Consider the following 144,179-nt stretch of genomic DNA (forward strand, 5'->3'; position numbering starts at 1 on the left):
ACTAATTTGAGTGTCCCGGATTTACATTGACTATGTTATGTCTAGTCTATGAGACCAGGCTGTTATAAGTATTTATATTTTGGGGTTTATTTAATTTTGTCAGTATGGACTTCTTCCTGTTTTCAGTTCAGATAGTTTTTACTGAGAAGATGCTGAATGTTTTGGGGGAGGCACAGGTACGCAGGCCTCTATACGGTTATCTGTATGTTAGTGCCGTAAAGCTGCAGTATATTCACATATCTTGTTTCTGTCATTACACATATCACACAGAATATCACCATGAGTTATGAAGGGAATGTAACACATCAATATTACTCTTAACACACACACACAGGCAAGCAAACATCCGTGGAGGCTGCTGAGGGGAGGACGGCTCATAATAATGGCTGGAACGGAGCAAATGGAATGGCATCAAACACATGGAAACATTAAGGTGCCACCAACCTCCTGTGGCACACAGAGGCACATGCAAGCACACACACACAAATTCAGGCATCAAAAGAATGCAATATCGCATGCTTTTTTTTACGACTCCAGCTGCCCCTAGTGGTGGGCTGATCTCATTCCTTCCTCTGATTGTCCTCCAGTTGTGTAGCACATTTGCTATTGTAGCATCCGCACAACATCCCTTACACCCCCCACTTATATGAGTCTCCAAACACCAGGCAAGAGAGAGAGAGCACTTCATACCAAGCACAACCTATTCAGGCTGTTTGGAAGTGTTTGTCAGACACGTTCAGCACATAGCATCTCCTCTGAACCCCTTTGTTTTAACCGTCTCTATACTCTATGTGTACTGCAGTTTTACTGTCAACCTCACGAAGCAGATCCTCAAGTCTACCTATACCGGAAGGTTTTTGATCCAACCAATCACTTATTCGTGCTCAACTGATCACTTCATTCATTGGCTAATCATGTGGGGAACTTGTGATGTGGTCTCCTGGATTTCTCTTGCATTTCAAAAGGACTCACAGCTATAGCAACTGTGACATGATACCATATACCTGCGTGGTTAGTCTATGAACCGATCAGTTGGGCATATTGTGGAACAAAGATCTGCATGAACAGGGTCCCTGCGGACCAAGTCTGGGGACTAACTGGTCTACTGCTTCCATGTCTAACAGGCAACTTTATAGTGTTCTGTATTATTTGAAAAATCACAGCATGATTGAAAAAAAGTAAGAAAATAATTCTATGCAAGTGTTGCATGAAACCTGATTGTTTCTTTTTGCAGTTCTTCTACACTTTTAATGCATCGATTCTGATTCTCCTTGTTATTTCTTAGTAATATTCTTGTCGACGATTCTGTTTGTAAAAAGGCAGTCACTCCTCTGAGTTACAAATTAACCATTTAAAAAGCAGAATGCATCTCAAATATGGAGTAACCTGACTATAACGGAGAATAATGAAACATAGATTAAAATTACAACATTAATGAATAAGGAGTAGTGTGGGTGCAGGTGCCGACACTTGTATTCACTAGAAACGGAAAAGGGAAAACTGTTGAGTATTTTCTTCCCCCAGAATTCTCTCTCTTAACGATACAAACAAAAAGGCAGACATTTTTTTTTTTTTTAATTGCACAAAATGTTTTACTTTAGAATGTGTTCTATTGAGCAGTTTGGATTGTCTCTGAAGCTCTTTATTCCCACCCGTTCCTCGACGACCTATCAGAGAGGGATTGAGCGACTTGCTAAATGCAGCCTTGCATGTTTTAGCTCACTTAGAGATTTTCACTGTACTTTGGAGGAATATGACTTTCAAAGCGGACCAATGTAGTAATTGACAATGAAAAAGTTTTTTCGATTTATGAAGCACAATTTATACAAGGGTTATAGTTTAGTTTCCTGTCTTATATTCTGTATGCAATACAAAGCTTAACATTGAAAGAGTTAAAACGCCTTAACCCATCTGGACTTCCTCTTTTTGTGTAAGTAGAAAAAAAAACATTGCACTAATTTAGTTTTTTGATGGTTGCTTTGTAATGCAATAACTGCACTAAATTATAACCATGTATTATCTATTCACCGGACTCAATCACAGTGTGCTAGCGTGACCCGACGCTCCTTTCCTCAATTTCTGAGACAAAACAAAAATGTAAAAAAAAGAAGAGATTTCCTGCCTGTCGCTGTATAGAATGCTTTCTATTTAAGAATATATTAGTAAAAATGCTAAGTGAAATAAACATTACATTTTATGTACTTTTAATGCTGCCCTTGTCATGTGCTTTCTTGAACGTTGTAGCTCTTAGGACAGCAATCTTGTCAATCGAGTCCAGGGAATTGATATCAGAACCTTTGTAGGGCTCTGGTGAGATCAGTTTATGAAAGACTTATTTTAAAACGGTGTCAGTCAAAAGTTGGTTTTATTCACTTCATAGATATCAATGTAGCAAACATCACATCCCAAAATACTCATTATAACCAGCTGACTGATGAAAGAAAAAAACACCACATCTACCAGGTTTCTCTGGGAGACAAAAGGTATTCAATGTATTGGTCTTTTTACACCATTTTAAAACTTGTCACAACAGGGCTAACTCCAATGAAAAAATTTATAATACACAATCGCACTACAACATTTCTGTCTTGGCCTTTTGGGACCGCTTGTGTGTGGTTACAGGGGCTCTTTGAAATAAGTGTAGGTTTGGCGCTCACATGACCTTCCATTACCGTCTCTTCCCCACACAGACCAAGAAGCCCTCTATTCTCCTGTAGCAAAACCAGACAGCTATATGAACCCCCAGGCCCTTCCATCAGCCTAACATTTCGTACAGTAGCCGGGCTACAGAAGAGGAAGCCTAACTATGGAGGAATGAGAAAGGAGGACTGAAGAGAGTGGCAAGACTGAGAAAGAGAAGAAAAAAAAAAGAACAGAAGACACAGATGATAAAAAACGAGTGAAAACCCAGTGTGTGTGGTGGCTGGTCCTAGGGCGGCGTAACCATTTAACACGATCTGGCACATCAGGCGAAGATTGTCTCCTCGCGCCTCTTCTTGGTGAGGATGGTACCAGGCTTGTGCTGGGCGTCGGGGTGGTTGGACAGCTCGGGGGGGCAGGTGGACACGGGGCTCTCCAGGAAGGCCTGCTTCAGGTCGTAGAACACTGACGAGTCCTCCTTGGTGAGGAAGGTCAGCGCCACGCCGCTCTTCCCAGCGCGACCCGTACGACCGATACGATGGATGTAGTCTGGAGGGGAGGGCGAAGGGGCAACGTCACAATAAGTAGTAAGACAAAGGTCTACACAGCAGTTAAAGCATTAAGAACTAAATCCATGACTGAAACTTAAGTCGATCTCAGATCGACTGTCTGGGACCAAGTTAGCCTTGCAGAATATACATGCTTAACGATCTGCATGCTATTGTGTCAATTAGGGGAAAACACTGCATGAAACCTTTACTCTCCCACACACACACACTGCGCCCAACTTTAAAAACATTAGGCACCAAACAGAATTGAAGGAGCACCAGAAAGAGATTGACGTTTAATATAGTTGTGCTTAAATCAATCTCATGAGCAGCAGACCCTTTCCCTTTCTTCCTGTGCTCACCAGATTGGCCTAGACGCACGTCCTCTCAAGTTACCAGCTTATTATATAGCTAGGTAGCATGACTGAACAAGGTTGTTCGTTATCAAACCAATAATTAGACGCCCGGGATTACTTTGACAATGGCCCGCGACGCGGTTTGTGAAATTATAGAAAGTGCGCGTGTGATTCCGCGATATAAAAGGAGGAGAGGTCGCTCCGGTAATATGGGTCATATTGTTTGGAATGGTTTGAGCTAGACACAAAGCACTTTCCTTCGCTGTCAAGCATAACTGTCGTGAAGATGTGCTCCATTTGTCCTCTCTGGCACTCTGGAGGCTCAAGACAGTGAACTTGCAAAGTCTACTCTAAATTATATATCTTTTTTTTTACTGATGGGAGGAATAGATACTCCATATGCCTCTGTGACGGAGAACTTTAACCCCGGTCTACAAATATGGAAGGCAGTACAAAGTAACAAAATCCAACAGACAGGTGAGTGACCTAGAGCTGGAACAATAAACCTGAAAATGATTGACACTGACCATACCGATCACTTATCGCAGGCATCTCACTAAAATCGTTTAATACGATAAGTATCCTACACTAGATAAATGTGATCGTTAAATGCGCAAATTGATGCCGACAACCATCAAACTAGTAGTGTAACTGGTGCACATTCATGTTAAAAACATATCGTTCTATTTATCATCATCGCATCAATTCAGGGAATTTTTCTCCACGTCGCCCAGCTCGAGAGACCCCGGGGTCAAAGGTCATGGTCTTACCCTCGATGTTCTTGGCCATGTCGTAGTTGAGCACCATGGAGACGTCGTGGATGTCGATACCTCTCCCAGCCACGTCGGTGGCCACCAGGATGTCCTTGGCTCCGGCCTTCAGGTTGGACAGAGCAAACTCTCTCTGCTCCTGGCCCTTGCCACCGTGCAACGTGCAAGCATTGTACTGAAAGAGACCAGGCGAGAGAGGGGGAGAAACGTCATTAGAAAGAGAAGCATTATCAACCTCCTGGTTCCTAGAGTAGCCATAGTAGTGGTGAACGGATGACTAAAGGTCAAAATAGATGTATTTGAGGTGCCCTTGATTTAGTACTACGTTTGCACTTTTGGAGCTATTCCAGTCGTTACAGTGTACCAGGAAAACAAACCAGCACAGCTCAGGTATTAGAAAATATTTAACCCAGTTCAGAGTGGTAAACATTTCCCATAATAAGAGCCTGAGGTCTCACCCCCATCTTCTCCAGAGACTTGGCCAGCACGTCGACACCCTTCTTCTGGTTGACGAAGATGATGATGGGCGGCTCGAACCCGCGCGCCAAAACATCCAGCAGCCTCTTCCTGGAAGACGAGACAACAAGGGAGACTCGGCATTAGCTACAGCTTCAGGGATAGAAGTGATGTGTGTGTGTGTCTCTTGAGTCTGTTACCTTTTCTCTCCCTCGCCCATGAGCAGGACCTTCTGTTCCACTCTCTCGTGGGGTTTACCAGCTGAACCGATGTACACCACGGCCGGACGACGCAGGTAGTTACGGGCCAACCGCTCTACCGCCGCGGGCATGGTAGCTGTGAACATGACCGTCTGAGAAACAGAGTGAGAAGGAGAGAGACGGACGGAAGGAGGAAAGGCAGGGGAAAGAGAATTCTCTTCTTAAATTGTACAGCTAGCTATAAAAATGAATATTTTCTTCAGTGTGTGTTTATCTGCTAGGGCTTTAACAATCTCTCACCTGTCTGTACTTGTGTTTTCCCATCTCGAAGTTCATCTTCATTTTCTCGGGGTCCTCTGCCTCGTCCGTGTCTGGCTTCTGATTGGTCACAGGGATGTACTCCAGGATCTTCTGGACGTCAGGCTCGAAGCCCATGTCTATCATGCGGTCAGCCTCGTCCAGTACCACGTAGGTACAGCGGCCCAGGACCAGGTATCTGTTCTCCAACACGTCTATCAGACGACCCGGGGTGGCGATCACTATCTGGAAAACACACGCGTTTACTCAGACCTCACAAGCACGCGTCTTAATATGGGCAATAATATTGTGTGTGTGAATCTACATGTTTGCGTGTGCAAAATGGTGCGTGTTGTTTTCTAGTGTCTGACCTCGCAGCCCATCCGGAGGCGGAAGCCCTGGTCCTCCCTGGAGATACCGCCGATGACGGCCACGGTGCGGATGCCCAGAGGTTTCCCAAACTTAAGGGTCTCCTCCTCGATCTGCTGCGCCAGCTCACGGGTGGGGGCCAGGATCACTGCATACGGACCCTGGTCCGAGTCCTCGATCCTACAGGGACAGGGGAAAGAGGGGGTGAGAAGGATGTGTGGTTTGAATGAAGGACATGCAACTGTTGGAGAGTAGTTTGAGGGGTAACCCTCTGGCTGGGGAGGTGACACCTCACCTTTCATCCTTAGGCAGGGTCGTGATCCAGACCAATAGGGGGATGAGGAAGGCAGCCGTTTTACCGCTACCCGTCTCAGCCACGCCGATGATGTCGCGGTTCTGTAAGCCAATGGGGATGGCTTGTCTCTGGATAGGCGTTGGATCCTGGACAACAAGGGAAACAAAGAGGCCATTTTTTATACAGCAAGTAACGGCTTCAGTGCTGGATCAGGGGAAAGGCCCAAAGGTGGCGTGTGCATGCGAAGTCCTCACAGCTGACCTTGTAGCCACAGTTGTCGATGACCTCCACGATGTGTGGGGGCAGGTTGTACTCCTTCCAGTTCCGGATGGGGTGGGGGATCTTGCCACCCTTGGTGGTGATACTGTAATCCTCCCTGAAGATACGCCAGTCCCTGTCCGCCATCTCCTCCAGCTTCTTCTGCGACCAGTGTCTGTCATCCCAACGCTGCTTGGCCTCCTTCTTATGAACCTTCTTCAGCCGCACCCTGAGGAGCGGGAAGGGGATGGCGCAGAGGTTAGAGGACGACAATTACCCGTTTGAAGCCGTTTCAAAGACATCGATTCCAATGCGTTATAGCGGGCATAGTATTTTGCCAGGTGTGTTTGTGTGCACGTGACTCACTCCTCCTGCTCCTTCTCCTCCAGTGTGCGTCTCGTCTCCATCATGTCCACATAGAAATGGGACTGGTCTTTCTTCTGTTGCTTGAGGTCGATCCCAGCGATGAAGCCCCGGCCATACAGCTGAACCTGGTGCTTCTCTTTATAACTGAGAGACGGAGGCAGAGCGGGATATTAGATGGGAAGAGAGCAGGTGGCATAGGAGAGACAAATGTCTATTGAGGGAGCAAAGTTGTTAAAGGTATGCGTCTCTCTCTCGGATCTGAACACGTCTCAGATCCGAAACTGGCACGGGTCTGTTTTTCCACGGCCCTTTTCAGCACGGGTCTGACTGTCCTGTCAAACCCATTCTGAAAAGGACCGTGGAAAAACAGACCCGTGCCAGTTTCGGATCTGAGACGTGTTCAGATCGGAGAGAGAGAAACCTCCATCCAAACGCTGCCAGTGCCATAAATAAACAAGTGATATTGACCAAATTAGCCAGTTACGTGTCCTTAAAAACAGCCTATAACAAATGACTGAATTTCGTCTCTGTTGGACCCGTGAAGGCCTCTAATCCAAATGATACATCTAATTCGGACACATCATGTTGGTGAAACTGTGAATTTATCATCACAGTGTTCATATGCAGACTCACATGGGGTTGTAGTCGGTAGACGTGTCTTCAGAGGCATCCCACTCAAAGACAAACTTCCTGTCGTTCAGGTGACGTGTCCGCCGGCGCTTCTTAGTCCCGCCCAGGTAACGCTCCTGATTGGACAGAGACGGCACAGTACACCGGCTCAAACACTTAGTTCAACCAATCATATCAAAGCTCACTCCTCCTAGCCTGTACCCCTGCACACTGACTCGGTACCGGTGCCCTTGTATATAGCCTCGTTATTCTTATTGTGTTACTTTTTATTATTACTTTTTATTTTAGTCTACTTGGTAAATATTTTCTCCTTCTTGAACTGCACTGTTGGTTAAGGGCTTGTAAGTAAGCGTTTCACGGTAAAGTCTACACGTGTTGTATTCGGCGCTTGAGACTAAAAGTTTGATTTGACAAAAAATAATTATTAAATCTGAGAATCTCCAGTGAACATGTTTTTAGTCCAGGGTCATATTCACTAGGCACCAAACACAGGACGACAGACTCAAACAGGCAGGGACGACATTACGTCGTCCAATAAGAAACGTTGTTTCCATTTTGTGTTGCAAAATATTTAGCTATGTTTTGCTACGGTATCCATGAATGAATACTACCCAGAAATGAGCCTGTTTTCCTGAAACCGGCACATGGCAGAACCTCAATCTCCAGACATACCTTAATGGCCTGGAGCTCCTTGCCCTTATCCTTCTCCTCTCTGATCTTCTGTCTTCCGTCGTCCGCTTGGTCCCCGTTGTTCTCTCGCTCCATCCGCTCTCTCCGTTCTCGTCTGTCCCTCTCCTGGGGGTCCTCTGGGACACGGACAGACATACACCTTGTGAGCTGACAGCATTTTCAATGGAACTGTGAAAACAACTTACACCCTAACTCCAAGCACTGTCAGAGACCGAACCAGAGGTCTAACAGTGAGATACCTAACTTCCAGAACCCTAGGTCATGTTCAGTGGAGTGCAACGTTACTGAAAGTTCAGATAGAAACACGTTATGTAGAACAGACATGCTTCTCTGTCGTGTAGAATAGGGAATCAGTTAAGTTCTTTAGAAGAGATTTCTATCAGCGACATTCAGAATATTGCGACCTGACTAACCCCATATAGAATAACTATCTTCAAAGTAATGACTCAGGACGTCGAGTTGTGAAATGAAAGCTTCTTTTAGTAATATTACTCGTTCACGTTACATTTAACAACTTTAGATTCTACAAAACAATAAAAGAAAGTTGCTAGCGAAAGTCGGGATAATCATTTGTCACTTGTACATAATGGAGCGTTCTTCGTTTTCTACAACCTGTCGCAAGGCATTCTGGTACTTGCAGTCAATAGCGTAATCCAATACTAACCAATACAACATAAATATGAATGTAGTTCTCTCAATCTCCATCACACGAATTCTAATACAATTACATATGTAAATAACTGTAAAGAAAATATATTTAGATACAGCTCAATGAATTAACTGTAATCATTAACTCTGTAACCCATTAAAAGTTACAACACCCCAAGCCCCTCCTACTCACCCACCATCTTCCTCCTGACTAACCCCAAGCCCCTCCTACCTCACCCAACCATCTTCCTCCTGACTAACCCCAAGCCCCTCCTACTCACCCACCATCTTCCTCCTGACTAACCCCAAGCCCCTCCTACTCACCCACCATCTTCCTCCTGACTAACCCCAAGCCCCTCCTACCTCACCCACCATCTTCCTCCCGACTAACCCCAAGCCCCTCCTACTCACCCATCATCTTCCTCCCGATGTCCTGGAACATCCTCCTCTTCTTCCTGTCCTCATCGATAGTCTTCTTCCTCTCCTCAGTCTGCTGCTGCCTCCTTTTCAGAGCCTCTGCCTCGCGCTCCGCCTTGGACAGGAACTTGGGCTGAGAGAGGGAAAGGCATTCAAATTCAGTAGGAGAAACCTAGCTTAACATTCTTAATTCTTACACTCCCATCTTGCTCATCACTGCAACCCAACAGATTGACAACCAAATGAGCACTCTTAAGGTCTCACACCTTTGCCTCAGCCTCCTCCTCTGCTTTCTTCTTGGCTAGAAGTTCCTCTAGAGACAGTGGCTGGACCTAAGAGAGATACAGAGAAATACTCATTATGAAACACAATGCAACCCAAGGTACATCACAACGTGGCAGTTAGCTGGGCTTTGGAGAAGAGAGAGACTGCTCCCTGGTCTTACCTTGCTTTTCTTCTTTTTCTCATCTTCCTCATCCTCCTCTTTCTTCAAATCCTTCTCCCTCTTTATCCTGTCCTTGGACTTGGGGGAGAGGCTTCTGTAAGGAGAAGTAACCACTCAAGTTGAAAAGGTAAAGGAAAAAAAGAGTTGAAAATGTCTCTGCATATTACGTGATGTTTTAAAGACGCATAGCTCACACTCAGTTACTGAACGGAACAAAGTGGGAGTGTTCCACATTCTGCTGAGAACATCAGCTCTTTATAATGCCTAGAGACGTTTTTAACGTCTCTGGATGGAACCATATCATTAGGACACCTTGATCTTGTTATTCGGCTCAAGCCTGCACCGAATAGTCACCCTGTGACTAAAACACCAGGCTGATTCAAGCCTACAGACCTGGATTTCTTGCTGCAGTCTTTGTCTCTGCGGTGACCGTCCTTGTCTCGGTCCTTGCGGCCCCTCTCTCTGTTCTTGTCCCGGTCGTGCTCCTTTTCTCTCTCCTTGTCCTTCAGACGGCGATCTCTGGAGGGGAAGGAAAGGTCAGATGCATAGAAATATTACCAACCTGCGATAAACCCACTGGAAGTTAACTTGAAATGACACAACAAGGTTACAGTTTAACAACGCTTACTAAACCGTATTAGCACACTACATGGTTGCCATTGCACTCAGGCCAGGTTCATCAACAACGAGACCCCTACGCAGGCGCACTAATAACAGAGTGATAGCCCCGTAACAACAGAAATATAGGGATACTTAAAACATGAACTTAACACTGGACACCTTTCAAATACAGTGGAAAGACTGAGTCAGATAGCAGATGTGGTTTGCCTAGCCAGAATAGTTTCGATCAGTCGGTCGCACATTTTCCCTACAGGTCGAAACGCACCGCTGCATGAAAAACGTACCTCACTCCAGGGATGGAAGATGTCGCTGTACTCCTAATATTCCCATTATACAAACTGATAAATCGAGAAGATTGAAATACTGTTCATTTTTTTTTATTTAAACAGTCTTTTTCGTTCTCATGCTAGGTAGCAGAAGCCACAACAACCATTTTGGAATGGCACGTAGAACATCGCATTGAACGACAAAGGATAGTCAGCCAATCAGGCTCAGAATGGACTACTTCGTTGCGCTGTGGAAATGTCTAAATAAAATTCCAAAATGGCTGCTATGGCTTCTGCTACCTAGCACGAGGACAAAGAGGGCTGTTTAATACAGTGTTTCCCAACCCTGGTCCTCAAGTACCACCAACAGTACACATTTTTATTGTAACCTGGATAAGCACACCTGATTCAACTAATCATCAAGCCCTCAATGAGCTGAATGAAGTGTTCGGCCAGGACCAGGGCTGGTAAACACTGTTTTAGAGAATGGGAATATTAAAGGTACAGCAGCATCTGCCATCCCTGGATTCCACGCTGCCCTGATTATGGCAGCAGTGCATTTCAATCTGTAGGGAAGCTGTACTAAATGCATCCGAAAGGTTGACACTATTCTGGCAAGTTGTTCGCATTCACCCACTACCAATAATTATGCGTCATTCAAACCTTTCTGCGGATTTGGATCGATTGCGTTCACGAGAGCGTTGGCGAGGTTTCCGGTCCTTGGACGGGGAGCCTTTGCGTTCACGCTCTCGTGAGCGACTGCGTTTCCGCTCCCGATCCTTATCCTTGACTCCTGAGGTCTCTGCTGCATTGTTCTTGTCGGTTGGATCACCAGCCATCTGTGAGAACAGAATGAGTATAGCTTTGAGTTATAGGTCGTCAACTCCATGTTACCATTATCTCAGTGTGTTATGTCCCCAACCCCCACTAAGTTCTGATTGTCTCCATTTATCGATTTCATGTACAACACTTAATGGTGTAACCATCATCCTATCAACTAGCTAATCACAAAAAAAGACAACGATAATTTGATTCAAGTTTTTAGTGCTGGGCTGGAATAAAGAATTGCACGCTCAATAACTATCTAGCTAGCTCTCTCTAATGAGTTGTTGGCCACCGGCTTACATGGTTGGTTAGTGAACTAGCTAAATGTCAGGTAATTATCTACCTAGGTAGCTACTGAGGTAACTAGCAAGTATGATATTATCATCATGATTATTTTTTGCAAGACTCAAAAACAATCTTTTGGTATTTTTTTCATTAGTCCATTGTTAATGCGGTACCAAATGTTTTGCGTGTCAGCAGTCAAGTTTTCAAGATATTGGACTTCCAAGAAGAATATACCGAGTTCAAAACAACCGGGAACTCCAACTTCAGTGTGTTTCAAGACAACTGGGAACTCAGGGGGCAAAAAACAAACTTAGACTGGGAAAAACAGTTTTGAACAGTCATCCTACTTGGAATCCAAGGCGGAAACGTAGACATCTTGTTAGAGCTTGTACTTTCCGACATGAAGTCCCCCCCCAGAGTGCCCATGCTGTGGCAAAATTTGGTTAAATCATTGCCTTAGTGATCTTCAGGTCAGAAATTTCCAAGTTCCCAGTTGTTTTGAACACAGTACCAGTTGCCTTGAAAGCACCACCTGTGTCACTTCCACATCATCATGATGATACAAAATGGAAGTGACACTTTTGCTGCATTCAAACAACTGAGAGCTCAGGACTCTGAAATCTCCAACTTCAATGCATTCAAAACAACTGGGAATTGAGGGGGAAAAAACGAGCTCCGACAGGGGAAACGTGATTGTAACGGTCATCCAACTCGGGAATTCTTTCTAGAGCTCTGACTTACTGACCTTTAGATCACTGACGTAATGATTTGACCTCCGAGTTCCCAGTTGTTTTGAACGCGGCATTTGCTTCTTGAAAATCCCATATTTTATGGTGCGTTCAAGACAACTGGGAACTCTGAAAAACACAAGGTCAAATCATGACGTCGGCGATCTTTAGGTCAGAAAGTCAGTATTCTAGGAGGCCCGAGTTCCCAGATGGAATTCTGAGTTGGATAACCATTCAAATAGATTTTTACCAGTCTGAGGTCCCCCCCTAGAGTTCTCAGTTGCCTAAATGACACGTTCAAAACAACTGGGAACTTGGAAAAACACGAGGTCAAATCATTACGTCAGTGATCTTCAGGTCAGAAAGTCGGAGTTCTACAAAGAAGCCCGAGTTCCCGAGTTGGAATTCTGAGTTGGATGACCATTCAAATCGATTTTACCCTAGTCGGAGCTCGTTTTTTCCGAGTTCCCAGTTGTTTTGGAACGCGGAATTAAAAACTTGACTGCTGACATGCAAAACATTCTGGGACAGTATCAACGCTGGGCTAATGGAAAAAAAGCGATTTAGTGGATTTTATCTTTAACTTCCTAACGTTACTTAGTTACTGGTAGTTAGATAGCTAACGTTAGATACTAGCTAGCAAGCAAGCTCGTTAACGACTGGGGGACAGATTATAGAAATAAAACACGTTTCATGGATTAAAGTCCAAACGTTATTTATAAACACTGCAACTGTAAGGTTTTACAGCCTAACCTAAGTAGGTAAAATGCATGTATATAACTTAAAATACGAACCATGGTCACTTAAAAACAAGATGCTTTCGAACTATCTTCGTTTTACCAAGCCGCCATGTTGCACGACGCCACAAATGAAAAGAACAGCGGATTCTGAGTCTGGTAATTGTGGTTTTCTAGAGGCGTTGCACAGTGTAGGTTCAGCATGGTGTTAAAACTATTTTCACTACATTTCCCAAGAAACACCGGTACAAGATTAGGGCCCACATTGTTTAGAACAAGGATACCTAAATGCCTGCGTGGTAATTCGTTGAACTGTTATGCACGTTTGAAACGCAAGGTGACGCAAACTTGCTTATGTGTTTTCAACAGACGAGAAGCAAGTCTGCTACTCTGATAGATAGTCGAGTCAATGATGTAGTAGCCTATGTAAACAACATAATACAGCCTATGGATACAGTAGGCCAGACATAAAGAGACTGTTCTACACATTTATTAATTGAAGATCTCCAAGTTTATACAATAAACAAGAGAAGAGTCCTTATATTATGAGATGCATCCTGCAGAATGTTCTCATGAGTTACATGTATTGTAGCAAATTATGTTTGCATTCTTTTATTTGTTTGGAACCTAGTTTACTTGTTAATCCCTGGTCCCCCATCTAAATGGAACAAACAGTACATGGAGTCTTCGAGTATTGAGGAATCTTTAGCAAATTGGAATTTAAACAGAGCCCCTCGGACAACTGAAAGGAAGACTGCATTCTAATAATGCTTCTACTTATTAAAATGGTGGTGATTTTATTCTTAGATGATGGATGTGATAATGGTTTAATAATCTGTGTTTCCCTTCCATTGAGAGAGGAACACTCCATTTGAGTTATCTTATTACAACGTTCCGGAGAAGAGAACGGAAACATTCTATCAATAGAATATCCATTAGGCTTACATTGGTTGAAATTAATTTGTGGCATTCCATTTCTATACTCAAATTTGATTTGATATTTCACTATGACTTTAGTATAACATTAACAGGAAAGGAAATCCACCATGCAACATTGAAAATTTCCCCTAACTGTGTATTGTCTATTATTGAGAAGGGCCTCCCCATTTATCTGCAGTATCATCAAACAGTTAGGTGATAGAGAGATGGAGGGAAAGGGGAAAAGAGACACCCAGTTCCATTTTTCCAGGTGTGATTTAGTCAGCCATCTATTCATTATTCATGTAGAGACTATCAATCATGTTCCAGTCAATGAATAACAGGTGTTTCTCTCAGAACCAATTCCTGCCCGGCTGCCCCTCACCTTTCCCCCATCTGTCCTTATTGTTCCCCTTTACCCTCTCTGTACAGTCCCTTGCAGCCGCAACTAGATCCCTGCGCCCGCCTCTCCCTATTCCACTATGAGCCACGTGCATTATATGCTCCTCTCTCTACGGACTCTGCACTGTAGTCAGCAGATTTTCAAAACAGAATACCTCTCTCTGAAATTGAGGATTTGTGTATCTGGAAGATCTGATTAAAGGATTTGCTTTATCTGCCATTTGGAGCCACACTCCCACATCCACGAGAGGACACACACGGACACAATCCCACAAGAGGACACACACTTGTGCACACAGACAAGCAGACAGGAACAACAAGGCATAGCACAGTAGGCTACTCCAGCGGAAGTATGGTTGGGTGATAGGGAATTTATGGCTTTTGTAGGATAGCTTATGTCAGAGTATCAGTCACTGTACTGTAACTGTCTTCATATCATATCTCAATATTCATATCTCAATCTCTACTATAGTCTGTGCAAGGGTAAACACGGAGTTTAAGGACAGACAGCCTCGCCAGGAGCTGAGACGGGAGAGGAGCTGATTCTTATTCTGGGCCTGCCTTTGGCTCCAGGGGGACATTGAGAGAGAGGTGTGGAGCAGCTATGGATGAGAAAACGATATCAGCATGGAGACAGATCAAAGTTGATGCTAAACAGGGGTGAAACTGAAAAACAACAGGGGGGGAACAATACATTGATTATTCACTCGGTTGCATAGTAATGGTGGATGCTGTTGTGAATGTGAGGTGAAGCTGTCAATGAGAATCTTTCTTTCTCTGGATTTTGTTTTGTCTTTTCTCATCTGTGAACAAAAGAGTAGAAGTAAAAGGTGAAAATGAGGCGCAGCTGTAGACAGGGTTAATACTGTATCTTCATAGTCATACACAGATTCAGTGACAGTGTTGTGAAACAAAGCAATGCACGTCTATCAAACACTATATATTGATTTGAAATGGAATGGAATACAGGCTACGTAATTGATTTTTAAGGTTGATTGAATGACAAAATATGTCTTGAGGCAAAGGATTTTCTCACAAAGAATGTATGGACACACAAGGTCAACGGTATGATTGTGTATATTTTTGGCTGTATGAAAAAACGTCAGCCGACACACACATACCATCCTACTGTTGCTATGACAACAGATTTGAGAGAAAATGTAAAGTTATCATGTGTTCTTTGCTTGCTCCTGGCTAAATCATAATAAGTATGGAGTGAAAATTCAACAAAATCCCTCAACTGCTCTAAACTGTACAAAAAAATCTAGTGGTTTCAACTAATTGTTATTAAGTAACTGGTTATTTTTGGGGTTTACTTAACTTTTCGGTCCAAGTGTTACCTGAACTAAAAACAATTAGTTGGCCCAAACTTAGCTCCAATGTGAGAAAACGTAGGCAAAAATTCAGTCAACTTAAAATGATATGTTTGCTCAAGTTGTCTCATATGTTCATTCGACTAGAAATTATTTATTTGGGCATCTTACCTAAAAACGGATGTGTAATTAGTTATACACACTCACACAGTGCTTTTAACATGAAATATTTTAAATGTATGTATTTGACACAGGTTGTCATACATGATTACATTGTGCATGTTCATTTGTACAGTAATTCATATTCAACATGTCCTCATATGGGATTTAAACTCACAACCTCTTGGTTCACAGTATTCCAGTCATCCTGCAACGCCACCATGTCTGTGTCAATGACTGATTTCACCTGTATTGCTACACTTTGCATTTCATGTTAAATATTACAAGCTCTGGGAAAAGTCGATTTGAACGGTCATCCAACTCAGGAACTCGGGTCTCTTCTAGAGCTCCGACTTTCGATCTGAAGATCACTGACGTCATGATTTGACCTCGTATTTTTCCAAGTTCCCAATTGTTTTGAACGCGGCATAAGAGGTTGTGAGTTCAAATCCCAGATGAGGACATATTGAATAATAATTGCTGTATACATGAACATGCATAATGTAATCCTGTATGTCAACATATGCAAGTTGAAAACATCGTATGTTAAAAGCACTGTGTGTGTGTGTGTTATTTTAAGTTAACTGAATTTTTGCCTACGTTTTCACAAGTTGGAGCTGAGTTTGAGCCAACAATTCTTTCAGTTCAGGTAACACTTGACTGAAAAATTGTCTAAACAAAAAAGGCTGTGGAACCAGTTACTTAATAATATATTATTTACAGTGTATCATCGACCTGATACTATATGATGTGATCTTATTGGATTGATGTTTCTTCCTGCTTCTCCTGTGTGAGGAAGGAATGCCTCAGTCCCAGAGGAATGTCCAGAGTTCATACACCTTGGCAGAGGGCTGAGCCTTTCTAAAGGCCACATAGTCATCAAACAGCAGAGTAGAACATTTGTTGTGCAGTGTACACCCATCCAATAACCACAGGGTAGCTGCAGTTGTCTGTTCTACAGCGTAGTGTGCCTTCAGAAAGTATTCACACCCGTTGACTTTTTTTGTGTGTATTACAAAGTGGAATTAAAATGGATTGAATTGTCATTTCAAGTCAACGTTCTAAACTAAATACTCTGTAATGACAAAGTGGAAGAAACATTCTAACATTTGTAAAAGATTAATGAAAAAAAATTATATATATATATCTTGATTAGGTAAGTATTCAAACCCCTGAGTCAATTACATGTTAGAATTACCTTTGGCAGCTATTACACCTGTGAGTCTTACTGGGCAAGTCTGTAAGAGCTTTCCACACCTGGATTGTGCAACATTTGCCCATTATTCTTTTCAAAATTCTTGAGGCTTTGTCAAATTGTTTGTTGATCATTGCTAGACAACCATTTTCAGGTCTTGCCAAACTGTAACTCGGCCACTCAGGAACATTCAATGTCTTCTTGGTACGCAACTTCAGTGTAAATTTGGCCTTGGGTTTTAGGTTATTGTCCTGCTGAAAGGTGAATTCATCTCCCAGTGTCTGGTGGAAAACAGACTGAACCAGGTTATCCTCTAGGATTTTGCCTGTGCTTAGCTCCATTCCATTTATTTGTTATCCTGAACCCCCCCCCCCCCCCCAGTCCTTAATGATTACAGTCACCACAATGCTTGAAAAGAAGGAGAGTGGTACTCAGTAGTGTGTTGTATTGTATTTTCCCCAAACATAACACTTTGTATTCAGGACTTTGTATTGCTTTGCCACATTTTTTTGCAGTATTAGTGCCTTGTTGCAAACAGGATGCATGTTTTGGAATATTTGTATTCTGTTCAGGCTTCCTTCTTTTCACTCTTGTCAATGAGGTTAGTATTGTGGAGTAGCTACAATGTTGTTGATCCATCCTCAGTTTTCTCCTATCACAGCCATTAAACACTGTAACTGTTTTAAAGTCACCATTGAGCTCATGGTGAAATCCCTGAGCGGTTTCCTTCCTCTCCGGCAACTGAGTTAGGAAGGACGCTTGTATCATTGTAGTGACTGGGTGTATTGATACACCATCCAAAATGTAATTAAAACCTGTAATTAAGAACTCTGCTAATAGGGATATTCAATGTCTGCTCTTTATTTTATTTTACCCATCACCTACCAATAGGTGCCCTTCTTTGCGAGGCATTGGAAAACCTCCCTGGTCTTTGTGGTTGAATCTGTGTTTGAAATTCACCGCTTGACTGAGGGACCTTACAGATAATTATATGTGTTGGGTACAGAGATGAGGTAGTCGTTCAAAAATCATGTTAAGCACTATTATTGCACATACAGCGAGTCCATGCAATTTGTTATGTGACTTGTTCTTTATTTTGGCTTGCCATAACAAAGAGGTTGAATACTGACTGACTCAAGACATTTCAGTTTTTAATTCTTAATTAATATGTAAAAATTTATAGAACAAAATGGCACTTTGACATTATAGTGTGTAGGCCAGTGACCAAAACATCTCAATTTAATCTATTTTAAATTCAGGCTGTAACATAACAAAATGTGGGAAAAGTAAAGGGGTGTGAATACTTTCTGGAGGCGCGATATGTATTGTAGCCTATTCTGCAGTGAATGTAGTGAGTAGCCAACACAAGAACTGGCATGAGAACTGAATAGCGCACAGGTGACCGACCATGAATATTCGAATGCAATTGGGAATTCTAACTGACCTAATTGGCTGTTGTTTATCCAGCAAGTTTAGTTCATCTCTGTTATGGTAGGTACATGGTTTGGTAGCTCTGCCATGTGAGATCATTGGTCATTTTGCATGATCGTTAGGAGCGTCCAAGTTGAAGCACTTTTAGCAAATGTTGCGTAATATAAGCCATTACATTGTCTTAATATAGTGCTTAACATGATTTTTGAATGACTACCTCATCTCTGTACCCAACACATATAATTATCTGTAAGGTCCCTCAGTCAAGCGGTGAATTTCAAACACAGATTCAACCACAAAGACCAGGGAGGTTTTCCAATGCCTCGCACTTAATGGCCCAGGGCTGTGTGTCGATACTATAGGCTTTGGAAGAAGACGTCAGTGATTTCTTGTATAAGGCGATGTAGTGTTGTTTAGTGTTAATTTTGCTTTCAAAATCATTTGCTTGTTTCAGATTTTTTTTAGACTTTGAAATGTACACAAATGGTGGATTGCTGATCTATCAGTTTGAGCCTACGCACAACCTTGTCTTGAGTCAAGGGAATGCAGGAAAGATAAGCCATGCTATTTGTTTCAAGGAAAATGAAGACTATAATGCAAACTAGACCAAACAAAACCTCCAATCAGCAGATGAGCTACAGTAACTTGACCTGACCTCCATATATCTATACACCTCAAACCTCCAACATAAACGTCCAGCAACCCACCCCCTACCCACATCCCAAACCCCCAAACCCCCAAAACGCCCTGCGCCCGATCCCCAACCCCTTATGCCCCTGACGCCAAGCACCGTTGTCTAATTAAACAGCTAAATGAGAGCATTCACTGTGAACATGCCCACGGGGCAAGCCAAACCGGGGGGGGGTTGGGACAGGCAGGGGGATGGGGATGGGGAGGTGAGGGGGGGCAGGATGGGTAAATTTATGGGGTCTCTGTAGTAGGGGCAGATGAGGGCTGGATGGGGGAGAGGGTTTGGCTGGGGGGGGGGGGGGGGGGGGGGGCTGATAGTCACATAAGAGGACATCGCTCCAGCAGACGTGAACAGAGTGCAGTCATGCGTGAGCACCAACTGGGCCGCTGCTGCTTACCTCTATCAAATACACATGGGAATGAGAGATATGCAGAGCACACAGGATAAACTGCTTAGTAGTATACACAGGACAGATATACACGCACGCACGCACGCACGCACGCACGCACGCACGCAAACAGATAAAAGGAACCACATAGGACTGAACATAGAAACACATGGGTACGCGTCAATGACGTAGGGTTCAGGCCATAGCACACATTCGAATAACCAAAATTGCTCATCCCCACTGCTCCAATTACTATCACCATAATATAAGTTCATTATGAATAAGAATTTGATCTCAACTGACTTGCCTAGTTAAATAAAGGTTAAATAAATCAAATACAAATTATGATGAGCAATAGATGGTAAACCAGACAGAGAAGACTGATTGAATAATAGGAGCGGTCGTATTAAGGAAAAGGGCTATACTATCAGTGGTAGACATTTTACAATAAATTATAGCTCATATTTACAGTATATGGCTATGTCCTGCGGGTGCGGGGACAACAGAAAGGCCCTGGCATATGCTGTCTGGGGAAGTCGACGTGATTTATTGGGCACCCCAGAGCACACAGCCATGCACAGACTGATGCTACAGGGCTGCCTGAAGTCATTACATCAAAATAGCTCTGGATAGAGAAATCGAACAGGAATGTATGTCATGACTGAGGTTCACTTATATGAAGTCCTATGTGATCATAGAAGCGCTGCTTTATTTCTCAAATCAATATGTATATATATATATATTTGTCACATGCGCCGAATACAACAGGTGTAGACCTTACAATGAAATGCTTACTTGCAAGCCCTTACCAACAATGCAGTTTTAAGAAAAATAAGAGTTAAGAAAAATATTGACTTAAATAAACTAAAGTAAAAAATAAAAGAGCAACAATAAAATAACAATAACAAATAAAATAACAATAGGCTATATACGGGGGTTGGTACCAAATCAATGTGCGGGGGTTACGCTTCTGTGTGTTCCTCTGTCTTATAAACCGGGGATGTTAAATTGGTCTAGAGAAACAGATCTGCACGCGTGCATACAAACATCAAAAATACAAATAAACACAGTCCCCCCTCCTAGCTCTATCGAGTCCGTGTTTTAGAGCCCCGTTTCTACACCACGAGACAGGAATTATGGCCGTCACAGTGGCCTCAGCAGCGCTCGCTCAGAGGGAGGCAGAGGGAGGCTTTGTGCGTCTGTGTGTCACTGGGTGCAGATAGCCTATCAGTAATCATGCAGCATAGCTCTGAATCCCCTCCCTCACCCGGTCTCTCTCCGTGCGGTGTCTGATAAAGGCGTTGTGTGCGTGTGTGTGTGCGCGCGGGGTGCCACGTCTGATAGATGATGTACTTATTTGGTAACAAGCATCACTGCAGATCGGCCATTTTCCCGTCTAATAGTTGAACAACCATCACTCAAGAGGATTTCAGACCAGTTGGGCAGAACTCTTGCCCTAAACCACCCTCTCTCCGCTCCTAATTCCCCTCTGCCAGCTCCCCCACCTCGGCTAACCCCTCACCGCCCCCCCACCAACCTTCGCCTCTCTCTTCCATCCACGTGGCGAAGAGAAAATTTCCCTTTGTCAAGACTTCATAGACCAGTTGCTGAAACATCCAGGCAATCCCTTTGTTTTATATTACTGTATATATATGATCATTGTCATATACAGCTCTATTTCTTACAATGCATCAATTCACAATGTCCGGGATTTTTTTAAATAAATTGCATATTTATGGTCATGATGTCTGGGCCTTTCTCCAATGCTAATGACAGGTTTCAGAAATGTGCTAGATTCTTTTTTTAATCAAACAGGTTTATTTATGTTAGGATATTTTGTCATCCTGATGTTTGGCTTTGTACTCATGAGTCTTATCCTAAAAAAACAATGCAAATTCCTTACGGCTCCTAACCAACTGTGCTATTTAAAAAAAAAAAAATGTTGCATTGTTTGTAACTTATTTTGTATATAAAGTTTCTGCTACCGTCTTTTATGACCGAAAATAGCTTCTGTACACCAGAACAGCGATTACTCACCTCAAACTGGACAAATACTTTTTTTCTTTAATGAGTCCGGCGCAAAGGATATGCTGCTTTCCGGAGACCAGGCCCAAATCCCCGTCATTTGCGTGAAGAAAAGGCGGAGATACAGAGGGAGAAGGTCGGGGTGCCTTGTGAGGATTCGGAGGCGAGTGAGTATATCGCCACTACCATCGGTTCTATTGGCCAACGTGCAATCACTGGAAAACATACTCGATGATCTACGGTCGAGACTATCCTACCAACGGGACATTAAAAACGATACTATCTTATGTTTCACCGAGTCGTGGCTGAACGACAACACAGATAATATAGAACTGGCTGGGTTTTCCATGCATCGGCAGGACAGAGCAGCTACGTCTGTTAAGACGAGGAGCGGGGGTGTATGTCTATTTGTCAATAACTGCTGGTACGCAATGTCTAATATTAAAAAAGTCTAGAGGTTTTGCTCGCCTGAGGTAGAGTACCTCATGATAAGCTGTAGACCACACTATCAACCAAGAGAGTTCTCATCTATATTATTCGTAGCCATCTATTTACCACCACAAACCGATGCTGGCACTAAGACCCCACTCAACGAGCTGTATAAGGCCATAAGCAAAGAAGAAAATGCTAATCCAGAAGCGGCGTTCCTAGTGGCTGGGGATTTTAATGCAGGCAAACTTAAATCCGTTTTACCTCATTTCTACTAGCATGTCATATGTACAACCAGAGGGAAAAATTTGCCCTCAATTTGGCAAATCTGACCATAATTCTATCCTCCTGATTCCTGCTCACAAGGAAAAACTAAAGCAGGAAGTACCATTGACTCGCTCAATACGGAAGTGGTCAGATGACGCGGATGCTACGCTACAGGACTCTTTTGCTAGCACAAACTGGAATATGTTCCGTGATTCATCCAATGGCATTGAGGAGTATACCACCTCACCTCAGCTTCATCAATAAGTGCATGGACGACGTCGTCCCCATGTTGACCGTACGTACATATCCCAACCAGAAGCCTGTGCATTGACTCATTATTGTTGTGTAATTTTATTCTGTTACTTTTTATAAAAAATGTACTTTAGTTTATTTAGCAAATATTTTCTTAACTCTATTTCTTGAACTGCATTGTTAGTTAATGGCTTGTAAGTAAGCATTTCACGGTAAGGTGTTGTATTTGGCGCATGTGACAAATACAATTTGATTTGATTTGATTTGAATAAATCACGAGGCAGATCCCATCTGGGAACTTCTTCAACACCAAATTAGAGGTACTGTATTTGGATCCAAACATTTTATACAACAATTAACAACTGTGAAAACAAAATGTCCTCCTTATTAAACGGCTACAGTCTATGGCAGAAGAGCTTTCATCAATTCACCATATGCATGGCCTGGAGCAACCTGCCACAGCTCACTGGCTAAATGAACATGCTGTGTCTGGCCAGATGTTTGCCTAATTTGCCAGGACTCCTATATGCTAGGCATTTTTTCCAACCCTGTGTGTGTGTGTGTGTGTGTGTGTGTGTGTGTGTGTGTGTGTGTGTGTGTGTGTGTGTGTGTGTGTGTGTGTGTGTGTGTGTGTGTGTGTGTGTGTGTGTGCATGCATGTGTGGTTTTGTGTGTGCGTGCGTGCATGCATTATAATGAGTGCTAGGCCTATGTACTGCATATACTGTAGAAAGAGACAGACAGACATCAAATGAAATCAAATCAAAGTTTATTCGTCACGTGCGCCGAATACAACATGTGTAGACCTTACAGTGAAATGCTTACTTACAGGCTCTAACCAATAGTGCAAAAAAGGTGTTAGATGAACAATAGGTAAGTACAGAAATAAAACAACAGTAAAAAGACAGGCTATATACAGTAGCGAGGCTATAAAAGTAGCGAGGCTACATAGAGACACCGGTTAGTCAGGCTGATTGAGGTAGTATGTACATGTAGATATGGTTAAAGTGACTATGCATATGAACAGAGAGTAGCAGTAGCATAAAAGAGGGGTTGGCGGGTGGTGGGTGGCAGGACAAAATGCAGATAGCCCGGTTAGCCAATGTGCAGGAGCACTGGTTGGTCTGCCCAATTGAGGTAGTATGTACATTAATGTATAGTTAAAGTGACTATGCATATATGATAAACAGAGAGTAGCAACAGCGTAAAAAGAGGGGTTGGGGGGGGCACACAATGCAAATAGTCCGGGTAGCCATTTGATTACCTGTTCAGGAGTCTTATGACTTGGGGGTAAAAACTGTTGAGAAGCCTTTTTGTCCTAGACTTGGCACTCCGGTACCGCTTGCCATGCGGTAGTAGAGAGAACAGTCTATGACTGGGGTGGCTGGGGTCTTTGACCATTTTTAGGGCCTTCCTCTGACACCGCCTGGTGTAGAGGTCCTGGTTGGCAGGCAGCTTAGCCCCAGTGATGTACTGGGCCGTACGCACTACCCTCTGTAGCGCCTTGCGGTCAGAGGCAGAGCAATTTCTGTACCACGCAGTGATGCAACCAGTCAGAATGCTCTCGATGTTGCAGCTGTAGAACCTTTTGAGGATCTCAGGACCCATGCCAAATCTTTTTAGTTTCCTGAGGGGGAATAGGCTTTGTCGTGCCCTCTTCACGACTGTCTTGGTGTGTTTGGACCACTCTAGTTTGTTGGTGATGTGGACACCAAGGAACTTGAAGCTCTCAACTTGAAGCTCTCAAGCTCGGTCCTCCTTTTCCTGTAGTCCACAATCATCTCCTTAGTCTTGGTTACGTTGAGGGATAGGTTGTTATTCTGGCACCACCCGGCCAGGTCTCTGACCTCCTCCCTATAGGCTGTCTCGTCGTTGTCGGTGATCAGGCCTACCACTGTTGTGTCGTCTGCAAACTTAATGATGGTGTTGGAGTCGTGCCTGGCCATGTAGTCGTGGGTGAACAGGGAGTACAGGAGGGGACTGAGCACGCACCCCTGTGGAGCTCCAGTGTTGAGGATCAGCGTGGCAGATGTGTTGCTACCTACCCTCACCACCTGGGGGCAGCCTGTCAGGAAGTCCAGGATCCAGTTGCAGAGGGAGGTGTTTAGTCCCAGGATCCTGAGCTTAGTGATGAGCTTTGAGGGTACTATGGTGTTGAACGCTGAGCTGTAGTCAATGAATAGCATTCTCACATAAGTGTTCCTTTTGTCCAGATGGGAAAGGGCAGTGTGGAGTGCAATAGAGATTGCATCGTCTGTGTATCTGTTCGGGCGGTATGCAAATTGGAGTGGGTCTAGGGTTTCTGGCAAAATGGTGTTGATGTGAGCCATTACCAACCTTTCAAAGCACTTCATGGCTACGGACGTGAGTGCTATGGGTCTGTAGTCATTTAGGCAGGTTGCCTTTGTGTTCTTGGACACAGGGACTATGGTGGTCTGCTTGAAACATGTTGGTATTACAGACTCAATCAGGGACATGTTGAAAATGTCAGTGAAGACACCTGCCAGTTGGTCAGCACATGCCCGGAGAACACGTCCTTGTAATCCGTCTGGCCCCGCAGCCTTGTGTATGTTGACCTGTTTAAATCTTTGGTGAATCACCACAAATGTTCTATCTTCACCACTCTGCCCATTAGCTCTGAGGTAAATTATAACGTAAAGAGTAAAAAAAACCTTGCAGGTGACTATCATGCTGTACAGGCTCTTCAGAAAGTATTCAGACCCCTTGACTTTTTCCACATTTTGTTAAGTTACATGCTTATTCTAGAATGAATTTAATATTTTTTTTCTTCCTCAGCAATCTACAGACAATAACCTATAATGACAAAGTGTACACAGGTTTTTAGAAATGTTCGCAAATAAACAGAAATACCTTATTTACATAAGTATTCAGACCCTCTACTATGAGACTCAAAATTGAGCTCAGGTGCATCCTGTTTCCATTTATCATCCTTGAGACGTTTCTACAACTTGATTGGAGTACACCTGGGATAAATTCAATTGATTGGACATGATTTGGAAAGGCACACACCTCTCTATATAAGGTCACACAAGTTGACAGCGCATGTCAGAGCAAAAACACAGCCATGAGGTCAAGGGAATTGTACGTAGAGCTCCGAGACAGATCTGGGGAAGTGTCAAAAAGATGTCTGCAGCATTGATGGTCCCCAAGAACACAGTGGCCTCCATCATTCTTAAATGGAAGAAGTTTGGAACCACCAAGACTCTTCCTAGAGCTAGCCTCCCAGCCAAACTGAGCAATCGGGGGAAAAGGGCCTTGGTCAGGGAGGTGACCAAGAACCTGATGGCTACTCTGACAGAGCTCTAGAGTTCTTCTGTGGTGATGGGAGAACCTTCCAGAAGGACAACCATCTCTGCAACGTTCCACCAATCAGGCCTTTATGGTAGAGTGGCCAGATGGAAGCCACTCCTCAGTAAAAGGCACATGACACCCCACTTGGAGTTTTCCAAAAGACACCTAATGACTCTCAAACCATCAGAAACCAGATTTTCTGGTCTGATGAAACCAAGATTGAACTCTTTGGCCTGAATGCCAAGAGTCACATCTGGAGGAAACCTGGCATCATCCCTACAGTGAAGCATGGTGGTGGCAGCATCATGCTGTGGGAATGTTTAGTCAGGATTGAGGCAAAGATGAACGGAGCAAAGTACAGAGAGATCCTTGATGAAAACCTGCTCCAGAGCGCTCAGGACCTCAGACTGGGGGGCGAAGGTTCACCTTCGAACAGGACAACGACACAAAGCACACAGCCAAGACAACGCAGGAGTGGCTTTGGGACAAGTCTCTGAATGTCTTTGAGTGGCCAAGCCAGAGCCTGGACTTGAACCCAATCAAACATCTCTGGAGAGACCTGAAAATAGCTGTGCAGCGACGCTCCCCATCCAATCTGACAGAGCTTGAAAGGATCTGCGGAGAAGAATGAGAGAAACTCCCCAAATACAGGTGTGCCAAGCTTGTAGCGTTATACCCAAGAAGACTTGAGGCTGTAATCGGTGCCAAAGGTGCTTCAACAAAGTACTGAGTAAAGGGTCTGAATACTTATGTAAATGTGATATTTAAGATTTGCAAAAATCTCTAAAAACCTGTTTTTGCATTGTCGTTATGGAGTATTGTGTGTAGATTGATGAGGGGAAAAAACGATTTCATCAATTTTAGAATAAGTTTGTAATGTAACAAAATGTGGAAAAAGTCAAGGGGTATGAATAATTTCCAAAGGCACTGTATATCTAGTGTGTAACATACAGTTGGAGATGCAACAGCTGTCCCCTGATCCACTGATCCAAGGATCATTAGCAGGATCTGGCAGAAGAGGAGATCTGTTGTAGATTGGTAACAGCAGTGTGTTCCCACCTCGGCCACTTTCTGCTGGCTTTCCCTGTGTCTCAGACACCCCCACAAGCACAGACAGATGCTCTCTGAGCCTGGACAGATGTGCCTCTGCCACTCTGTCACAGTCGAGGAGATGGAAAAATGTGTGTTTGTTTGTTTGTACGTCTACGTGTATGCGAGATGTCTATATGTGTGTGTGTGTGTGTGTGTGTGTGTGTGTGTGTGTGTGTGTGTGTGTGTGTGTGTGTGTGTGTGTGTGTGTGTGTGTGTGTGTGTGTGTGTGTGTGTGTGTGTGTGTGTGTGTGTCACTTACGATAAGGTGGTCTTTCTACGTAAGTTCAGGAATCCCAAACTCTCCTCTGCTCCTATGTGTCCATCATGGCACAGAGAGTGACAACAAGACACAGACCGAGACACAGCGAAGGACAAAGATCATTAGAAGGAAATATATAAATACAGAGGGGGAGAAGGACAGCTTTAAGGGAAAAGGGTGAGAGGAGGGAGCAACAGAGAGAGAAAGAGAGAGACGAGAGTGAGCGAGAGAGTGAGAATGTGTGTGTGAGAATAAGAGAGAGAGAGAGAGAGAGAGAGAGAGAGAGAATGTTACTGAGGTCGGACACTGACCATGGCAGTTCAGAGATGCTTGGATGTTTTTTAGTGCCGGGTTTGCCCAATAGGTCACTTCTGCAGTGAGCATTACCACAGGGTAATGGTACATGACTAAAATACTCAACCTGTATGTGCGCGTGTGTGTTTTTTTGGGGGAGGGGTGGCACCAAGGCCATTGGAGCCATATACATTTTGGTTACATTTAGTTTCCACCATTTCAATTTTCAAATAATCTCAATATTATTTCATATCAGTAGACGCAGAGGCCAAACATACAGCAGCAGACTATTGAACCCTGGAACCAGGGATAAAACAATCATGTCACTCTTCTTTGAAGACAAAACACACAAATAGCTGTATCACTATCTATCCTACATTCCTTCACTGTAAGAACCTTGAAGTAAGCTTAGTTGACCCAACACCACTTTAATGTTATGGTTAAGACACACAAGGATTCATTGCAATGGATTTACCCTACATCATAGCTCAAAGTAAAGCTGAAATACAATGCATCGATATACTTTTCTATTTACCAAACCGCGTAATGTTATGAAGCTGCAATCTTACTGAGGGCAACTTGTGTCTGCCATCACAGTATAGTAGAGCATGAAGTGTCTGAAGTGGTTTCTCTACAGGTGGATGTGATGCATTAACGTAATAGCCCTGTTAGCGCTCTAATAGCCAAAATGATGTCCTTCTGAGCTGCAGGGTGAGGATCATTCATATAATTACAGCTCTCAGTGTCACCGGTGCTCATGTTGTTTTTCGGTTAAAGATGATCAAATTGGGCATTTAATGTGGACTAAATTACAACACCCCTCAGCAATTTGATCACTTATGCCCCGGTACTATTAGGCTGATCCTTCTAGTCCTAGCACGTGGGTATCATCCGTTAACATCTCAAAGTATGCACAAAGGTAAGAGGCAATTAGCTATATTTGTGAATGGCTCTTAACGCTGAAGTTATTCTATACGGCTCACGTTTTACCGCAACACCTTCATTAACTTCAAGGGCGTGATTTTAGCCAAAGACTAAAATCAACAGAAGTAAGATAAGAGCTTGATGAGCCCGACAGGGCTGCTAGTGCCCAAGAGTCTTCCTCATCACAGGGAGTGTGATGGTGCCTTTGAGGGTGTAGCTACCTGTTCAAGTGTCATACTGTATGTTATGTTGATAACACTTTACTTATGGCACCACCCCATCACATGTTATAATGCCTCATAAACATTCAAAACAACTTATAGATGTTGCTTTCCCCCATACGGCCCACCAAACCTTAACCCCACAAAAACTCTGAAACATCTGAGAGTATGATGAACAAAAGCAAACTTTATTCAGAACCCGACAGAAAAAGGACGGACCGAAATCTCAGTGTCCGTTCAAATGAAAAATGTCAAAAATAAAAATGACAACATTGAGCAATACAGTATTTCATTAATAAATGAAGGTCAAGTTATTTTACATATCCCAAACGCTTTGTTTTGTTTCAACGTCATTCTTTTTGGAGCTTTCAAATGGCATATAAAGCAGGATAAGTACAACCAGACATGGTCTGTTCTTAGTAAAGGGGTGGGAGCGGACCCCACTGTAACATGAAGGCTGGGTATTCAGTCAAATTGACTTTTGTTTGAACAGTGTATCAGTAACCGCAGGCAGATTTGGAGCTTCGTCACTCACTGCTAAAAAATTGTGTTTTGGTTGGAACTCAGTTTGGAAAGGTACTCACTTTGCTTTTTGAAAATCCCTGTGTTGTTCTTACACCTGCCACTGAGCTGTCACTGAGTTCGGAGGCTTCAAATTAGGTTTTTCAGATCTTTTTCAGCAGTGTACTACTGACTGAAATGTCCAGCCGTCACCTTAGTAGTGGTCTCTGTCTGGTGCTACAAATGAAATGGTGAGGAGCCCAGTTGAAAAGCCCTCTTTCTTTTCTCCCAGAGACAGGAACTGCATCCCAGTCACCGCAGCCCTGCTCACGCCTGCCCCTGCTCGCACTGTTGCTAAGCAACACGTTCAATTCCAGTGTTCTGTATGTCCAAACAGGTCAGAGCTCCTGTCAGTGCAAACAAATCATGAAGTCCTCCGTTAGCTGAGCCGTAGACAGCTCCTAATACAAGATGACGTCAGGAAGTACAACAGCAAAAACAGCAGAGACAACAATAAACAGTTAAAGAAGGACTGGGCAGAAAGCAGATTTCAAATGAGAAGAAAACCAAAAAAAATGAAATTAACTTATACTTAAAAGATTTGAATACAAAGCAGACAAAAATGGAAAAATAACTTTCTTCAGACAGGACCAGCCTGTTAGTTCTGTTTCGGCTCATTCCAACCCATCCCACCCCCACCCCTTACCACACCCAGGACTCTTTACCCCATCTACATTTCTTAAGCTCTTCTTCACACGGTATGAATGAGATACCCAGCTTTGTAAAGGCCTTGATCCTGTACTATCATGACTAGCCACACTACAAGAACGACGACTCCAGAGAGTCTCGTCTCAGGTGACCAATCGCGGAGCAAGGAGACTTCTCTTTAAGCCCAGTGTTGACAATGACATGATCAGCTTATCCCTGCCACCGGTAAGCTTCTTGAGGCGTAGTGAGTGAGCTCTTGACTCTTTCAATGCTACGGTTAAAAGCTCATAGTGAAGGACGATTTACCTTTTATGTGTTACGTTAGCGCAAGGTCAGAGGATTTAAGAATGATCCAAATGAGGCTTAGAGGAACCAGGGGGGACTCTTCTCCTTTGAGTAAATCAAATATCAAAGACTATTAGACAGTATAAGTGGCCTTATAAATATCACCCCACTCCATCAACGTCTGAAGTTAAACACCTTGAGATGAAGAAGAGAGTGGTCGACTAAAGGAGGAAGAAAAACAAGTCTCTCTATCATCCTCTGTTTTCTTTTTCTTCTCTCAGCACAGCATGTCCTCCGTCTTACTGTTAATGGCCCGTGTGAATGTTGAGTCACATAAGCACTCCTTCAGACGTGCACTCGCTCAGTCTATCCTCCCAACTACCTCTTTTAAGAGCGGTGTGCTTGCCATATCCCTCCCCCAGACTCTGTTTCATTGCTGACAGATTCAATGTCCTAAAATAAATACTGTAGAGGTCGCCATGGAAATAATTCATTTAAGGCCCACTCTCTCTCCCCCCCCCCCCCCCCCCCCCCCCCCCCCCCAGTTGCGTTACACTGGGCACTCTGGGTACCGTTCCCTCTCATTGCCAGGAATGTAGAGGTGGCCACCTCATCCTTTTTTTTTAGCAAAGATCCCATTTTAACGTTAACATTTTCAAGTTTAATTTAGGGCAAGGATGATGGATGGGATGGTACACACATCAACATTACAAAGAGGTGAGCTGTGTTTACAATTGATGTTTTCTTATATCATTTCGCTCTCACTGTCATTATAAAAGGAAGTCTGCACTAACCTATGCTGGTGAGGTGTGTGTGTCTGTGTGTGTGTGGGTCTGTTGTGTATGTGTTTGTGGGGGATGGGGGGGGGAGTCATGAAGAAGACCAGTATATATTACACAGAGTAAACCATGGAGGGGTAGCAGTCTTTTTTAAAGAGGGCTGTCAGTGGGGGTGGGGAGGATGTTTGGGGAGGCCAGAGGGATTAAAGAGAAACCCCTTCCTTCCCCCTTACTTTCCCTTCCCCACCCCGCACCCCCCTTTATCCTCTTGACCGGTCAGAGTGCCTCTCTGGCCACCACTGTCTGGGTTCTACTCCCTTCCTCACATGATGGAGCAGCCCTTGGCCTTGTCCTTGCCGAAGGTGGAGGAGAGGAGGTCAGACTTGCCGGGCAGAAAGAGGAGTCTCTTGGAGAGGCGTCGGGCGGGGCTGGGCTTGGTGGAGGGCTGCAGCTTGTTGATGCAGGCCAGGGCTGCAGTACGGAACACACTGTGGATGCTCTTCTCTGAGGTGAAGGCTGAACACTCCAGGTAGGCCTCCGCGCCTAGCTGCTTGGCCATGGAGGACCCCTGCAACACGATGGGGAAGAACAGGAGTGAGATGGGGAGAGAGAGAGAGAGAGAGAGAGAGAGAGAGAGAGAGAGAGAGAGAGAGAGAGAGAGAGAGAGAGAGAGAGAGAAAGACTCACTTGCTCGTGTGAGATGGGTGTCTGCTTCTGATTGGACAGCTCCATAAGCGTGCACACGTCCGTGCGCAGGTCTGTTTTACAGCCTATCAGGAGGATGCGTGTGCTGGGGCAGAAATCCAGGATCTCTGTCTTCCACTGCAATGAAAAGGACATATGACTGTTATAAGGTTGTTATAATGTATCATAACCACAGCTGTAATGTACATGGTACACAGAGAGCATGATCACGATGATTGTGACGATGACAAGGAGGAGGAGGAGGAAGAAGAAATTGACAACAGCAATGATGATGATGACGACCACAATGACAAGATCCTCACCTTTTTCAGTGCACCATCAAATGAGTCTGGACGGCTGATGTCGAAACAGAGGAGCACAGCGTCTGAGTCGCTGTAGCACAGGGGTCTGACGTTATCGTAGTATGGAGAGCCTGTAGGGTCAAACAGATCGGCTGGGGTCAGTCACAGGGCTTTCGAAAGGACAGTACCAAACGAATGAGACTCCACTAGTTGCAATAAGAATGATTCGTACCAGAACAGTATAAAGACTAGTGATGGGAAAAGAAAACAATTTGATACAGTTACATATTGGGATATTATTTTTGACTGAATATCGTATCATTTTGACAATATTGCAATATTATTTTTGTGCTAGTTTGTTGTACCTGCACCAAAACTCAAGTATTTTTCCTTCATAGCTTGTTCTTCATCTTCTTTGTAAATAGGGAGCCAATTTGTTTTCAGCACTTTCCATGACTGATCGTTTTCTCATGGATCTCTCGTCCCTCTGCAGCGGACATATGGTGTGCAATGTATTTGGAACATCGAATCGCAATAAAATCAGTGTATCGAATTGCAATACACGTAGAATTGTGAGAATCGCAGTAAGCATCGTATCCGGGCACTTAAGTATCATGATAATATCGGATCGTGATGTCCCTGGGGCAACGTTCATCCCTACTAAAGACCAAGAATGAGGAGTGTTAGGTGCTTAGTGTATTGTAGGGTTGGGTGCTGGGATGCTATAGTAAAGGCCAGGGCTGGGTGCAGGGATGCTATAGGCTAACGATGGCTGCTGGGTGCTGTCAGACAAAGATGCTTGAGCACTGCTCTCAGACTATTAACACAAGGAGTCTGTCCCCCCACACAGCACAGGACACCACCCACTTCCCCCCGGTAACTACGGCAACAGCCTTGGTAGACAATGCTTGAATCCAACCCTCTATTATACCCCCCCCCCCCCCCCCCCCCCACTGCACCCGAACCATTCTCCACACACACACACACACACTCCAATTTTCTTCCTCCCTCACCCTCGGATCTACAGTAAGTCATTTCACTAAAGCCCCACGCCTTCCCACTCAGTAGAAGAACTCGACAATAAATCAAATGAACACACAAGCAGACAAACACACACACACACACACACACACACACACACACACACACACACACACACACACACACACACACACACACACACACACACACACACACACACACACACACACACACACACACACACAGAGAGAGAAAGAGTAAGAGAGAGCCACAGTACACTATAACTCTATCCCAATCACACCCCTGCATTACCCAAAGGGTTTATATTGAACTCTTTGTCTGTGCAGAAATCCCACTTGAAATCAGATAGGAGAAATGAAGATCTCTCTATCAAGGGAGAACCTTTCATAGATGGTTGTTCTACGAGTGTATCATGTATGAAGCAACACACGGACATGATTCAGAACACATACTGTATGTATGTACAACGTCATTAGAAAAAAAGCCAATGCTTCTCGTGTTACACATTGAAGACAACTGCGAAGAAAATCTGTGCGTGAGCGTTGTGTGTGTGTGTGTGTGTGTGTGTGTGTGTGTGTGTGTGTGTGTGTGTGTGTGCGCGTGTGTGTGCGCGCGTGTGTGTGCGTATATGCTTGCGGGCCTATACATCGAAGTGTAAAAGTATGCTAGTATGTTAGTGTTGCAAAGGGAGGTCCCTGTGCTAAAAACAGACGCTTGACTGAATGTCCGTCCTCTGTTGTGTTCCCTCATCGCTTACCGCACCAGCAACAGATTCAATTTCCTCTCCCTGCTTCTCAACCTACTCCAGAAACGTATGAAACACGAACTCAACCAGGTAAGAATGAATTAAGAAAAGCTTCATCTGTGGATGTATGACCTACGTACGCCTCTATGGGTAGTGTGAAATGCATTTGGATGATATAGGATTCCCTCCTGCTACTGTCAGCCTGACACCGTCTTCAGATCCAATCCACTATTAATAGCCTAACAAACGCTCTCATGTGAGGGAGACAATTGTCTGACGTTCACAGGGAATGACTGTATGAACAGTCAAGTGTGAAAAGGCAAGAAACGAGGCAACTGAATAGTAGCGATTTGACTTGTTTTTCCAGTAGGTGACAATGCCAGCATTTGGCAGAGAGGAGCCCAGGGTGATGCAACACTGGGGAAACAGACATGATGATGGCTCTGAGCCCTGGAGCTGAGAGAGGACACAAGCCATGATACACCCCCCACACACACCTCCCCTCCCTGGACGTGGACTCACACACACAACACTGGGAGAAGGAGGAGTCTAAAAAAACGAATGATAAACTATTTGCTTGTTGATGGAGGCTGGAGAGGCAGAGGGAAAGAGAACTAACGGAGCATCTCACTTTGAGTCCGGTCACTGTGAGAGAGACGGTGAGAGCAGGCAGCCGCAGAGCTCGATCATGAACTCAGAGAGGAGCGGCAGGGGGAATCGTTAGGCACAGCAACTCTGTTACACAACAACACACAAAACAACACAGCAAAGCACAGGCAGCAGCCTGACCCTAAGTGACCCTCTGCCTCTCTTCACACACCCTCAGCCAAGGAAAATAAAGAAATAACATGAGAATAAGAGCAATCTCAGAGAAAATAATGATATGGCTGTTCATGGTTTAATCATCAACAGCTAGGCTTTCTCTCTCTCTCGCTCTCCCCCCACAGACCATCAGTAAACATGATAATAGCGATATATGTATAAACACCAACTTTAGTAATAGTACAATCAGAGAAAACCTTGGTGTGGCCATGAACGACAAGAGCACTGCCAGGATAGGACGTTAGAGAGATAGACACAGAGCTCGGATAGATAGAAGCGACTAGACTGTTTTGTGGGGGAAAATAAAGGTGGGAAGAGCTGGGCAGAGCTTTAAAACAAGGTGTGAAAAATGTATATGGTAATTATGTAACGGGACTTTCGCTATGGAGTGGACGAGCATCCAGCTCGGTCCATCTCTTTTGAAGTGAAACAGACAAAGCGAAAGAATGGAATCCTGTGATGTTTTCTCTTATATACGTCATTTTGTACACGCTTCCCGCTGGGCACAGACGTAAATTCAACGTCTATTCCACATTGGGTTCGACATCAGCCGCCCAGACTCATTAGACGGTGCACTGAAAAAGGTAAGGACCTTGTCATTGTGATTGCATCATCATCATTGTTGCACGCACGCACGCACGCACGCACGCACGCACGCACGCACGCACGCACGCACACACACACACACACACACACACACACACACACACACACACACACACACACACACACACACACACACACACACACACACACACACACACACACACACACACTATTCCCACCACTCATGCAGAGGCAACCCCCTGGCCAATGAACCCCCCCCCCTCACTGCAGGTCAACTGCCACAACTGAACTCCATGGAGCCCAATCAGAAATCCCCGTGGTAGAGGTTAATCATAGCAGCCCAACAACATGGAACTGGTTGTGTTCTGTTGATCATGTTCACCAGTTTCAAGATGTAGAAGGATCCTACCTTGTCAGTAGGTCACCACAACACTGTGTGTGTGTGTGTGTGTGTGTGTGTGTGTGTGTGTGTGTGTGTGTGTGTGTGTGTGTGTGTGTGTGTGTGTGTGTGTGTGTGTGTGTGTGTGTGTGTGTGTGTGTGTGTGTGTGTGTGTGCCCGCTATAGGTGTCATATTTGATGTAGAGCCGACAAGTTATTAGACATTGCTCTAGTAAGGGGGTAGGTGGCGAAAGAGTGATATATTTGTCTCCTGGGAATGAGATCACTGTAGTGCCAAATGAATTAGGCCTACGTCATTCTATGCCTTCTAAAGATAAATCGAAGGGAGAGGAGACCGAAACAGAGAACAGGCAGGCACACAAATGGTCATTTGCATTCAAATGTTGTGTCACCTCTGTCTGAGAACTTCTCAGACCTCAGCAGCCTACCACATCACTACCTGTGATAAGCAGCTGGACAACAGTACTGTATAAAAGGTTCAACAGATCGCTATCTTAAAGGAAAACAATAACAAACAACTAACAACCATCCAGTATACACTATGATGCTAAATAAGACCGTGAGACAATGGCCAATGGGCATTTAGTTAGCCTACTGTTGGTTCCGCAAACTCTCTGATTGCATTGTTTTCAGGGCGGGTGGGAAAGGAAATGTTAAACTGGAAAGAAATTACAAGTCAGGTTTTACAGTATAATTAGTCTGAGAACCTGAATGTTGAGACACATTTCAAATGGCGTGCTTTTGGACTTGAACTTAATTTCACGCATCAAAAACCTCCTGCACTATATCTACAGGTAGAGCATCTTGTATAGAGAGACATGACACACTATAACCTTTGTTATAAGACGTTATTAAGGCTTATTATACCTGGATATGCTCAAATCCATGCTTCAATTACTGTAAGGTATATTGGATGTACGCACACGGAGAGTGCAGAGTGTAACGCTCACCTGATGTGTCCCAGAGACTGAGCTCTACGCGCTGCTCCTCCAGCTCCAGACACGCTGTGTAGTTCTCAAATACTGTTGGAACATATGTCTGTGGATACAGAAAGGAGCGAGTTCATTAGCTACGCATTATAATACGGTCAGTCATTGTGAAACAGTCACCCCGGTAATCATCAGCCGTATTAGATTGACACATAATGATTATCCCAGTCTGTGGCTGCTGTGCTGTCTGTCTGACCAAATAAGGCATCCGAACAGTTTTACTGTTTAGAAAGGAAAGCATTTTATACATCTAGTCCTGCCCCTTGGTATTTGGACCTATTCATTTGTATGTGTATTGAAGTAGGGTAAAGTGTAGTATTTGGTCCCATATTCCTAGCACTACGTTAAGCATGTGACTCTACAAACTTGTTGGATGCATTTGCAGTTTCTTTTGGTTGTGTTTTTGATTATGTTGTTCCCAATAGAAATGAACGGTGATTAAATCACGTATTGTGTGATTTTGGAGTCACTTTTACTGTAAACAAGAATAGAATATGTTTCTGAACACTTCTACATTCATGTGGATGGTACCATTATTACGAATAATCATGAACGAATCGTGAATAATGCTTTCATGACTCCAACAGGACACAATACATTATTTTATCACCATTCATTTCTATTGGGAACAACATAATCTGAAACACAACCAAAACCAACTGCAAATGCATCCAACAAGATTGTACAGTGAGCTCTACGCGCTATGCACTCCATTTGAAATTAATTAAGCACCATTTGAAATTTCTCTCAACATTGAAGTTCTCAGAGGAATTGTACTGACTTGCATATCCTTTCCGGTTTACTCAATCTTTCCTCAAGCACAGAAAACAATGCAATATTAAACTTCTATTCGTTATTATCATAGAATTAGAATGACGTTTCTATGGCTATTGTCATCTCTTCGTAGTCTGTGTATGTAGCCTATTCCGCGTGCATTTAGGATATGGGTAATATAATCCAGTCAAATGTGCCAGGTGTAGACATTGCATACCTCAGGATAGGAATCCTTTGCAAGGACTTGCAACATCGCCGTTTTTCCGCATTGAACATCCCCAACCAACACCAGTTTACATCTCGCCACCAGAGGCTGGGTAAGTCTCCTTTCCTTCATTGTGAATACGATTTGGTTGACGAACACAATAAATTGATATGCGAAAGAAAAACACGTGTAAATCCTCAGTCAGTTATCAGTGCATTCCGCCGGGATGCTGTACAGTACACCTTCGATGACGCTTGCTGCCAGCGGTATGCGCTGAGTTATGGAGCTGCTGAACTTTATATTGTCGCGCCAGCCAATGAAAATGAGCGTCCTGCTCATTGTTGCGCAGCATGCGTTTCGGACCGCATAGGCTATGCAAGATCAGGGTTGGTAGTCAGTCAACTTTGTTCTAAAGTATTCAATTGCGTATAGTCTATCCCTGTCCAGTGCGTGATGTGTAACAATGTTACTTCACCGCTTTACAAGCTTCAGTTCCATTTTATAGATTTAGATTGACACCTTTATTTCACCCTAGCTCTCTATCTCTCACACACACACACACACACACACACACACACACACACACACACACACACACACACACACACACACACACACACACACACACACACACACACACACACACACACACACACACACACATATATATATATAGACATACACACACACACACACACACACAGACCAAATCATCTGAAGGAACCCTTCCATGAATAAATCAATGGAAAGTACCTGCTCACTTCTTCATGCCCAGCAGTAGCTTTTTCTGCATAGATTTATATGAAAAATGCTGTTGTGTGGATTTCGAAAACAATGTTTCCTGACAGGTAAACGCTTATCTGAAGTCAAAGTTCACGGGATCACAGCTTTGGCAAGCAACTTTGGAAAGTGTTGCCTACCCTTGTGGCTTCACAGACACGTGTGCACCCAACTCCACTACTTATATTTCACCCCGATCTTGAACAGGATTTTTTAAATGAAGAAGAATTACACTTAGTATATGTCTTCTCATCAAGTTCTATGCATTTGGCAGGAAACCAATCATATGAACAGAGAAAATGCCCTATGTAACAGAGATGGAGTATGCAATGACTGACTGGGTGCAGTGTGCAGGTGCAGCCAGTGTGCTGAAAAACATGTTTGTGTGGGAGTGTGTCATCAGTGTGTGTGTGTGTGGCGTGCTAGTGTGCCTGTGAGTGAGCATATGTTCATGTAAGAGTTAGCGTGTGGTGACAGTAGCACAGCCAATCAGAGCACACTGACTGCCAAGCCCGAATAGATGAAAGATGGCTTCATGACTCTGAAACACCACAGAACCTGCAAAGTCTGCCATTTGGGGAGGAAGTGGAGCATGCCAAGTTATACAGAACATGAATGGGTATACACACAAACAGCCACATACTGTTATGGCATGAAATGCAATAGTATAAATCAGCACATTAAAGCAACGAGGATGCTCTTGTGCGCATGGAAATTTACAGCACAGCTCGAAAGACTGGGCCGCAGAGAACCATTGACATTTTAGTCACTGAGCGGACGCTCTTGTCCAGAGCGACTTACAGTACATACATGTGCATACTTCTTTTGTACTGGTCCCCCGTGGAAATCAAACCCACAACCCTGGGGTTGCAAGCGCCATGCTCTACCGACTGAGCTACACGGTAATAACCCACCCCACAAAACGATACACAGGAAATAGTGGACTGTGTTAAAATAACACACAGCCAAACATGTTCGTAAATTGTCCCTGTTTTAATGTATACATTCTTATCATGTTGATCGTTTCTTTTCAACGTTAACACTGTACTTTCAACCTGACCTCGGTGAGCTGCCCAGGAGGGGGTTGTCACAGGCTGGTGTGAAGCTGGTTTTACCCTGGCCAAGTGTCACCAATGTCAAGCAGAATGTGTAATGCTCCCTCTGGTAAGGCTGCAGGACCAAGAGGTAATTATGGAGCCCAGAAACCTCCTTCCACCAGGGATAGAAACCCACACTGGGGCTCAGGCAGACTCCCAGGATTTTAGGAGACAGAAAGAAAGATGAAAGGGGGAGAGGGAGCGAGAGAAGGAGATGGAGTGGGAAGGGAGGAAAGGAATACCCCCTTTTTTCAGAATTTGAAATGTTCCAGGTGAAGTAAGGACAGCACGGCACACAGGCACATTAGCTAGTGACACCTTTTCTCTTCTTACCAATTATTCCTGTCAGTGGCCGGTAGCGTAGCGGATAAGAGCGTTGGGCCAGTAACTGAAAGGTCACTGGTTTGAATCCTAGAACTGACTAGGTGACAAATCTGTTTATGTGCCTTTGAGCAAGGCACTTAAACCTAATAACTCTGGATAAGAGCATTTGTGAAATGTAAATGTAAAAAATGCTTTACAATATGGTGTTGCCAAGGCAATCAATTTAGGTTGGCAAAGTCTCGAACATACACTACATGACCAAAAGTATGTGGACACCTGGTCGTCGAACATCTCATTCCAAAATCATGGGCATTAATATGGAGTTGGTTCCCACTTTGCTGTAATAACAGCCTCCACTCTTCTGGGAAGGCTTTCCACTAGATATTGGACCATTGCTGCGGAGACTTGCTTTCATTCAGCCATAAGAGCATTAGTGAGGTCGGGCACTGATGTTGGGCGATTAGGCCTGGCTCGCAGTAGGTATTCCAATTCATCACAAATGTGTCCGATTGGGTTTAGGTCAGGGCTTTGTCAGTCGGGTTCTTCCACACCGATCTCGACAAACCATTTCTGTATGGACCTCGCTTTGTGCACGGGGGCATTGTCATGCTGAAACAGGAAATGGCCTTCCCCAAACTGTTGCCACAAGTTGGAAGCAAAGAATCATCTAGAATGCCATTGTATGCTGTAGCATTAATATTTCCCTTCACTGAAACTAAGTGGCCTAGCCCGAACCATAACAAACAGCCCTAGACCATTATACCTCATCCACCAAACTTTACAGTTGACACTATGCATTGGGGCAGGTAGCGTTCACCTGGCATTTGCTAAACCCAGATTCATCTGTCGGACTGCCAGATGGTGACGCGTGATTCATCACTCCAGAGAACGCATTTCCACTGCTCCAGAGTCCAATGGTGGTGAGCTTTACATCACTCCACTCCAACCAACGCTAGGCATTGCACATGGTGATCTTAGGCTTGTGTGCGGCTGCTCGGCCATGGAAACCCATTTCATGAAGCTCCAGACAAACAGTTATTGTGCTGACTTTGCTTCCAGAGACAGTTTGGAACTCAGCAGTGAGTGTTGCAACCGAGGACAGACGATTTTTATGCGCTACGCACTTCAGCACTCAGCGGTCCCGTTCTGGGAGCTTGTGTGGCCTACCACTTCGTGGCTGAGCTGTTGTTGCTCCTAGACGTTTCCACTTTACAATAACATAATGTACAGTTGACTTGGGCAGCTCTAGCATGGCATAAATTTGAAGAACTGACTTGTTGGAAAGGTGGCATCCTATGACAATTGAAAGTCACTGAGCTCGATTTTATACACCTATCAGCGGCAGGTAGCCTAGTGGTTAGAGGGTTGGGCCAGTAGCCGAAAGGTTGCTAGATTGAATCCCTGAGCTGACAAGGTAAAAAATCTGTTGTTCTGCCCCTGAACAAGGCAGTTAACTCACTGTTCCTAGGCTGCCATTGTAAATAAGAATTTGTTCTTAACTGACTTGCCTAGTTAAATAGAAATAATTTAAAAAAATAAGCAACAGGTGTGGCTGAAATAGCTGAGTTCACTCATTTGAAGGGGTGTCCACGTACTTTTGTATATAGAGTGTAAGTCATTTATTCTGCATGTCTATTCCTCCTCTTTCAAACTGCATTATTGCCCTTGCTTTTTATTTTCGCTATTGTTCTTTGTCCTCCTCCCTGACACGCTTGCTGACAACGCATGCATCAGGGCACCGGAAAACGTGTGGCGAGGCGGAATTTTGCCACATCCCTTTTGATTTAGTTTAATAAAATATATCGACGCAAAGTGTTAAAAAGTGGGGCAAAGTGCAGGTACATTTTTTTCCTTTGATATGCCTAATGATTTGTCAACTCGCGCACAATTTCTCTGTCCTTCACATCCGGAGTGTTCCTGCAGATGCTTTGCGTATCTTGACCAATCAGATTCAAGGAAATCGCAGGTCGGGCACAATGCACAAAGCTCAAGGCGCGCTCTCCACTTCCCTCCGGTATTAAGAAAGTGTGTTAACAAGTATCACTCCCGACTGACAAAAACAAAAACTCTATGTGCCTAAAGCAATAGCGACCTGACATGCTGTATTGCATAGAAACGAGACTATTTTTCAGTCTGATCAATTGTAGGCTACTACAGTTTTTTTAATCGCTTTGGTACTATTTTCACAAGTTTGTGGTGAATTTTCAAAACTCTTAGTACAAAACTCAAAACTGGTAAGGTGAGCACTTTCATTGTGCGTTCATTTTGTTTGTAGACATCTTTCACCACACAACCATTGATCCAAAATATAAGTTTACTGTGAACTTTAATGACTACATTGGTTTAATCACCAAAACACAACATAATGATATCTTCTCAATGTAGTTATTTAACAACCAATTGCAAAAAATGTAAGATACATGTTTCAAAATTGCCCTTTGAATGTAGTATGCTACAGTACTGTAAATTACAGTACATTACACTGTTTTCACATTAGGCAATACACTTGCACTAACCATTAAAATTGACAGATCACATTTCCATAATTTCTATCCCATGTGTGATCAAAGGTGTGATCATTGAAGAAATCTTTCACAATGTAATCAAATAAACTGTCTTGAGCATTTGGCCATAGGTTCTCATCGAAATCACAGTAAATATCATATAATTGTTCATGCACCTGGAGAAAAACATTTTGGCACAACGAATCCAAGCCTGACATTGGTCTGTATTGAAATCATTGCATGCCTCATACATGGCCTGAAGGAGGGTGATACACTCATGGGGATGGCAGTCATACAGTGCATTCGGAAAGTATTCAGACCCCTTGACTTTTTCCACATTTTGTTACATTCCAGCCTTATTCTAAAATGGATTAAATAAATAAAATACCTCAGCAATCTACACACATACCCCATAATGACAAAGTGAAAACAGGTTTTTAGAAATGTTTGCAAATTTATAAAACCTAAAAAACAGAAATACCTTATTTACATAAGTATTCAGACACTTTGTTATGAGACTCGAAATTGAGCTCAGGTGCATCCTGTTTCCATTGATCATCCTTGAGATGTTTCTACATCTTGACTGGAGTCCACCTGTGGTAAATTCAATTGATTGGACATGATTTGGAAAGGCACACACCTCTCTATATAAGGTCCAACAGGTGACAGTGCATGTCAGAGCAAAAACCCAGCCATGAGGTCAAAAGAATTGTCCGTAGAGCTCCGAGACATGATTGTTTCAAGGTCTGGGGAAGGGTAGCAAAACAATTCTGCAGCATTGAAGGTCCACAAGAACACAGTGGCCTCCATCATTCTTAAATGGAAGAAGTTTGGAACCACCAAGACTCTTCCTAGTGTTGGCTGCCTGGCCAAACTGATCAATCGGGGGAGAAGGGCCTTGGTCAGGGGGGTGACCAAGAACCCGATGGTCACTCTGACAGAGCTCTAGAGTTCCTCTTTGGAGATGGGAGAACCTTCCAGAAGGACAACCCTCTCTGCAGCACTCCACCAATCAGGCCTTTATGGTAGAGTGGCCTGCCGGAAGCCACTCCTCAGTAAAAGGCACAAGACAGCCCGCTTGAATTTTGTCAAAAGGCACCTAATGACTCTCAGACCATGACAAACAAGATTGTCTGGTCTGATGAAGCCAAGATTGAACTCTTTGGCCTGAATTCCAAGCGTCACGTCTGGAGGAAACCTGGCACCATCCCTACGGTGAAGCATGGTGGTGGCAGCATCATGCTGTGGGGATGGTTTTCAGTGACAGGGACTGAGAGACTAGTCAGGATCGAGGCAAAGATGAACGGTGCAAAGTACAGAAAGATCCTTGATGAAAACCTGCTCCAGAGCGCTCAGGACCTCAGACTGGGGCAAAGGTTCACCTTCCAACAGGACAACGACCCTAAGCACACAGCCAAAACAATACAAGAGTGGCTTCCGGACTCTGGAGAGAGCTGAAAATAGCTGTGCAGCGACGCTCCCCATCAAACCTGACAGAGCTTGAGAGGATCTGCAGAGAAGATGGGAGAAACTTCCCAAATACAGGTGTGCCAAGCTTGTAGCGTCATACCCAGGAAGACTTGAGGCTGTAATCGCTGCCAAAGGTGCTTCAACAAAGTACTGAATAAAGGGTCTGATTACTTATCTAAATGTGGTATTTCCGTATTTTTTGCTTTAGAATTGTGTAAAAATCTATAAAAAAACGTTTTTGCTTTGTCATTATGGGGTATTGTGTGTAGATTTTCAATCCAAAACGATTAACTGGAATGAATCAATAAACACGATATCTGACATAGACTGTGAGTACATTTTTTTATTAGACCTGCAGTTGCATATGGCAGGACTACAATGATGCAAACCTGTATAAAGCAGTCTCAGCCCTGTGAATTTTATTGTCCAATCATGTGGCTTTCTCTGTGTCTAGGAACCCCCCCAGTACTTTAAAACATAATTCAGATGAACAAGTATAAGGTTGCTGCAGTTTGACAGCGTTTTCATCCTCCCCAAGGCCAGGAGTTTTTCCAGTTTAAAAAAAAAAGCATGTGACCTGATTAAAAAAACTCTGGTCCCATCGTAGCCCATAATAACCCTTTTTACAACAGATTAGTCACGTCATCACCTTATAATGTCCAGAGTTTTTCCTGGTTAGGTTACCAGGTCAGGAAAAACTACAGGCCCCAGATTTTTTCTTTCTTTCGCCACACCACTTGGGAGCCTTTGGTGCCACCTCTAACACACACACACACACACACACACAATGTCTCTTTCCCTGTCTCTTCATCGGCTTGGGCACGTCTGTGTGTTTGTTTCACAATGATGTGTTGCATAACCTAGTCTGTTTCAGGCATGATGTGGGGAAGATGTTCACTGCCCCTCCTCCTGAGACTGTTTTATTAATCATTTTCAGAGAAGATTTCTTCTTTTCCCATTAAACAGATTAGATTTACCATAGTCATTTTTGCAGCCAGTAGTACTATACTTCTAATGCTATAGTAGTAGTGGGGTGCACCTCTGCAGTAAGGCTTATTACACTATGATGGTTTGACCGGTTGTGGTGGTGGTCACCCATTCTCTGGAACCCCTACAGCTCTTTGACCGGGAATGTCCCATTAGATAACACAAAGTGAAGGGGCTGTATACACAGCAGTGACATGTTCACCCACTGGGCTATCTTACTTTTCAGACCCCACTGTCGTGTGTGTGTGTGTGGGTGTTTGAAAGAGAGATACACTAGTATACTCAGGGAGCGAACATGTATGAAATAAAGCATACAGTGCATTAAGAGAGATTTAATATGTTAGAAACGTAGTATGCTTTATATGACATCGTCCATGAAGGGCTGTAGATACTGATACTGTAGATCAAGACGCCAAAGAGATAAGCAAAGTTGAGGTTTTCCTGAATCTAAAAAAAACTGTTGTTTCTAAAAATTGGTAAGTGCTTATTTCTTCAAAATAGCCACCACCGCCACAATAAGCTGTGTCGCAAGAAAATTATATTCCATCAGTCGCGCAGTAGGACGGGCACGACCAATAAGCAGAAGAAACACATCCAGCATGCCTTGCAGCCACGGAATTTGCATAATTTAAACAAGACGTGGTTGAGGGGGTTGCATTATGCAAATAAGGTATTGATTAAATGATATTCTATACACAAATGTAATCATAAAAAGGAAATTCGGAGGAAATGTTTAGCGTTTATTAATTGCCTTTAAACATGCTACAGTTTTTACAATAATTAAAACCTGTTATGAATAAAACAACAAGTCTATTCGCATTATGTTAGATTACTTCAAATATTATAAAAACAATGGACTGTGCACTACCTATTTGATGTGAAGTGGAATCTTTATCACTTTCCAAACTTAGACCTCGTGAAAATTGTCACTTGTTCAACAAACAAGTCACAATTGTTCACATTAACAAATACAAATCCATTTAGTGGATACTTCTTTGCACAGGCAGATTTCCAAGGCAGAAATTATAATTGTTTCCATTTTAGAAGATCTATCCAAGATTCACTTCAGAATGAAGAACAGCAATCTAATCCTGGTCACAGGGAGCCCCTGAACCTGTTAGTTAATTGTTTAAGTTCACTGCTTAATTAAAGAATCAATTGAATACTTAAGTGGCCTACTTACATTACTATGTGGGTGTGTTTCCCCAATAAATAAATGGCTCTCCAAGAGTAGGGCTGTAAACCACAGTATTGGAGTATGAACATCAAACTAGGCTGTTGCGTACCCAACACCTGGGGTGTATACATTAGTCAGATTCCGTTGCAAAATGTTTTGTCCGTTGCAAAACGTTTTGCAATGGAAAACGTTTACCGTTTACTCTAGGAACCAAACGGAAGCAAACAGAGCAAACGGGGAGGGACCTGACTTTGTCCAATAGAAACCTGCGTTTTCACTGCAAACGGTTTGCAACAGACAAAACATCTTGCAACAGAATCCGACTAATGAATAGACCTCCGCTTTTTAGGGGTTGGGTAGGTTGTTGTTAGTGATGACTGGGGTTATGCGGAAGTCATTATGGATCAGTTTTAGAATCCCAGGGAGGAAGCAAGCTTTCTGCGCACACTAGTGCCAAGGGCAGGGACAGGAAGTCGTCCAAACAATGGAGTTGCACTTGCTGGTGTTAGGCTCTGTGCTGTCTGTCTCTCTGTCTGAGGGGAGGAAAGTCCCACATCACCTCTTTAAAACACCACTCCCATTTCCTCACAATGCCACCCCCTCCATCCTCCTTTCAAAACTATAAACCATTGTTTTTGGCAAAACAGAGCATGCCTATTTTTTTGGAGGTCCTGTCAAGTAAACAGGCTGTGGCAATTCTTACATTTACATTTTAGTAATTTAGCAGATGCTCTTTTCCAAAGTGATTTATAGGAGCAATTATGGTTAAGTGCATTGCTCAAGGGCACATCAAAATATTTTTATCCTAATCCGCTCATGGATTTAAACCAGCAAACTTTCGGTTACTGGCCCAACACATTCATAATTTATACATACTGTGTGTGTTCTTTTAACCCATAAAAATCACACCCCCCTAAAAATAACTTTGCCCACCCCAGACCTTTATGGGCGGCAGGTAGCCTAGCTGTTAGAGCGTTGGTCCAGCAACAGAAAGGTTGCTGGTTTGAATACCCGAACCGACAAGCTGAAATAAATCGGTCTATGTGCTCTTGAGTATGGCACGTAAACCTAATTTCTTCCAGGGGCGCCGTACTATTATGGGTGTCCCTGTAAAACAACGCATTACACTGCACCTATCCGGTGTACATGACAATCAAACATATTTGTTTCCTTGTTTTTATGCAGAAGTCTACTTTTAACAATTGCCACAATTTTTTTACTAAAAAACATTTGTATGAGGAACATTGCAGATGCAAAGTTTGCTAACAGAATGACAGTAAATGCTCCCTCGGATTTTTGGGACCACGTCAAATATGTACTCCGAATTAAGATTCAAAGATGACTGAAGAAAGAATGGGGTGTCAGCTATGATATGACACCATGAGTTTGAAAAAATCACTTTTGGTTATCGAACTACAGTTTGTGAAGTGGATGGTAAAAGAATGACATCATGGGTCCTTGATCTGTACTATACAGAAATGCATAATTATGAATGTCATTCTCTTCACGGTGATGTATCCTGAATAGGTACACAAAGGTAGAAATATGTAATATCCACCTTTGCATGTTTGGGTATTATTAAAAAAACTGGCTATTATTCTAACGAGCTCTGCCACCAAACAAGACCACATTTGGTTGGTCCAGACCGGACCTAATCTGTACCAATCATAGACATCTATATTTCACAAGTTTAAACATCACAGTACTGCACCGTAGACCACAGTACAGTACAGCACAGTAGAATTCAGTACAGTACAATAGAGCATAGTACAGTACAGTAGAGTACAGTCAAGTAAAGTAGAGCAGAGTATAGTTCAGTACAATAGAGTACAGAAGCAATTAAAACCTGTTATGAATAAAACAACAAGTCTATTAGCATGACGTTAGATTAGTACAGAAGAGTAGAGTACAGTAAAGTAAAGGGAAGTAGAGTATAGTTCAGTACACTACAATACAACACAGTCGAGTACAGCACAGTCAAGTACAATAGTAGAGTATATTACATTATACTGTACTCTACTCATGTGTCATCTACTGTACTGTACTGAACTCTACTCCATTGTACTGAACTATATTCTACTCTAATTTCTTTACTATAATTTACTGTGCTCTACTGTACTGTACTGTACTCTACTGTGCTCTACTGTACTGTACTCTACTGTGCTGTGCTCTACTGTACTGAACTGTGCTCTACTGTACTGTGTTCTACTGTACTGTACTGAACTCTACTGTACTGTGCTCTACTGTACTTTACTGAACTCTAATGTACTGTGCTCTACTGTACTGTACTCTACTGTACTGTACTCTACTGTGCTGTGCTCTACTGTACTGTACTGTACTGAACTGTACTGTACTCTACTGTACTGTACTCTACTGTGCTGTGCTCTACTGTACTGTACTGTACTGAACTGTACTGTACTCTACTGTGCTCTACTGTACTGTGCTCTACTGTACTGTACTCTACTGTGCTCTACTGTACTGTGCTCTACTGTACTGTACTCTACTGTGGTATACTGTAATGTACTCTACTGTGGTCTACTGTACTGTGCTCTACTGTACTGTACTGTACTCTACTGTGCCCTACTGTACTGTGCTCTACTGTGCTGTGCTCTACTGTGCTCTACTGTACTGTACTCTACTGTGGTCTACTGTACTGTACTGAACTGTACTCTACTGTGCTCTACTGTGCTGTGCTCTACTGTACTGTACTCTACTGTGGTCTACTGTAATGTACTCTACTGTGCTCTACTGTGCTCTACTGTACTGTACTCTACTGTGGTCTACTGTAATGTACTCTACTGTGGTCTACTGTACTGTGCTCTATTGCAGCTGTGGTTTCTGACTACTATGATTTCCCAATGTAGACAATTCAATTGCAGTCAAATCAAATCAAATTTTATTTGTCACATGCGCCGAATACAACAGATACAACAACCTTACCGTGAAAGGAGTCTTATGGCTTGAGGGTAGAAGCTGTTAAGAAGCCTTTTGGACCTAGACTTGGCCCTCCGGTACCGCTTACCGTGCGGTAGCAGAGAGAACAGTCTATGACTAGGGTGGCTGGAGTCTTTGACAATTTCTAGGGCCTTCCTCTGACACCGCCTGGTATAGAGGTCCTGGATGGCAGGAAGCTTGGCCTAGTGATGTACTGTGCCGTATTCACTACCCTCTGTAGTGCCTTGCGATCGGAGGCAGAGCAGTTGCCATACCAGGCAGTGATGCAACCAGTCAGGATGCTCTCGATGGTGCAGCTGTAAAACGTTTTGAGGATCTGAAGACCCATGCCAAATCTTTTTAGTCTCCTGAGAGGTAATAGGCATTGTCGTGCCTTCTTCACGACTATCTTGGTGTATTTGGACCATGATAGTTTGTTGGTGATGTGGACACCAACGAACTTGAAGCTCTCAACCTGCTCCACTACAGTCCCATCGATGAGAATGGGGGCGTGCTCGCCCCTTCTTTTTCTGTAGTCCACGATCATCTCCTTTGTCTTGATCACGTTGAGGGAGAGGTTGTTGTCCTGGCACCACACTTCCAGGTCTCTGACCTCCTCCCTATAGGCTGTCTCATCGTTGTCGGTGATCAGGCCTACCACCGTTGTGTCGTCGGCAAACATAATGATGGTTTTGGAGTCATGCTTGGCCACGCAGTCATGGGTGAACAGGGAGTACAGGAGGGGACAAAGCACACACCCCTGAAGGGCCCCCGTGTTGAGAATCAGCGTGGCAGATGTGTTGTTGCCTACCCTTACAACCTGGGGGCGGCCCATCAGGAAGTCCAGGATCCAGTTGCAGAGAGAGGCGTTTAGTCCAAGGGTCCTTAGCTTATTGATGAGCCTTGAGGGCACTGTGGTGTTGAACGCTGAGCTGTAGTCAATGAATTGCATTCTCACATAGGTGTTCCTTTTGTCCAGGTGGGAAAGGGCAGTGTTGAGTGCAATAGAGTTTGTGTCATCTGTGGATCTGTTGGGGCAGTATGCAAATTGGAGTGGGTCTAGGGTTTCTGGGATGATGATGTTGATGTGAGCCATGACCAGCCTTTCAAAGCACTTCATGGCTACAGACGTGAGTGCTACGGGTTGGTCGTCATGTTGTGTAGCCATAGACACTGTTATTCTGTACTCGACACTGTTATTATGTTATGTATTCTGGCTCAAAGCAGCTTTCTGAATGACTGGAGCCATGAAATAGTTTGCTATGGAACTGTGCAACATTGTATGGTAACATCGTGTACTGTACACTATGTGACATGTGCCCTCTCTCTCCCACTCTCTCTTTCTTTTTCCCTTTCTCTCTCGCTTTTTCCCACTCTCTTATCCCTTTCATACGCAGACCGAAATCCCACTATTTTACCATGCCTGCTTTTTTATACCAGCTTTTTGGTATATCTGAAAGGGGTAGGGGGTAAAAAAACAAGGAAAAATAAAAGCCACCTAAAGACCTAGCCACGATTCCTGCATTTTCACAGACCCTGTAAGCAAAATACAGGAATCAGGTCTGTGTGAATGGTTCTCTGCTTTTTTGCAGGTAAAACCAATAACACTTATATTGTTTAACACCTCCCTAATTTGAAATGCAAACAGACCCCATGGTTTTACAACACCCCCCAACTCCCACCCCTCCCAATTAGCCAGGTTCTACTCACTGATGTGTGTAAAAGGGGTATACCTGCAAGAAATTGGTAAATAAGGTGCTGTTTTAAAGGGGGTTATATAAATATTGCCTTATATATTTTTTTTTTTACAGGTAATATACCACATATTCTGTCTGAAATGGGTATCTCTGTCTGATTCCATCTGGTTGTAAAGATCCTCCTAGATGTTCTAGAAGATAACCTTCAACACAAGTTCACTTTCTCACATGGATTCCATAGACCTGCACAGCTTTGACGCATCAAAGGTGGGAAAGGTGCAGTAATGGAAAATCAACCAAGGTCCACTTCTAAGACAGCGTAGGTAGAATGGCTGTTCCAGAGCAGCAGTGCTCGAACAGAAGCACACTCACAGTAGAGGAGAGAGCACTCAACGCTGCAGAGCAGAGAGGGATGGACAGTAAGTGGAACTAGTCTGTGTTGTGATGTGATAACTCAACTCTCACTCAGCCGCTCTCAACCTTCAGCACATCAGCACCACTTCAGTCAGGTGCAGTCTACGACATGTACACCTGAAGGACAACATACTCAAGGTATAGAAAACAAACATGATCCACGCTCACACGCACGAGCACATCAACAGTGCATGAGGGGCTATAGATAAGGGAGTAAAAGTTACTTGGCTTGGTTCAGAATGCAGATGCCTGTTGGGTTCTGAGGAACCCCTGAGAAACACGAGTCATTCTGATAACAGGGGCACATCTACCCAATCGATCTTCTCTGCGGAGAAACTGCAGTGTGGTGGGCATGGAGGAGGGGGGGTGTACAGAGGGTAATCCTGCAGGGAGAGATTATCTGATGTTGCATCGCCATCTGATGGTCATTGAGGAAAAATGCAATCCAGCACCATTTAGGCCTGTGTCAATGCCAATGCACAGCAGTAGACTACCATCAACAGCACCGTTTAATAAACAGAAAGTAATGTATCAATCCAGAGCATATTAAAGTGAATTGTGCATCTGTCAATCCACGCAGAGTTAAATACAATTGAAGTCACTTTGCGCCATATGTGGGCTCCCAAGTGGTGCAGTGGTCTAAAGCACTGCATCTCAGTGCTAGAGGTGTCACTTCTGACACCCTGGTTCGAATCCAGGCTGTATCACAACTGATTGGGAGTCCCATATGGGCGGTGCGTGTCGTCTAGGTATGGCCGGTGTAGGCTGTCCTTACTTACAAGTCCTTAACCAACAATATAGTTTAAGAAAATACCCCCCAAAAAAGTAAGAGATAAGAATAACAAATAATTAAAGAGCAGCAGTAAATAACAATTGCGGGGCTATTTACCGGTTCAGTGTCACAAATGAGCAGACAATGAAACACATGCCAAAAAAATGTACTTTGACATTTTGGAAAGCTCTCAATTTGAGCTGCTGTGAATGACCACTGAACAGACTACAAATGCTTAGCTAACATATCCCATCAGCCTGTTCTGTGATGTTTCCGGAATTTCCGGTCTAATTTCAGCGTTTAACGCGCGCTCAAACGTCAGTGAAACAACTGCAGTTGTACAGTCTCATCTATCTATGAGGTTATCAACATTTTTTAAAAATATATTTGCATACTAGCTTAAGAAATGTCAGCTGCTGATTATGACCAGGCCTCTCTACTACCGCCGACTTTTCCCTTTCTCTCAATATTACCGGTGGCTGAACCATGGAGGAGGTGAGTAACGTTAGTTAGCTAGCTAACGTTAGCCTGCTATTTAACTTGAATCTGGGTTTATAGAAGAAGTTGAATATGGCGATTCTCCAAGCCCAGGAAGCAGCCATTCAATTTACCATTCACCAGCTTTTCAAGCTTAATAATGTCAAAATTCTTTCGATACTTACCAAAGAATGGCGTTTTGCTCAGCAACTATCGTCACTACTGACGTGACCGGTAAGTCATGAACTGTATTTCCAAAAAAGGTCTAAATAAAAAGATGCATGTATCAGAAAAATGGAAATAATCAAAGTATTGTTTTTGACCAAGTGAGCATGCATCTTTTGCAATTAATCATTACTGCCATGCACGGGTCGGCTGCACTTGGCAAAATAAACTATACTTAGATTCACCAAAAAGTGTTGTATTCTTCACACGACACACTAAGACATTATCCAATTCAAATATCTTTTGGGGGTCGTTCCACTTAAAAAAAAAAACACAAGAAAGAGGGTTTTGACACCAACCATCTCTGCTTCTCCTAAAATAATTTCTGTAGTGTTGATATCTGAATTACTGGAGAACTGAGACCAAGTAGAGACTCTGGACTAAGTGGATCAGGTATGGTAAAGGCAGTTTTATTCAGAGGTAAAGATATCTGAAATAGCGTGCACGGACTCGTTCTGTCTGGCTCATAGGGAACCGTCGGAGCAGAGCCCCGAAACATTGTGTGCAGACATTATATATGATAAATGAAGTAGGTTGAGTCTGGTAGATCTGGTCTTCTGGTTGGTCCTGATGAGTTGGGCGAGGTCCCCTTCAGGCTAGTATCACTGTCCCATTGGCTCTGAGTAGAGTTCTTTGTCTTCAGAAATGTTCAGCTAAAACAGGAGATTAGGTGTGTGCGTAGATGTTCCTGTCATATCTGTGTGTCTCTGTAAAATGTTCAGCCTAAAGAGGAGATTTTGTGTGTGCGTAGATGTTCCTGTTTTATCAGTGTTTATGAAAGGTTTGCGTCAGCCCTCTGTCCTTGGGTGTGTGTGTGTCTCAGTATCTCGTGAAATGCAGACCCAAGCACCCTTTTGATCAAGGCCTTTCCTGTTTTATCAGTGTTTATGAAAGGTTTGTGCCAGCCCTCTGTCCTTGGGTGTGTGTGGGTCTCAGTATCTCGTGAAATGCAGACACAAGCACCCTGTTTTGAAAGAAGTTAGTTATAACAACGTAATAGCAATATGCTTGTGTTATTTTAAATGGTATTTATTACAGTAGTTAGAAACTCATGATTAGCATTCCTGCAACATTCTTTTGTTTTAATATAATTTGATCTCTGAGAAATTAAGCTAATTGATTACACCAAAATTGGCTATTTCAATTTATAGGATTCAATAAATGTAGTACCCAGCAACCGACATGGACAACTTGCTGCAATCTCTCCCTAACAACGAGTATATAGTATCAGTTCTCTGTCTGACAAGTAGTATCGAGCTATATTGAGTATTGTTTTCTTCATCCTATGTAATGTATTCCCAGTGGATTTGGTGGTTTCTTCCCCGTACAGAGAAATTATTAATTGAAGCTGTTAGGTTTATGTCTTGTCCTACATCCAGATATTACCCTGTTCTGATCACTAGATGGTGTTGTTCCATTGCCCCCCCCCCCCCCCCCCCCCCCCATATGTTAAAAATTACATTGATTTCCTTGCCCTGTAAGCAGTTTATGGACAAGATATGACAGTAACCCATGCTTTGGTTTTGTTTACGAGGACACTGTAAAGTCCATAAAGCCTCTGAGTATGAATCCTTAGCAACTGAGTCTCTGTAAAATAAATTATCAATGGCAACTTCAGGTTTTTCGGGAATACTTTGAAAAATAACTTGACACTATTAATATCAAGTCGGATCTGCTGACTAGGAGCACTCCTAACAAAAAATTGCCAAAACGTATAAATGATGGTTATCAAATAAACCAAAACTTGTTTCTTACAAGTGTAGCAGGTTGTGAACTCTGCAAACAACGTTTCCACTCCGAGAATGAGAAAGGTAAATTACTGTAATTAATACATGCATTAACAGAAATGTATGTAACCAAATTATGCGGTATATTTACTACTGGGGACAAATGTAATGGGGAATTGATCATAAAAAAAGAAACAAATTCACACAAATAAGTAATGAATGTGCAAGAATTGGCGGGAGAAAGCTGAGCACATTCTGGAGAGCTGAGCACATGCATTCTGGAGAGAGACAACCAATATCTTTGCCACACACCGATTCCCTTCTTGTCTCAACATTGAAATACATACTCAAGACACATTATCTTCACATACATTTTGGATGCTTTTCACTGACAGCCGCAACTCAAATAGCTAGGCCTATTGCCACGTGCTTTGCCCAAATAGAGCTTGTAGTCCTAAACCCAAAATGAGTTACCTTGTTCGTTCAGCCATTCCTACGAAGAAAGAATAGGGTTTTGGATTAAATGCCAAAAATAAAGTTTGAGGTTAACACAGGCTTTGACGATTTTATACGTTCTATTACTTAAAAAAAAAAACATAGTTACAGGGGAGAAGAGGGATGAATGAGCTAATTGGAAGCTGGGGATGATTAGGTGACCATGATGGTATGAGGGCCAGATTGGGAATTTAGCCAAGACACCAGGGTTAACACCCCTACTCTTACGATAAGTGCCATGGGATCTTTATTGACCACAGAGAGTCAGGACACCTGTTTAACGTCCCATCCAAAAGACAGGACCCTACACGGGGCAATGTCCCCAATCACTGTCCTGGGGCATTGGAATATTTGTTTTTAGACCGGAGGAAAGAGTGTCTCCTACTGGCCCTCCAACAACACTTCCAGCAGCATCTGGTCTCCCATCCAGGGACTGACCAGGACCAACCCTGCTTAGCTTCAGAGGCAAGCCAGCAGAGGGAATTATGAAGCTTTAATGTGTTGTTTTTTTAATTACATAAATGTTTCAAAATTCAGTGACATTAGCTAATGAAGATTCTTAGAACAAAATGTATAAAATCTCTTAAGCTTGTTTACCACAGACCATATTTTCTGTGTTTTATTCAAAAACCCTACAAAACATCCATTCAATTCCCCGTAGGCTTTTTCCCAACGAACCAATGGCAGAGTTAGTGCCTACAACAATATGCCATTACTATTGCTCTCTATTGCGGGGTTCCCAGATAGGCATTTGCCTATGCACTTGTGATTTGAAACAATCCACAGCTAATGATCCTCTGTGGCTAACTTGTGCTCTCTGGTGAAGTATTTTGAATGATTTGATCTTAGATTTTGTACAGACTTGAGTAAATATATACTTTTGGCAAATTTATTTCATTTTACTTTAAGCCTATTGAATGTGCCACCTATTCAAAAAGTGGGTTACCTTCGCATGTTCGTCCAAAATAATTCCAACATCCGAACAGTGCGCTATGCACCCGCCAATTCGCATGGCTGAAACTATATCACTGGAGAAAGCATCCGAGCCATACTCTTTTAGCCCAGACAGCATCAGATACATGGGCTACACATACTGAGACAGGGGAGTGCTATTTCGCTCGTTGGGCTGCTTTATCTGAGATTGATGCATATTTCTGTCGGTGTGCGTCTTGGTCAAATAAATGATCAATATTTAAATGTTTTATTTGGATGGGCAATGAGGTAGGGCGGGCCAGGCCAACTAAGGCCCGCCCATAACGTTGCCGCTGTATCCTACTCTAAATAAAAGGTTGGGGAAAAACATCATGCACTATACAAAAATAGACACATTTAGAAAGCCCATCCCACACATTCAGTCATAGTCCAAATCAAATCCCTACAGGTTCAGACGTGTGGGGGCAGAACATTCTTCGACAGGATTCCCTGCAAGGCCTCGGCTGTAAAAGGCATTTAGCCGCACCCAATTTTCTGATTTCTACTCTGTGCTGTGCCGTTTATGACCGTGTCCAAAGCTATAGCCATAATTGGTAGACGGTTCCGATTGGATAATCGCTGTTTGTATCACCGAGCAGTGAACCAAACTATTAAATTCAGTTTTTAGATGTTAACCCTGTCTCCCCAAATCAAAACCAAACAGATTCCATGTTGTTCTCACTTTGCGTGCACACCTGTCATTGTTTAAAAACCTGTTTGTCTAGCTAATCCGCCTTGCAATATGGGCACGATGCTGCCCCAGATGGGAATGTAGAGGAAATGTGCCCGCAAAGTCAGAACAAGACATTGCCAGCCAAATTACATTTTGATTTTGGGGGGGTAAACTGCAATTCTCCAATTGGAATCGTCAACCGATCATAGATGTAGATTCAGACGCGGAACACATGCTGCTAGCAGGTACAGTGATTGGACCATGAGTTATCTCAAACGTAGTCGCTATGGAATGCCCCTCTACTTTTTCTCATTCATTAAATAGATGTCTAATATTGGGCTACTTGCTAGCTAACCTTTTAAACACGAACCTCGGTGGCAGAGCTAAAACTTGTGTCCGAGGTCGGGTACAAGCTGCTGTTCAGCTGTAAGCAGCAGATTTTCGACCCACCTTTACTTGCCCGAAACTTTCTTTGTTCTCAATTCAAAGTCACCGGTGTCTTCTTAAAACCCTGCTCAACATGTTGTTGCATGAGGCTTGGAGCTAAATTGATATCGGATGGGATTACGGAATCAGTTAACAAACTCAAAGAAATGGGCTACAGCAGCGAGATCTGTCTTATTTCTGAAGATATGGATGTTTTATAAAGCCCGACACGTTCAACAGTTGTTGATCATAACTAAGGTAAGTTTTCTTCTACTCACTTCTATTTGAAACCTTTTCAGGCCTTTTGAAAACTTTAGTGGACACCCACCTGTCTCGATCAATGTGAGAAGATCAGAAGTGGACAAGATGGCAACAGTTTTAGCTCTGCCGCCGTTGTTCGTGTTTACAAGGCTAGTCGTCGACAACCAGTCAAGTTTAATGATGACAACTCATTTTGCAACCCCCCCCTCCCTCTCAGTGACAAAGAACTACTTCCATAATCGAGTTCTCCTTCAAGTTGAAGAATGACATCTACGTACAGTATCAGTCGTTCAGCACGCAGAACGAGCTGGAGAAGGAGATGCAGAAGATGAACCCGTACAAGATTGACATTGGAGCCGTCTACAGTCATAGAGTGGGGGTCCGTTACTCACCGTCTTTATCTGACCAGCTGTTACACACATTCTTGCTTTCTTCTCCATCTGCCTAACTCAATCACTTGCCTCTGTCCCTCAAGTGTCCATTTTATAATTATTATTTTTTCATTCCTCTTCTTCTGCCACCCTCAGCATAACACAGTCAAGTCTGGATCCTTCCAGGCTCTTGAGAAGGAGCTGGTGTTTGATATTGATATGACCGACTATGATGATGTCAGAAGCTGTTGCAGGTACTTGGATCACAACCAGAAAGTGCATTTGTAGTTCTACCATCTTTACTGTTGTACAGATGTAAAGTATATTTGAATGTACAACAGACTAATTCAGGGACGGTGCCTTTTGACGTTTTGTTGGGGGGTGTGGGACTGTTGTCTTGTTTTCCAGTGCTGCAGACATCTGTAAAAAGTGCTGGACTCTGATGACTACTGCTATCCGTGTCCTGGACAGGGCCCTTCGAGGTGAGTCAAACCCACTATCCTGGCTTTGCAACCAATTGAGCGACAGAGGACCAGGATCTTTCTATCGGTAATTTTGGAACGTTATCTGAATGTGACTCATTTTCATTGTTACCTGTGTTTGTTGCCTTTTTTTTCTGGTGTGCTCCAGATGACTTTGGTTTCCTGCACCGCCTGTGGGTGTACTCTGGCAGGAGAGGGGTGCATTGCTGGGTGTGTGACGAGGCCACCCGGAAGCTCTGTGGCGGCGCGCTCCGCTGTGTTTGAGTACCTGAGTCTGGTCAAGGTAAGACCACCTCTCATTACATAACCCACACAATGCTAAAAGAGGTTTACAACAATCAAGGGTTATACTCTTCTTGGATGTATTTTAATGGAGCAGTAGACTCAATCACATGCAATATTTGCTAGTGGTGATCCGGGAGCACGTTTCTCGATTTCTGTTCATTTGAGTTAAATGCTGAGCGTAAAGAAATGCCTCGGTGATTACATCAGCACTGTAGAAAGGGTTTCACACTAAATTTAAGCAAACTTGCACTGTGTTCATGTAAATCCGTAGCCTGGTCATTGAATATTTGTTATTTTTCTTCAGGGTGGAGAAGAGACGGTGAGGAAAGTAGTGCCGTCAGACCCAATTCATCAAGTAAGATTATGATGCACTTTAAAAGCCTTCCAAATGAGCTACAACCTTTTTTTTCACAAGTCACTGAGCCATACATGGCGATATCCTTGTTAGACGCTGTGGGTTCTAATAGCTGAGAAAAGGACCATTAGTTTGAGGCGTTGTCTTACTATTAGAGGGCAGCGTCATGTTCAATCTTGAATGACGAGTTGACCTCTGACCCCTGTTTTTCCTCCAGAGAATCCCCGAGTGTGGTGGAGCAATACTTTCCCCAGTATGCTCTAGTAGGACAGGACATACTGGGCAGCAAAGAGGCTGCGGACAAAGTGCTGGCCCTCGTGCTGGAAGATATCCTTTTCCTCTGCCAATTTTTATTATATGACACAATATGAAATGTGACATGTCTACAGTACATGCATGGCTACACACACAGTGTTCTGTATGTTACTGTTTAGCAGGTTTTTGTGATAAAATGCCTATCCTTAACAGAAACCACATGTCAGAAAGGAGCTGCTGCAGTGCTTCCAGACTGAAAAGAAAACCCTAAGAAGCGCAGGTGTGTACTTAAGACTCTGGTTCAAAACAAACGTGTAGGTGGCCATGCCCACACAACAGTGAAGACTGACAAGCCTTGTTTATAACACAGTACATCAATGTGGTGATGTCATAAGCGCATGCTTGGCTGCCATTAACAACTCTACTTTCTACCACCAGATGACTGCCAAGGGCCATTACTTTGAGAAGGAGATCATGCTGCAGTACTGTTACCCTCTGCTTGATGTGAACGTCAGTAAAGGAGTCAACCACTCGCTGAAGAGCCCCTTCAGCGTCCATCCCAAAACGGGTAAGGGAAAAACTAATGAAGTGCAAGAGTAATGGATGAAACGTGACCGACGTTTAACCTAAATGTTGCCTGTGAGAGAAACGGTCAAAAGACGGTCTCATCCAACTGAAGGAGATACTCTTAGGATGTCATTAGCTCAACAACACCTTTTCTCAATTATCCTTACTTCCCCAAAGGGCAGATCTCTGTTCCTATTGACCTGAGAGAACTGGATCGCTTTGACCCCTGTGATGTGCCCACTATCAGGTAAGCCCTCAGTCAATTTGTCATAATAAGAACTTTGTAAAGAGCTTTACAAATTCAAAATGTATTCCGAAAGCCTTAAACACAAAGTTTGTATGTGTGGCGTCCCTAGGGTTCTTCTCAGTTGGTACACTCACCGGTCCTCTTATTGTATCTCCCTGTAGTCTGATCTGTGAGGCGCTGGATCGGCCCAAGACAGCAGAGAAGGAAGAACCCAAGGAGAATGAGAGAGAAGCAGGAGAGCGACGGAAGAGAGGTATTCAAAAAAGACAAGTGCAATTAATTACAAAGAACCAAGGGATCTAATATTATTTTGTTCATTGCATGTTGATTTGACTAACAAAAACGTTCTGGTTCCATAGACTACAAACGAACAAGCTTGGGGAAGTATGTGAAACTGTTTGATCAATTCCTGGAAGGGATGGCTCGCTCAAGGAAAGGGGAACATCTTAAAAAGAGTGGTGGGTGTAATTTAAAGACCTTTGTGGAAGAATGTTAACATGAATATTCAGATCTAAAAGAATTGATGATCATGGATTTTTTTTTCTCAATTTCTTTTCACAGATCTTCAAAAGGACTTCTAGCCCTTAGCGGTATCCAACGGAATACTGTCTGATGCTGGGATTGGTACCTACATTGGTTGGCTAATCTTAAACCATCCCATCATATCAATTGTTTATAATCTGACAGTTAAAGATGGAGAACACACATTACAGATGGTCTGTTTGAGAATTGTCATGCAAATATTTTACTATATCAACAATTGAAAAATCAGTTGTGCAAAACTTGTATATAGCCTATTGTATTCTAATTAAAATGATTTATACTACAGTTTGTGTCAATCTATGTTGTGTGTCATGAGAGTCAAGGATAGAGCAGGCACAATCAAGTCACACAACAGTACATGCCAGGGTATCAATGTAAAATCATAGGATCTTCACTTTTCCAATAATTGGGTTGAAAATACATAAAGTAACTATCAAACAAGAAACTTCTGCAAGGATACACCAGGGATGTATTTATAATTTTTTTGTAAAACCACCACTGGGATACTAGAACGACCCGGAAGAAGTTAGCGCAAAATGTGATATCGGGAGACCGAGGTCAGAAATTCTCTCTCACAACCATCTTGGATATAGAATCCTAACTCGGTGAGTGTGTCTGCCGCGAATCTAACTTCATCTAACCATTTATCGTAGTTTAAATTATTTAAAACAGGGCTCTGAAAGTACATGAGAAGTGTGGCATACCCCTTATGTGGATATTTATCCATATCATTATCTGTACACAGAAATATTCACTGTTATCGATCTCTGGTACAAAATGGGGGAACACGACTTTGCCCACATTTGCTAATGTTGTTGCTAACTGGTACATGCTTGGTTTCTTCATGTGACACGACAGTTGAGAACACAGGACGAATTAGACATTTTACCGATGGGGCAACTTGTGTAGTGTTCAGTGGAAGTTGTCAGTGAGCCAACCTATGAACATATCTTTGACAGCGCACATCCAGCAAGCAAGATTCAAGCGAAGCTTGTTCGAAAGTGAGAGTACCGTTAGCTAACCATCAACCTAATCTTTTACGGTTTTCTTTGTAGACTATACAAGTTGGTAGCTATGATTGTTATTGCTGTGACGTTATATTAAACAGCGTTTTCGTCCAGTGTCCATTTGTCTCCTGATTTGCAGCTTGTCAATATTAACTAGCTAGATAACGTGTATCCCTTTTAAAGTGGCTAGTTAGCTTGCTAACTAGGGAATGTATCATTACATTAGCAACACGTGAAACACTGAAGTTAACGCTCGAGTTCGAAATTAAAATGGCTTGTTGGCTAACCACTAATTTATCCAGTTACCCTCACTGTCAGTAAGTACCTAACCAATGTTTGACAGTATGAGTCGGTCACATTGAGTATAATCTGCTGTTCTAGAATTTCGCTACATCCGCAATAAAATTAGATTAGACACAGTGGGAGAACCTCAAATTCATACCTTTCGCGTCCTCTTTCTCAACACCAATTGGATGAGAGAGGCAGAGGTCCCTCCCCTCTGACTTCATTCAATGGCGTTTAAGGAGGTGAGGAGAGAGGACTCGGAAGTGTGCAGGTGATTTCCCTGAGACATTGAGTACGATTACATGCACACAATAATGCGATTATTGTCAATAATGCGATTATTGTGGATAGATTGATATAATAGTTCGATTAAAACGTTTACATGCTTTGCAAGAAGAACGATTCCCTTAATAATCATGTTTTACATAGACACATATGAAATCGGGCTACCTGATGGCACTCAAAATAAACGTTCTACCACAGCAAACATTGTTATTTTTTGGAAGCATGTTTGATTTTGAGATCAGACATATAAAGTTTGAACTACTTCTATGCATTCATTCAGTTCTCAACGCACTTCATTCAGCACTAAAGAGGGAGGCTAGCTCAGCTGGTGTTAACACATACACGATCAAATACAGCACTGGGAATGCCAATTAAGGTGTTTACATGTGCAAATAATTTGAAAGATTGCTCAGAATACCAGGTGCATTAATCGGTGTATGCTTACTTTGATTTTGACCTAATGCCAATTTTATGATGAGCAGAGTAAGGTGTTTACATGATTGCATAATCTGCCTACTACCATAATCAGTTTAATATTGAATTACTACTGTGCTGGTTAATGTACTCATTGAATCCAGTTCCTACTACTAATTTTTTTTGTCATCTGCTCTCTATGGATTTACCTAGTCAATGGGAGACGTGTAAAAGTATCTAGTAAGTTAGTCTGTGTTTTATTCATGCCATGTCAGTTATTCCTGGTGAGTCATTCCTTGATTTCTCATTTCAGACACAAGCATGCCTGGTGAAGCCACAGAGACGGTCCCGGTCACTGAGCAGGAGATGCAGCAGCCACAAGTTGAGACTGGTTTGTATAGCATTATTACATCACACTTGCATGCTAAGATACTAAACTGCAAGGCTAATGGGGTCCTGGAACTCAAACACTGCAGTAGCTAATTCAACAGCATCAGTGCTTGTTGGATGTAGTGACTGAAGTCATATTCCCCCAGTGGAGTGGTGGCTGTTATTTGAGAGCTCTATATTTATTGAACTCCTTCAGGAAAGGTAGCACTCATCAGTTGACACTTAGATAATCAAGCAGGTGACACTGCTATAGAATGACACACTGTTGGTGACGTTCACTTGGAACCGTTTTCTCTGGGTCACCAGCTGAGTACAGCTTTACACATTCTCATATATAGGGATATGTGGTGTCATGTTTCTTTTAAGGGGAAGGGTGGGCTGATCAGCTGAGGGATCATATATAGTAGGCCCAAAAGTATTTGGACAGTGACAAATGTTTTGTTTTGCCTCTGTACTCTAGCACTTTGAAATGATACAATGACTGAGGTTAAAGGGCAGACTGGCTTACATTTGAGGGTATTTTCATCCATCTCTGGTGAACCGCTTAGAAATCACAGCACTTTTTGTACATAGTTCCCCCCATTTTAGGGAACCAAAAGTATTTGGACAAATTCACTTGCATTAGAGTAGTCAAAAGTTGAATATTTGGTCTCATATTCCTAGCACGCAGTAAGTGTTGTCCCTGTATTCATTTAGCAGCAGCGTAACTCTGCTGCTAAATTGTTGCCTACCCCCCCCCAAAAAAAGTGTACATTCGTATGGATGGTACCATGGTTACAGATCATCCTGAATTAATCATGATGAGTGAGAGAGGTACAAATATCATACCCCCCAAGACATGCTTACCTCTCACCATTACCAATAACAGGGGAGGTTAGCATTTTTTTGGGGGGGGGGGGATATTTATGCCTCTAACTTTCTCTCTCAACATTATTCACAATTCATTCATGATTATCTGTAATCATGGTAGCATCCACATTAATGTAGAAGTGTTTAGAAAACATTTACATTAAAAGTGACTCAAATGACACTACATTTTTTCACCATTTCTATTGGGCACAAAGTAATCTGAAATACAACCAAACTGCAAATGCAGTGTCACAAGCTTGATGTAGTCATTGCGAGCTAGGAATATGGGGCCAAATACTAAACTTTTGACTATAATACATGTATTAGTGAATTTGTCCAAATACTTTTGGTTCCCTAAAATCGGGGGGGACTATGTACAAAGTGCTGTAATTTCGAAACAGTTCAACCAATATGGATAAAAATACCCTCAAATTAAAGTTGACAGTCTGCACTTTAACCTCCTAGTCTTTGTATCATTTCAAGTACAGGGCCAAAACAACAAAATGTGTCACTGTCCAAATACTTTTGGACCTCCCTGTATAAACCATGGCCTGTAGATTATAATCCTGGGGGGCGACTCTTTTCTTTTTTACTTTGAAGTGAGTAGCCCTCAAGGATAATGTTTGGCCAGTCATCGACTCACTTTGCATTAATGTTGAAAAAAGGGTGTGGGAACAATTTTAGGGATTTGAGATGGATTTTTTTTTTTTAAATGGTTGTCTTGAATTTCACTACAGGTCAAATGGGTTATCCAGGACCCCTTATTTACTGAAACCTACTCACTCACAACCGCATGTGTTGAATGTTACTGCACCGACAACTGTGTTGTAAAACACTTTCTAATGCACGGGTATTGATGTAGTGGCATGTGCATGGACATTTTTTTTAAGAAACACCCAGCACGCATGAATTATACTGAACAAAAATATATACGCAACATGTAACAATTTCTATCATTTTACTGAGTCACAGTTCAGTCAATTGAAATCAATTCAATAGGCCCTACCTAATCTATGGATTTCACATGACTTGGCATGGGCCAATCAGGAGTTTTTCCCAACAAAAGGGCTTTATTACAGACAGAAATAGTCCTCAGTTTCATCAGCTGTCCGGGTGGATGGTTTCAGATAATCCCGCAGTTGAAGAAGCCAGATGTGGAGGTCCTGGGCTGGTGTGGTTACACAAGGCCTGCGGTTGTGAGACCTGTTGGACATACTGCCAAATTCTCTAAAATGACGTTGGAGGCGGTAGAGAAATTAACGTTAAATTCTCTGGCAACAGCTCTGGTGGACATTCCTGCAGTCAGCATTCCAATTGTACTCTCCCTGAACTTGAGAAATCTCTGGCGTTGTGTGTCAAAACTGCACATTTTAGTGGATTTTTGTCCCCCAGCACAAGGTGCACATATGGAATGATCATGCTGTTTAATCAGCTTCTTGATATTCCACACCTGTCATGTTGATGGATTATCTTGACGAAGGAGAAATGCTCACTAACAGGGATGTAAGCACATTTTTGCACACAATTTGAGAGAAATAAGCTTTTTGTGCACATGGAACATTTCAGGGATCTTTTATTTCAGCTCATGAAACGTGAGACCAGCACTTTACATGTTTCATTTTATATTTTTGTTCAGTATACGTGATACTATTTTATTAGCAACCTCGGCATTAAAAAGTGTCACTGACTTATCATACGGCAGTAGGAATTCCTTATGCTTCTGGAAATATAGATTTAGTTTTTAGACCAGCTTTATTTTCTTTAAATATTCACACCTACATTCTCTTTGACCATGTTAGTGATGTGGTTGGTAAAGTTATGCTCACAATTTGCGGGCCTTTTTATGGCATTGATTTTACTAAATGTTTGATGGCAAAGGTAAGCTGCTTCTGTGAAGTAGCTTATGGAGCTTTATTTTCAAGTCATTTAAGAAACATTGGTTTTGAATGGAATTAGTATTGATGGTTTTCTTAAAGCATTTTCTCATTTCATTTTCATGTTGCAGCAAACAAAATTCTGATTAGTATAACAAAGATGTGTCAATATGCACGTGGAGGTAATTGGTGACACTGTTATGGATTTCCTCACTACCAAGCCCTGAACCGGAAGAGTGAAGTGTTGAAAACCATGACGGTTATAAGCTGATGAATCGCCATGTTTCCTGAAGAGACAATGAGTTGGAGCTGGTGAATGCCACAGATTTGCTTTTGAAGACCACTGGTCATGATGGCAGCTGAAGAAGGTGCTGAACAAGTGAAGACTACTAATATTGATTGGAGAAGATCCTGGATGTTCATTGCCACAGGTGCCTGTTAATGAAGTTGATGAGAAACTACAGTACAGGGTTTATGGAGAGAGCCCACATAGTTTTGCAGGTAATTACTTAGTGTTGCTAGTGGAAACACCATAGGTGTTGGCTGATAAATGGGAACTGTTAGCTATGACCACAGGGGAAGACTTTAGGAATTAAAGTTAGACTGTTGGAAAAGCGATAAATAGTTTTTGTTCAGCAAGGAAGACTGCGTTGTTCCAGAAAAGTGTTGAAAATCCACTTGGGGATTTGGGTTAAATTGCATGAAGTGGATGAGAAAATGTTTAGATTTTGCTTTTCAGTTCTAGTTATTTGACTGTAATTCAGGTAAGGTTATCAAATTGCCTCATCACATCAAACAGAATAGAAACCTATTAAATCTCAATTTTCTAATTCAACTGTTTTCACTAGTGGTTCAGTGTGCATGGTTCTCTGTGGTAAGATTCTTTTCACTCTGAAATATTGTGTCATTAGGGTTTGTAGATGTATTGAATGCTGCTCGCTCTTCAGAGGGTTTCTACCCACTTTCGGTCTTAAGGTTTTTCCAGTCACAATCTTGTGCATTTAGACACTGCATGGTAACAGGGACATGGGCTCAAGTTTGGTTTTGTGGGTACACACAACATTCACCCATTCTTGGTTCACTTGTAGCAAACGGAAGGCTGATGTCTGCATCTTTGAACAACCTCACAAACACCTTGGTTCAACTGAATTGATACACTACATGACCAAAAGTATGTGGACACCTGCTTGTCGAACATCTCGTCCCAAAATCATGGGCATTAATATGGAGTTGGTCCCTGCACTTCTGGGAAGGCTTTCCACTAGATGTTGGAATATTGCTGCATGGACTTGATTCCATTCAGCCACAAGAGCATTAGAGAGGTCGGGCACTGATGTTGGGCGATTAGGCCTGGCTCGCAGTTGGCATTCCACTTCATCCCAAAGGTGTTCAATGGGGTTGAGGTCAGTGCTCTGTGCAGGCCAGTCAAGTTCTTCCACACAGATCTCAACCAACTATTTCTGTATGGACCTCGCTTTTTGCACGGGGGCATTGTCATGCTGAAACAGGAAAGGGCCTTCCCCAAACTGTTGCAACTAAGTTGGAAGCACAGAATTGTCTAGAATGTCATTCTATGCTGTAGCATTAAGATTTCCCTTCACTGGCCTAGCCCAAACCATAAAAAAACGCCCAGACCATTATTCCTCCTCCACCAAACTTTACAGTTGGCACTATGCATTGGGGCAGGTAGCGTTCTCCTGGCATCCGCAAACCCAGATTCGTCCGTCGGACTGCCAGATGATGAAGCGTGATTCATCACTCCAGAGAACACTCAGCCACTGCTCCAGAGTACATTGGCGGCAAGCTTAACACCACTCCAGTCGACACTTGTTATTTTGCATGGTGGTCTTAGGCTTGTGTGCTGCTGCTCGGCCAAGGAAACCCATTTCATGAAGCTCCCGCTGAACAGTTTTTATGCTGACGTTGCTTCCATAGACAGTTTTGAACTCGGTAGTGAGTGTTGCAACTGAGGACAGGTGATTTTTACAGGCTCCAGCACTCGGCGGTCCCGTTCTGTGAGCTTGTGTGGCGTACCACTTCGTGGCTGAGCCGTTGTTGCTCCTAGACGTTTCCACTTCACAATAACAGCACTTACAGTTGACCAGGCAGCTCTAGCAGGGCAGAACATTGTCTATTGAGATTGTATGGCTGTGTGCTCGATTTTATACACCTTATCAGCAACGGGTGTGGCTGAAATAGCCAAATCCACTCATTTGAAGGGGTGTCCACATACTTTTGTATATATAGTGTAGATCTAGATCCCAACCCCAGTTCTAAAAATGTACTCATTCAATTGTTTCCTCTTAATATTTTGTGTCATATAATCAAAACATTTGGACCCCAACTTCCTCATGTTGGTAAAAGTATCTGGTATAGGAGAATACCATTACTGTAGTTAGATTTTATTAAATAAGGGGTTAAATCATTTTGATCATATGCTTCAAAAAAACGTTATTGTAAGCTTATCAACCGCTCCTCACACTTGCTGTGACTACCTCCTGCTGCTCCTTCCGCTCCTCCTTTCCTTCCTATCAACTCCAGGGGTGTTGAGTTCCTCTGCTCCCCCTGAGATGGCTGTGTCTGACGTGACCAAGGCAGCCGCTTTGGAGAGTCCTGTGCCTCTAGGACCCGCCACTGTTCTTCCAGAGGTCGAATCCCAACCGGTGTCAGAAATGGCTTTAGGAGAGGCATCTAGTGGACAACTTAATGGTGTTGAAGCAACCATTGTTGAAGAACGTAAAGAAACTGCTGAACAACAGGTCACCCAAGCACCAGAAGAGGTCATCATTCAAGATTCAGCTGAAGTTATAGAGGCTACCGTGGCAGCCACTGAAGATGCAGTGGCTGCTGAACCCGTGGCAGTGGCTGAAGAGACTCCGGTCCAAGAACCAGCTCCTGCTGCTAAAGAGCCAATCGCAGACACTATTGATGGGATGGCACGTGTAACTCCAGAAGTCACCCCCGAGCCTGCAGTCAAGATGATCACTGAAGAGTTGGAGACTGTGAGTCTGGATCCAGCTCTTGATGATGCCGTACTATGCACTGAAGTGGCCAGCTCGGACACTGGGGCCCCAGAACCTGAACCACTGCCTGCTGATATGGCCATTGACACGCTAAACGAAACTCCTGTTGAAAAAGAACCAATTGCGGCCTTCTCTGAGGCCGTCCAGACGAAGGTGATGTCAAATCGTGCAGGCCCGACCGTCTCCACCTGTCTCCTGTCAGGTGGGTCATTCTGTGTGCAAAGTTAGTAGTTTTTCCCTTCTTACAGCAGCTCCCCCTTTTTGTCTCTTTTTTTATACTTGCAAACTTCTGCGCCAATGCTGGGCCTCTATTTGCCCTTTCAAATGTTATGTTTTGCCCCAAAAATAGTCAAATGTTATTATGCTTGTTGAAAAGGGCTTATGTTGAGAGAAATCAAGAGATTTTCAATATTACATTTTCTTTTTTAGGGCTTGTTATTATCTCATGGGTATCCATTGGCTCTCAATTTTCTCTTGCGTCACTGTTTAAACTCAGCGTTTCACCTTGAAACAGGCCAGTCCATTTAGGCACTTAATGTAACGAACTGACTTCCAGCAACTTCTTTGTCTTTTGTCATCAGATGTGGACTGTCCTTTGACTGTTCTATTTCAGTCTCTCTCACTTTCTCTGGGCTTATTGGTGTTTATCAGGAAGAAGGCCACCTAGCCAACTGTGTTAATGTGCTCTAACTACAGTATCTGTTTTTAACACTGGTATTTGTAGCCAATGGGGGTGGTTAGGGAGTGGTAATAGTTCCAGTTATGGCTTTTTGGTCATTGCGGTACACCTTTTTACTACTCACTAGCCACATTTAATCCATTGTGGGTTGTTTTTTAATTTAACATATGAAATTGGTCATGTTTCAATTAAGTAACAATTACATTTATTTGTCTATACTATAGCCCGACTTTTAAACTTGGTCGTAAACCACAATTTATATTTTTACATCCAAAATGAACAACATCGCACCTCATCACTGCAAGAATTATTTTTTGTGTGTGTAATTCGTTACTATCTCATTCAGTCGATTGAACAATTTCAGGTAATGGATGTTAGTGGGCTGAATTTGCCTTTAAGTGTGAACCCATTAGGGACCTTAGGTCAAACAATGCATAGCATTGTTTATAACTGCTACAGTTCCTTAGAATTTGACCTGTCATACCACTGTCACATGTATTTTAGTGTAAATAGTGCCACGCTTACATCTGCACTGAGTGGGTCCTCACTTTTAATCTCTGGTCATGAAATTGGACTAACGCTGTAGAAAATGTTGTGTGTGGGTCTGTGCTTGGACCGAGTAGATGTTGGTGTTTTAACTTTAGGTTGTCAGTTGTGGTTTTGCCTGAATACTTGAATTGTAGTGTGCATTGAGTTTGCTGCCCTGCAACAAATCCTTCCATTTCGGAAATAAGGTTGGTGTGGTGTTCATCCTAACCCTGGAGTTCTGAGGTAACATTGTCTTGTGTGTTCTGATCTTTTAACCCGCATGGTTCAGGCTTTGACTTCCTTCCAAATTTTTAACAAACATATTTGTTTCATTCAGCCGCACCCTCTGCCCCTGCAAGTGTGGCTACCTCCCAGGAACCCCAGGCGGCTTCTGGCCCTGCCAAGCCCAAAGGCAAAGAGGCCAAGGGTGGCTCTACCCCAAAGGCTGTCCCTGGCAGAAGAAAAAAGTCCTCGATGTCTGCCTCCTCCTCTTCTCCTACCTCCCCAAAGCCAACCTCCTCAACACCCCGTTCCCCCTTAGCTACCTCACCTGGGGCATCTGGAGCTCCCAGCCAGGGCAACCGTGCCGTCCCAAAGGTTGTAAAGGCTGGCAAACAAGGAAAGGCTAAGAAAGGAGAGGCTTTCAAGCCTGCTGCTGACCTGCCAGCCCCAGCCAAGGCTCCTGCCCCCACAGAGGCCAAACCTGTTCCTATTGAGCTTAAAGCTGCTCCTGCACCAGTAGTGGCCATGCCAGCACCTGTTGCTTCAGATCCTGCACCTGCCTCACCAATCTCTCCCAAGCCTGAGGCATCCCCTGTGGCCTTCAAAGTGACCTCAAAGCCTGCTGCATCAGCCCCTATATCATTTGCTGATGCTGGAGCTCCCAGCCAGGGCAACCGTGCCGTCCCAAAGGTTGTAAAGACTGGCAAACAAGGAAAGGCTAAGAAAGGAGAGGCTTTCAAGCCTGCTGCTGACCTACCAGCCCCAGCCAAGGCTCCTGCCCCCACAGAGGCCAAACCTGTTCCTATTGAGCTTAAAGCTGCTCCTGCACCAGTAGTGGCCATGCCAGCACCTGTTGCTTCAGATCCTGCACCTGCCTCACCAATCTCTCCCAAGCCTGAGGCATCCCCCGTGGCCTTCAAAGTGACCTCAAAGCCTGCTGCATCAGCCCCTATGTCATTTGCTGATGCTGTTGCCTCTAGTCCACTTAAAGCTGCCCCTGAAATGCCCAAGGCCAAGCCTAAGCCTGTGCCCAAAGCTGAGGTGAAAGAGGTAAAGGCAGCCCCTGCACCAGCTAAGCCTGCTATGGAGAATGATGACCTTCCACCTCTCATTCCACCAGAGGAGCCAGTGAAGATGCCAGTCTTCTCACCCCCTACAGTAGTAGAGGCTCCTAAGCCTGCCCCAGTTGCTTCTCCAGCTCCCCCTAAACCAGCTCCAGTTGAGCCCGTTGTAGCTGCACCAGCTCCGCCCAGGCCTGCGCCAATTAAGCCCGTTGTAGCTGCACCAGCTCCGCCCAAGCCTGCGCCAATTAAGCCCGTTGTAGCTGCACCAGCTCCGCCCAAGCCTGCGCCAATTAAGCCCGTTGTAGCTGCACCAGCTCCGCCCAAGCCTGCGCCAATTAAGCCCGTTGTAGCTGCACCAGCTCCGCCCAAGCCTGCGCCAATTAAGCCCGTTGTAGCTGCACCAGCTCCGCCCAAGCCTGCGCCAATTAAGCCCGTTGTAGCTGCACCAGCTCCACCCAAGCCTGCGCCAATTAAGCCCGTTGTAGCTGCACCAGCTCCGCCCAAGCCTGCGCCAATTAAGCCCGTTGTAGCTGCACCAGCTCCGCCCAAGCCTTGCCCAATTGAGCTCGTTGTAGCTGCACAAGCTCCACCCAAGCCTGCGCCAATTGAGCCCGTTGTAGCTTCCCCTAAGCCTGTTGAAGTAGCCATTGTACCACCACCACCTCCAGTTTCAAAACCTGCCCCCACCCCTGCTAAAACCCCAACCAAACCGGAGCCTGTGACCAAGAATGAGGGTATTTCTTCTTCCTCCTCTCTCTGTCTCCTGTGTCCCCTCTGTTTGCCTGCCAATGTTGAGTTCTGTGGCCCATTCACTGGCTTGCTCAAGTGTCTCTTCCCTTTTTCTTCAGGTTTGAGTTGAAGAAAGTAGAGATTGTAGTAGTCGGTGTATTAGATTTGCTTCAAATGTAACCTCAACTGGCCTGTTTCAAAGACTACATGTAATTATTGGAGCTATTGATTGGTGAAATCAGTGCTCCCACTTTAGTGCCATTTTTGTTATTTTGGATTATAATTTAAAGCAGCAATCAGCAGTAGAAACGATAACAGTGGCATCCCTGGTTTGGTAAAAAGCTAAGGGGTGGGGCTGGAGAAATGTAATCACTCTCAAATTAATCGACTGGGCTATGGATATAAGGATTTGACAGTCCATGATATCAAAATTATAGTTTTAACCATGTTTTGAGGCTATATACTGTTTATTTACATTTTCGTTATTTACAAATATTGGAGTAAAACAAGCTTATTTTGGGTTCCGATGGGGTACGACAGTTGAACTAAGCTCATGAAGCATTTATAAGTCAAATTGATGTAGCAACTGCTGATTTCCCCTTTAACTGTGCTTTCAAACCAACCAAAAGGTTCCAGTTGGCATGTTTTGCCTCCCATCAAGATGCATGTTAAAAGTTCAAATTATGTAAATGTTCTCAAATTCCCTACTATTTTTAGACACTGTTTGGTGGATGTTTTCCCCCACAATGATACAGTTAATTGAGCAACGGGGGATGGAACTGTATAAAATATCCTTTGGGGGGGGGGGGTCATGTCATTCTGAAGTTGGGAGATCCATCTTTAAATCTGTATGACTAGGGCAACATTTTACCATAACATTCTTTTAACATTTATTTATAAGCAGGTCTGTTAATTTGTACACTGACATATATATATATTTTTACCTCATCCACATTTAACCATTCTTTCAGTGCCTCAAATTACTAGGTTAAATTCACTTACCACCAACAAATGTTGGGCTCATTCAACATCTCAATTTGTACTTTGCTCAGTTAAATGACCCATACAATTACAATTCTCCGGTCTTACACAGGCGCTACTGTAAGAGAACTGGTTATCTGCTGCTCAGGCATCTGCCTGTGACAGCCTGTATAATGTGACTAATGCTTGTTTCTCTGTGGGGTGCTTACAGGGTCTGGCACTGAATCGGACAGCGACGAGTCTGTACCAGATCTGGAGGAACAGGACTCCGCACAGACACAGCAAGCACAGGTAAGACCACCTGAGTGATCAAGTGCCCAGGTAAGACTGCCTGAACAAGGGTCTGGTAGGGCACAGATTGGATTAACTGCTTATATATTGTATATACTGATACAGAAACAGTCCCTCCAGGATTCTGCAATCACAATTTTATTTAGCAAAATCAACAACTTCCCGCATAGTGAGGGCTTTCAAATTTGACCAATTGCCACAATATTTCTGCATTAAGAGTCAAATCGTCGCAATATTATCGCATAACTTCAATACAAAAAGAGGACTCGCAATTTCAACCAATCACTGCTAAGGATGCACCGATATGAAATGTTTTGGCAATACCAATATCTGGTATTTTCCTTGCCAAAAACCTGATGCCGCTAAACAATTTAAATAATCGGTATTTTAAGCATTCTAGTACAGTTAAATAGTTGAAACACACACACACACACTGACCAAGAAGTTATTTTGTTGGCATTTACGTATGTCCCCCATTTACCAGTATAAAAAAAAAACATAATCGAAACCTATTTCTTTCACTTACTTGCTGTGCTGTTTCGTTGTTCAGTCGTTTCATTCTCAGAGGATTTCATCATGCATGTCAAGCAGTGAAGTTTCAGCTCAGTTGGTCCTTGTCCTCTTCTATCATGGGTCCTCTTCATCGGTGCGCACTGTGTCCAACATTTCACGTAAACCCTGTTTCTTGTCTGCATCGAAGTAGCAGTCCTTGTACCTAGCATCGAGCATGGTGGTGACACAGTAAAGAGGCTCAGAGAGAATGCAACCGAATCACTTGTTCACAGCCTCTAGTAGAGTACTTTTGCTAGTTTTAACCCCACGGTCTGTTTTGGAAGTTTTGTTGAGCAGGTGTTTCATTGCCATGACAGAGGGTATCACGTCTGCTGCAGACGCAGTTGATGAGCTTATTTCTCGAGTCAGTTGTTCGAATGGCGCTTAGGAGTGCGTTCATGTTCTCAAATGCCATTGAAATGCCAGCAGCGGTATGAGAACCAGCACATTCTTGAGCATGCAATACGGCTTTCCTCAGTAAAAAATCCTTGTCGACCCACTGTGCTGTCAGACTCAGCATGCTCATGGGGCTGACATCGCTGGTCCAAATGTCAGTCGTGAAGCTAATAGCAGTGACGCCCATAGCAAGTCGTTAATGGATGTGCGTTTCAACAATACTGTGTAACTCCGGTAGTATAGCGCCTACTTGGTAGTGTGTACCGGGGCTCGACCAGTCGGCGAAAGCCAACATCATCCACAACAGAGAACGGTTGATTGTCAAGGGTAATGAATTTCATTATCTTGGCGTTGATGGATTTTGCCGTTGAGTTGTCTCACTGAAATGTTCTTACTCTTTCAAATGACTGGTCAACTTGTACTTGTTTAGTTGTTGGAAGTGTGCGCTTAGTATTTTTCTGCTTTTATTCTAGGTAGCTGCCGAACGTCTGGGGGTGATGCACGTTCAAATGAGTAATTAGGTTTGTGGTATTGAAAGATTTCACTTTCTCCCCTCCTCGGGAAATAATAGAGGCACAAACGTGGCATATGGCCTTTTTGTTATCTTCCTTTGAAACTTCAAAATAGATCCACACAGCAGACGTTGTGGGCTAGGTTAGGAATTGTGTTGCACGTGTAGCTCTGTATTTTTTGTGTGGCGTCATTACGTCATCTACCTACGTTATATAGGTATGCACGTCAGCTTTGACATCGATTTTGCACATCGGCGTTTATCTAGACATCGGACCGATGTTGCTATTTTTAGCTAATATTGGCCGATTCCGATATGCTTACCGATTTCTACCGTGTATCCCTAATCATTGCACATTTACCACATATGGTTCAATCTGTTAGGTTCTTATTTTTCAGAGTAAATAACTCACGGACACTAGAGAAGCTTTAACCAAGTTTATTCTTCCCAAAGGTTCTGTACAGCTGAAAACAGACAGCAAAAGATTTCAGACTTCACAGTTTATATGCATCCTACTTAAAACACTCCCCTTTCTCTCCAATCCTTACATTTTATAGCTCTACAGGAAGCTAATAAAGAGGGTAACAGGATTCCAAAAATGTATTACTCTTAAGAGAATCTGTCCTCACCTCCTGACCTCAACCCCTCTTTCATCTAATACACATTCCAAAGCCGACGCCTTTCTTCTGAGAACCAGTAACTTCTAACATAAAACACAGTCTCTTTCATTTCCTATCATTCATTTACTACCTCAATTATCAAAGTTTAGCACGTTCCAACAAATCAAACCAGACGTCAACAACATTTTTCCGTCGTCAGCTCATTTTCACCACAGTGGACAATCATTACATATTGCCATGCAAATATCACAATGAAATCCCAGCGACATCCTGGAGGGACTGAGTAAACACTTGCACTGCACTCACAACATGATTAGAACCCCTGAGTATCTGTTTAAGAAAAGATCCTTGACTCTTCAGTGATGATTGATACAGTGACTTTCGTTCTTCTGAGTCTACTGAAGCCAACCTTTCTGTCCTGAGAAGAGCAAAGGCCAAAGGGATACTTTCATTTGTTTTATTTTCACCATTCATGCCATATTCTTACATATGGGTGGAATTTTTGCTCTCATTCTGAAACCTTGACTGCCATTAAAGGAGGAAAAGTGTATTTTTTCCCACAGCTTGCAGCTGCTGCAGAAATAGATGAGGAACCCGTTAGCAAAGCCAAACAGAGCCGTAGTGAAAAGAAGGCACGAAAGGTAACTAGCTTTTAAAAAAACTATCTGGACTTCATCATATTTTCATTAGACATTCCCATCTTAAAAGTGTACGTTGAATAATTTAAATTACTATGCCACCTTTAACTATCCATTGTATAGTATAAACAATGGATAGTTAAGGAGTACGGTTCCAGTCAAAATATAACCCATGATTGTTTGCTTTTCTTCAGGCAATGTCTAAGCTGGGTCTCAGGCAGGTGACGGGGGTCACCAGGGTTACCATTCGCAAGTCTAAGAACATCCTATTTGTCATCACCAAACCAGATGTCTACAAGAGCCCTGCATCAGACACTTACATTGTCTTTGGTGAGGCTAAGGTAAGATGGATCCAGGATACTGTTATAATTGTATTTTTCTGGTCTCCTTTTAAATCTGAAATGCTATTGACATTGTTCCATCTAGTTTAGACTGTTCTTTCACGATACCCTTGTAGTATGCAATTCTGGTTATCAGTCAAATATGCAGTGGAATGTCCTTCAACCAAGGTGTTGGTGTTCTTGCTAAAGGATACGGCACTGAAATCGCCGTTTCTCTCCCTTTGTGTCTCAGATCGAGGATCTCTCACAGCAAGCCCAGTTGGCAGCGGCAGAGAAGTTCAAGGTACAGGGAGAAGCTGTGTCGAACATCCAGGAAAACACACAGACGCCCACCGTACAGGAGGAGAGCGAAGAGGAAGAGGTGAGGGCATTCAGGGGTGCAAAAGTTAGCATGTAATCGGCAGGAGTTCATTTCTCTTCAGTGATGATTGATACAGTGACTTTCGTTCTTCTGAGTCTACTGAAGCCAACCTTTCTGTCCTGAGAAGAGCACTGTTAACTATGATAGGGCTTAGTTTGTACATTATCAAAAACCGGGCACCGTATGTTTTGTTGTCCATTAGATTGTATAGCTCTGTTTGCCACAAATAGTTTGATTGTAGTAGTCTCCCATGCTTAATGGGGTAATTTATGGGCCCAATTCCCCTGGAGATGTCGGTGAATTGCAGTGCGAGTTGACTGTCAAATGTACTAATGTTTTGTCTCAATGCATAGGTTGATGAGACCGGGGTCGAGGTGAAGGACATTGAACTTGTGATGTCACAAGCCAATGTGTCGCGAGCGAAGGCTGTACGCGCCCTGAAAAACAACAACAACGACATTGTCAACGCAATTATGGTAAATCATTTTTAACACACAATTCCCCTTGTCACCAGACAAAATAATATCTGGCACAGGGTCCCTTCACTCCAAATATTTGTAGATTTGAATTGTGACCTGTGTCCAAGTTACCATGGGATCTACCAGCAGGAGATCCTTTCTCTTCAGTGATGATTGATACAGTGACTTTCGTTCTTCTGAGTCTACTGAAGCCAACCTTTCTGTCCTGAGAAGAGCAAAGCAGTGTTAACTATGATGGGGCTTAGTTTGTACATGCATCAACACATTGTATTCTTATATTCACAGGAATTGACGATGTAGGCTGCTGGAGTCGATGGGGTTCTGAAAGGTTGCTGATTTTAATCTATCGTTGGTACAATTTATACCCTAGATGGAAATAAAGTTGTAAATCGATGCGGTTTCCCTCTATTGTCCTTTTGTTTTGTGAAATTATGCATCTGACACGTCTCCAAGGGACACTTGTCTCCAAGGGATTTGTCTGAACAGGGATATTGAATACAGTTGAGTCCTTTACAGGTGTAAAGTATGCTCTGTTTTACTGAACTTTCAGAAGTCCCTCGTCTTAAATAATATTGTAGGACTGTATATCTTATCATTGCTGGCAGTTCAATATACATTCTACACAGAGGAGTGTACCACAGATTTAAGTCGGAAGGGTGGAGTTTTCATGAGCTGGTGCTGGAAATTACTATAACTCATCGGAAGACGTCAAGTGAAAACCTCCCCTCTGAGGATCAAGGAAGCTGTGGCATGCACTCGGGAAAGGGTGTGGAAGGTTGGTAAAGGGACCACCAAACCATTTCAAGCATTAGTATGCAATTAATTTGATATCCTAGAAATACCTGACTGATGCCTATGATATTACACCAGGCATCAACCCAGAGGGTTTCAGAGAGGTATGTTAACCCCTGATACAGGGTGTTTCCCCATCCCCCTAATGATAAAGGCTAGGAATAGCGTAACCGTAGATATGTGGTCAGGCCAAGTCAGCCACTTCTTTTTTTTTTATTAAACTAGGCTATGAACAAATTCTTATTTATAATGACAGCCTAGGAACAGTGGGTTAACTGCCTTGTTTGGGTGCAGAATGACAGATTTCTACCTTGTCAGCTCTGGGATTTGACCTAGCAACCTTTCGGTTACTGTCCCAACACTCTAACCACTAGGCTACCTGGGGTCAAGTATGCTGCTATCTAGGGTTTGGCATTTTTCTTAATATATATACAGTATATCACGAGTGAGTACACCCCTCACATTTTTGTAAATATTTGAGTATATCTTTTCATGTGACAACACTGAAGAAATTACACTTTGCTACAATGTAAAGTAGTGAGTGAACGTCTTGTATAACAGTGCAAATTTGCTGTCCCCTCAAAATAACTCACACAGCTATTAATGTCTAAACCGCTGGCAACAAAAGTGAGTACACCCCTAAGTGAAAATGTCCAAATTGGGCCCAATTAGCCATTTTCCCTCCCCGGTGTCATGTGACTCGTTAGTGTTACAAGGTCTCAGGTGTGAATGGGGAGCAGTTGTGTTAAATTTGGTGTCATCGCTCTCACACTCCCTCATACTGACTGGTCACTGGAAGTTCAACATGGCACCTCATGGCAAAGAACTCTCTGAGGATCTGAAAAAAAGAATTGTTGCTCTACATAAAGATGGCCTGGGCTACGAGAAGATTGCCAAGACCCTGAAACTGAGCTGCAGCACGGTGGCCAAGACCATACAGAGGTTTAACTGGACAGGTTCCACTCAGAACAGGCCTCGCCATGGTCGACCAAAGAAGTTGAGTGCACGTGTTCAGCGTCATATCCAGAGGTTGTCTTTGGGAAATAGACGTATGACTGCTGCCAGCATTGCTGCAGAGGTTGAAGAGGTGGGGGGTCAGCCTGTCAATGCTCAGACCATACGCCGTACACTGCATCAAATTGGTCTGCATGGCTGTCGTCCCAGAAGGAAGCCTCTTCTAAAGATGATGCACAAGAGAGCCCGCAAACAGTTTGCTGAAGACAAGCAGACTAAGGACATGGATTACTGGAACCATGTCCTGTGGTCTGATGAGACCAAGATAAAGTTATTTGGTTCAGATGGTGTCAAGCGTGTGTGGCGGCAACCAGGTGAGGAGTACAAAGACAAGTGTGTCTTGCCTACAGTCAAGCATGGTGGTGGGACTGTCATGGTCTGGGGCTGCATGAGTGCTGCCGGCACTGGGGAGCTACAGTTCATTGAGGGAACCATGAATGCCAACCTGTACTGTGACATACTGAAGCAGAGCATGATCCCCTCCCTTCGGAGACTGGGCCACAGGGCAGTATTCCAACATGATAACGACCCCAAACACACCTCCAAGACGACCACTGCCTTGCTAAAGAAGCTGAGGGTAAAGGTGATGGACTGGCCAAGCATGTCTCCAGACCTAAACCCTATTGAGCATCTGTGGGGCATCCTCAAACGGAAGGTGGAGTGCAAGGTCTCTAACATCCACCAGCTCTGTGATGTCGTCGTGGAAGAGGACTCCAGTGGCAACCTGTGAAGCTCTGGTGAACTCCATGCCCAAGAGGGTTAAGGCAGTGCTGGAAAATGATGGTGGCCACACAAAATATTGACACTTTGGGCCCAATTTGGACATTTTCACTTAGGGGTGTACTCACTTTTGTTGCCAGCGGTTTAGACATTAATGGCTGTGTGTTGAGTTATTTTGAGGGGACAGCAAATTTACACTGTTATACAAGATGTTCACTCACTACTTTACATTGTAGCAAAGTGTCATTTCTTCAGTGTTGTCACATGAAAAGATATATTCAAATATTTACAAAAATGTGAGGGGTGTACTCACTTTTGTGATATACTGTATATTTCACTGTGACCTGCTGTTGATTGTGAGGCAGCCTGTTGCAGAGTGAGTGAGATTTCAGACACACAAAGAATTCGAAAACAAATCCAATTTTGACAAACTCGCATATATTGGGGGAAATACCAGTGTGCCATCACAGCAGCAATATTTGTGACCTGTTGCCACAAGAGATGGGCAACCAGTGAAGAACCCATATTTATGTTCCCTTTTGTGCTTTAACTATTTGCACATCGTTATATAGCCATAATATGACATTTGAAATGTCTATTCCTTTGGAACTTCTGTGTGTGTAATGTTAACTGTGCATTTTTTGTTTTCCTATTTCACTTGCTTTGGCAATGTAAAAACATATGGCAGCTGAGTCACGTGAGTGAAGAGGAGGCTTTTTTGTTTAACTGGGCAAGTAAATTAAGAACAAATTCTTATTTACAATGACTGCCTACTCCGGCCAAACCCCCAATTGTGCGCTACCCTATGGGACTCCCGATCACGGCCGGTTGTGATACAACCCAGGATCGAACCCGGGTCTGTTGTGACGCCTCTTGCACTGCATTGCCACTCAGGATCCACAAGACATAAGCACGTGCACGTTATGACAACTTCTTAGCAGTTCTAGGTATGCTACTTAGGTTGTCCTTAAGGAAACACCTATTCCCATAAAATATTAACGCGCTAATGTGCGTCAAGAAATACGGCGACAATGAGCAGGAAAACGAATAGGCGCTCTAGAGCGCATGAGATAATTAGGTTTAAACTGCCTTCTAATGTCGACTTTGCTTATGGAAAACAAATATCAAACAAAACATGCAGTCAGTCTTTGGTTCTCGAGCGCTGCCCGTGTGGACATTTTAAATTGAAGTTATGGAACTTCTGTTACGGGGGAGAAGTCCACAATGAAACTGACATTACATGTTGAGAAGGATACATCTGTTGGCCATTAAATAGCCTAGTAATTTCTATGCCTATGTAGGTTACTGTAACCTACCATTTCATTCAATAAATATGTTGAAATGACGATATCACTGGAGGCATTGCAAATAAACGTGTGCCACTTGTGTAGCCTACCTGGTGCTAGCAAACTATTTAATAAATAGCCTCCATATTATTAATATATGATTCAGTGATTGAAATTACAACCCCATCCTCAGTAGCCTAATCCAGGAGGCGTTTGGGCAACAGGAGCACTTCTTACCTCGAAATCGCCTCGTTATTTATGTTAAATGAGTCTCAATTGGAAATAAGCAAGCTGCTAAATCGCTATCGGGGAAATGTAATTAGCCTATGCCTATTGAAATGACAAGTCAATCTTGCAAATATGCCATTTATAACGGTTTGTAGTTTTAACATCTGGCACAATTGACAGAAAATAGCCTAACATTTGTTATTTTTTAAATTCGTCCAAGTTTCTTGCAGAGATTTCGAGATCCTCTGTCGAATTTTCACCCCTCAAACTCTACTGTTGGATTTGTCTATCGTTATGCACTTAAGGGATTTATTGACAATCATGGCAGTCAAACGAGTTAACATCCATTGATGGAAAAGGATCTGGCGAGATTAATAAAGGCGATTTATATTTTCTCTTGCAACCTATTCAAATCCCTTTAGTCACGTTAGCTCACAATTATTATTTTGATGTAAAACTGTTTTCCCCCCCCCGTCATTACAAATTACGTCAATAGTCCTTAATTCGCTCGATAACGTTATGTAAAAAAATATTGTTTGGGCTAAATGTGGCAACAACATTTGGGCTATTTTTCAGGCCTTGTCGTAGATGTTGAGTAGTCACTGGGCTAGAAAATGTGGCTAGACCTGGCAACCCTGCTCGTGAAGGCTCTAGAAACGTCGAAGGCGCGGTAGCTGCGTCACAGCGTCAGGTCCGATTCAGAGTCCGCGAGGTGTAGACAGGGTGGCCTTGCAGTGTGTGGATATACAATACACAGTTTTTGTAGTTTGCGCACACTTTTCTACAGTCCATTGAAACGAAATCCCCATAAGGACCGTATTCTAAATTGAATTGTGTATCCCCAGGGAATCGGCGATCACAACGGTATTTGACATACAACAAGACATGTAAGTTTGTGAGGAATGGCGAGCGCGTGCTCCTGTACAATTTAGCCAGCAAAAGAACGCTAGCGCCAGTAGCTAGCTAACGTCGCTGGGTTCGTTATGCTGCTAGCTACCTAGCATACCAACATGCTTTTGCGAAAGACGGGAGGAACACCTAGCGATGATAGGCCTTATTTCATAGCTATATGTTAACTACCAAGCTAATTTACAATGCAAGTCAATGATTGCCAATGTCCATAATTTGATAACTACCGCTAGCTACTAACGTTAACATTTACTCGTTTTCTGTTTACTCGGTCCCTTTTTGCTAATGGGAATTTTGCCCATTAGTTCGCCAGTTAACTAGTTAGTTTCTACTATCTAGCTACAGTAACGGAAGTTGGCTGGCTAGCTAACGCGTTAGTGTGGTCAAGTGCATGGCCCCGCATGGCGTGTGTGGTGTGCTTTCCTGACCATGTTTCAGTGAGCTAACTAGCCAGGTAGTAAAACATTCTACAACTGATTTAACTTTTAACTAGCTAGATTAGTTAGCATATCGATCAGTCACCATGGGTTGGTCTTACCTACATAGCTAGTTAGCTTACGTTAGCCACAGAACGGAATTCCCTTCACGAGATTTAACGTTCAAAGAGCTCTATCTAGCCTAAGTAGCTAGCCAGATTAAGAGGCTTTATAGAAATAATGAACGATGCATAGTTTTGCTGTAACGAAATGTTTATTCATACCGTGCAAATGGCTAGATAATGTCCAGTTACTCTCAACAAAATGAAAGATTTATCCTACTGCTGACTGTAGCTGTAAGGAAGCCAAGCGAGATGGCTAACTTAGTTGGCTAATGATACAGCATGCTCATTGTTGACTGTCCGTAATAGTAGCTAACGCTACGTGCATTCGGAAAGTATTCAGGCACGTTGACTTTTTCCACATTTTATGTCACAGCCTTATTCTAAAATGGATGACATTTTTTTCCCTTCTCACCTGTACACACACTACCCCTTAATGACAAAGTTAGAACTTGTTTGTAGAAATGTTAGCAAATGTATTAAAAATAAAAACAGAAATACCATATTGACATAAGTATTCCGAACCTTTGCTATGAGACTCGAAATTGAGTTCAGCGGGGTCATGGGGCGACGCACAATTGGCCTAGCGTCGTCCGGGTTAGGGAGGGTTTGGCCGGTAGGGATATCCTTGTCTCATCGCGCACTAGCGACTCCTGTGGCGGGCCGGGCGCAGTGCACGCTGACCCGTCGCTAGGTGTACTGTGTTTCCTCCGACACATTGGTGCGGACATGATTTGGAAAAGCACACACCTGTCTATATAAGGTCTCACAGTTGACAATGTCTGTCAGAGCAAAAACCCAGCCACGAGGCCTAAGGAATTGTCCATAGAACTCAGAGACAAGATTGTGTCAAGGCACAGATCTGTAGGAGGGTCCCAAAAAATGTCTGCAGCATTGATGGTTCTTGGGGACCATCATTCTTAAATGAAAGAAGTTTGGAACCACCAAGACGCTTCCTAGAGCTGGCCGCCCGGCCAAACTGAGCAATCGGGAGAAGGACTTTGGTCAGGGAGGTGACCAAGAACCCGATGATCACTCTGACAGAGCTCCAAAGAACCTTCCTGAAGGACAACCATCTCTGCAGCACTCCACCAATCAGGCCTTTATGGTACTGTCCAGACAGAAGCCACTCCTCGGTAAAAGGCACATGACAGCCCGCTTGTAGTTTGCCAAAAGGCACCAAACGACTCTTAGACTCTCTGGTTGGATAAAACCATGATTGAACTCTTTGGCCTGAATGCCAAGTGTCACATCTGGAGGTAATCTGGCACCATCCCTAAGGTGAAGCATGGTGGTGGCAGCATCATGCTATGGGGATGTTTTTCAGCGGCAGGGACTGGGAGACTAGTCAGGATGAAGATGAACGAAGCAATGTACAGAGAGATCCTTGATGAAAACCTGCTCCAGAGCTCTCAGGACCTCAGACTGAGGGTGAAGGTTCAGCTTCCAGCAGGAGTGGCTTTGGGACAAGTCTCCAATGTCCTTGTGGCCCAGCCAGAGCCCGGACTGGTCGAACATCTTTGGATAGACGTGAAAATGGCTGTGCGGCAATGCTCCTCCTCCAACCTGACAGAGCTTGAGAGGATCTGCAGAGAAGAATGGGAGAAACTCCTCAAATACAGGTGTGCCAAGCTTGTAGCGTTATACCCAAGAAGACTCGCGGCTGTAATCACTGCCTAAAGTTCTTCAAAGTACTGAGTGCTTTGTCATTATGGTGTATTTTGTGTAGATTGAAGGGGGGACAAAAACAATTTAATCCATTCCAATAAGGCTGTAACATAACAAAGTGGGGGGGAAATCAAGGGGTCTGAATACTTGAATACTTTCCGAATGCACTGTAATTGGGGCTTTTCTAATCCAACTGTTACAGAATCACATGAGAGCAGGAAGTAGTTAAATTAATGAAAAAATTTAAAAAAAATTAATTATCACAGTTGAGTTTGCACAGGGAACTTTGCATATGTGATTGGTATGACATAATGTCCGTTTTGAAGAGCTATAGATGTTTCAATCAGCTTTGACATTGCATCAGTATTTTCCATCCTCTTTGGTATGATCAACGTGAATCTGTTGACAGCCGGGTTGCTTTTTAATAAATGCTCAGCCGTTTTCCATTTTGGAACCATCTTGCCTTTACTGTACTCGCAGCAAATTGATGCCTTATTGGCAACCTGGTACACCTGTCTTTGACGGTGAGCCTTTGTGTCCCAACTCGCAACTGTGTCCCACCTGCTCCATGCAGGTGCCTCACAGCCGTCTGTCCCCGCCTCCCACTGTTAGTATCACTGGGGTAGAAGTTACCCTTGGGTACAGCTGTAGGATCAGTGTAATGATTAGGGTGATTTGCATGCAGTTTGCGATCCAAGACAACATTGCTGGAAAATACCAGCAGGAGATTCTTCCTCTTCCGTGATTATAGATACAGTAACTTATGCTCTTCTGGTTATACTGAAGCCAACCATTCTGTCCTGCGGGGGGGTTTTCTCCATTCACAAAATATTAATGGGGAACGTTGGCATTCATTGAGTTTCTTGATCTGTGTTTCCAGGCATCCAGCGACTGCTAAGTGGTATGACAGACGGGACTCCGTCTACATCGAGTTCTGCGTAGCGGACAGCAAGGATGTCAAGATCAATTTTGAGAAAGCAAAGTTTGCTTTCAGGTGAGTTATGACATCTGTCAATGGAGTTTAAAAGAAAAAGTTTGCCGGACTGCTCTAGGCATTTGAAAATCCCTCTAATTCAGTTTAAATATGTGCTCCGGGACTTTAGCAACTACTAAGTAGATTTTAACCCTCCCACTTTGGGCTGGATGTGTCACTGTGTAGTTCATACATGTAGTTCATACATCGGGGACCACTTTGGCGAATTCTTTTCACCCCTCCCTTTACCAGTTGTCTTGGAGGAACTGACCAAGTCAAACACGAGAATGAAGTAGACCTTTTCGAAGCCATTGATCAAAATGTGAGTCAATCACTTCATTACATTGTCATCCTGTCATCAGGACGAGGTACAGATTGCATGATGTATAACTAATGGAACTTAATTTTGCGGGATGAAAGTGTTCATGTATCTCTTGTACACACACACACACACACAGGAATCCATGCACAAACGCACAGATCGGTCAGTGTTGTGCTGTTTGCGAAAAGCAGAACCTGGGAAGCCGTGGCTGAGGCTAACAAAAGAGAAGGCTAAGGTCAGTTCTAGTATCTAATGTATTTGCCATATATAGTTAAATAAAAATTCTGTGCTTAAGTATTGGTTGATAATTGATTTCGGAACACGCTGAATTCTAAATGCATGTAAGGAGCCAGGAAGATGACCTTCAAACGAGCATCTGCAAGCCTTTTTGTCATACATGCTATCCCTCAACAGCTAACTTGGCTCAGCGTCGACTTTAACAACTGGAAAGACTGGGAGGACGATTCAGACCAGGAGCTAGGCAACTTCGATCGTTTCTCAGAGGTAGGAGATGGGGATATGGCGTTCAACACACAAGAAGCAATGGCTAAAGTAAGGGCCCTAGGGCAACTGGTGAACTTGCTCTTGATTGCTGTATGAACGGTTGGGCCAAGACTGTACAAATGAGTACATGGCAGCGTGATGATATTTGGCTCAGGCTGTTCTTTGTGATTCTGATTGCAGATGATGAACAACATGGGAGGGGAAGGTGACCTACCTGATCTAGATGGTGCTGATGATGTAAGAGCTACTCTGTGAAGTTCATTCTCTTTTTCTCCGTTTCACTTTACTTGACTTTGTACAAAAACACAATGTCACGCTCTAGTCATGTGCCTCTTGTGTATGGGCTTGCTAATGACTGATCGGTCTCTTTGGAAGAATGTGTGGGGCAGAATATGTTCAAACCTTAATTGCGACAGTCATATCAGCAAGTCACACTAAAATGTCCCCTGGTGGCGCTGTTGCCACTAGGTTTCTCCAGTTGGTTGCATCAGCCCATGATTTGGTTGCACCAGTTTGTCCTGCGGCGGCATGCAATAGAGAAAATGAGTAATCGTCTTTATAAAGATATTCAGTGCTTTATTAACCCTTCTCCTGCAATTTCCGTGGCCCCGTGGAAATCAAATTAATGTAAAAAAAGGGGGGGGGAAATCCATCATAATCCCTGTTTAAGATATGTTTTTTTTGAGTGGGCTGCGTCTATATCGCTCTTCGGCATCTGCCATGGTGACACTGCGAAAATCGTCCTTCTCACAAAGCTTCTCACAAAGCATGGTGGTGGCAGCATTATGCTGTGAGCATGTTTTTTAGCGGCAGGGACTGAGTAACTAGTCAGGATTGAGGCGAAGATGAACGGAGCAAAGTACAGAGAGCTCTTTGGTGAAAACCTGCTCAGGACCTCAGACTGGGGCGAAGGTTCACCTTCCAACAGGACAATGACCCGAAGCACACAGCCAAGCAACGCAGGAGTTGCTTCGGAACAAGTCTCTGAATGTCCACATGTTAGCTTAGTAGAACCCCCCCAGACGGGGCTTAGACTAGATGGTTTGGAAGTGTAACAAGACTACTGAGATGGCTTCATCTAACATGTTATCATTCAAAATGTTATGATCCAGCCATTGTCATGAATTTTGGGTTGACAACTAGGCTATTGTAGTTTTATATTTAACTGTTAAAATAGAGCTCAAGAATTCAGATTTGTTTTGTTCAATAGAGATTTATTTGCATATCTTTATATGCACTAATCTATGCTTATTTAGGTTCAATTCACCACCTGAGTAAGTAGAAACTCAAATGCTAGATTGCTAACTAATACCCAATGCTAGTATCCATGTATTAATCTAACAGTAAATGTAATGTCCTAAAAAGCTTTGCAGTTGTAGCCTACTTCCCAGTGAGACTTATGCAATCACAATGGCGGGTGCGCATTTCGCGCCCTCCATATCTCAAAAGCCATAGGCCTATAAAATATCTTTGTTTTAAAATGGTGCTATTGAGCTCAATATTGAGAGTTGATAAATTAATAAGAAAGCGTCGACCGATTATGATTTTTTTCAATGCCGATACCGATTATTGGAGGACCAAAAAAAGCCGATACCGGTTAATCAGCCGATTTTTATTTGTAATAATGACAATTACAACAATACTGAATGAACGCTTATTTTAACTTAATCATCAATAAAATCAATTTAGCCTCAAATAGATACTTGAAATATGTTCAATTTGGTTTAAATAATGCAAAAACAAAGTGCTGGAGAAGAAAGTAAAAGTGCAATATGTGCCATGTAAGAAAGCTAACGTTTAAGTTCCTTGCTCAGAACATGAGAACATATGAAAGCTGGTGGTTCCTTTAAACATGAGTCTTCAATATTCCCAGGTAAGAAGTTTTAGGTTGTAGTTATTATAGGAATTATAGGACTATTTCTCTCTATACCATTTGTATTTCATATACCTTTGGCTATTGGATGTTCTTATAGGCACTTTAGTATTGCCAGTGTAACAGTATAGCTTCCATCCCTCTCCTCGCCGCTACCTGGGCTCGAACCAGGAACACATCGACAACAGCCACCCTCGAAGCAGCGTTACCCATGCAGAGCAAGGGGAACAACTACTCCAAGTCTCAGAGCGAGTGACGTTTGAAACGCTGTTAGCGCGCAACCCGCTAACTAGCTAGCTATTTCACATCGGTTACACCAGCCTAATCTCGGGAGTTGATAGGCTTGAACAGTCATAAATAGTGCAATGCTTGAACCATTGCGAAGAGCTGCTGGCAAAACGCTCGTAAGCATTTGAATGAATGCTTACGAGCCTGCTGGTGCCTACCATCGCTCAGTCAGACTGCTATATCAAATCATAGACTTAATTATAACATAACACACAGAAATACGAGCCTTAGGTCATTAATATGGTCGAATCCGGAAACTCATCTCGAAAACAAAACGTTTATTCTTTCAGTGAAATACGGAACCGTTCCGTATTTTATCTAACGGGTGGCATCCATAAGTCTAAATATTCCTGTTACATTGCACAACCTTCAATGTTATGTCATAATTACTTAAAATTCTGACAAATTAGTTCGCAACGAGCCAGGCGGCCCAAACTGTTGCATATACCCTGACTCTGCGTGCAATGAACGCAAGAGAAGTGACACAATTTCACCTGGTTAATATTGCCTGCTAACCTGGATTTCTTTTAGCTAAATATGCAGGTTTAAAAAATATATACTTCTGTGTATTGATTTTAAGAAAGGCATTGATGTTTATGGTTAGGTACACGACAGTCCTTTTTCGCGAATGCGCACTGCATCGATTATATGCAACGCAGGACACGCTAGATAAACTAGTAATATCATCAACCATGTGTAGTTATAACTAGTGATTATGATTGATTGTTTTTTATAAGATAAGTTTAATGCTAGCTAGCAACTTACCATGGCTTCTTACTGCATTCGCGTAACAGGCGGGCTCCTCGTGAGGCAGGTGGTTAGAGCGTTGGACTAGTTAACCGTAAGGTAGCAAGATTGAATCCCAGAGCTGACAAGGTAAAAATCTGTCGTTCTGCCCCTGAACAAGGCAGGTAACCCACCGTTCCTAGGCCGTCATTGAAAATAAGAATGTGTTCTTAACTGACTTGCCTAGTTAAATAAAGGCGCAATTTTTTGTTTGTTGCAAAATCGGCGTCCAAAATTATCTATTTCCGATTGTTATGAAAACTTGAAATCGGCCATTCCGATTAATCGGTCGACCTCTAGTGACAACCGTATAACACAGGATAGCTGTTTCCCCCGCAATTTGATTTTTAAATGTTATACAATCAGAAGAGATTCTCCCAGAGTATTTTTTTCTTCTTCCCGGGAAAGGCAGTGAGTGGCCCACTTGTCACTGCAGCAGTCCCCAGCCAAACGGGCACTGGGCCATGGCAGATCATTTCATTGCAGGATTCATGAAGATAATGCTCTTAACTTGTTTTTGAGCAAATCATGGTTTTAACTGCTTAGAAAAATAGGAAGTTTTGCATGAGGTGACCATGTAGAATGTGCAGCTCGCATCCCTACGACCAATTACAAATTGAACTTCCACAGCCAAGTCAACGGGTCGCAAAATGCGACTAAATTGTCAGTCAGGAGCCCTTCCATATGCAACTTCTCATGCTTATTTCTATTCCTGTTTAGGATGAGTCTGCAGATAGTGACGATGAAAGTAAGTGAAAGGTTTTCTCATCAGACACTGATTTCTAATAATTTTTATACTCTGACATCCCTTAACCCAGAAATGTTAAGTGCTATCCGAAGTATATTGTTGTTTTTATCACATAGCTATTTATTTGCTTTCCATTATTAATTATTATTTTTTCCCAGAAATGCCTGATTTGGAATGAAAAACCTCAAACCTGGACGAGGGATGGAAGGAAGAATCAAACTATCTTGAAATTGAAGACAAAAATCTGTACAGATATGAGTCGTAGCCATGTTTAAATCCATAGCCTCTGCTCCAGAGCTAATTTCCAATCAGTCCACTTAAGGTTGATATGCATAGTGTTGTACAGAGTAGCAGTCTCCACTTCCATTTGCAGTGCTGCACTCTTGGCGTGTCCTGTTTTACTATTATTAGATTAAGCATTCATGATTTGTTACGGATGTACTGTATAGTCATCCTCAACCTAGAAAGCAATACATGTGAAGAGATTGTCAAATGTAATGAAAAGTAATTAAACATCTGTTTTATCCTCCCCCACAAGGTTCTGTGGTAAGTTAGTTGAGCAGTGTACCAGAACAGTTGAACATTTTCTGTTTGGTTCCCACTTGTGAGCCTCCCCTGTGGCATATAGATAGTGATCAGAGAAACAGTTCCATGTTTCAGTAGCTTAGCCTTTAAGCTTACATGTTTCCCTTTCTTCCTCACCTGTTATGTCGCAAACAGTTTATCAATGTTATGTTCATTTAGATTTTAAATGTTCTGGAATTCATTACAGGCATCTGACTTGACATGTTGCTCCCCACTATCAATTTTTTTATTTGACTAATCCTGTATTACTATTTGCGATCCAACAGCAGTTTAGTTATTCATCACACATTTACACAGGAATAGAGCATACACATTCCTATCTGTTTAGGCCTTTGTAAACATCTGTATTTGTCTTGTACCCTAAAGAATATTCCATCTGTTTAGAGTTATGGCAGTTAAAATACCCCTTGTGTGGGGAGTGGGTTGTAGATATGAGATGGTAAACTTGTATAATGACCAAATTATATTTGCACTGTCAAGAAAATGTAAGTCGGGGGAGACTAATATAAGCGTCGTTATTGGTGTGTATGTCAACTTGTCAGGTTATCACAGGCTGAAGAACTTAAATTGATGTTGAATTGCAGTGGATTTTTTTTTTTATTATTGTCTACGTCTTTTTAATAAACTAAGACTCATGTTTCACACGGTGTGTGTGTTTGAAGACGGTCTATGCGTGTCAAAGCAGTTTTAGAGTACGGTTTTCAGTGGGGTGCGACATGGCTACTGAAATACATGAATCACTGTTTTTCCAAAACAATTTACCAAGAACAGGCTACCGTATAAAGCTGTATGCCTCAACCTCCAGACATATTTGGACAGCTGCTTGCTGAAGAAGGAAAATAAATATCCTAGAAATAATTCTGCTCCATGTTCAATATCTATCACCAATAACGTTATGAGCGATTGGGCGGCCATACACCTGTGCTTGGGTGTGCGCTTGTCTTCCCCCCCCCCCCAACCTAGGCTACAATAGCCTGGACTAATTAAGCAAAAAGGCACAAGGGGGTGTGGTATATTGGTGATATACCATGGCTAAGGGCTGTTCTTATGCACAACGCGGAGTGCCTGGAAATAGCCCTTAACCATTGTATATTGGCCATATACAACAAACAGCTGAGGTGCCTTATTGCTATTATAAACTACTTACCAATGTAATTGGAGCAGTAAAAATAAATGTTTTGTCAGCCAATCAGCACTCGGGGCTCGAAACACCCAGTTTATAATCAACATTTGAGGATATATTGTATCGTTGGTTATCATCCATTCTTTCAGGGTGAAATGATGGAGAGGAGAGTGACATGTCCGAGCAGCGGATGCCCACCGGGTATAGGGGATGGGGAGGCTGAAAGATGGCCACCGAGAACTATTTTTATCTGTACAACAAGCATTAAATGTCAAAGTACATATACAATCAGTATCTGTAATTAATTACACTAAAATGAGAACAGGGCTATATATATATATATTTTTAAAGCATACTGCGTTCAGTTCTGGTGTGATGGGTGAAAAGTCACTAAAAATATATAAATGTACATACATTATTTCAATTTATGTAGGTTTATTAAAGCTGCAATATGTAACTTGAGGGACGACTAAATTCATGTGAGTTGTATATATGTAATTCTCATTGAAAACAAGTCTAAGTGTGTGTTAGTAAATTCACTCTGGCCTTCTAATCAGATTTCAGAGCAATCATCTGACACGCAGAATAATTGATGCAATCAATCATCAAGTTTGCAGACGACACAACAGTAGTTGGCTTGATTACCAAACAACGACGAGACAGCCTACACGGAGGAGGTGAGGGCACTCGGAGTGTGGTTTCAGGTAAACAACCTCTCACTCAACGTCAACAAAACAAAGGAGATGATCGTGGATTTCAAGAAACAGCAGAGGGAGCACCCCCCTATCCACATCGAAGGGACAGCAGTGGAGAAGGTGGAAAGTTCCTTGGCGAACACATCACAGACAAACTGAAATGGTCCACCCACAGACAGTGTGGTGAAGAAGCAGCAACAGCGCCTCTCCAACCTCAGGAGGCTGAAGAAATGTGGCTTGTCACCCAAAACCCTGACAAACCTTTACAGATGCACAATCAAGAGCATCCTGTCGGGCTGTATCACAGCCTGGTATGGCAACTGCACCTCACTCAACCGCAAGGCTCTCCAGAGGGTGGTGCGGTCTGCACAACGCATCACCGGGGGCAAACTACCTGCCCTCCATGACACCTACAGCACCCGATGTCACAGGAAGGCCAAAAAGATCATCAAGTAGGGTTGCAGAGGGTCGGAATCTTTCCGGAAAAAGGGAAGTAAAGCCCGAGAATTTGAGAAATTTTGCTTAAATTCATCAAAAAAGTTAGCTTATAACAGTGAACCTTTTTTTGTGGGATACACATAAAGCAATTCTAGGTCTTGTGGCATATTTTGGTTAAACTAACCCAGATTCAATGGAATTACAACCCTCTGCATGCACAGTGAATTCTTCCATCATGTGCAGTGCAGTCTTCCATCACATGTACAGCTGATTCTCAAGATCTTGCACACTAATGAGATGCTATTGAGCCCACACTACTATACTGTCTGAGCCAAGGACAACATGCTTTCTGGTAAGTTTTGATTACAATACTGGGTGGGGTGAATATATTTTATTTGACATACATGATTTTTTGTTAACTAGTAAATAGTAGCCTACAGCAACGTGTGTTTCAATCATTTATAACTTAACAATTTCTGCAAGTTAGTTTTTGCTACCATGTGGGTTTTAGCTTGCTTGAGCCTGCTAACTGAGGAGTGTTAATTCACCTGTTCCCATACATGTTTCATAAAAAAAAAGAAAAATGTATCTTACAAAGGAGTTGTTTAATCTAACTGCTTAACTATTTATCTGTACATGGAATTGTATCTGGGGGTTTTTTCAATTTTTTCTCCCCTAATCTTTACAGGAAATTGCCACGGGCACTATCTGATGTGTAGAGACATTTCGCTGCAGCTAATGTAGAAAGAAAGGCTGTGTACATTTGCAAATACTGTGCCAAATCATATGTGAAGAATGCAACAAAAATGCAGAATCATCTGGCCAAGTGCATAAAGTTCCCTCAACGCTCACAACAAGCAACCTCTGACAAAAGTCCCTCTACTTCTATTCGAGGTGTAAATGATGAATAAGACACCTTATCGATAGCAACAGCTCATGGTCCTCCTGAAATCAGAAGTTTTTTTGACTCAATGGAGGAACGTAGTCAGAGAAATGCTGATGAATGTCTTGCTCGAGCTGTGTATGCAACTGGTTCACCTCTGATGCTCACAGGCAATGTGCATTGGAAGAGATTTCGTAATGTTCTTCGCCCAGCATACACCCCTCCAACCAGACATGCTTTATCTACTCATTTGCTGGATGCAGAGTTCAACAGAGTTCAAGTGAAGGTCAAGCAAATCATAGAGAAAGCAGACTATTGCAATCATCTCTGATGGGTGGTCGAATGTTCGTGGGCAAGGAATAATTAACCACATCATCTCCACACCTCAACCAGTATTCTACAAGAGCACAGACACAAGGGACAACAGACACACCGGTCTCTACATTGCAGATGAGCTGAAGGCAGTCATTCATGACCTTGGACCACAGAAGGTATTTGCACTGGTGACAGACAATGCTGCGAACCTGATGGCTGCTTGGTCTAAAGTGGAGGAGTCCTACCCTCACATCACACCCATTGGCTGTGCTGCTCATGCATTGAATCTGCTCTTCAAGGACATCATGGCACTGAAAACAATGGATACACTCTACAAGAGAGCCAAGTAAATGGTTAGGTATGTGAAGGGTCATCAAGTTATTGCAGCAATCTACCTCAACAAGCAAAGTGAGAAGAATAAGAGCACCAGATTGAAGCTGCCCAGCAACACCCATTGGGGTGGTGTTGTTGTCATGTTTGACAGTCTCCTGGAGGGGAAGGAGTCTTCAAGAAATGTCCATATCACAGTCTGCCGATATGGACAGCCCCATCAAAAGGATCCTCCTGGATGATGTATTTTGGGAGAGAGTGGTAAGCAGCCTGAAACTCCTGAAAACTATAGCAGTAGCCATTGCACGGATTGAGGGAGACAATGCCATCCTGTCTGATGTTCAGACTCTGCTTGCAGATGTAAGAGAAGAAATCCGTACTGTCCTGCCCACTTCACTGTTGCTACAAGCAGAGGAAACTGCAGTTCTGAAATACATCAAAAAGCGTGAAGACTTCTGCCTGAAGACCATACACGCCGCAGCTTGCATGTTGGACCCCAAGTATGCTGGCAAGAGCATCCTGTCTGGTGCAGAGATCAACAAGGCCTATAGTGTCATCAATACCGTGTCTCGCCACATTGGCCTGGATGAGGGCAAGGTTCTTGGCAGTCTGGCGAAGTACACTTCCAAGCATAGGCTTTGGGATGGAGATGCAAGATGGCAGTCGTGCCAACATATCTCATCAGCCACCCGGTGGAAGGGACTTTGTGGATCTGAGGCTCTTTCCCCTGTTGCCTCCATCATCCTCCAAATCCAACCAACATCAGCCGCCTCAGAGCGCAAATGGTCCTTTTTTGGGAACACACACACCAAAGCATGCAACGGGCTGACCAATACAAGGATTGAAGAATTGGTAGCCATCCGGGCAAGGTTGGACAACAAGCCATCCTCAACAAGGTTGGAAAGTGAGTGAAGATGAGGCCTCAGAGTCTGATGTTCAAGAAGTGGACATTGAGCAGGTCCAGGGAGAAGACATGGAATCGTGAGAGGAACACAACCAAAGCTTTAGTTTCTACACTATCATTTTACAGATGTATGTTGAAAAAGTTTTGGGGAGATGCGATGGATCATTGGGGATCATTCAATATTCCCTTTTGTTGTTCAGTGAAATCATCCCATGTGAAGAGTCAACTCATTTAATTAAAGTTCAATTCGTAACTAAATTGTTGTTTTTATGTCTATTGGAAGGATTTAATCATTTGCAATTATGTCTACTTATGATAAGGTAAAAGGTTTATATTTCTGTCTCCATATGATATGGTAAATATATCCAATGCAAAAAACATCTATATTTAAATGATATTAATATTAATTTGCATATATTTCCGTTAATTCCCACGGAAAGTTTCCACCTCTGAATATTCCCCAAAATGTGCAACCCTATCAAGGACAACAACAACCCGAGCCACTGCCTGTTCACACCGCTACCATCCAGAAGGCGAGGTCAGTACAGGGGCATCAAAGCCGGGACCGAGAGACAAAAAAACAGCTTCTATCTCAACGCCATCAGACTGCTAAACAGCCATCACTAACTCAGAGAGGCTGCTGCCTACATTGAGACCCAATCACTGGCCACTTTAATAAATGGATCACTAGTCACTTTAAATAATGCCACTTTAATGTTTACATATCTTACATTACTCATATATGTACAAACTGTATTTTATACCATCTATTGCACCTTGCCTATGCCCCTCATCCATATATGTTCATATTCTCATTCACCTCTTTAGATGTGTGTATTAGGTAGTTGGGGAATTGTTAGATTACTTGTTAGATATTACTGCACTGTCGGAACTAGAAGCACAAGCATTTCGCTACACTCTCATTAACATCTGCTAACCATGTGTATGTGACCAATAAAAATGTGATTTGATTTGAGAACACGCAACACCCGTTGAATATGACAGGTGTCAGTAAAAGTCGGCAAGAAAACGGAATTGAATTGTTGCTAGCAGCAGTTAGTCACCATTGTTCTAGATAACATGAAAACAGCTTAACCAGCTCTGCTAGGGCAAGTAAAATGGTCATAGTGAGGTGTTCTCTCATTTGTATCTGGAAGTAGCTAGCCAACTTAGCTTGGGTGCTCAACTGCTGTTGTGAGGTCAGAATGCTCGGATCAAACCTACAACCCTACTCCTCAGACAAGAGTGTGATCTGAACGCTCTGAGAGTGAAACACTCTGAATTTACAAATGGACAATGTGACAACTCTCGGAATTTACCAACGGACAATCTGACAGCACTCTGAATTTACGAACGCCCAATATACAAACACACCCTAAGAAGCGGTTGATGTGTTCAATGTGAGCTATTTTTATGCTTCCCTTGCTTAAGTTTCGTTTTAGCTTCTTTTACTTTCGGTTTTGTACACCAGCTGAAAATACAATACTTTTTTGGTTATGGAAAATATATTTCACTGCGGTTTAGATGGTACAATGATTCTCTACACTATACTTCCTTGTTTTGTCACATTAACGGAAATCAGGCGAACTATTAGAGTTTTAGCAACCAGGAAATGGCGGATTGATTTCTGCATAGTGCATCTTTCAACGACAAACTCCCATCTCAATACTATCTCATCATCACTTCCTGTTGCATTCTGACCAGACACACTTTGCGCTCTAATGATTCCGAGGGAGACATCCCGTCGGGTCCTAGAGCCGCTATTTGTATTCGGTAATGAATGAGAGTAATTAAATAGTTATGCCATGAAAGCTGTGGAAGACGATTAGGAAGTGTGAGACAAGAGGAGAGGAGGTAGTGGGTTGAAAAGGGTTCAACAATGAAGGGGATAATGTGAAATGGCTTAATGAGAAAGCAATAGTTATCGATTCAAAATCATATTCTTGAGTACAGTCTTTCTTTTGAGTAACAATATTATGGTATTTGTTTTATGCTTTTCTTGAATGTGCCCATTTTATTGTGAAATGAAACTCTGGCAAAACTGAAGATTAAATACAGTGCATTTGGAAAGTATTCAGACCCCTTGACTTTTTCCACATTTTGTTACGTTACAGCCTAGTTCTAATTTTTTTTTTTAAATCCCTCAATCTACACACAATAACCCATAATGACAAAATCAAAACAGGTTTTTAGAAATTTCTGCAAATGTATTAAAAAGTAAATATCATTTTTTCATAAGTTTTGAGACCCTTTACTCAGTACTTTGTTGAATGACCTTTGGCAGCGATAACAGCCTTGAGTCTTCTTGGGTATGACACTACAAGCTTGGGACACCTGTATTTGGGGAGTTTCTCCCATTCTCCTCTGCAGATCCTCTCAAGCTCTGTCAGGTTGGATGAGGAGCGTCGCTGCACAGCTTTTTTCAGGTCTCTACAGAGATGTTAGATCGGGTTCAAGTCCGGACTCTGGCTGGGCGACTCGAGGACATTCAGAGACTTGTCCCGAAGCCACTACTGCGTTGTCTGTGTGCTTAGGGTCATTGTCCTGTTGGAAGGTGAACCTTTGCCCCAGTCTGAGTTCTTGAGTGCTCTGGAGCAGGTTTTCATCAATGATTTCTGTACTTTGCACCGTTCAGCTTTTCCTCGATCCTGATTAGTCTCCCAGTCCCTGCCACTGGAAAACATCCCCACAGCATGCTGCTGCCACCACCATGCTTCACCGTAGGGATGTGCCAGGTTTCCTCCAGACGTGATGCGTGGCATTCAGGCCAAAGTGTTCAATATCTTTGTTTCATCCGACCAGGGACTCTTGTTTCACATGGTCTAAGAGTCCTTTAGGTGCCTTTTTGCAAATTACAAGCGAGCTGTCATGTACCTTTTACTGAGGAGTGGCTTCCGTCTGGCCACTCCACCGTAAAGGCCTGATTGGTGGAGTGCTGCAGAGATGGTTGTCCTTCTGGAAGGTTCTCCCATCTCCATAGAGGAACTCTGGAGCTCTGTCAGAGTGACCATTAGGTTCTTTGCGACCTCTCTGACCAAGGCCCTTCTCCCCCGATTGCACAGTTTGGCCAGGTGGCCAGCTCTAGGAAGAGTCTTGGTGGTTCCAAACTTCTTGTATTTAAGAATGACGGAGGCCAATGTGTTCTTGAGGACATTCGATGCTGCAGAAATGTTTTGGTACCCTTCTACAGATCTGTGCCTCAACACAATCTTGTCACGGCGCTATAAGAACGATGCCTTCTACCTCTTGGCTTGGTGTTTGCTCTGAAATGCACTGTCAACTGTGGGACCTTATATAGACAGGTGTGTGCCTTTCCAAATTATGTCCAATCAATTGAATTTACCCCAGGTGGACTCCAATGAAGTTGTAGAAACATCTCAAGGATGATCAATGGAAACGGGATACACCTGAGCTCAATTTTGAGTCTCACAGCAAAGGGTCTGAATACTTAGGTATTTCTGTTTTATTTTTATACATTTGCAAAAAAAAATCTAAAAACCTGTTTTCACTTTGTCATTATGGGGTATTGTGTGTAGATTGATGAGGAAAATTGTTTATTTCATAAATTTTAGAATAAGGCTGTAACGTAACAAAATGTGGAAAATGTCAAGTGGTCTGAATACTTTCCAAATGCACTGTATATTATGTGGTGTCACTTGTGTCCTAAAGGGCAGGTTTTTGCTGCAGGATTGGATAGTCTTTATAAAAGTTCAATGATGTTTTGCACAATGATAGTGTGTGTGCCTGTTCAAAAGTAGGCCACTGTAGAACACACTTCCAAGAATTATCCAGGTGCAGGGTTCAACAAATGTCATATGAAATGAATAGAAACACCTGCACGCAGTTATGTTACCATGAATTTTATCGCACTAAAATAAATTAATGAAAGCCTAGAATGTAGGTTGTTCTATTCCTTTAATATAATCTATGTTCTCATTCTGGAAATTTGCCTAATTCATTATAGGAGATGTAGTAGCCTATACCACAATATTGCAAAATTAAAACATTAGTTTCATTAAAAGGGATTTACTTTGGGATTTTGGCAATGAAGCCCTGTATCTACTTCCCAATAGTCAGATGAACTCATGGATACCATTATGTCTCTGCATCCAGTATGAAGGAAGTTAGAGGTACTTTCGTGAGCCAATGCTAACTAGCGTTAGCGCAACCACTGAAGTCTGTGGCATCTACTAGCATGCTAGCTGATACCATAGACCTCCAGTCATTGCGCTAATGTTAGTTAGCAATTGCACTAACTCTCGTTAGAAACTCCCTTCAAACTGCACGAAGATACATACAAAATGTTATTCGTGAGTTCATCTGATCCTGGTGAAGTAGATAATGGGCTTCATTGCCAAAATCCCGAAGTATCCCTTTAACAGAATCGTTTACCGTGAAACGTTAGACTTTAAAACAATGTAACAGGAAATTAATAGGTTAAAATTGTGGCAGTGTATAAGTATATTAAAAGTAGCAGAGCGGCACACATATGCACTACACTGAATTTGCAGGCCTTCAAGACAAGAACCATATGACGTGAGAGACCATATCCCTACTTTGTAGTGGGCTATCTTTATAAAAAAAAAATGGCACAAACTAATATCATGATGTCTATACTCGAGACATTCAAGTTTCAACTTTATTTCTCCCAGAGGGCAATTTGTTTTGAAGCAGATGAGCACTAGACATAAAAAAACATTAAAATCCACATGGATCTGAATGATGGTAAAATGAAGATGTCACAGCGGTCCACCCCTTAAATTCATGCAAAGGAAGCTTCAATCCAGTTGTAGGAGTAACATGTTTCTCCAGACAAAAACGTCAAATGTAGATGGTTTGAGTGCTGCTGAAATTTGTTTTGCATGTAGCTGAAGGTTTCAGGTCATGCACTTTTAGCTTGGAAAATGCTCAAAATGGTCACTGATGACAGTGAAATGTGGGGAAATGTGTGAGATGACAGGCCAAATACATTTGTAATCCGAAATAACACTGTGATAACTCACCCTATATGTTCAGTACCAGTAGGTTATGTATATACTGTGTCTAGTATTAGACCAAATATACTTATCTAACTCGGTTTCCCATACTCATTTGTGTTTATACTCAAATTCATACGTACTTTTAATTACATTGTATTGATCCATACCTTCATTTTTGTTTGTAGCCTAAGTACATCAGATGACAAGTGTAATTTTATGATAGTTCGGCGGTAGGACCCTGAGCTCACCAGGCTGCACGTAGTGTGTACCCATTCACTTCCTCTTGCGGCTCGATGTCTTTCTCTTCTGTAATCATGGCTGCGCTCAAACACCAGCCATGTTTGCTAATTTGAAACCCAAAGGTTAGCGAAAACCTGTTTATTATTTACATCGCCTGTACCGTCTTCAACCATATTTGTTCAATCGGAGGATCAAAGGCATCGGTGCCTTTGAAATCCAAGGATTACAAGGTTAGGCAGTTTTAATTAAATTTTATGGCGAAAACTTTTGTGTGTGAGGATGATGCTGTCTCGCAATTTCTAAGGCAACTAACGTTAACGTTACAGCTAAAACAATGTGTATTACCTTGCTAACAAAAGAGCATCCAAAATGATCAGTAACGTAAACAAGAATGAGACTCCAAGACGGCCTACTATGTTTCGATTCTCCATAAGTTTTATTAGCTAATGTAGCTAGCTACCCGCTGTGACTTATTAGCTAACTAGTTTTACACTACGGTGTTAACTTCAGTTGCTGATTATTGTAAATAACCTTGAATTTAGCGGTATCGATGTGTCGAATGTTGAAACAACCAGCAAATTCTAGAATGTAAACCCGATTGTATTAAATGTAACTAGCTAGCTATATCTCACCTCACGACATCCTTGGAGGATTGTTTTTGTTGCAGAGAAAGACATGAAATCAGATGTTAACTGCGCGCGGTGTTGCTAACCAGATAGGCCTATCTCGCTGGTTGGAAATTACGTTATTTAATTAGCTTTAGCCACTTATCTACTAGCGAGTTTTGAATTAAAGTTCATTTGAAAATATGTAGATACTGTTGTACACAAATTAACTAACGATAGCTAGTCAATATATCGACAATACCAAAACGTAACATGCTTAATGCAACTGCTCGAGCAATTTTGTTATTGAATTTCACTAACATTACAAGCCCTACTAAGCCCTTTTTGTTTCCGTTGTTGACCGTTTGATAAGCAACTGGATAACGTTAGCCACTGTAGCTAGATGGTTTAGCTATATTGAGCTAGCTAACCAGCGAACATTAAATGAATGAACTTCAACTGGACACGTCAAATAGCTAATGTTATCATGAAATAAATGTACAACAATAGTTTTTATTAAACATAGCCATAGTGAGAAACCAAATGTTGATTTTTTTTATCAGAGGGCTACATTTTGATTTATGTCGATGAACACTTAGCTAGCTCCACAGATCATCTAGGTAGCTAGTTGATCTGTGGATGAGAGAAATTCAGGTCCATCCAGGGGGTAATATCCGCGAGCGCATGGTCACGTGTGGTAGTTAGCCCAGCCAGTGTGAGATGGTAAGCAGAATTATGTACAATCGAATAACATTTTATGTCCTTCGAAAGTAACTAATAAATGACTAACTGCTGTTTTGGTTATTGCATTACCATATATTTGTGATATGGCCCAAACATGTATGTTGCAGCGAGCTACGGTAGTATAGAACGCCAATGTTTTCAGCTAGCTACTAGTGTTAGTTAGCTCTTCGTGTTAATATTACTGTTTATCGTGGGATGGATGTTGAAAAACGCAGTTAAACATTGGGTTTACGAATGGTTTGACGTTCCATACAATATGTACTTGTTGTAAACTACGATATACATTTTTTTCAACTTGTAGTTATCTTGAAAACATATTTCTCAGACCAAAATATTGTTGTTTTCCCGTTATCAAAACGGGTCCGTTGTGCTTTAGCTACCGTGGATCAATCCGTGGCGTTCATTGTCCATTATTTTGTTGGCCAGAGCATCCCCTTCGCTGCTTTAACTGCGACATTGTTAGGGAGCTATGGGAGGGCAATGTTTGATAATTAATTCCACACGGTGTCATCCATAGTAGTCCATCTCAGGCTTGCCAACGCCTGCAGTTCTAACCAAGTAATGTTAGTGTATGGATCTAGCTAGCTACTTTGTTTTTAAAATAACACATACTATTTTCTATTTATTTTATAATAGACACATTTTATTTATGAAAACCATCCATTGCATGTGTATTCTGCTTGTAAGAATAGCCTATTTATGAGACAGCTGCATGGAATTTGTGTGATTTGTATTTTATTTGATATGCAGGTAAAATATTTTTTTCTGGTTTCTGTTCATGACTTGTGGTCTGTGCTACTTGTCTTTTTCAGATGGAGTCGAACAACCATTTCAACTATGGCAGCCACTCCTCCGTGTCTGCTAACTCAGGACTGAAACTCTCCTCAGGGGATTCTCTCTATTCTAACAGGTCTCCCATGAGTTTCCCTCCACAGGAGAAAAGTGAGTACCCCTCTAACCACATTTGCTGTGGTTACTCGCTGCCTCACTATTTCTATATCAGTAACTGATTTATATTTCATCTCTCTCTGCCCTATTCTCTTGACCCCTTATAATGAGCAAAATATTGTATGTAACTCTAGACCAGGTGTTCGGTGTATAAGCAATCAATATCATGATCATACCACAACAAATTGATGTAACCTCACCTTAAATTCACTGGACATTTTATGATTGCAGGATGCATGACCTGTTGATGCTGTGTGAATTGAACACACTGAACAATTAATAATCTGATTCACACCTGACCACCTTTGCAGATATGAATGGCGAAATGAATGTGAATGGCGTCACTACTGTAATTGGGCCTAGTGTGCCTGGCTCACACCTTCCAACAGCCTCATATCCCCACATGAGCAACCACCACCACCAGAGTAGCATGGGCTACGACTACCTGTGGGGAGGACAGCCACAGTACAGCCCAGCCATGGGCTCGTCTCCTGGGCATGGCATGCACCAGAAGCAGCCTCCACCTGGGGGGATGCAGCAACAGAGCCAGCACCACTTCCAGGATCATGGACAGTACCAACTGAACGGGGGCATGTCTGGGTCCCGTCAGCCACCCGTGGCGGCCCCACCAAACGTGACTCTTACAGGGGGCCAGTACTGGAACAGGGGTAACCCGGGGCAACAGCAGAGCAGCACAGCCATGGCAATGGGGTATAACTCACAAGGTGTGTACGGGTCCTACCAGAGCCAGGTGCACCCTGGGATTGCGCCCTCACAGCATCACCAGCAGCAGCCTCCACAGTCATCCCCTCACCAACAGACACAGCAGCACCTCCACCCGCACCACCACCCACATCACCAGCAGCAACACCAGCAGCAACCTCAGCACTACAGCATGGTACCCAATGGGATTCCCTACTACCAGCCCCAGCACCCACCTCTTCCCGCTCCACAACCCCAGCCCCCATCCCAATCTCAGTCCCAGGCTCAGATGATGCCCCCTACCTCCCAAAATTTCACCCCTCCACGGGGCAGTCCACAGCACCACCACATTGGCCAGGGAGGCACTGGCAGCCCCCTCCCCCTGGGGGTGTCCTCTGTCCCAATGATGTCACCCTCGACAATGGCGGATAGTGGATCGCCCCAGAGCCAGACCAGGGAGAGGAGTCCCCATGGAGGTACTGTGGGGATGCCTGCTGTCATGCAAGGTAAGATTTAAATATTTACACAGGTGGCAAGTTTTCAGAGTAACCTAGTCCCTTTTTTTATGGCACTAAAGAAGTAAGTATCTGTTTCCGTGTTTCATTTTCATATGGTCACTAGAGCCAGTGTCTGTGGAAACGGCACTATATATCACTGGAGTTCGAAATACCTATTTCAAAGCGATTTTTATTTCCAAACGATGACTCAATTACGCTCAATTAGGCCTAATCACTGCCTCAGCTGTCAGTGATTTAATTTGCTAAGCAGATTTAATAAAAAACAATGTTTCCATGACAGAACTAAAATCCTTTGCCGATATGAAAACATATATTTCAGTGTTTTCTCAAAGTGTCTACTTTTTCCACTTCATAAGTTAACTAGGCATATTTTCATTTAGAGGAGAGTGGGGTAAGTTGAACCGGTGTCCAAAAATACAGATTTCCGATTGTTATGAAAACTTGAAATCGGCCCTAATTAATCGGCCATTCCGATTAATCGGTCGACCTCTAGTGGGTAGTATATGGGGCTTTGGTGACAAAACGGATGGCACTGTGATAGACTGCATCCAATTTGCTGAGTAGAGTGTTGGAAGCTATTTTGTAAATGACATCGCCAAAGTCAAGGATCGGTAGGATAGTCAGTTTTACCAGGGTATGTTTTAGAGGTCGACGGTCCGATTTCAAGTTTTCATAACAATCAGTAATCTGCATTTTTGGACGCCTACACAGCTTACTTCGCCAAACGGGTGATGATTTAACAAAAATGCATTTGCGAAAAAAGCACAATCGTAGCACCAATGTACCTAACCATAAACATCAATGCCTTTCTTAACTTCTCTAGGGTACGTAAGACGGTAGCGTCCCACCTCTTCAACAGCCAGTGAAACTGCAGGGCGCCAAATTCAAATACAGAAATACTCATTATAAAAATTCAGGAAAAAAAACATATTTTACATAGGTTTAAAGATTAACTTCTTGTGAATCCAACCACGGTGTCAGATAAATAAAAAAAATGCTTTATGGCGAAAGCATACCTTAAGATTATTTGAGAACATAGCCCAGCAGACAAATCATTACAAACAGTAACCAGCAAAGTAGAAGAGTTACACAAGTCAGAAATAGAGAGAAAATTAATCCCTTACCTTTGATGATCTTCATATGGTTGCACTCAGCAGACATTCATTTACTCAATAAATGTTCCTTTTGTTCGATAAAGTCTCTTTATTTCCAAAAACCTCTTGTTTGCGCGTTTTCTTCAGTAATCCACAGGCTCAAACGCAGTCAAAACAGGCAGACAAAAAATCCATATTGTATCCGTAAAGTTCGTAGAAACATGTCAAACGATGTTTATATTCAATCCTCAGGTTGTTTTTAGCCTAAATAATCGATAATATTTCAACCGGACAATAACGTTGTCAATATAAAAGGTGAACAAGAAAGGCACTCTCTCGGTCGCACGCATGAAAAAGCTCTGTGACACTTTAGGGTCCACTCATTCAGACTGCTCTTACTTCCTAATTTTTCAGAATACAAGCCTGAAACAATTTCTAAAGACTGTTGACATCTAGTGGAAGGCATAGGAACTGCATTTGGAGTCCTAAGTCAATGGATACTATAATGGATACTGTAATGGCATTGAATAGAAAACTACAAAAAAAAAAAAAAACTACCTCCTGAATGGATTTTTCTCAGGTTTTCGCCTGCCAAATCAGTTCTGTTATACTCACAGACACTATTTTAACAGTTTTGGAAACTTTAGAGTGTTTTCTATCCAAATCTACCAGTTATATGCATATCATATCTTCTGGGCCCGAGTAGCAGCCAGTTTAATTTGGGCGTGCTTTTCATCCAAAATTCCGAATGCTGCCCCCTAACCTAGAGAAGTTAAAATCAATACACAAGTATATATTTTTTAAACCTGCATATTTAGTTAAAAGAAATTCATATTAGCAGGCAATATTAACTAGGGAAATTGTGTCACTTCTCTTGCGTTCAGTGTAAGCAGAGTCCGGGTATATGCAGTAGTTTGGACCGCCTGGCTCGTTGCGAACTGTGTGAAGACCATTTCTTCCTAACAAAGACCGTAATTAATTTGCCAGAATTTTACATAATTATGACATAACATGGAAGATTGTGCAATGTAACAGCAATATTTAGACTTAGGGTTGCCACCCGTTCGATAAAATGCGGAACGGTTCCGTGTTTCACTGAAAAAATAAAACGTTTTGTTTTCGAAATGATAGTTTCCGGATTTGACCATATTAATGACCAGGGGCTTGTATTTTTGTGTGTTTATTATAATTAAGTCTATGATTTGATAGAGCAATCTGACTGAGCGGTGGTAGGCAGCAGCAGGTTCGTAAGCATTCATTCAAACAGCACTTTCCTGCGTTTGCCAGCAGCTAATCGCAATGCTTGAAGCATAGTGCTGTTTATGACTTCAAGCCTATCAACTCCCGAGATTAGGCTGGCAATACTATAGTGCCTATAAGAACATTCAATAGTCAAAGGTATATGAAATACAAATGGTATAGAGAGAAATAGTCCTATAATAACTACAACCTAAAACTGGGCATATTGAAGACTCTGTGTTAAAAGGAACCACCAGCTTTCATATGTTATCACGTTCTGAGCAAGGAACTTAAACGTTAGCTTTTTTACATGGCACATATTGCACTTTTACTCTCTTTTACACTTTGTTTTTGCATTATTTAAACCAAATTATTTATTTGAGACTAAATAGATTTTATTGATGTATTATATGAAGTCAAAATAAAAGTGTTCATTCAGTATTGTTGTAATTGTCATTATTACAAATATATATATATATATATATATATATATATATATATATATATATAAATCGTCCGACTAATCGGTATCGGCTTTTTTTGGGTCCTCCAATAATCGGTATCGGCGTTGAAAAATCATAATCATGGTCAAATCCGGAAACTATCATTTCGAAAACAAAACGTCTATTCTTTCAGTGAAATATTGTTGTTTTCCCGTTATCAAAACGGGTCCGTTGTGCTTTAGGTTTCTGTTGGTTTCTGTTCATATTCTTTCAGTGAAATATGGAACCGTTCGGTATTTTATCTAATGGGTGGCATCCATAAGCCTAAATATTCCTGTTACATTGCACAACCTTCAATGTTTAGTTCGCAACGTGCCAGGCGGCCCAAACTGTTGCATATACCCTGACTCTGCGTGCAATGAACGCAAGAGAAGTGAAAAAAAAGTGACACAATTTCTCTAATTTAATATTGCCTGCTAACCTGGATTTCTTTTAACTAAATATGCAGTTTAAAAAAAATATACTTTTGTGTATTGATTTTAAGGCATTGATGTTTATGGTTAGGTACATTCGTGCATCGATTGTGCTTTTTTCGCAAATTACCTTTTGTTAAATCATCCCCCGTTTGGCGAAGTTGGCTGTCTAGTTAGGAAGAAATAGTCTTCACACAGTTTGCAACGAGCCAGGTGGCCCAAACTGCTGCATATACCCTGATCCTGTTGCACAAAATGCAAGAGAAGTGACAATTTCCCTAGTTAAAATAAATTCATCTTAGCAGGAAATATTAACTAAATATGCAGGTTTAAAAATATATACTTGTGCATTGATTTTAAGAAAGGCCTTGATGTTTATGGTTAGGTACACATTGGTGCAACGACGGTGCTTTTTTCGCGAATGCACTTGTTAAATCACCCGTTTGGCGAAGTAGGCTATGATTCAATGAGAAATTAACAGGCACCGCATCGATTATATGCAACGCAGGACAAGCTAGATAAACTAGTTATATCATCAACCATGTGTAGTTAACTTCTTCTGGCTGCAAGCCCGAAGCCGGGCACAATATGACAACAGCCACTTCAAGTGCAGGGCGCAAAATTCAAAATATATTTTTTAGAAATATTTAACTTTCACACATTAACAAGTCCAATACAGCATTTGAAAGATAAACATCTTGTGAATCCAGCCAACATGTCCGATTTTTAAAATGTTTTACTGCGAAAACACCACGTATATTTATGTTAGCTCACCACCAAATACAAAAAAGGACAGACATTTTTCACAGCACAGGTAGCATGCACAAAACCAACCTAACTAACCAAGAACCAACCAAACTAACCAAGAAACAACTTCATCAGATGACAGTCTTATAACATGTTATTCAATAAATCTATGTTTTGTTCGAAAAATGTGCATATTTGAGCTATAAATCAGTTTTACATTGCAGCTACCATCACAGCTACCGTCAGAAATGGCACCGAAGCAGCCAGAGTAATTACAGACACCAACGTCAAATACCTAAATACTCATCATAAAACATTTCTGAAACATACATGGTGTACAGCAAATGAAAGACAGGCATCTTGTGATTCCAGCCAATATTTCCGATTTCTTAAGTGTTTTACAGCGAAAACACAATATAGCATTATATTAGCTTACCACAATAGCCAGAAACACAAGCCATTCCCCAGCAGCAAAAGTTAGCGATCGTAACAAACCAGCAAAAGATATATAATTTTTGACTAACCTTGATAAGCTTCATCAGATGACAGTCCTATAACATCAGGTTATACATCCACTTATGTTTTGTTCGAAAATGTGCATATTTAGAGCTGAAATCAGTGGTTATACATTGTGCTAACGTAGCATCTTTTTCCCACAACGTCCGGATATTTTTCTGACACTCACATATTCTGACCAAATAACTATTCATAAACATAACTAAAAAATACATGTTGTATAGGAAATGATAGATACACTAGTTCTTAATGCAATCGCCGTGTTAGAATTCTAAAAATAACTTCATTACGATATGCAGTTTACGTTATGGCGAGAGCGTGCCCAAAACCTGGCCGCAAACTACTAGTACAACATGTTCGACAGATATATGAAATAACATCATAAAATGGGTCCTACTTTTGACGATCTTCCATCAGAATGTTGTACAAGGGGTCCTTTGTCCAGAACAATCGTTGTTTGGATTTAGAATGTCCTCTTCTCCAGTCAATTAGCACGGAAAGCTAGCAAAGTGGCGCGAAGCTCTCCTTCCTGAACATACGCAGACAAAGCAACACGCCTAACGTCCCGAAAAAATTTCAATAATCTAATAAAACTATATTGAAAAAACATACTTTACGATGATATTGTCACATGTATCAAATAAAATCAAAGCCGGAGATATTAGTCGTCTATAACGACAGCTGTACAGAAGGCAAAACCAGGTCCCTTCACGCGCTCTCCAGAAAACAGGAAACTGGTGACACGTCATACAAAGAGCATTTATTCGACCCCAGATCAAGTTATACACTCCATTTCTTCTCTCACTGCCTGTCGACATCTAGTGGAAGACGTATGAAGTGCATGTATACTGATATATATCAAGGACATTTATAGGCAGGCCCTAGAACAGAGCATCGATTTCAGATTTTCCACTTCCTGTCAGGAAGTTTGCTGCAAAATGAGTTCTGTTTTACTCACAGATATAATTCAAACGGTTTTAGAAACTAGAGTGTTTTCTATCCAATAGTAATAATAATATGCATATTGTACGAGCAAGAATTGAGTACGAGGCCGTTTGAAATGGGCACCTTTTATCCGGCTACTCAATACTGCCCCTGCAGCCCAAACAGGTTAACTCGTGATTATGTTAAGATTGATTGTTTTTTATAAGATACGTTTAATGCTAGCTAGCACCTTACCTTGGCTCCTTGCTGCACTCGCATAACAGGTAGTCAGCCTGCCACGCAGTCTCCTCGTGGAGTGCAATGTAATCGGCCATGATCGGTGTCCAAAAATGCAGATTACCGATTGTTATGAAAACTTGAAATCGGCCCTAATTAATCGGCCATTGCGATTAATCGGTCAACCTCTATTCTTAACATATGACCCCCGTAGTGATTTGTTCTTGCAATTTTTGTGACATTTTAGATTTAAATATTGAGTTTTTCACAGCAGTTTGGATTTTACTTAATTACTTTTTCAAAGTAAATTTAGTTACTTATTCTAAAATGGATAAAATACCCCCATCAATCTACACACAATACCCCATAATGACAAAGTGAAAACAAGTAATTGTTGCTTACAGAAATACCTTATTTACATTAGTATTTAGACCGCTTGCTATGAGTCTCAAAATTGAACTCAGGTGCATCCTGTTTCCATTGATCATCCTTGATATGTTTCAACAGCTTGATTGGAGTCCACCTGTGGTAAATTCAATTGATTGGACATGGGTATGATTTGGAAAGGCACACAAAATTAAATCCAATTTTATTGGTTACATACACATGGTTAGTAGATGTTATTGTGAGTGTATTGAAATGCTTGTGCTTCTAGTTCCGACAGTGCAGCAATATCTAACAAGTAATCTAACAATTCCACAACAACTACCTAATACACACGTCTAGGTAAAGGAATTTAATAAGAATATATACATATAAATGTATGGATGAGCAATGACAGAGCGGCATAAGCAAGACTCAATAGATGGTATAAAATACAGTATAAACATTAAAGTGACTAGTGATCCATTGAAGTGGCCAAGGAACTCAAGTTTGTGGGCAGCAGCCTCTCTGTGTTAGTGATGGCTGTTTAACAGTCTGATGGCCTTGAGATAGAAGCTATTTTTCTGTCTCTCGGTCACAGCTTTGATGCACCTGTACTAACCTCGCCTTCTGGATGGTAGTGGGGTAAACAGGCAGTGGCTCGGGTTCCACTTTCTCCACTGCTGTCCCGTTGATGTGGATAGGGGGATGCTCCCTCTGCTGTTTCTTGAAGTCCACGATCATCTCTTTTTTGTTGACGTTGAGTGAGAGGTTGTTTTCGTGACACCACACTCTGAGGGCCCTCACCTCCTCCCTATATGGCTGTCTCGTCATTGTTTGTAATCAAGCCCACTACTGTTGTGGCGTCTGCAAACTTGATGATTGAGTTGGAGGTGTGCATGACCACGCAGTCATGGGTCGACAGGGAGTACAGGAGGGGGCAGAGCACGCACCCTTGTGGGGCCCCAGTGTTGAGGATCAGCGAAGTGGAGATGTTGTTTCCTACCTTCACCATCTGTGGGCAGCCCGTCAGGAAGTCCAGGACCCAGTTGCACAGGGCGGGGTTGAGACCCAGGGCCTCAAGCTTAATGATGAGCTTGGAGGGTACTATGGTGTTGAATGCTGAGCTGTAGTCAATGAACAGCATTCTTACATAGGTATTCCGCTTGTCCAGATGGGATAGGGCAGTGTGATGGCGATTGCATCGTCTATGGACCTATTGGGGCGGTACGCAAATTGAAGTGGGTCTAGGGTGACGGGTAAGGTGATATCCTTGACTAGTCTCTCAAAGCACATCATGACAAAAGTGAGTGCTATGGGGTGATAGTCAGTTACCTTTGTACAGGAACAATGGTGGCCATCTTGACGCATGTTGGGACAGCAGACTGGGATAGGGAAAGATTGTATATGTCCGTAAACACTCCAGCCAGCTGGTCTGAGCATGCTCTGAGGACGCGGCTAGGGATGCCGTCTGGGCCGGCAGCCTTGCGATGGTAAACGTGTTTAAATGTCTTACTCATGTCGGCCACGGAGAATGAGAGCCCACAGTCCTTGGTAGCGGGCCGTGTCGGTGGCGCTGTATTATCCTCAAAATGGGCAAAGAAGGTGTTTTTAGTTTGTCTGGAAGCACAACGTCGGTGTCCATGACGTGGCTGGTTTTCTTTTTGTAGTCCGTGATTGTCTGTAGACCCTGCCACATATGTTTCGTGTCTGAGACGTTGAATTGTGACTCCACTTTGTCTCTCTACTGACATTTCACTTGTTTGATTGCTTTGAGGATGGAATAACTTCACTGTTTGTTTTCTGCCATATTCCCAGTCACCTTTCCATGGTTAATTGCAGTGGTTCGCGCTTTCAGTTCCGCGTGATCAAAACAATCTTGAAGCGTGGATTCCCATTGGTCAGACCAGCGTTGAATAGTCCTTATCATGGGGACGTCCTGTTTGAGTTTCTGCCTATAGGAAGGGAGGAGTAAAATGTAGTCGTGGTCAGATTTGCCGGAAGGAGGGAGTAGCAGTGATCCAGTGTTTTGCCAGCGCAAGTGCTACAATCAATATGCTGATAGAATTTAGGTAGCCTTGTTCTCAAATGTGTTTTGTTAAAATCCCCAGCTACAATAAATGCAGCCTCGGGATACATGGTTTCCATTTTGCATAAAGTCCAGTGAAGTTCCTTGAGGGCTGTCGTGGTATCGGCTTGAGGGGGGATATACACGGCTATGACAATAACCAACGAGAATTCTCTTGGGAGATAATGCGGTCGGCATTTGATTGTGAGGAATTCTAGGTCAGGTGAACCAAGGGACTTGAGTTCCTGTATGCTGTTACTAGGCCGTCATTGTAAATAAGAATTTGTTCTTAACTGACTTGCCTAGTTTAATAAAGGTTAAATAAAATAAAAAGTATAGCCTTGTTATTATTCTTGTGTTACTTTTTATTATTACTTTATTTTAGCCTACTTGGTAAATATTTTCTTCTTCTTGAACTGCACTTTTGGTTAAGGGCGTGGAAGTAAGCATTTCACGATAAAGTCTACACTTGTTGTATTCGGCGCATGTGGCAAATAAAGTTTGATTTGATTTGGGGCGAAGGTTCACCTTCCAACAGGACAATGACCCTAAGCATACAGCGAAGACAACGCAGGAGTGGCTTCGGGACAAGTCTCTGAATGTCCTTGAGTGGCCTAGCCAGAGCCCGGACTCTGGAGAGAGCTGAAAATAGCTGTGTAGCGACGCTCCCAATCCAACTTGACAGAACTTGAGAGGATCTGCAGAGAAGAATGGGAGAAACTCCCCAAATACAGGTGTGCCATGCATGTAGCGTCATACCAATGAAGACTCGAGGCTGTAATCGCTGCCAAAGGTTCTTCAACAAAGTACTGAGTCAAGGGTCTGAAAGGAAAATTACATAACAATACCGAGGCTATATACAGGGGGTACTGGTACCGAGGCAATGTGCGGGGGTGCAGGTTAGTCGGTAATTTGTAAAGTGACTATATATAGATAATAAACAGCGAGTAGCAGCAGTGTAAAAACAAAGGGGGGAGGTTCAATGTAAATAGTCCGTGTGGCCATTTTGATTAATTGCTCAGCAGTCTTATGGCTTGGGGGTAGAAGCTGTTAAGGAGCCTTTTGGTCCTAGACTTGGTGCTGCGGTACCGCTTGCCCTGCTGTAATAGAACGAATAGTCTGGCTTGAGTGACTGGAGTCTTCGACAATTTTTTGGGCCTTCCTGTGACACCGCCTAGTATATAGGTCCTGGATGTCAGGAAGCTTGGTCCCCCATGTACTGGGCCATACGCACTACTCTCTGTAGAGCCTTACGGTCAGATGCCGAGCAGGTGCCATACCAGGCGGTGACCAACCAGTCAGGATGCTCTCTATGGTGCAGTTGTAGAACTTTTTGAGGATCTGGGGACCCATGCCAAATATTTTCAGTCTCCTGAGGGGGAAAAGGTGTTGTCGTGCCTTCTTCACAACTGTCTTGGTGTGTTTGGACCATGATAGTTCATTGGTGATTTGGACACCAAGGAACTTGAAGCTCTCAACCTGCCCCACTTCAGCCCCGTAGATGTTAATCAATCAATCAAATGTATTTATGAAGCGCTTTTGACATCAGCGGATGTCACAAAGTGCTATACAGAAACCCAGCCTAAAACTCCAAACAGCAAGCAATGCAGATGTAGAAGCACGGTGGCTAGGAAAAACTCCCTAGAAAGGCAGGAACCTAGGAAGAAACCTAGATGGGAAGCACGGGGCCTGTTCAGCCCACCTTTTCCTATAGACCACGATCAGCTCTTTTGTCTTGCTCACATTGAGGGAGAGGTTGTTGTCTTAGCTAGGGTTGCAGAGGGTCGGAAACTTTCCGGTACTTTTCCTGAAATTTTCCATGGGAAGTTAAGCCTGTGAATGTTGGGAATTTTGCTTAAATTCATCAAGAAAAGTTAGCTTATAACGGTGAACCTTTTTTGTGGGATACACAAGGCAATTCTAGGTCTTGTGGCATATGTTGGTTAACTTCTAGTTCCTCCCAAACCCGGATCCGGGAGCACCCCCACCAGTAAAAAAGCTGACTAGCATAGCCTAGCATAGCGTCACAAGTAAATACTAGCATCTAAATATCATTAAATCACAAGTCCAAGACACCAGATGAAAGATACACTTCTTGTGAATCCAGTCACCATTTCTGATTTTTAAAATGTTTTACAGGGAAGACACAATATGTAAATCTATTAGCTAACCACGTTAGCAAAAGACACAATTTCTTACTCCACCATTTTTTCACTCCATCAGTAGCTATCACCAATTCGACCAAATAAAGATATAAATAGCCACTAACCAAGAAAAAACTTCATCAGATGACAGTCTGATAACATATTTATTGTATAGCATTTGTTTTGTTAGAAAAATGTGCATATTTCAGGTATAAATCATAGTTTACCATTGCAGCCACCATCACAAATCTCCCCAAAGCGACTAGAATAACTACAGAGAGCAACGTGTATTACCTAATTACTCATCATAAAACATTTCTTAAAAATACACAGCGTACAGCAATTGAAAGACACAGATCTTGTGAATCCAGACAATATTTCAGATTTTCTAAGTGTTTTACAGCGAAAACACAATATATCGTTATATTAACTTACCACAATAGCAAACCAGACAACAGCATTGATTCCAGCCAAACATAGCGATAACGTATTCACCACCAAAATAAATTAATTTTTCACTAACCTTCTCAGAATTCTTCAGATGACAGTCCTGTAACATCATATTACACAATGCATACAGGTTTTGTTCGAAAATGTGCATATTTAGCAGCACAAATCGTGGTTATACAATGTGATCAGTGGCAACAGGTCATGCATTCTGGCCGGCGCCATCTTGGAAAGGCACCTAATCTAATCAATAAATAATCGTAAACTTGACTAAAAAATACAGGTTGGACATCAAATGAAAGATGCATTAGTTATTAATGCAACCGCTGAGTTAGATTTTTAAAATTAACGTTACTAGACATACAGTGTGCGTTACAGCCAGACTAGTGCCGCAATAATGGCGGACACATCCGTTTACATTTTTCCACATAAATACGGAATAACATCATAAATAGCTCTTACTTTTGGACGAGCTTCCATCAGAATCTTGGGCAAGTGGTCCTTTGTCCAAAAGAATCGTTGCTTGGTTGTAAAACGTCGTCTTCAACTTCGGAATTAGCCGCTAACAATAGCTATGTGGCCACAACATGCCCAAATCCTCAAAACGCAATACTAAGGAAATTCCGAAAATAGCAATATACTCGCATAAACTGATATAACTCGGTTTAAAATAACTTCGTTATGATGTTTCTAACACCTATATCGAATTAAATTACAGACGGATATATCTAAGGTCGATAACTGAGCGTTTCAAAATGCCATCCTGAGGTCCTGCTTTGCGCAATGACGAACGTCAAAAAGAGAGCTCCCCTCATTTCTTGGCCTTTTATAAGCTCTGAGAACTACGTAGAAACTCCATTCCACTTCTCATTGGTTACTGACATCCAGGGGAAGGCGGGTGCAGTTCATGTCAACCCATAGGATACATACAGAGCTTTAAACTGATCTGAGAACAGAGCCTCGTTTTCAGACCTTCGCAGTTCCTGTCATGGATTTCGCTGCAGAAAGAGTTCTGGTTCACCCACAGACATAATTCAAACGGTTTTAGAAACTAGAGATTGTTTTCTATCCAATAGTAATAATAATATGCATATTGTACGAGCAAGAATTGAGTATGAGGCAGTTTAATTTGGAGACGATATTTTCCAAAGTTGAAACAGCACCCCCTATATTGAGAAAAGGTTCAACTATCCCCAATTCAATGGAATAGCAACCCTCTGCATGCACAGTGCATTCTTCCATCACATGTGCAGCTGATTCTCAAGATCTTGCACACTAATGAGATGCTACTGAGCCCACACTACTACACTGTCTGAGCCAACACTACTACACTGTCTGAGCCAAGGACAACATGCTTTCTGGTAAGTTTTGATTACAATACTGGGTGGGGTGAATATATTTTATGACATACATGATTTTTTGTTAACTAGTAAATAGTGTGTTTAAATCATTTCTAACTTAACAATTTCTGCTAGTTAATATTTGCTACCATGCGGGTTTTAGCTTGCTTGAGCCTGCTGAGGAGTGTTAATACACCTGTTTCCATACATGTTTCATTTAAATAAAAAAATCTTACAAAGGAGTTGTTTATTCTAACTGTTTAACTATTTATCTGTATATGGAATTGTATTTGGGGGTTTTTACTCATTTTCTTTCTTTCCAGGAAAATGCCACGGGCACTATCTGATGTGCACTATCTGATTTCACTGCAGCTAATGTAGACGGAAAAGCTGTGTACATTTGCAAATACGGTGCCAAATCATATGTGAAGAATGCAACAAAGATGCAGAATCATCAGGCCAAGTCCATAAAGTTCCCTCAGCGCTCACAACAAACAACCTCTGACAAAAGTCACTCTACTTCTATTCGAGGGGAAAATGATGAATCAGACACCTTATCGATAGCAACAGCTCATGGTCCTCCTGGAATCAGATTTTTTTTTGACTCAATGGAGGAACGTAGTCAGAAATGCTGATGAATGTCTTGCTCGAGCTGTGTATGCAACTGGTTCACCTCTGATGCTCACAGGCAATGTGCATTGGAAGAGATTTCTGAATGTTCTTCGTCCAGCATACACCCCTCCAACCAGACATGCTTTATCTACTCATTTGCTAGATGCAGAGTTCAAGTGAAGGTCAAGCAAATCATAGAGATAGCAGACTATTGCAATCATCTCTGATGGGTGGTCGAATGTTTGTGGGCAAGGAATAATTAACTACATCATCTCCACCCCTCAACCAGTATTCTACAAGAGCACAGACACAAGGGACAACAGACACACCGGTCTCTACATTGCAGATGAGCTGAAGGCAGTCATCAATGACCTTGGACCACAGAAGGTATTTGCACTGGTGACAGACAATGCTGCGAACATGAAGGCTGCTTGGTCTAAAGTGGAGGAGTCCTACCCTCACATCACACCCATTGGCTGTGCTGCTCTGCATTGAATGCTCCTCAAGGACATCATGGCACTGAAAACAATGGATACACTCTATAAGAGAGCCAAGGAAATGGTTAGGTATGTGAAGGGTCAACTTGTTATAGCAGCAATCTACCTCACCAAGCAAAGTGAGAAGAATAAGAGCACCAGATTGAAGCTGCCCAGCAACACCCATTGGGGTGGAATTGTCGTCATGTTTGACAAGTCTCCTGGAGGGGAAGGAGTCTCCAAGAAATGGCCATATCACAGTCTGCCGATATGGACAGCCCCATCAAGAGGATCCTCCTGGATTATGTGTTTTGGGAGAGAGTGGAAAGCAGCCTGAAATTCCTGAAACCTATAGCAGCAGCACGGATTGAGGGAGACAATGCCAACCTGTCTGATGTTCAGACTCTGCTTGCAGATGTAAGAAGAAATCCGTACTGTCCTGCCCACTTCCCTGTTACAAGCAGAGAAAGCTGGAGTTCTGAAATGCATCATAAAGCGTGAAGACTGAAGTCCATACACGCCGCAGCGTACATGTTGGACCCCAAGTATGCTGGCAAGAGCATCCTGTCTGGTGCAGAGATCAACAAGGCCTATGGTGTCATCACTACCGTGTCTCGCCACCTTGGCCTGGATGAGGGCAAGGTTCTTGGTAGTCTGGCGAAGTACACTTCCAGGCAAGGGCTTTGGGATGGAGATGCAAGATGGCAGTCGTGCCAACATATCTCATCAGGCGCCCGGTGGAAGGGACTTTGTGGATCTGAGGCTTTTTCCCCTGTTGCCTCCATCCTCCAAATCCCACCAACATCAGCTGCCTCAGAGCGCAAATGGCCCTTGTTTGGGAACACACACACCAAAGCACGCAACAGGCTGAACAATACAAGGATTGAAGAATTGGTGGCCATCCGAGCAAGGTTGGACGGACAACAAGCCATCCTCAACAAGGTTGGAAAGTGACAGTGAAGATGAGGCCTCAGAGTCTGATGTTCAAGAGGTGGACATTTTTAACCTTTATTTAACTAGGCAAGTCAGTTATGAATACATTCTTATTTACAATGACAGCCTAGGAACAGTGGGTTAACTGCCTTGTTCAGGGGCAGAACAACATATTTTACCTTGTCAGCTCAGGGATTTGATCTAGCAACCTTTCAGTGACTGGTCCAACGCTCTAACCACTAGGCTACCTGTCGCCGACATAGAGGAGGTCTAGGGAGAAGACATGGAAGCCTGAGAGGAACACAACCAAAGCTTTAGTTACCAGACTGTCATTTTACAGATGTATGTTGAAAATCTTTTTGGTCAATTAATTTAATTAAAGTTCAATTCGTAACTAAACATAATTTTTTTTCTATACGGAAGAATTTAATCATTTGCAATTATGTCTACTTATGATAAGGTAAAAGGTTTATGTTTCTGTCTCCGGATGATATGGTAAATATATCCAATGCAAGAAACATCTACAGTTGAAGTCGGAAGGTTACATACACTTAGGTTGGAGTCATTAAAACTCGTTTTCAACCACCATAAATTTCAATTTAAAAAACTCTAGTTTTGGTAAGTTGGTTAGGACATCTACTTTGTGTATAACATAAGTAATCTTTCCAACAATTGTTTATAGACAGATTATTTCACTTAAAATTCACTGTATCACAATTCCAGTGGGTCAGAAGTTTACATACACTAAGTTGACTGTGCCTTTAAACAGCTTGGAAAATTATGTCATGGCTTTAGATTCTTCTGATAGGCTAATGGACATAATTTGAGTCAATTGGAGGTATACTTGTGGATGTATTTCAAGGCCTACCTTCAAACTCAGTGCCTCTTTGCTTGACATCATGGGAAAATCAAAAGAAATCAGCCAAGACTTCAGAAAAAGAATTGTAGACCTCCACGAGTCTGGTTCATCCTTGGGAGCAATTTCCAAACTCCTGAAGGTACCACATTCATCTGTACAAACAATAGTATGCAAGTATTAACACCATGGGACCACGCAGATGCTGGAGGAAACGGGTACAAAAGTATCTATATCCACAGTAAAACGAGTCCTATATCGACATAACCTGAAAGGCCGCTCAGCAAGGAAGAAGCCACTGCTCCAAAACCGCCATAAAAAAGCCAGACTACGGTTTGCAACTGCACATGGGGACAAAGATTGTACTTTTTCTAGAAATGTCCTCTGGTCTGATGAAACAAAAATAGAACTGTTTGGCCATAATGACCATCGTTATGTTTGGAGGAAAAATGGGGAGGCTTGCATGCCGAAGAACACCATCCCAACCGTGAAGCATGGGGGTTGCATCATAATGTTGTGGGGGTGCTTTGCTGCAGGAGGGACTGGTGCACTTCACAAAATAGATGGCATCATGAGGAAGAAAAATTATGTGGATATATTGATGCAACATCTCAAAGACATCAGTCAGGAAGTTAAAGCTTGGTCGCAAATGGGTCTTCCAAATGGACAATGACCCCAAGCATACTTCCAAAGTTGTGGCAAAATGGCTTAAGGACAACAAAGTCAAGGTATTGGAGTGACCATCACAAAGCCCTGACCTCAATCCTATAGAACATTTGTGGGCAGAACTGAAAAAGCATGTGCGAGCAAGGAGGCCCTACAAACCTGACTCCGTTACACCAGCTCTGTCAGGAGGAAAGGGCCAAAATTCACCTAACTTGTGGGAAGGATGTGGAAGGCTACCCGAAACGTTTGACCCAAGTTAAACAATGTTAAGGCAATGCTACCAAATGCTAATTGAGTGTATGTAATCTTCTGACCACTGGGAATGTGATGAAAGAAATTAAAGCTGAAATAAATCATTCTTCTATTATTCTGACATTTCAAATTCTTAACATAATGTGGTGATCCCAGTTGGCCTAAAACAGGGACTTTTTACTAGGATTAAATGTCAGGAATTGTGAAAATCGGAGTTTTACTGAGTATTTGGCTAAGGTGTATGTAAACTTCTGTCTTCAACTGTACATTTAAATGGTATTAATATTAAATTGCATATATTTCTTTTATTTCCCATATTCCCCTTTTATTTCCATATTTTCGCTTTAATTCCTAATGAAAGTTTCCACCTCTGAATATAACTGAGAATGTGCAACCCTGGTCCAAGCATGTATATTGATGAGGGGAATAAAATAAAATAAACAATTTTAGAATAAGTCTAACATAACAAAATTTGAATAAATTCAAGGGGTCTGTATACTTTCCGAATGCACTATATACCTTCCTCTTCAAAGTGTTGCTGATGGGTCTAGTGAAGAAGGGCTGTATGAGGGACCACTGACCAGCCCCCCCCCCCCCCCCCCCCCTTTCCCAGGACTTGCTTCCTTGTCTTGCTGAGAGCGCTCCACTTAGTGAACAACGCCACTGCCAACCTCGCTGACCCCCATCATAAAATTGGTAATGTCCTGGGCAGCTTGTCCAGGGCATTTTTGAAGAGTGTTTGTGCCTCACAGGATTTGTGCATTGAGGAGTCTCTCATGGCTTGGTAAGGGAGGCTTGCGTTCCGCCAAAACATCCCATCAAAGCGCCACAGATTTGGAGTGAAGTTCATTGTTTTATGTGACTGTCTGACAAGATACGTACAGGACCTGATCATCTACACCGGCTCCACCACAGATATAATAGATGTTGAGGGTCTTGCCATATCTGGATCAGTAGTGGTCACCATGTTGCAGCCAGACTTGGAAAAGGGGCACGCTGTATTTGTGGACAGTAGTCTTACCCTTTTCTAGTACCATTTTTGAGGGAGAACACAGGGGCCTGTGGCATCGTGAGATCCAACAGGAAGGGGATACCAATATTCTAAAAGTAAATGAGCAAGGGGGAGGTGGAGTGAAGGCAGTCAATAGCACAACAACAAAAACACAGTGCACATGTTCTGGCCACTGTGCACACCTATAAAATGTCAGTCACTGGAAAACTGGACTATGTCACCGGAGAGGAAAATGAAGCCGGACTGTGTCTTGGAGTACAATAAGAAAATGGGAGCAGTTGACAAAGTGGGCATACAGAGCAGTTTTGTTGAGTGTGCCAGAAAGTCCCTCAAATTGTACAGTAAGTACATTTTCCACCTGACAGACATAGCTGTCGTCAACGGCCACATTGTCCACTGGCAGGTCACAGGACAGGTGAAGAAAAAGTATTTAGGATGCCAGCGTTTCCCTTAGCCATGGTCGCCATATGTAATATGCCCATACCCCGCTCTCACTTTGTTTGTACGCCGCTATTGTATCAAAGACACCGGACTTTGCACCTCAGGTTTCCCGCCCTGTCTCACACGCAGGCTAATACCAAAGCCTCTTTCAAATAATAAATGTAATATAGATCGTCTTATGAAGCCTCATATGAAGCTGACTATGTGGTCTTGATGCAGGGAGGGGCGCAGAGAATTGCGGGAAAATGCAACAATTTACATTCTAGAACAGCAGCATATAATTTTATTCTTTTTTTTCTGAATGAACAGCTGACCGCATGACCGCAATGCTGCAGCAGCAGCAGCACACATAGAAATATAATTAATAGAACAGGCTTGGATCCTCTAACCCTGGCAATTTGACTGGTAAACTCATGGGTACACTCGCAATGGCTGCTTGGTATTGCGATGCAATATTTCCATGGTAATGTAGAATGTTCATTCAAATTATCAATGGAATGTATTTTTTGTAATGTCAGTTGATTCAACAAATCACAGCTCATATTTTAGTACATATTTTACTTCCTGTCTGCTTTGCTCCTATGGGTACACTCACAATGGCCACCAGTCCACCCATTATGCCATCGTTAACTTGATTGGGTGACACCCGTTCTATTCATTTTATTTCTATGGCAGCACATGCAGTAAGGAGCGGAGAAGAGAGAATGTGTCAATACTGTCATCCAAAATTGTGTATCTCACCTACACATATCCTTATTCTCCACCGCCACCCGTAGGGTGTGGCATACCTCAAATCTAATGTGCACCACAATGCATAATGAAAAACTCCTCGCCCCTTGCAATGATACAGACACTATTTATATTGCTGCCTTTGCTGTCTTACTGAGGTGGCACGCTGGCATGCAGCAGATTGTCCCCAAGGTGTTTTTTAAAAGCGCCATCTGCTCTCCAGATTCCCTCTTAGAGTTACCTTGTGGCTGCTGTGTTGTGTTTCTGTCGTTTCTAATGGTCTGACTGTTGTTTGTGTTCCTGTTCCTTAGGGCGGATGAGTGAAGTGTTTAAGGATGTGGATAAAGGCTATAATGGGATGGAGAGGGCATCTGTCACCCAGCTGCTGCCTAAAAGCGACAGCTACCCTCCCAAGCCCCCTGGACCCCCGATGGGGCCCACCAGTGACTACTGCCAGCGCTCCGAGCAGCCAATGGCCCAGCACCATGAAATGGCAACCTCAGCGAGGGAGTCTGCGCTACCTGCGCCTCCACACTCGATGTCGTCCCATCCTCCGGCTGTGTCTGCGCCTTCCACCCATTCTAGGCTCTCTGCACCTCCTGCAATGTCTACGCCTCCAATGGGTACATTAGGACCTCCTGTCGTTTCATCCTTCTCTGTTAGTTCTGCGCCTCCCCGAAACTCAGAGGCTCCCATGTCCTCTTCTCCTTCTCTCCCTGTGCTTGGACCTCCTCTCGGGCTGTCTTCGCCTCCTCTGATGAGCATAAGACCTTCTCCAGTGTCTTTGTCCACACCTCCATCAGGGGCATCTCCACCCTTGTCAGTGTCTGTACCTCTTCCCAAGCCACCTGCACCACCTCTTCTCCTGGACAAATCCTCTATACCTCCAGCTGTGTCTGCTCCCCATCCAGTCAGTGCTCCTCCCCCAGTGTCTGTGGCACATCAGACTGCTCCCATGACATCTGCACCTCCTGCGATGGTCTCTACTCCTACCATGGTGTGTGCTCCCTTGCGCTCCATGTCTGCGCCCATCTCTGCACTTCAGCAGATGGTTCAAGGATCCAGACCACCGCCTTTGACTTCTTCTCCCACAGCTTTATCTGGAGCTCCTCGAGAAAAATGTTGGACTCCGTCAATATCTGCAGTTGCACCTCCCCCAACGGTTTTCGTGTCCCCCCCAGCGGTGTCTACTACCTTGGTGGCAGTCAGGCAAACTTCCTCAGCAGTGCTCAGTCCTCCTTGGGCAGTCAGTGCACCTTCTATATCAGTGTCCTCACCTCCTCGATCTGTGTCTACTCCTCCCCCAGCAGTTTCTGCTCCCTCCACAGAGTCTGCGTCTGCAGTGTCCTCTTCTCCAAAGGAGGTATCTATGCCTCCTTTAACAGTCCAAGGCCCTAAAGCTCAAGCCTCCGGAGTTTCTTCAATGTCTGAGCCTCCTGCCTTGGTGTCTGTGCCTCCTGCAGTGATGACTGCTCTTCATATGGTCCCCTCAACCCCTCCTGCTGTCTCTGCGCCTTCCCTATCCCTTCCTGCTCCTCCACAACCCCCTAAACGCATGTTTTCGGCTGAGCCAGAGGAGCGAGACATGGGGAACAAGAAGGCCATGGGCAACAAGAAGGAACCCTCTGTAGAACCACATGGAAAACCAGAGGGGAGTTCTGCACAGCCTAAAGTCGACCCAGTTAGAACACCATCAAAGATGGATGCCACCAAGTCTCTTACTCGTCAATCTGAAAAACACTCACACAAACCCCTCACAGATATTCCTGGGACTCCTCCGCCTCCCAAGGACCAAGAGAACTCCTTTGGCGACAAAATGCGTGCGGAGAGAATGGACACCGCCCCCCTGAGACACTCATACTCTCCCCTGGAGAGAAGAGGTCTGGATGACACCTGTGAGATGGACGAGTCAGCGGATGAGGAGTCTGCGTACGAGTCGTCGCAGGTGTCCACGTGCCTCGACAGCACCAGGGTGGAGAAAACCAGCTTTACTGAAGAGGATGATGCCTGTAACGACTCGTCACTCAACGACACATCTCAGTTTGGTGACACTTCTAGACTTTGCGCTAACTCTCGAATGGATGACACGTCTCGATTGGATGACAGCTTCCGTGTAGATGGTGAAACCTCTCGGTTTGATGATACCTCTCGCATGGATGAAGACTGCTCTCGATTGGATGTCGCCTCTCAATTGGATGACAGCTCTCGCATAGATGGCGGCAAATCTCGATTTGATGATACCTCTTGTTTGGGTGACAGCTCTCTCATGGATCACCCCTCTCGTGAGGATGAAATATCACATGTTGCTGACACTACAATAGATAGCAGCTTCTCCTCTGTGGAGGACTCCAGGGACTTGACACTGGATGATACCCAAACAGAGGACTCTTCCCAGGCAGAGGAGACCATTGACAGCTGCCTGAGCACCGGGGTGTCCATGCTGGATTCCTCTCTGAACAACACCTCTCAGATGGAGGACTCCTGTGTTGAATCCTCCCAGAATGACGTCTCCCGGTCAAGCTCAAATGGCCCTGCCAAACCACCCCCAGCCTACAAAGGTAAGATCCTTGCCATAGTTGATATGACAACCTATGTTTGTATTTAGTTAGCTTAAAGGGTTATTTCACCCAAATTACAAAATGACACATTGGTTTCCTTCCTTTTTAATTTTCCAAATGATCTCAAATGTATTGTGAATCCCAACAGTCACTTCTAGATGTTTTGAACATGTGTGAAAAATGCTAATATCGGTCGCATCTAAATCGCTGTGAAATTATTTAGTCAATAACAAAGCATATGGTTTTTACAGCTGTTTGAAGTTGGTGGGCCAAAACCGAAAGTAAAAGGTTCAACTCGTGCTTGAGCCTTTTACTTTCGGTTTTGGTCCACCAGCTTCAAACAGCTGAAAAAAATCATATGCTTTGTTATTGACAAAATAATTTCACAGTGATTTAGATGGTACATTGATTCCCTAAACCAAGTGCTTGTTTTCGCACTTAAACTGAAATTGAGTGTAGAATTCTTGCAACCAGGGAATGACAGAGCGATTTCCACTAGATACAGCCACAAAGTCAGAACAGCTTTCCCATTTTGACAACAGATGCCTCTCCAGCGGCAGAAATCAGGAAGCAAAATCACAGCCAATCACAACGCTGGTGGTTAAGTAACACTGTGAAACACTATCATTACACTATTACTGCAGATGCAGTATGTTATGGTCATTTTCTAAAATTACAGCGTAAATATTTTTTAAATCCTGTGTAGCACCTTTATGTAAGATAGTGTGTGGGTTGAAGAGTTGTTGGTTGGGTCTTGGAAATTACAGTTGATTAATTATCAACTCTATTTATCACAGCCAGCTATGGGAGCACTTATTTTGTCAACAAACAGTGACTGTCAGTTAATTTGAGGTTGTTAACCATTAACCCTTAATCTTATGACCTATTGACAGGGTTTGAAGGTGAATGTGAGTCGGAGGGCCAGGATATACCCGACTCTGCTGGCACCACTAAGGCCAGTGCCGTTAGTATCATGGCTCCCCCTGTTATGGACAAAGGCAAGCACACAGCGGCGCTCAGTGCCCTGGTGGGGAACCTGGTTGCAGCCCCACTCCTGCCCTTAGCCGCCCCAGCCGTACCCACCAACAGCCAAAAGACACCAAGGAAACCCAGGAAGCCACGCACTCCAACAGCCTCCACTCCCGGTAAACATTTACATTACATTTAAGTCATTTAGCAGACGCTCTTATCCAGAGCGACTTACAAATTGGTGCATTCACCTTATGATAAACCAACTTCTTTGTCCCTTTTTTCCTTTATGATATTTCTGTGCAACTCCAATTAATTTTGAGCAAACAAAGTTGTGTACAATGGCCAAGCAAGGATTTCTGACTTTCTGTTGTCTTTCTCTCCAGTTCCCCAGGTCCCCGGGCAAGCACAGAGGAGGTCCGCTGTTAAAACTCCAAAGGTGGATAAGATAAAGGTGGAGAGGAAGAAGAAGAAGCTTGAGAAAGGAGAGGTAGTAGAGAAAAAGGAGAAGGGACCACCAAGAAAGAGAAAGAAGACAGAATCAGTAGCAGTCACAGTAGAGGCTGAACGTTCTGCTAAAGGCTTACTTTCTGGTCAAAGTGGACCTATCACTACCATCAATGAACCATGTCTGACCAGTGGCGAGACCCCGCCAGCCATCAAACCCAAGAAGGTTAGGGTCAAGAATCTGGAACCGATGCCACACAAAATAGCGAAAATTGATGTTGACACTAAACCCAATGATGGCAATAACGACAATGACGGAGATGACAGTTCCACTGCTGGTAATGAACACGCTAACTATTTTGATTCTGGAAATTATGGAAATGATTGTATATATATATATTTTTTTTGTTTCTCTAGATGTATACTGAACAAAAATATAAACGCAACATGTAAAGTGTTGGTCCCATGTTTCATGAGCTGAAATAAAATATCCCATAAATGTTTCATACGCACAAAAAGTTTATTTCTCTAAAATGTGCATAAATTTTACAACCCTGTCAGTAAGCATTTCTCATTTGCCAAGATAATCCATCCACCTGACAGGTGTGGCATATCAAGAAGCTGATTAAACAGCATGCTCATTACACAGGTGCACCTTGTGCTGGGGACAATAATGCTACTCTAAAATGTGCAGTTTTCTCACAACACAATGCCACAGATGTCTCAGGTTGAGGGAGCGTGCAATTGGCTTGCTGACTGCAATAATGTCCCAGAGCTGTTGCCAGAGAATGTAATGTTCATTTCTCTACCATAAGCCGCCTCCAACATCGTTTTAGAGAATTTGACAGTACGTCCAACTTGCCTAACAACTGCAGACCACGTCTAACCATGCCTTCCCTTGACCTCTACATCCGGCTTCTTCACCTGCGGGATCTTCTGAGACCAGCCACCCAGACAGCTGATGAAACTGTGGGTTTGCACAACCAAAGAACTTCTGCACAAACTGTCTGAGACCGTCTCAGGTAAGCTCATCTGCATGCTTGTCGTCCTCACCAGGGTCTTGACCTGACTGCAGTTCGGCGTCGTAACCGACTTCAGTGGGCAAATGCTCACCTTTGATGGCCGCTGGCACACTGGAGAAGTGTGCTCTTCACAGATGAATCACTGGTTCAACTGTACTAGGCAAACGGCGTATGAGTGGGTGAGCTATTTGCTGATGTCAACGTTGTGAATAGAGTGCCCCATGGTGGTGATGCGGTTACAGTATGGGCAGGCATAAGCCATGGACAACGAACGCAATAGGATTTCATCGATGGCAATTTGAATGCACAGAGATACCTTGACGAGATCCTGAGGCCCATTGTCGGGCCATTCATCCGCCGCCATCACCTCATGTTTCAGCATGATAATGCGCAGCCTCATGTCGCAAGAATCTGTACACAATTCCTGGAAACTGAAAATGGCCCAGTTTTTCCATGGCCTACATACTTACCAGACATGTCACCCATTGAGCATGTTTGGGATGCTCTGGACCGACGTGTACGACAGCATGTTCCAGTTCCCGCCAAGATCCAGTAACTTCGCACAGCCATTGAAGAGGAGTGGGACAACCTTCCACAGGCTACAATCAACAGCCTGATCAACTCTATGCGCTACATTAGGCAAATGGTGGTCACATGCCAGATACTGGTTTTCTGATCCACGCCGTTACCTTATTTTAAAGGTATCTGTAACCAACCGATGCATATCTGTATTCCCAGTCATGTGAAATCCATAGATTAGGGCCTAATGAATTCATTTCAATTGACCAATTTCCTTATATGAATTGTAGCTCAGTAAAATATTTTAAATTGTTGCATGTTGCATTTATATTTTTGTTCAGTGTAGTTATGACCCAATGATTATAAACTCTAAACCAGGGATCATCAACTAGATTCATCTGCGGGACACTTTTTTTTCAGATGGTCAGGTGGCTGGAACATAATTACAAATAATTTGTAGACTGCAAATTGAACGCAAAGAAGCCCAAACAGATATTCGAAAAACATAATTTCATACCTTGCTTAGGTTTTTCTCTCTGCATTGTTGTGAAGGACCTGTAAAGTAAGCATTTCATTCTTAGCCTACACCTGTTTATGAAGCATGTGACAAAACATTTTGATTTGATTTGTATGTGACCACATATACAGTATCTCCCTATTATGCATGGGAATACTTTTTCCAAAATTAAACTAACTTGGTGTGACAGGTGTTGCTTGCTCATTTGGTGTGTGTGTATATATATATATATATTTAAAAAAAAAATATTAATACATTTTTTTGGCTCTGAAAACTTGGGGGAACCATGCTCTAAACCGATGTTGATGGATGAGAGTAATTCTGTACAAATCTAATTCTCTCTTTGTTCCTTGTACAGGTGACACCCCCAGGAGGAGGATAGCAACAGAGGAGCAGGTCCACTTCCCTCTGCTCCATGGGTAATGATACACACACTTGTGAAAAGCTCCCCTAATTAGTGTGTCTCTGTGCAAAATATTTCAAATGTGTGGAAAGTGCAGGTTAGTGTTCACCCATAAATACAATACTCCTCGGTTTCATCCTTCTATTCTAGGCCGACTGCAGGGATATTATGATACTTCTACTGTGTGTTGAATGTGGCCCTTAACGTGACTTTTTATTGATCTGTGCTTTAGCTGGAGGAGGGAAGTCCGAGTCAGGAAGACTGAGGACCGGCTGAAGGGGGAGACCTGGTACTATAGCCCCTGCGGGAGGAGGATGAAGCAGTTTCCAGAAGTCATCAAGGTAAATGGCCCCGAGTTAGAGTAAAACATTTTTGTCACAGAAGGTCAGCAGCTACAAATATCTCTTGATACAGTGGGATATCTTTCCCGCAGGGCATTTACCACGTCACACAGAAACTATAAGAGAACATGTTTTTAGTATACAAACAGCAGTTGCATTTGATCTTATTTAATTGAACCGTCAGTTGCTCATACTGTGCGTGGATCACATGTGACTTGGTGACCTATGATCTGGCTTTCTCCCATGTTCCCCGGCTCTGTCACTGACCCATGGTCTTGTTCTCCCTCAGTACCTGAACAAGCACAAGGACACCGCTGTGACCAGGGAACACTTCAGCTTCAGCCCCCGCATGCCCGTAGGAGATTTCTACGAAGAGATGGACTCCGCTGAGGTGTGTGTGGATCTGTTGCCTGTGCTGACAGATCTGTCATCATAAATAGCTGTAGTAATAACTCAATGCAGACTGTCATAAGCCCTATTCGGACGGGATTCGTTTTACCGGGGAAGGTTGGGTAATGTAATTATGTGCACGAGCACAAAACAAATCTGTATTTTAAGTCCTGACCGAATCTGCCATGTCAGTCATTTTTACATGGCAGGAGAGTAACAATTCCAGCCAGAATAACCTACAGTTTTTTTGGTTAACTCCAAAATCCCTGCGAATTGACATCCCTGTGTTCTGAGAGAAATGTCTTAAGTTTGACAGGCGTTGCTCGCGGTTTGAGCAAGAAAGTGCTTCGCGTAGCCTATATATGAAGGGCCTACACATTCACAGTGAATGCTTTTGTTTATCAGCTTTTTGCGATTGAATTGAACATCGCCAAATGCACCATTTAAAAGATATTGTGGCTATTTAATGCAACCTGTGAGGTTAATAAATCGCAAAGCAGCATACAACTGACCTTTTGGAGATGACAGTTCAATTTCTCATCCATAGCCTAAAAACGCGTATCAAGTGCAAGTGCGCTGTTTAGCTGACATCTGAAGGCAGGGGGGCATTTAGGACGTCTTCTACCTCGGATCGCTGAAATATCCTAATGATTATGATCACACTTCCGCAATTCAAATATTATGGCGACACTATACCGAAGATGGTTTAGAAACTTGTGATCCAGTCTCGAGATATCAGTGTAGCCTATTATCGCTTGGACATGATGAAATATCTTCACGATTAGAAGGAAAAAAACTCCAGGCTTAATAAAAAATATAAATACAATTAGGAAAAAACTAATCCTGTGGAATAGTATACTTAACCAATGTTCTCTAGTAGTACAAGTCCCATGCGAATAGGGCTATAGTGTAATATCATAAGGAAGACACATTTCCCATTCATCTTTTCATATGATCTCCTCCAGGGAGTGAAATGGTGCCTCCTGGCCAATGAGGAGGTGCCCTCCATGATCATGGCCATCACGGGCCGACGCGGCCGACCTCCGAACCCTGACAAAGAGAAGCCCCGCCCTCGAGCTCGGCGCACCAAGAGTGGGCTAGTCCGAAAGCCCGGCAGGCCGCCCAAACCAAAGATGGTGGACCTGCTTAGCAAGGTTGACGCCAGAATGCTGGAGAGGCTGGAGGCCAAGGGTGAGTGGACATAGCCTGGCGAAATGAGTCTGTTCACTGGTTGGAATGTAGGCCACTATACAGACTGATTCAATGGCAAGACTGGATCAGAAACATAATATTGTAGAATATGTCTGCATCAAAAAGCTTGTATTAGGTTGGGGTTTTGACGTCTTGAATGTAGCTGTTTGATCTCTATTTTTAGAAGCTCTGACTGAGGAGGACAAGGAGAAACTTGTCAAAATCAAGAAGAAAATGAAGAGAAAGGTATGGTGTACCAAGTATCAAAATCTGAAGACTAAAATTGCATCTTTGTGGTGTTTTCAGGTTGCCTCCAACACACTAAGTCAAATGGTTACTCTCTTCTAGGCAAGGATGAAAAGAAAGGAGAATAACAAGAATAAGAAGATCCGACAGGAGAAAAAGCAAGCGAAGGTAAGGATTTACTTTCTTTATGACCAAAACACAAATCGGTCTCCCTCTTTATCTAATAAATCCCTCGCCTTCTGTGTTTCCTGTGCTCAGCTTGATAAAGCCAAGGAGACCAAGGACCAGGAGGAGGTGAAGGCTGAACCAGCCGACCAAGAGCCCCCACAGCCTGCACCCCCACAGCCGCCCGCCCCAGAGCCCAAAAAGCGTGGACCTAGGAAGAAGAAAGCTGCGGTGCCTTTACCGGTCGTGGAGACGGACCAGGAGAGGGTAGCCCAGGGGAAGAGAGTGCTGGGGGCCAGGAGTAAGGCCAAGGCCCTGGCTAAGGCCCAGGCAGAGGCGGAGGCTGCGGCACAGGCGGCCCTGGCAGCTAAGAAGCAGGTGGAAAGGAGAGCCCAGTCCCAGAGACGGCTGGAGGAGAGGAAGAGACAGCAGATGATCCTGGAGCAGCTGAAGAAGCCCACTGAGGACATGTGTCTCACAGACCACCAGCCCCTTCCGGAGCTGTCTCGGATCCCTGGCGTGGTTCTCTCTGGCGTGGCCTTCTCCCACTGCCTGACTGTGGTGGAGTTCCTGCACAGCTATGGCAAGGTGCTGGGCCTCCACATCCCCAGGGACGTGCCTAGCCTCAGCACACTGCAGGAGAGCCTCCTGGGCCTGGGAGACAGCCAAGGCGAGGTCCAGGATCTGCTCATCAAGCTGGTGGAGGCTGCACTACACGACCCAGGCCTGCCACCGTACTACCAGGTGTGTGTTGTGAACTCTATGGAGCTAGTATTGGAGATGGGTGTTCCTGTTTTAAAAAAATAAAATAATAATTTGTTCTGTCTTCATGTTGACATTTTACTGTTAGCAATAGTTGACCATTTTAGAAATGTAGTTGTACGTTGCATGTTAAACCCTAGTTCAACAGATTAACCAGTTCCCTTCTCCCTCCAGTCGGTGAAGATCCTAGGGGAGAAGCTGGTGGATCTGGAGCTGACTCGCAGCACAGTGTCCGAGGGCCTGCGAATCTTCCTGGAGTACCACGGCTTTGACATGGGGGTGTGCAACGTGCTGCGGACCAAGACCTTCCATGCCCTCGGCCCTGACACAAAGGCTGCCATCCTGGGCTTCCTGGTGGAGGAGCTCAACGGTAGCAACATCGTCATTAGGTCAGGGTGACAATACAGATCAACTAAGGAGCTACTATCAACCTTCATATGCCCTCACTACTATTACTGCTCATGTTTGTTTAATGAAGTATCCTAAGTATGATGCAAATATCTTTCACAATGGAAATGTGTCAAAAGAAACCCCTTCTGGAAAGAATTTCCCACATTTAAGTGATACCTGTGTATGTTTTTGCATTGCAGTGAGATTGACAACACACTGGAAAACATGGCTACTTACAGGAAGAACAAGTGGATCATCGAGGGGAAATTGCGCAAGTAAGACCAGTCACGGCTCCTTTAATTTAGCTTTGTCTTAGTTGGTGGAAGGAGAGTGTGTGATACCACTGATGTTGTGTGTGTTTTGATATCTGATGTGTGTGATCTGACGTGTATGTGCTCCCGCAGACTGAAGGCAGCTCTAGCACGGCGTACAGGGCGGTCTGAGGAGGAGCTGTGTCTAGAGGAGAGGAGGCGCAGTGCCAGGGTGGCAGAGGAGGAGAACGTCGTTCTACAAGGGAGCAGCTCCATGGAGAGGGGCCGCCGCGCGCCCAAGGAGGAGCCCAAACTCGGCGACGTACGTGTGTGTGTGTGTGTCAAATTCAATGTGGCGGTGAGGATGTACTATATATTGTACTCACCAAATGCCCTTTCCACAGACTGACAGCCCCACCAATGACAGCGTTCCGGAGTTGGAGAGGCAGATCGATAAGCTAACGAAAGTAAGGCTAACATACTCTGCAGTTCATCTTCCGCATTCGTTTTTTCTGTCGTGTCTATTCTAATTACATTGTGTGCGCATCTCTGGGTTGTTTTATATTTGCAAAATGTCGCCCTAAGTATTTCCTCTCCTCCGCAGCGGCAGGTGTTTTTCCGTAAGAAGCTGCTCCAGTCGTCCCACTCCCTGCGTGCAGTCTCTCTGGGCCAGGACCGGTTCCGCCGGAGATACTGGGTCCTGCCCCACCTGGGAGGGGTGCTGGTGGAGGGGCCTGAGGAGATCCTAGGTGAGTCACAGAGAACCTGCCCTCAACCCTCTGCTAGCCAACAAAAAAAGTTCTTTAGCATATTTTTATTGACTCTAAACATATCTCTCCTCTGTCTGGTAGCGTCAGAAGATATCCTGGTGAAGGAGGTGCCTATCACTCTTCTGAAGAGGGAACCTAAAGTGGAGGAGACGCTCACTCCTACTACCCCTCCTGCCCCACTCCCCTCCTCTCTCCCTCCCAAGTCTCAGACTTCCTTCCCCCCTGAGGAGGACCCTCTCCCTGGCACCGCCTCTCTCATGAGCAGACCCAGGGCCCGGGGTCGCCCCCGCAAGATCAAACCAGAGGTGGAGCTACACCTTCGCACTGCCAAGTGTCGCCGCCGTCGCCGTAGCAGCAAGTCCGGCGGGGAGGAGACTGGGCCAAGCATTGCCCCAAAGGCCACCACCAACGGCTCACAAGACCTCACGCAGCACGCCTTCCACAACTGGCTCAGCCAATCGCAGGGCGCCATAACTAACGGGACGGAGCCAGCAACAGGCAGCCAACCAGAGGACAGTGTGAAGGAGATGGCGGAGAAACAGGGGCAGTGGTTCAACTTGCTGCCCAAACAGCCCTGTGACAAAACCTCTCTAACAGAATCCCAGACCCCCCCCAGCACCCCCCCCAAACGCCTCCCTCTGACCCCCAGCACCCTGCCCGCCCTCGCCGCTCCTCTGCTGCAGGTGAGTCCCAACCTCAGCCCCCTGCACACTCTCCAGGACCCTCATGGGAGAGAACACTCTACATGCATTTTCATATGATCTCTTAGTAAACAAGCACACTTTCTCCCTTTCCCTCTCCAGTCTGTCCCAGCCACCTCGGACTCCCCACCCCAGGTGGCCCCTACCCAGACCCCCACCCCAGCCAAACCGGGGCGCAGGCGGAGGAGGGGCAGCAGTCCCGCCCGTAGGGTTGGAGCTAGAGGGGCTGCAGCTAAGCGTCGTGGCCGCCCTCCTTCCACGCTCTTCCAGGAGATAGAGCAGCAGTACTTCACTCAGCTCGTGGTCAAGCCCATTCCAGCATGTAAGCCTTCAATTCAATCCATTCAGTTCAAGCCCATTCCAAAACCACTGTGGTTACGTGTATCAAATTTCCTCACTGCGGTTTCTGATGAGACTTGTCAGCAATGTAAACATGCTGCAATTTGAGCTGTTGATTTGGCCTACATGATTATGCATGGTTAGCCGAAAATACTAGCATGTTCATCAAGATGTAATCAGTAGTGGTTGACATGTTTGTGTGTGGTTAGCCGATATGACTAGCATGGTTAGCTAACATGATATGCTAGGCGCGATGCGGGTGTCTAATGTGTGTGCTGCTGCTGTTGCGTTAGCGATGGTGCGTGGCTGGTGGTGGATCAAGGAGCCTGAGGAGCTGACGGCTACCCTGCAGGCCCTGCACCCGCGAGGCATACGGGAGAAGGTGCTCCACAAACACCTGGCCAAACACATGGAGTACCTGGCTGAGGTCTGCACACGGCCCATCAACGGTGAGGCAATGAACACTGGTCACTCAGTCAGCTATAGGGGAAGATGTGGATAATAAAAGGTGTACTGTGTTTTAGATTGCTTGTGTTTTATATTGAGGCTGCTTTTGACATCAATGGGACTTGGTTTAAATAAGGATGGTTTTGTAATGAATGGAAACTGGATTACAACACGTCTTTCCGTTCCCTTTCTCTCTTTACCATCTCTCCTTCTCTCCCTCTCTATCCCCTTGCCTCTTCTCCTCTCGTCCACCCTGTCCTCTCACCAGACACTATATTCCAGGTGAAGGTGGAGGTGGGCGAGGCCCTGCTGGAGGCTCTGCAGCAGACGTGGCAGGTCCAGGAGCGGGCCCTGGAGACAGACGTCAGCGCCCTCCGCTGGGTGGAGGACCTGGAGCGGAGGGTCATCGCCGCTGACCTGCACCTCAAGGTGAGGCGCCAGGGGGACAGTGGGGCTGTGTTGCAGTAGTCTAAAGTGGATTCCAGTGTTTGGTTCAATGCCTTTCCCTACACAGACCTGGAAATAGAATTGGGGGAGAGGAGATTCCCAAATAAGTCACCCCCACGTTTACAGCGTTTTCAGATCTGTGCGGACAAAGGCGAGGAAGACACTTTAGACTGTGGAGATGCACCCAGGGCTGCGTGGGTAGAGTGGGTGGTTGTTAGATATGCCAGAGCTTAATCATTTTGTCCGTTTTTCTATGGCTGCAGTTGCACTGAATGTCCAGAGGGTGGCGTATTTGGCCTGTGCTGCTGCAGTTTGTATAGAGTGAATGTGCGCCCCCCCCCCCCCCCCCATGTCGTAGTGTCATGCAAAAAGAGGTCACACTCATCACATCACATGTCCATGACTTATATTTCAAGATGGCTCCCCAGAATGGAAGGAGTGACACTGACACTAGCACGGAAACGCCAGGCGCAGGATTCCAGGTACAAACCAGGTTTCAGATCTAATGTTCGCTCGTCGTCACCCTGTTTTAAGATCTACACTCGTTCACACATCTTCATGTTTCCCCTTTTCCTTTAGAATTGTATCTGTTACAATTCCTCTTTTCGTACACCTCTTAAAATGACATGGAGTTGTCCCAAATATCAGAATGTGTAGAATTCTCTCTTTAACACCCCTGCTCCTTACTGTTAGAAATACGAGCTGTTTGTCTGTCTGCTCCTTCTATTCACCCTGCCTCTGTCCTTTTTTAGGGGCCTGCTGTTATGTTGTTAATTAGTTTACGTCGTTATACAAATGTATTGTTTGATGTCTTCACTTGATGTCGCTTACCTTACCTCACAACCCTTTTGAGTCTTTCTCTAGCTTCAAAGTCCTTTGCTAACTGCTTTTTGGTTGTCGAACTATAATATTCTCTTTTCTGTCATTCTCCCTCCCCTCCCCTCCCCTCAGCCCTACACGGTCCCAGAGGCAGACTCCACACGTGACGACCTGCAGTACTACGAGCATGACACGGACCCCCGGGACGACTGGATCGTGCGGACCAAGAAGGAGTGGTCGGACCTGCCTCGCGTGGCCAGTCACCCGCTGGACCTGGCAGTACTGCGCCTAGCCAACCTGGAGAGGAACATCGACCGGCGCTACCTGAAGGAGCCCCTCTGGAACCTTGCCGAGGTGGTGCGTCTCGCCCCGCTCACCCCCGAGGAGAGCCAGATGGGCCAGATGGACGTCATGAGGTGAGAGGAAGGGACAGGGTCAAAGTCAGGCTAGAGGTTGGAAAGGATGGAGTGGATGGGAGCGTGATTTAATCGTAATAGGATGGATTTGATTTGTGTAGCATTTGGTCAATTTGCTTAAGCTTTTAACTGTTTCCGTAATCTCTTCCTTCCCCTCTCTCCCCCCCCCCCCCCCCTCCAGCCTGGAGAGTGAGATAACCTCCAGGTTGCGGACATGGCGTCAGGCCCTGGACCGTTGTCGGAGCGCCCCCCAGCTGTGTCTGTGTCTGCTGCAGCTGGAGAAGGCCATCGCCTGGGAGAGGTCCGTGGTCAAAGTGGTGAGGACAAATCCACTTTAGCAATACTCAATATCTACACTGAGAGTAGAAACCATTGTTATAAAGGGAGGAGGATGGATGTTGGCGAAATTAGTAATATAGAACATTAGTAGAGATAGCAGACACTTTGATCCAAGGCTTTCGACTCTGTCAACCACCACATTCTTATCGGCAGACTAAACATCTCTTGGTTTCTCAAATGACTGCCTCGCCTGGTTCACCAACTACTTCTCTGACAGAGTTCAGTGTGTCAAATCGGAGGGCCTGTTGTCCGGACCTCTGGCAGTCTCTATGGGGGTGCCACAGGGTTCAATTTTCGGGCCAACTTTCTTCTCTGTATACATCAATGATGTCGCTCTTGCTGCTGGTGATTCTCTGATCCACCTCTACGCAAACGACGCCATTCTGTATACTTCTGGCCCTTCTTTGGACACTGTGTTAACTAACCTCCAGACGAGCTTCAATGCCATACAACTCTCCTTCCGTGGCCTCCAACTGCTCTTAAATTCAAGTAAAACTAAATGCATGCTCTTCAACCGATTGCTGCCCACACCTGCCCGCCCGCCCAGCATCACTACTCTGGACGGTTCTGACTTAGAATATTTGGACAACTACAAATACCTAGGTGTCTGGTTAGACTGTAAACTCTCCTTCCAGACTCACATTAAGCATCTTCAATCCAAAATTAAATCTAGAATCGGCTTCCTATTTCACAACAAAGCATCCGTCACTCATGCTGCCAAACATACCCTCGTAAAACTGACCATCCTACCGATCCTCGACTTCGGCGATGTCATTTACAAAGTAGCCCACAACACTCTACTCAACAAATTGGATGCAGTGTCATCCCAGTGCCATCCGTTTTGTCACCAAAGCCCCATATACCACCCACCACTGCGACCTGTACGCTCTCGTTGGCTGGCCCTTGCTTCATTCTCGTCACCAAACCCACTGGCTTCAGGTCATCTACAAGTCTCTGATAGGTAAGGCCCCACCTTATCTTAGCTCGCTGGTCACCATAGCAGCACCCACCCGTAGCACGCGCTTCAGCAGGTATATCTCTCTAGTCACCCCCAAAGCCAATTCCTGCTTTGGCCGCCTTTCCTTCCAGTTTTCTGTTGCCAATGACTGGAATGAATTGCAAAAATCACTGGAGACTCTTTTTTAAATTATTTTTTTTATTTTTTATTTTACCCTCCTTTTTCTCCCCAATTTCGTGGTATCCAATCGCTAGTAATTACTATCTTGTCTCATCGCTACAACTCCCGTACGGGCTCGGGAGAGACGAAGGTCGAAAGCCACGCGTCCTCCGAAACACAACCCTACCAAGCCGCACTGATTCTTAACACAGCGCGCATCCAACCCGGAAGCCAGCCGCACCAATGTGTCGGAGGAAACACCGTGCACCTGGCGACCTTGGTTAGCGTGCACTGCGCCTGGACCGCCACAGGAGTCGCTGGTGCGCGATGAGACAAGGATATCCCTACCGGCCAAACCCTCCCTAACCCGGACGACGCTAGGCCAATTGTGCGTCGCCCCACGGACCTCCCGGTCGCGACCGGCTGCGACAGAGCCTGGGGCGAACCTAGAGTCTCTGGTGGCACAGCTAGCGCTGCGGTGCAGTGCCTTAGACGACTGCGCCACCCGGGAGGCCCGAAGCTGGAGACTCTTACCTCCCTCACTAGCTTTAAGCGCCAGCTGTCTGAGCAGCTCACAGATCACTGCACCTGTACATAGCCCATCTGTAAATAGCCCATCCAACTACCTCATCCCCATACTATATTTATTTATTTTGTTTATCTTGCTCCTTTGCACCCCTGTATCTCTACTTGCACATTCATCTTCTGCACATCAATCACTCTAGTGTCTAATTGGTATATTGTAATTACTTCGCCACCATGGCCTATTTATTGCCTTACCTCCCTTTTCTTACCTCATTTGCACACACTGTATATAGATTTTCTTCAACTGTATTATTGACTATGTTTTGTTTATTCCATGTGTAACTCTGTGTTGTTGTATGTGTCGAACTGCTTTGCTTTATTCTTGGCCAGGTCGCAGTTGTAAATGAGAACTTGTTCTCAACTTACCTACCTGGCTAAATAAAGATGAAATAAAAAAAAAAATAACAAAATCCAAAGCAGCTTCCAGTAAACACATGCAGTATACTATCATAATCTCAAAGACAGCAACAGAAATTTTGTCTTCAAGACTCTACCTGTGTGTCTGTTGTAGACGTGTCAAGTGTGCAGGAAGGGGGATAATGATGAGTACCTGCTGCTGTGTGACTGCTGTGACCGCGGCTGCCACATGTACTGCCTGAGGCCAAAGGTCACCCAGGTGCCAGAGGGGGACTGGTTCTGCCCCACCTGTTTCTCCAAGGTGAGGACTGATTGGGGTTCTGCTCGGCTACCCTTATGGATTACAGCAGTGGTCACTGTTCACCTAAAGGTCGATCCACAGCTTACTCTGTCATTTAAAGGGCGTGCGTTTGCCGGAGTCAGATTCTTTGGGGATCAATGTATACCTTTTGGTAGCATGATACTTTGCCGATCCTTGCGTTCCTAGTCTCCCAAATAGCAACATTCAGACGGGCGATAGCAGTGATTTTCTTGTCTTCCCTTGCTTGCTTGCTAGCTAGCTGGCTAAAACGGCAAGCTGGCTAGCTTTTTAGCTTCCCACATGTCCATGTGAAATAATCTGATTTATAATAAAACATTATGCCTTGGCTAACCTGCAACATTGTAACCTACAACATTATACCATTTTGATATGCTGCTTGAATGCATTCACTCCCATATCGGATAAAAATACTAAGTAATAATTTTTGCTCATGTAGTAAAAGCACATGGCTAGCACCTGTTTTTACCATTTTAAAATAGACTGGAATCGCATAGTTTTAATTGTATTTAGTTGTATTTATTTGCACCAAAGAAAACAAGTGATAGACAACAATACAGATAAAATAATTATTTAAAAAACAATGTGTGGTTGGAAGCCTAAGGGCTTACATGAAGACCACACCACAAAAAACTATATTCAATACATAAGTACAAAAATTTAAACCGATAACATAACCTAAGTATAAATTAATTGATCAGTAATCACACAAAAAAAATATATATTTGTTTTGTTTAAATGTGTGTGAGTGTGAGAGAGTTAGGCTATATGGAGGAGATTACTTAGTAGTTTGGTTCATCAGGCTGACCCCAGTCTTCGCTGAGGGATGATGTTATGTGAAGATAATTGTATAGATGTATTTCAGTATTAACCTGGAGGAATCCATTGAAGGGTTTAGGTAAACTGTCTGGGAGGTGCATAATTGTCGTACATTGTCGTAAATAGACAAGATATTGAGTTTCTTAAACAAAGGTATAGATGGAGCCAGGTAATTAGAGAAGGTGGCTAGTCTTGCAAATGTATTTTGTATGAGTAATTTTGTGTAGGTATGAGGCATATGTACTGACCAGTAAATGAGATATGGGTAAATTAAGCTATATTATAGAGTTAGGAAGCAAGCCTGATGAACCAAACCATTAATCTTTCTGATGATATCAACAGATTTCATCACTTTGCTGCAGACAAATTGAATATGATCTTTCCAGGAAAACTTTTAATCTATTAAAACTCAGAGGAATCTAGTGGATGTAACGTGTTCCTTTTCATTCCCACCAATTGAGATTCTGGCTCTTTTTTTAAACAATATTTCTTATTCTTACTAGTGAATACAATAAAGTTGGGGGTAAAAATTGCATTTAAAAATAATTTGTTTTTCTGGAACTATTCAGAAAATGTGGCCATGCCTGAGTTGGCTTCATTAATTTGTGAATCAAAATTCTTGTGTGATAAAATCAAATTGGTATCATCAGCAAAGAGAATGGGAAGTACGTTAGACACAGCACCAAGGTCATTGATATAGATTAGGAATAATACAGGTCCAATTGTCATACCCTGTGGCATGCCACAAGATGTCTTGGCCCTGGTAGATCTGTATCATAAACATATCTATACAGCCAATTATACAATTGAAGTTGGAAGTTTACATACACTTAGGTTGGAGTCATTAAACTCGTTTTTCAACCACTCCACAAATTTCTTGTTAACCAGCTATAGTTTTGGCAAGTCGTTTAGGACATCTACTTTGTGTATGACACAAGTAATTTTTCCAATAATTGTTTGCAGACAGATTATTTCACTTATAATACACTGTATCACAATTCCAGTGGGTCAGAAGTTTACATACACTAAGTTGACTGTGCCTTTAAACAGCTTGGAAAATTCCAGAAAATTGTCATAGCTTTAGAAGCTTCTGATAGGCTAATTGACATAATTTGATGCAATTGGAGGTGTGCCTGTGGACGCAGCCGTCATACCGCTCAGGAAGGAGACGCGTTCTATCTCCTAGAGAGGAACGTACTTTGGTGCGAAAAGTGCAAATCAATCCCAGAACAACAGCAAAGGACCTTGTGAAGATGCTGGATTAAACAGGTACAAAGTATATATATCCACAGTAAAACGAGTCCTATATCGACATAACCTGAAAGGCCGCTCAGCAAAGAAGAAGCCACTGCTCCAAAACCGCAATAAAAAAGCCTGACTACGGTTTGCAACTGCACATGGGGACAAAGATTGTACTTTTTGTAGAAATGTCCTCTGGTCTGATGAAACAAAAATAGAACTGTTTGGCCATAATGACCATCGTTATGTTTGGAGGAAAAAGGGGGAGGCTTGCATGCCGAAGAACACCATCCCAAACGTGAAGCACGGGGGTCGCAGCATCACGTTGTGGGGTTGCTCTGCTGCATGAGGAACTGGTGCACTTCACAAAATAGATGGCGTCATGAGGGAGGAAAATTATGTGGATATATTGAAGCAACATCTCAAGACATCAGTCAGGAAGTTAAAGCTTGGTTGTGAATGGGTATTCCAAATGGACAATGACCCCATGCAAGCTTCCAAAGTTGTGGCAAAATGGCTTAAGGACAACAAAGTCAAGGTATTGGAGTGGCCATCACAAAGCCCTGACCTCAATCCTATCGAACATTTCTGGGCAAAACTGAAGAAGCGTGTGCGAGCAAGGAGGCTACCTGAAACGTTTGACCCAAGTTAAACAATTTAAAGGCAATGCTACCAAATACTAATTGAGTGTATGTAAACTTCTGACCCACTGGGAATGTGATGAAAGAAATAAAAGCTGAAATAAATCATTCTCTCTACTATTATTCTGACATTTCACATTCTTAAACTAAAGTGGTGATCCTAACTGACTGAAGACGGAATTTCTACAAGGATTAAATGTCAGAAATTGTGAAAAACTGAGTTTAAATGTATTTGGCTAAGGTGTATGTAAACTTCCAACTTCAACTGTATATATGTAATAGAAATAGCTTTGTTTTTAAGGAAATAAAAATAAGAATAGATGAGTGAGAATACATTTTTCAGTTGATCTTGTCATATTAGAAGTAATAGTGTATATATTGCGGTAGAGGCATTTTAGTTCAACGTCTTAACTGTATTGGGAGTCAAATCTAAATGTAATTGTGTTTACTTAAGTGTAGTCATTGTTCGTTCAGTGGGAAGGGTAGAGAGATGATCGTTAAAACTGCAGAGGACCTCATTTTCATAAAGGTCTTTGAAGCTTATCAAGGCTTTGTTTTTCCACATACAATAGGCAGAATCCAAAGACGAAAGGGAGAAAATGGTTGTTGCAAATGGATCCCAGTACAGAGGGGCCTTTAAAACCCAAAAATGGTTCCCGAAACTTTGTCCAGATCTTAAGAGAAGAAACTACAACCAGATTAGAAGTAAATTTGGATGCAGTAATGGGTCTAGTGGAGCTAACAAGGGAAGTGAGAGAGGAAAGGACCAAGCTTCTAGAAGGCACCAGTCTGTCCCAGGGGTATGAAGCCAAAATGTGAGTTTCTGAATGTTAGCAGCCCAATAATAGAATTTGAAATTAGGTCAAGCTGAACCACCTTCAGAGTGGTTTATTTGAAGCATTTGTTTTTTTTATTCTGGAAGGTTTGCTATTCCAGATGAAGGTAGATATCAGCTGCTCCAGAGATTTGAAAAAGTTTTTTATTCAAAATTTGAGAGGAGCAAAACTGAGTTGAAAGCGAGGTAGGCAGGCCTACGTACTACAAGGAGCCCCCTTATTTTGTGACGAAAAACGACATTCATGTACTGCGATGAGTTTCGTTTGGTTCCAATAGGTAAAGTCTGCCAAGCCTCTACCAGAGGGCAGGGGTTCATAACGTCGCAGATAGAAATCTCCTGCCTTTTCAACCTGGGTTAGATTGAGAAACTGATTACTTTTTGAAAAAGTCACATTGATGCAATGTGATTACAATTATCTGCCCTGTCGTTTTGACGAATTTCATTTTAAACTGAACCCGTTATTAAACCGTAATACTGTCAGTAGCAGTGAGGCCCTTAGGCCTAGTCATGCTAACACCAGCCTCTCTACCCACAGCTCGCTGTGTAGTCACGTGGGTCGCGCGTCACCCAGGCTACCGTACGCCCTCATCTCCTTCAAAACCTGCTACTCTGTAAAGTGGCCCTGAGTCCTCCTTAACCTTTCCCCAGGGCTGTTATTTACTCTCTGTCTCACTGTGTCCCGTTGTTGTTTATAAGGCGAGTGACGGTGAGTCACCACATAGCAACCAGCGCTCCTCCAAGCAGAGGACCCGGGTGAAGAAGAGGAGGTACGAAGACGACAGTTCTGGCGAGGAGACGGTGCCCAGCAGACGTAGTGGCGGTGGTGATGGCATGGCAATGCGACATAAGGACGGCGGCCCCACCCCATCCTCCTCCTCCCGTTACTCGGGAGACGGGGGATGCACGACGGGCTTCTCGCCCGCCAAGCGCCGCCGCATGACCACTCGCAACCAGCCCGACCTCACCTACTGCGAGTGAGTCTGAACTTAGATCAGTTATCTCCTCAGTGTTAGTCGTTAAAGGACCACGAGCTTCCATTTACTGACTTCAGATCACTTCTTGTTACACTGGTTTCTGTAGGACCACTTCTAACGTGTGTGTGTGTGTGTGTGTGTGTGTGTGTGTGTGTGTGTGTGTGTGTGTGTGTGTGTGTGTGTGTGTGTAGAATCATCCTTATGGAGATGGAGTCTCACGCTGACGCCTGGCCCTTCCTGGAGCCAGTCAACCCCCGCATGGTGCCTGGCTACCGACGCATCATCAAGAACCCCATGGACTTCCTCACCATGAGGGAGAGGCTGCTACAGGGAGGGTACAGGGCACTACTTCACTCTCTGTCTGTGTGTCAGTCTACAACATGACCCAAACTTCCTTAAGGAGGCCGGTTTCTCTCGTTTTCCATAATGTTACTGAAAACCTGTCACCTTTATATTTGACCTGTCTTTCTCCCCTCTCCTCCCCTGCTCCCAGGTACTGCAGCTGTGAGGAGTTTGCAGCGGACGCCCATCTGGTGTTCAACAACTGCGAGCAGTTCAACGAGGACACGTCCGAGGTGGGCATGGCTGGACACTCCATGAAGGGCTTCTTCGAGAACCGCTGGGCGGAGTTCTACGAGAGCAAGGACAAATAGGAGCCCAGGACGCTGGGGGTGGGGCCAAGGACAGTGCCCTAACCCCATTGCCTGACGCTTATGCTCTCCATTACTACTAAGACTGTCTGGGCTGGAGTCTCCTCCAGCGCTGTATAGATATGTATAGATTTGGTTATTTGTCTGTCGTTCTTGTTTTTCCTTTTTAAAACCTCGACCCTGTTGGGTTGAAATTCTCTGGATGACAGAGAGGGGGATGTTTGAGCTCTCCACCTCTCTTCCCTCCCGCCCTCCCACTGCACTCTCACTTCTGCACCTGACCACCTGCTTGGAATTCTGCTGTCGTCACCTTCTCTCCTAAGCCTCACCCCTTTTCTCATAACAAGGCCACGATATTGGTCCATCCCTTGCTCTGGGGGGCGGGAGGAGGGTCTGAGGCCCTGAGTTGATTGGTTCTCAAATTCTGCCCTGTGTCATGGTCCCGGTCAGGAGGTCTGCCAGACCAATGCGACCACTTCGCTTCAGACCGGATATGCTCTGACCTCGTTTCGACCACAAGTGGATCAAAACCCTACGGTTCGCTCTAAACTCAAACACTTTGGGATTGGATACTCTCTTAACTGTTCAATGGAAATGTAATGTGTGGTCTTATGCCTAGAAGCAATTTTTCTCAATATATTTTTATTATATATTCTATATATATATATATATATATATATATATATATATATATATATATATATATATATATATATATATATATATATAAAGAGTACAATAGCTGGGATTATTTAATAGCAATAGCTTGTAGTGAATATGTACAGACTCCTTAGTTGAGATGTTTAGACGATTTATGAAAAGGCCAGTAAAACAAAGTGGAAAGGATCGTTTTTTTCTCTCTAAAGACTGTCACATCACACGTAACTTCCCCTAACTCACACCCACACACCTACAGACACACACACATACACACGACTACCCTGCTGCTGTGTGAAGGACACTGGTTTCAGAAACTGGAGGCTTTTTTTTTTTTTTTACTGTTTTGTGTTTTCACTGCTTCGTAATCACAACGAAGACCGGTAGTCACAGCAATGGGAATTTTCAGGTGAGGTGTGCCCATAGACTGTGTGAATAGGACTAATAAGACGCTACCGCCATTTTAAACCTCCGTTTAAAACACTGTTCGCTTTGTGTTGCAGCTTACCATATTGGCCAAATTGTGCGGAAAACTAGCACGCTGCTGAAATATTATTGGTTGACTGTTCTGTTGCAATATGTCATGTTTTTACCGACATCCTTTTGTTGGAAGAATTGTTTTGACTCAATATTTCCTAGTGATTAAA

The 144,179-nt window shown here is 43.4% G+C and overlaps 5 protein-coding genes, 3 non-coding genes and 1 pseudogene across 11 annotated transcripts in view; 7 read left to right on the forward strand and 2 right to left on the reverse strand.

Annotated features, from left to right (window-relative positions):
- Nucleotides 1-2,346: 2,346 nt before the first annotated feature.
- On the reverse strand, nt 2,347-13,008 carry ddx23 (DEAD (Asp-Glu-Ala-Asp) box polypeptide 23). The gene is made up of 17 exons (XM_039008571.1): nt 12,905-13,008; nt 10,936-11,111; nt 9,779-9,904; nt 9,386-9,479; nt 9,207-9,272; nt 8,935-9,073; nt 7,858-7,991; nt 7,189-7,301; nt 6,556-6,699; nt 6,193-6,418; nt 5,932-6,077; nt 5,639-5,816; nt 5,271-5,513; nt 4,971-5,122; nt 4,773-4,881; nt 4,315-4,489; nt 2,347-3,189 (listed from the first exon to the last, which is right to left on the reverse strand). The coding sequence occupies exons 1-17, from the start codon at nt 12,905-12,907 to the stop codon at nt 2,966-2,968; spliced, it is 2,448 nt and encodes an 815-aa protein (XP_038864499.1). The 5' UTR covers nt 12,908-13,008; the 3' UTR covers nt 2,347-2,965.
- Nucleotides 13,009-30,464: 17,456 nt separating this feature from the next.
- LOC120058984 (rho-related GTP-binding protein Rho6-like) lies at nt 30,465-37,433 on the reverse strand. Its single transcript, XM_039007743.1, has 5 exons — nt 37,194-37,433; nt 36,164-36,251; nt 31,699-31,808; nt 31,379-31,513; nt 30,465-31,259 (listed from the first exon to the last, which is right to left on the reverse strand). The coding sequence occupies exons 1-5, from the start codon at nt 37,311-37,313 to the stop codon at nt 31,014-31,016; spliced, it is 699 nt and encodes a 232-aa protein (XP_038863671.1). The 5' UTR covers nt 37,314-37,433; the 3' UTR covers nt 30,465-31,013.
- A 14,390-nt stretch (nt 37,434-51,823) lies between these two features.
- LOC120058739 lies at nt 51,824-59,946 on the forward strand (annotated as a pseudogene).
- Nucleotides 59,947-60,207: 261 nt separating this feature from the next.
- Nucleotides 60,208-76,615, forward strand: LOC120059482 (nascent polypeptide-associated complex subunit alpha). 2 transcript variants are annotated; one of them, XM_039008573.1, is made up of 8 exons: nt 60,208-60,303; nt 62,003-62,080; nt 72,240-72,319; nt 74,962-75,039; nt 75,231-75,377; nt 75,610-75,738; nt 76,092-76,214; nt 76,503-76,615. In XM_039008573.1, the coding sequence occupies exons 2-8, from the start codon at nt 62,011-62,013 to the stop codon at nt 76,515-76,517; spliced, it is 642 nt and encodes a 213-aa protein (XP_038864501.1). In that variant the 5' UTR covers nt 60,208-60,303; nt 62,003-62,010; the 3' UTR covers nt 76,518-76,615. The 2 variants fall into 2 exon arrangements, with proteins under 2 accessions (XP_038864501.1, XP_038864500.1); XM_039008572.1 differs by lacking the exons at nt 60,208-60,303; nt 62,003-62,080 and adding exons at nt 64,975-65,233; nt 67,344-68,027.
- Nucleotides 74,752-74,825, forward strand: LOC120059640. The gene has a single exon (XR_005478164.1). It is a non-coding gene; the product is annotated as a small nucleolar RNA SNORD59 (small nucleolar RNA).
- LOC120059641 lies at nt 75,793-75,866 on the forward strand. The gene has a single exon (XR_005478165.1). It is a non-coding gene; the product is annotated as a small nucleolar RNA SNORD59 (small nucleolar RNA).
- LOC120059642 lies at nt 76,358-76,431 on the forward strand. Its single transcript, XR_005478166.1, has one exon. It is a non-coding gene; the product is annotated as a small nucleolar RNA SNORD59 (small nucleolar RNA).
- A 4,322-nt stretch (nt 76,616-80,937) lies between the features above and the next one.
- On the forward strand, nt 80,938-90,098 carry LOC120059483 (prostaglandin E synthase 3-like). Of its 2 annotated transcripts, none has more exons than XM_039008575.1 (8): nt 80,938-81,144; nt 84,253-84,366; nt 84,598-84,667; nt 84,804-84,902; nt 85,082-85,219; nt 85,352-85,408; nt 88,839-88,866; nt 89,025-90,098. In XM_039008575.1, coding segments are annotated over exons 1-8 (528 nt in total). In that variant the 5' UTR covers nt 80,938-81,142; the 3' UTR covers nt 89,045-90,098. The 2 variants fall into 2 exon arrangements, with proteins under 2 accessions (XP_038864503.1, XP_038864504.1); XM_039008576.1 differs by having other exon boundaries at nt 80,940-81,144; nt 85,082-85,171.
- A 9,317-nt stretch (nt 90,099-99,415) lies between these two features.
- LOC120059484 (bromodomain adjacent to zinc finger domain protein 2A-like) overlaps nt 99,416-144,179 on the forward strand; it is a 45,568-nt gene continuing 804 nt past the window's right edge. The window contains exons 1-29 of one of the 2 annotated variants that reach the window (XM_039008577.1): nt 99,417-99,588; nt 101,520-101,649; nt 101,967-102,863; nt 121,199-123,445; nt 124,339-124,590; nt 124,801-125,199; nt 127,278-127,338; nt 127,555-127,663; nt 127,953-128,054; nt 129,019-129,244; nt 129,429-129,490; nt 129,593-129,658; nt 129,749-130,399; nt 130,592-130,806; nt 131,008-131,082; nt 131,212-131,380; nt 131,463-131,525; nt 131,663-131,807; nt 131,910-132,511; nt 132,632-132,851; nt 133,162-133,317; nt 133,584-133,744; nt 134,179-134,244; nt 134,714-134,997; nt 135,179-135,314; nt 137,550-137,696; nt 141,948-142,225; nt 142,417-142,560; nt 142,719-144,179. The exon at nt 142,719-144,179 is cut by the window's right edge and continues 804 nt beyond it. In XM_039008577.1, the coding sequence (XP_038864505.1) occupies nt 101,520-101,649; nt 101,967-102,863; nt 121,199-123,445; nt 124,339-124,590; nt 124,801-125,199; nt 127,278-127,338; nt 127,555-127,663; nt 127,953-128,054; nt 129,019-129,244; nt 129,429-129,490; nt 129,593-129,658; nt 129,749-130,399; nt 130,592-130,806; nt 131,008-131,082; nt 131,212-131,380; nt 131,463-131,525; nt 131,663-131,807; nt 131,910-132,511; nt 132,632-132,851; nt 133,162-133,317; nt 133,584-133,744; nt 134,179-134,244; nt 134,714-134,997; nt 135,179-135,314; nt 137,550-137,696; nt 141,948-142,225; nt 142,417-142,560; nt 142,719-142,878 (8,223 nt within the window). In that variant the 5' untranslated portion in view covers nt 99,417-99,588 and the 3' untranslated portion in view covers nt 142,879-144,179. Of the gene's footprint in view, nt 99,589-101,519; nt 101,650-101,966; nt 102,864-121,198; nt 123,446-124,338; nt 124,591-124,800; nt 125,200-127,277; nt 127,339-127,554; nt 127,664-127,952; nt 128,055-129,018; nt 129,245-129,428; nt 129,491-129,592; nt 129,659-129,748; nt 130,400-130,591; nt 130,807-131,007; nt 131,083-131,211; nt 131,381-131,462; nt 131,526-131,662; nt 131,808-131,909; nt 132,512-132,631; nt 132,852-133,161; nt 133,318-133,583; nt 133,745-134,025; nt 134,245-134,713; nt 134,998-135,178; nt 135,315-137,549; nt 137,697-141,947; nt 142,226-142,416; nt 142,561-142,718 lie in introns of those variants that run through there. The other variant, XR_005478153.1, reaches the window with a different exon arrangement.

This window comes from Salvelinus namaycush, chromosome 14 (assembly GCF_016432855.1).
Source record: "Salvelinus namaycush isolate Seneca chromosome 14, SaNama_1.0, whole genome shotgun sequence".
Taxonomy (NCBI): Eukaryota; Metazoa; Chordata; class Actinopteri; order Salmoniformes; family Salmonidae; genus Salvelinus; species Salvelinus namaycush.

Excerpts from the sequence above, each read along its gene's own strand:
- LOC120059483 (XM_039008575.1), top strand. Across the intron at positions 84,903-85,081 it reads TAACAAAAGAGAAGGCTAAG|CTAACTTGGCTCAGCGTCGA; the intron begins GTCAGTTCTAGT and ends ATCCCTCAACAG. Across the intron at positions 85,220-85,351 it reads CACAAGAAGCAATGGCTAAA|ATGATGAACAACATGGGAGG; the intron begins GTAAGGGCCCTA and ends TTCTGATTGCAG.
- LOC120058984 (XM_039007743.1), bottom strand. The coding sequence starts at position 37,313 with ATGAAGGAAAGGAGACTTACCCAGCCTCTGGTGGCGAGATGTAAACTG. Across the intron at positions 31,809-36,163 it reads CAGTCTCTGGGACACATCAG|GCTCTCCATACTACGATAAC; the intron begins GTGAGCGTTACA and ends TTGACCCTACAG. Across the intron at positions 31,260-31,378 it reads CACCCATCTCACACGAGCAA|GGGTCCTCCATGGCCAAGCA; the intron begins GTGAGTCTTTCT and ends ATCGTGTTGCAG.
- LOC120059482 (XM_039008572.1), top strand. The coding sequence starts at position 65,152 with ATGATGGCAGCTGAAGAAGGTGCTGAACAAGTGAAGACTACTAATATT. Across the intron at positions 65,234-67,343 it reads CTGGATGTTCATTGCCACAG|GGGTGTTGAGTTCCTCTGCT; the intron begins GTGCCTGTTAAT and ends TATCAACTCCAG. Across the intron at positions 72,320-74,961 it reads CACAGACACAGCAAGCACAG|CTTGCAGCTGCTGCAGAAAT; the intron begins GTAAGACCACCT and ends TTTTTCCCACAG.
- ddx23 (XM_039008571.1), bottom strand. Across the intron at positions 6,700-7,188 it reads TCTACCGACTACAACCCCAT|TTATAAAGAGAAGCACCAGG; the intron begins GTGAGTCTGCAT and ends TCCGTCTCTCAG. Across the intron at positions 6,419-6,555 it reads GAGGAGAAGGAGCAGGAGGA|GGTGCGGCTGAAGAAGGTTC; the intron begins GTGAGTCACGTG and ends CCCGCTCCTCAG.